At 41.6% G+C, this 144,179-nt stretch overlaps 2 protein-coding genes and 1 long non-coding RNA gene across 4 annotated transcripts in view; 1 reads left to right on the top strand and 2 right to left on the bottom strand.

The window, feature by feature from the left end:
- Window positions 1–9,979: 9,979 nt before the first annotated feature.
- On the bottom strand, window positions 9,980–86,520 carry MBD2 (methyl-CpG binding domain protein 2). Its single transcript, XM_062201685.1, has 7 exons — window positions 85,896–86,520; window positions 65,730–65,889; window positions 46,048–46,185; window positions 24,919–25,009; window positions 23,525–23,702; window positions 16,751–16,889; window positions 9,980–13,651 (listed from the first exon to the last, which is right to left on the bottom strand). The coding sequence occupies exons 1-6, from the start codon at window positions 86,453–86,455 to the stop codon at window positions 16,763–16,765; spliced, it is 1,254 nt and encodes a 417-aa protein (XP_062057669.1). The 5' UTR covers window positions 86,456–86,520; the 3' UTR covers window positions 9,980–13,651; window positions 16,751–16,762.
- An 8,877-nt stretch (window positions 86,521–95,397) lies between these two features.
- LOC133766618 (uncharacterized) lies at window positions 95,398–132,186 on the bottom strand. 2 transcript variants are annotated; one of them, XR_009866732.1, is made up of 3 exons: window positions 131,978–132,186; window positions 131,754–131,858; window positions 95,398–95,640 (listed from the first exon to the last, which is right to left on the bottom strand). It is a non-coding gene; the product is annotated as an uncharacterized LOC133766618 (long non-coding RNA). The 2 variants fall into 2 exon arrangements; XR_009866731.1 differs by lacking the exon at window positions 95,398–95,640 and adding an exon at window positions 122,410–122,561.
- Window positions 132,187–133,677: 1,491 nt separating this feature from the next.
- Window positions 133,678–144,179, top strand: part of POLI (DNA polymerase iota) — a 28,957-nt gene continuing 18,455 nt past the window's right edge. The window contains exons 1-5 of the mRNA XM_062201686.1: window positions 133,678–133,821; window positions 135,136–135,258; window positions 137,327–137,491; window positions 141,401–141,553; window positions 144,115–144,179. The exon at window positions 144,115–144,179 is cut by the window's right edge and continues 172 nt beyond it. Of these exons, the coding sequence (XP_062057670.1) occupies window positions 133,713–133,821; window positions 135,136–135,258; window positions 137,327–137,491; window positions 141,401–141,553; window positions 144,115–144,179 (615 nt within the window). The 5' untranslated portion in view covers window positions 133,678–133,712. The remainder of the gene's footprint in view (window positions 133,822–135,135; window positions 135,259–137,326; window positions 137,492–141,400; window positions 141,554–144,114) is intronic.

Raw genomic sequence — 144,179 nt, forward strand, 5'->3', positions numbered from 1 at the left:
TTCATGTCCCAGCTTCTCCAGTTCTAATCCAGCTCTTCTAATGGCCTGGGGGAAATAGAAGAAGATGGCCCAGGTGCTTGGGCCCCTGCCATCCACATGGAAGACCTGAATGAAGCTCATCGCTCTTGTTTTCAGCTTGGCCTGGTCCTGTTATGGTTTGAACAGGATTCAGTTCCAGTTGTGGCCATTTGGGGAGCAAATCAGCAGACAGAAGATCTCTCTGCCTCTCTCTGTCCTCCCCATAACTCTGACTTTCAAATAAAGAAAGAAAGAAATCTTTAAAAATAAAGAAATTAAAGATGAAATTCATGTAGTAAGGAGGATGCCGTCATGCCTACCAGGGCTGAGGATGCTCTAGAGAGTCTGCTGTTTTCAAAGCTTCAGGAGGGTCGCACACTGATACACGGGAAAGGTAGCACAGCCCTCTGAGGTTCAGTGGCATGGTGAACATTACAGCCAGAAGCAGCAAGGAAATTCTGATCTCTAAGGATAAAGTCACCAGGACAAGAAAAGGATCACTCAAGCAAAGTTGATGGGGAAATGGGAAAATAAACATCAGGGTTAAGTTATAGTTCATAAGAATATCACGGACATTTTACTGTGTGGTTTTTCTTTCCCTCTTTGCCCCCACAAAGATTATGATTACCAAGCCAACAGCATTCCCACGCTATGGTAAGTTAGTAAGAGGATAAGGATGATGTCTAATTCATTCTCTAGCAAATTTTCTCTCATTTTAAAAATTCTGGTAAAATACACATAATCTAAAATGTGCCACTTTGAAGCATGCAATTCAGCGGCATGAACTGCGTTCACAACATTCTGCAGCTGCCGCCACACCCATCTCCAGAACTTTTCCATCTTCCCAAGCAAACGCTTCGCTCATTATACAATAACTCCCCCTCCCCCCCCTCCAGCCCTTGGCAACCACCCATCTATTTTGTGTCTCTATGAATTAGACTACTCTGGGTATCTCAAAAAAAAAAAAATGGAACTGTGCAATATTTGTCCTTTTGTGACTGGCTTATTTCATCTAACACAACTTTTAAAGTGCCACTTCAATGTTAGTAGTAAGCACTTTGGGATAATATCTGCCCACAATTCATTCAAAAATAACTTCTTTCCTCTATGCCAAAAACTGCAGGGAGTAAAAACATATTGTAGGTGTTAAGATGAGACAAAGGATAGGTACTGGTTGGTAATAAGACTGTATATAACAGCAACCCCAAATGGTTGTAATCAACGGCCAGTATATGGGGGACAGACAATTGGTGCCATGAGCGGAAGAGGCAAGAAAAGATCATAGTTGATGTAGCGTGCAGAGATTGACAGATACAGGCCCTAAAGAACTGACGAAATTTCCATAGAACTGAAAGGGAAAGAACTCAGAACAAGCACAAGAGCAGAACCAGCATGGATGAAAAGGCAAGACAGAGGGAAGACAGCCCTGACGAGGCGGGCAGCACTCAGCGGATCCTGGCTCCACCTATTCTCCTCTGCCAATGGTTCCTTCATTGAGTAACTTAGAGTTACTCCCTTTGAAGGTGGCACCCGTGTTCTGCGGGGCCCATGCTATTACGCTGATATATGTGTTGCATTCTGTGTATGTATTTTGTATGTATTTTATGATTGCATCCAAAACAATCCCAGGCATAAATCAAGGGGAATGGATGCAATTCTCTGAAGCAAAACACACCACGGTTAGAACAGAACAACTGCCTCCTATATACCGGACGTGCACAGAATGTGGAGCCTCACAAGGTGCAGAATGTGAGACAACACTTCCATTTGATCCTCTCAACAAGAAACAAACGTCTTCAGGTTTGTTAAGGTTATTGAGGTTTGATAGTAAAACAGAATATGCCCTTCGACGAATGGGTAACAACGGAAAAAGTAAATGTCCATAGCAGTAAAAGAACAAGTGTTTGATACATTATTCTCAAATGCATTGTGTAAGTGAAAGAAGCCAAACTCATAGGCTCTGTTCAAGTTATGTGACATTCCGGAAAAGGCAAGACTACAGGGAAGCAGAGCGGGTCAATGGCTGACAGTAGATCAGGGGAGGGAAGGGGTTGACCACAAAGGACCAGCATATGAGACTTTGGGGAAGTGGTAGGACTGTTCCTTACGCTTATGATGGAGGATTTACGTGACACTATTTGTCCACTATCACAGAACCACACATGAATAAAAACTTGATTTTAGTGTATAATTTTAAAATAAGTACATAAATATTTTTTAAAAACCAGAATGGTAGGCAGTCCCCTTCAGGCATGCAAGAGGGCTCCAGGATTCTCCACCACCTTCCCACTCCCTCTTTACCTGAAAGGCGAAATAAAATGCTCTGATATCTCCATCTATCCATATTTAAAAAAACAAAAAGATTGATTTATTTACTTGAAAGTCAAAGTTACACAGAGAGAGAGAGAGATCTTTCATCCGTTGGTTTAATCCCCAACTGGCTGCAATAGCCAGAGCTGTGCCAATCTGAAGACAGGAGCCTCCTCTGAATCTCCCACGTGGGTGCAGGAGCCCAAGGACTTGAGCCATCCTCCACTGCCTTCCCAGGCCACAGCAGAGAGCCGGATTGGAAGTAGAGCAGCCGGGTCTCAAACCAACACCCATATGGGATGCAGGCACTGCAAGCGGTGGCTTAACCTGCTATGCCACAGCGCCGGCCCCCAGCCATCCTTATTTTAAAAAAATTCTTTTTTAAGCCCAGGCTTTTTGGTAATATTGACATTTGCAGGAACTGTCCTGTACATTGTACGGCTTTTAGCAACACCTCTGGCCTCTACCCACTTGACATTGGGACAACAAATACTGTTTCACTATTGCCAAGTCCTGGCGGGGGCAGGGGCAGGGGGCAATGTGCACAACTAGATTGCAGATCACTGCTTTAGATTAATTTATATAATTACTTTATGAAGTTGGATATGCCAAACTATATTATACATGGTAAACTTTATAGGTGTTTTAGAGAGTTTCCTAGGGTAATTTTCACTGGAGAAATATAGGAAAGAGAGAGGTGAGACAGATGGGTGGGGCAGAGATAGAGGGAAAGAAATGGAAAGATGTTTTTTTTTTCACCCTCTATGCTGATTTTAGAATCTCTGGACTACCCAGATATGAAGTCACTCGTGTAGAATAGTATGTGTCAAGGTTTGTTCCCCTGTCCTATAGCCTCACTGAGTTGCTTTGTGTCATTACAGACATAAGATGAGAACCAAGAAAATTCTAATCTTTTATAGGTAAAAGGATAGATTAGAAGGTCTAAAAATAATTAAATATAGGAAAAAAAAACTGTGGCTCTGTAATTGCTGCAGTAACTATTATTGCTTAAAGTTTAATGGAGATTATTGCTTTTTATTTCCAGAAGGTAAAGTGTTTGCAAGATTACTTGGTCTATATATCCTTGTTTATTCTTAAACCATATATTTGCTCCAGATTAAGAAAAAAGGAAGCAATTATGCCTTAATTACTGTATATAATTTGTGAAGAAAGAGCAACAGAGAGATGTTTATTTTAATGTGATGACTACAAGGAAGGATTCCCACATAGTGAGAGTAAAGTTGAAAAATAAAGCTTCAGTGGAATGGCATTAAATGCTAATTGCCCTTTAAATATGTTCATTCTAGACTATTTCAATATTAATTTGATTACCAACAGAGTATTGCTAAAACCCTAGCAATAACCACGTTTTTATTTGCTACCAAAATATTTATCACAAAGTGTGAAGTAAAGAACTTGGTCTTGCCCAGAGAGACATATGGCCTTCAACCTTGGCTTCTGGGAGGTCTTTCAGATCATATCTGATAAGAGTATTTTTATTGGGGCTGGCACTGTGGTGTAGCGAATAAAGCTGCTGCCTACAGCACCAGCATCCCATATGGGTGTTGGTTCAAGTCTCAGCTCCACTCCCAATCCAGCTCCCTGCCAATGTGCCTGGGAAAGCATCAGAGGATGGTTCAAGTCCTTGGGCCCTTGCACTCATGTGGAAGACCCAGAAGAAGCTCCTGGCTCCTGGCTCCTGGCTCCTGGCTTCAGCTTGGCCCAGCCCTGGCCATTGCAGCCATCTGGGGAGTGAACTAGCAGATGGAAGATCTCACTGTCCCTTGCTCTCCGTAGCTCTGCCTTTCAAATAAATACATAAATAAGTAAGTCTTTTAAAAAAGAGTATCTTTATTTTAGGGTGAGGTCTGTTCAAACTGCATTTTAGAATGGAGCCAATCACAACCAGTAGTATCAGAGTAGAGGCTGGCCACTCCAGAGCCATCAACCATATGACTTATGGTGGCAGAATGGGGTTACACAATATCCATTAACCTGGAACAGAGTTCAAACACATGGCAATCAATCAATCATGACTGCATAATAAAGCCCTAGTGAAAAATTGGACACCTGAGCTTGCCTATTGGGGACTCTCTATGCATAGCACATGCCTGAAAGGTAGTGTGTCCTCACTCAAGGAGGAGAGAGCAGTGGAAGCTACAAGCCTAGAAATCCCTTCAGACTCTGCCCTATGTGTCTTTTTGGCTGACATTAATCTACATGCTTTCCCTGCAATAAACCATAGTCATGAATATAATAGTTTTATTAAGTTCTGTGAGTCATTCCTGCAAATAATGGTTTGGGAATCCCCTCCACGTGCAGCTGGTATCAGAAATGAGGGGTCTTGTGGCGGGCTCTGCCCTGAGACTTCACAGTTGGCTAAAGCCACTCACTAAATTGATGAGCTCCTTCCAAATGCATTCATTTTCAAAAGCCATTGTCCACGTCCTGGAGAAACTTGTAACCTAGCTGAGAATCAGGCATGGAGTCATATCCATGCGTTAGGCAGAGTTGTGCTACCAACAGACAGATTGGAATGCATTTGACAAGGCTTTGGGGAAGAAATGTGATGTACCCAGGCTTCACAAATGTAGGATTTGGACTGATTGTGAGAAAAATAAGCTAATTCTACAAAGAAACTAGTAAAAATGAAAGTGCACGGGTAGGGGATAGCATGACACAAAAGAATAGTAAGCAGTTTGAGACAGAAGATTGAAGAAGGCATTGTGGTTGACTCCCCAACTGCCATTTCGCTCCCACATGATTAATCTAAGCCACCTGGGGTAATTACAACCCACTTTCTCAGTGACTCATTTAGGAACGGGCAATGAAGAATGAGCGAACTGTTTGGGGGTGTCTAAAAAGCAGGCAAGGGAAGAAACAGTCTTTTCTTCCCCTGGCCACTGCTGTGTCTGAATGCGTCACCTGGAACTGTCTTGCCACTGAGCTGAGGAGGAAGCTACCCATGGAGAGGAGACCAGAGCCAGAGGACTACACAGAAGCCAAGCATGCACCCGGATGGTTGGCACTGGGGATCTGTCCTATCCTACGATTATCTTAGACACACTTCATATGAACTTCCTTATTGTTAAGCCATGGGAGACTTATTTTTGTTACTTGTAGCTAACAGCATGTGGCAGACAGAAGGATCCTTCCTCCAAAAAAAAAAAAAAAATCCATGCCCTAATTTCTAGAAACTGTGTATATGTTGTGTTACATAGCAAACGTGACTGACTTTGCAGATGGCATTAAGTTGCAGACCTTAAAAGAGGAAGATTATCTGGGTGGACTCAATCTATTCAAATGAGCTCTAGAAAGCAGAGAACTTTCTCCAGATACAGTTGGAGCCATGAAACAGAGAAGGGGAGATCAGAGAGATATAAAGCCTGAGAAAGATAAGACTTGCTTATGCTGGAGTTAAAGGAGGCCCGGTGCTTGTGGCTCAGCGGGTTAACGCCCTGGCCTGAAGCGCTGGCATCCCATATGGGCGCCGGTTCTAGTCCCGGCTGCTCCTCTTCCAGTCCAGCTCTCTGCTGTGCCATGGGATGGCAGTGGAGGATGGCCCAAGTGCTTGGGCCCCTGCACCCACGTGGGAGACCCAGAAGAAGCTCCTGGCTTCAGATTGGCGCAGCCATCCGGGTCCATCTGGGGAGTGAATCAGCAAAGGAAGATCTCTCTCTCTGTCTCTACCTCTGTCTTTCAGATAAATAAAATAAGTCTTTAAAAAAAAAAAAAGGTGACCATGGGCCAGCAAGCGTAGGCAGTCTCCAGCCTGCAGAAGTGAAGACTGACTGTGAACGGAGCGTCGGTCAGAAAACAGGCGCCTCGGTCCCGCAACCACACATACCTGAATTCTGCCAACAGCACCCTGGGAAGTAGGTGCTCTCCCACAGCCTCCAGGTAAAATCTCAGGCCCTTCAACCCTGTTGACTCCAAGCAGAGACGCAGCTCAGCCACATCCATGCCAGAACTCCCGACCCAAAGAAACTATGAAGTAACAAATGAGTGCTCTGTGAAGTTCCTAACTTCACAGTAACTTGTAACGGCGGCCATGGAAAACACGTCCTGGCACGACTGATTGAGGACTTTCGTTGGAAGCGTTCTCAGGTGTGTAGATCAAAAGTCAAGAGTCACTTAAGGGATTCAGACCTAGTCAAAAGGATAAAGGCCCATTGTAAATGTGAACCAGAACATCTGATTAATCCAAAGAGCTATGAGAAAGATCTGCTGGCTGGAGAAGGCAGGAAGAGGAGACAGAAATCACTATGGCAATGATGTGTGTGGGCGCTCATGAATACTAACAGCTGCAACCAGTGAGAAAGATGAAACAGGGCTTCCAGTGACTGAGCGTTGGTGTTCCACTTTGGGTACTTACCAGTTAGTGCTAACTCTAAATTTTTTTAAAATTATGGATAGGCATTCATGTATTGTTTAACAAACGGCCAATGTGTGAGGGCAGGGGAGGAATTTTAAACATTGGTTCAAGAACTCAACAGGTTATTGAGAACCTGGGCTCTTGCTGGCTTTCCAATCAACCACAATGCTGACTTTGCAACCACACGTTTGTGTCTTCAAGGTCACACGATGGCTGCTGAAGTCTTAACTGTGGAAGGAGTACATCAGTCAGCGTGTGGCTGCTGCCGTAGCCAGCCTTCCATCTGCCACACACCAGGCAGTTAAATAAAGAAGTGGAAAAGGTAAGTCTTACTTTCTATCTGAGGATATTTGCTAAGTGGAGTTATGAACATTTGAATTAACAGAGTACATGTCTGTAAAACTCCACTGTGTATTTCTTCCCCAAATCTAAGATGTCAGTACCAGGGAGAAATCTGAACAGATTGGGTTGTCGTCTTCTTTTTTTTTTTTAAAGATTTATGTAGTTATTTGAAAGTCAGAGTTGGGGTGCAGGGGGCGGAGACACAGATCTTCCATCCACTGGTTCACTCCCCAGACGACCACAACAGCCAGGGCTGGGACAGGCTGAAGCCATGAGTCTTGAGTTTCATCCGGGTCTCCCATGTGGTTAGCAGGGGCCCAAGCACATGGACCATCTTCTGTTGCTTTTCTTACCCATTCATTAGCAGGGAGCTGGATCAGAAGTGGAGCAGTCAGGACACAAACTGGTGCCCATATGGGATGCTGGCACTGCAGGCAGTGGCTTTACTTGCTACACCACAATGCCAGCCCAACTCCATTCTTTATTGCTCACCCACATTTCCTCTTGCCTCTCTACTGATCTTTGAGAATACAGCAATAGATCTATGGGGTTTCATTTTTTTTTTTTAAATCAGAAAAACAAAGATGTGCAATTCCCTGAATGAATTTAAAGTTCCAGGAACGTTCAGTGTTGTTGACTCACTGAGTAATAATGTATTTTACCCCTTCATGTTCAGTGCTTTCAGGGTGAGGTGACTAATTCATTCCCTTCTCACAGTAGCTTCTGAAAAACTAAAGTCTGGTTTGTTCTAAAAGCCACAATCATTTAAAATAAAATAACAGTCACAGCTGCAAGGTTGTGGCTTTCTCATTTGTAGTATTGCACTGAGTGACTCTGCATTTTAGGGGAGATGGGAGGGATAAAGAAAGGTTTTAAAAGAAGGCATTCATTCCCACCCTAAATAGCTCATTCCACCATGTTGCTATTTGTATCCTCGCCCTCAAGCATCCCTTTCCAAGTGTTTTCACACAACCAGCTATTGTGGAGTCTAAGGCCTTTGTATAAAATGTACTGCTTCCAACAAGGCACTCTGACAGCTTGTTTTCAACATCCCCCTGCAACATACACAATTTCCACTGTGGTTCTCTGTCTCAGGAGTATCCACCCAGTGAGCAAAAATCAAGGTAACTACTCCCAGAAAAGCATTCCAACCCATTTAAAAAAAAAAAAAAAAAAAAAAAAAAACACCCGGTTTTTGTTTTTTGACAAAAGAGGTTGCAACCACTAATGAAAAATGTTGTATGTGGGCGCTGTGCTAGGGATTTTGCTAGCATTCACTTCCTAAATCAAAATGGAAAATCAAGCTACAGATGATCAGAATCTGTGTATGCCAGCCTAAGCCACCATGTGCTATCATGAATGGGGTGAAGTCAATTGATCAGCCCTCAGGGTCATGTTCTTTGATATACATTCCCTACTGAGAATTTTACAGAAGCAATGGACCCCACCCCTGGAGAAAAGCACCAAGTCACAAAATTTCCCAACCAATGGCAACATGGCAGGGACCCCGGGTGAGTCCTGTACTATAGCAGTAGTCTCACAACTCTTCATAATAAACCTTTTCAAAAACAAAAGCATGTGTTCCAAATGTATGGATATTTATTTATAAATGATATACATGTAGTACTCGACTAATATGTGTACAATAAACACTCAAAATTAAAGTCACAAAGGATGACATAAAAACAGTATTCAAAAGTCAAGAATTTCCTTTCTCACACGCCCTGCAGGGCAAACAGGTCCACTCACGTCTCCTGCCCGACTTCTCAGAGCATTGAGCTCACAAGGCAAAAAGCTCAAAACACGAGCGCAGGAAGAAAATACAAACCCCATGTAAAAATAATTGCCAGTGTTCTGTGTCTAAGAAGACCAAGTTCCACCTTTTATATAAGATCAATAATCCTGGCAATGATTTCTCAGCAGAAGAGTTCATCAAAAAAGCTTTGATTCTTCACAAAGGACCAGATTTCCTCTAAACAAGCACTAGGCCCCGTAGAAGCTTTCAGCCCACACTCTGTACCTGATGAACCAAACTGTGCTGTTCCGTCAGAGAAAAGAGCAGCTGCAGAGCTGACGGTGGGCACAGCACTAGAAGACGGCCCAGCGCTGTGGAAACAGAACACCTCTACACCCGGATTCCCCACTCTGCACCTTCCGAGTCTGGGGAGTCGTTTAACCTCTCTTGGTCTTAGATTCCTTAGCTCTTAAATGAGGATAACCAGAATATGTTCGTGTTACATGGCTTCTTATTTAGGTTAAAATTCAAGGATGACATTCAGGGTAGTGAAAGTGTCCTATACCTTATAAAGTGCCATCTAAATGAGAGGAATATAAAAACCATTTTGTTGGGTTGAACATTGAACTACAGTGGGGCAAGGTGCTACTTGGGATTCACACACCCCATATTCAAGTACCTGGTTCATGTCCTGGCTACTCCATCCATCTGATTCAACTTCCTGCTAATGTACCTGGGACAGGCAGTGGATGATGGTTCAAGTATTTGGTTCCCTGGTCATCCACATGGGAAACCCAGAAGAGAATCCTTGCCTTCTGGATTCATCCTGGCCCAGCACCTGCTATTGCAAGCATTTGGGGATGGAAGATCCCTGTCTCTGCCTGTTAATATGTCTTTCAAATTAAGAACACAAAATCTTTTGTCTTCCTGTCATAAAAACAAAGCCAAATAATTTTAAAACTTTATATAAAATTTGCATTTGTCCTGTAGAGAAAATCAGGAAATTAAAATTTAAAAGTCCAACCCATGAAACGTAGACTGATAATTTGCTGCTCCAAGTCCCAATACCTCCGCTATTCCTAGCTGATTATGTTGTAGGACTTACTTTCCCTGCCCCATCTTTCTGCTCAGTAGATAGGCCAGTAGAATGAGCAACTGTCTCAGTAGCAGTGAAAGAAGTGTCAGTGGATAAGCTCAGAAAGTTCTGGGGTCCTGCACCCACCTGAAATCCCTCATGTCTGGAAAATACAAGCTAGAGATGTCCTTCATGGATTAAGTCACTGAAGATGACTTACACAGACATTTTTAAAGCTTCAAAATTTATTGCTGTACATTTTCTCATAGCATTTACTATGGAAATACTAATAGTGCAAATATTTATTTTGGACTTTTATAGCATTGAGAGATCACAAAGCTTTTTGACATCTCTTGCAACCATTTATGAAGATGTTATTCAACTTATTTTAAAAATTCAAACAAATGATCTTATATTCAAAGAGATTACACAATACTCTCTAGATCTCATCTCTAGAGCAAAAAGGAAAAAGAAAAGAGGACACAGGAAGCCACCAGGGCATTCACTTTCTTAATAGCACAAACATCTTCCAAATCTTTTCCAATCACATGATTCTGTTCATTCACAAATTCATTCAACAAATGCTTACTGATAGGCTATTATGTGCCGGGTCCTGTGGACGAGAGGGTGAGAAGACACAATCTTTTGCTTTCATGGTGTTTACAGTCTAACAGTAGGAACAGACGTGCAAAAAAATTACAATACAATACAATAAAGTGCTTCCACAGAGGTATTTACAAAGTACAGTGGGAACTTGGAGAAGGGAAAAAGAGCATCTGCCTGTAGAAACAGGGGACAACGTCACAGAGGAGGTAGCCATTGAGCTGACATGATCAGGAATTTGCCATGTAGAAGGTAAAGGTTGTCTCAGGCAAAGGAACAACAGGTGCAAAGACACGGAGGCCCAAGGGACGCTGCAAAAGAGCAAGTAACAGTTTTTCTTGAGCCGAAGGCACAATGGGGAGAATGGCGGAATGAGGCTAGACAGGTAGGCAGAAACCAGGTCACGGAGAGCCTTTAACCATTCTTCCATTAGCTCAGCAAACAGGTATTGAGGGCTTACTATGTCCCAGGCCCTGGGCTAAGTACTGGGGTACAACAGGAAACAAAACAGACACGGCCTTGCTCTTGTGGAGCTTCCATTCTAGTAGAGAGAGGCCAAAAGCCAACAAATAAATAAAATGCAGCCTTAGAAAATTTCTATAAAGGAAATGACCAGTGTCCTGAGGCAGAAAAAAAGTGTTATGGGGTAGGGAGAGGTTGGGGTTATCAGCAGATGCCTCTTGGAAGTGGCATAAAGACACCTGCAAGGAAAATGACAACAGTGTGCTCCAACGGGAGCACTCTACGCACTAGGCACTGAGCTAAACACTTTATAAATGATAGCTCACTGAATCCTCACAACAACTCTATGAGGTAGGTATTATTATTCCTATTTCACTGAGGAGGAACAGGCTCAGAAATAAAGCAACCCGACAAATCACACAGACGGCAAAAAAAAAACAGGGTTCTGACACAGGTTCTCCTAATTCCAAAGTGCTTGCTCTTAACACTTACTCTAAACTGCATACAAACGTTAAGTGGGGACTTTTGAGCAAGGAAATGATATGGTCACATTTGTTTTGAGGATCAATCTGATGACCACACTGGGGGAGAACAGAGGGAGAAGCAAAAGGTAGCCACTGAAAGCCCAGAGAGGAAGGGAGGTGTACACAAAGGCAGTGGCTGCGCAATGGAGAAGAGATGGCCAGAGGAGCTGAGGTCACAACAGTGCTTTTCACAGATGGGATGTGGCAAGCAAGCAAAGGGGTGCATCTGGGATGACTGCTGGACTTCTGCTTTGGGCAACTAGAGAAGATGGTTTGCTTTTACCCCGGCTGGGGAATGCAAGGTGGTGCCGGGTTTTATGGGGGAGATGGTGAATGTAATTTTGGACAAGTTGTCCTATGAGTATATTGTGAACACCCTGGATTTATGGGATAGTCTCCAGGGGATACCATGTAATGGCTTTCATACCTCGTTCTCCACCTGAGCAAAGTCTATTTTTTTAAAAAAAATCAAAATTTTGTAGTGTGTACACTGTGTTTTTGCTTTTACAAAGCTGTTTATAAAACTACACGTTATCTTGGCTGGACTGTTTGTAAAAACCATGTATGATCACTACGGTGAAGTTATCATGAGCCTAATAAATGAAGAATCATGGACTTGGGGGAAGAGAAAAAAAACCTTTGGGATCTGTTCTAACAAGTTAGACTAGGATTAAAAAAGGAATCAACACTAACTCCCTACCCCTATTAGAACTGGAGACCATCTGATGGGCTAGAGAAGTGCCCTCTGCTAACTGTCCTCCCAGAGTCTGCAGCTTCCCTGTGTATCCACCAGAAGGGCTGCGCCAAGGAAATTGGTGGCCTAAGGCCCAAACATCAAAGGTGAATGTAAATCAGGAATTCCAAGAAGTATCCATGTAGTTTGGCTTAAAGGTCCAGAAGTGTAGCAGCCCACACCTGGGCAGTCACAGTGCTTTGATGACTGCCCTCTTCTCTCCCTTTCCAGGAACTGGGAGGGAGCAGAGTCGAGCAGTACAGGTGATAGGGATGTGAAACTGATCACATCCTGGACCACATCATTCCAGGTCCAATTTTAAAAACTCAAAAGTTGATAAGCACATAATAAGTACATACACATTATTTCCGCTGTTTTGCAAAATTTGTTTTAATTTGCTTGTAACTACTCCCGCCCTTCCTTGGCATCAGATAAACTTAAGTATGTTTTTTGATTTTAAAATCCATTTAATAATGCTTTAGTAATTAGCTATCAAGAAATGTGAACAGTAAGGAAAGTTATGCTCATGAGTTTCAACGGAAACTCTCATCAGTCAGGTACTAACATGATGAGGTATTACAATCTGGTTCATTAAGCAACTCTGCCGCCTCTCCCTGCACCTGTTAACTTAGTAAGCCAGTGGACATTAGAAAAAAAAAAAAAAACAATAGTCATGGACTTCTTTTAACACCTGAAAGGTACTTGTATATCTAATTCATGCCAAAGGGGAGAAAAGCCTTGTTTTTATACAATTACCAAAAGTATTGGTCACAAGCAAGGAAAAAAAAAAAAAAAAACATATACATGCTAGATGACAATCTAGAATTCTGGGGGAAGCACAGTTCTCACAATGTCTGGAAGCACACTGCAAATGAACACAGTGTACTCTGCCACTCAGTTTCAATCCGAGGCCCAGAGATCAAAGGTGAACGTATCTCAGGGAGACTAATGCAGGGCTCTTATGTGTGCTCTTTAACAGAAACAGTTCCAATCAGTCTGTGAATATAATCATTTATTCATCTTTACAGTGATGATGGAGAGTGTACAGGTGTCCTCTTTCAATAAAGTATAAAAAAATCTGTTTATATACAGTGAAGTCACAATGATTTTTAATTGGGAAATTTATTTGGTACTCCTGATCTGTTCATATTAAAACTGGAGGGGAAACAAACATTTCACGTAAGTGCTACATTTCCAGTAGATTGCACCTGGCATCAAAAGCTCAGCTTCATCTTAAGGGTCTTGCTTGATATTACAAAAGACTAATTTTAAGTCCTAGGACTCAAAATAAACATCATTTTTTGAATAATAGATATATACATCAAAAATACATCTAAAAAGGCATTGGTTAGTGCTATTAAAAAGCTCTATGTATGTGCTCGGGTACACTGTTTTCTTACAGGCAAAACCCAGTGAAAACGTTTTTGTCCAATTTCTAAGAATTTGCTCTTGGGGAAAGTCAGTCGAAAGTTACCTGTAAGGGAAAAAAACAAACTTAAGTGATTCAATATTTTGTCTGGTGAGAGCTCAGCAAAACTTGCAAAAGAAGTTTGAAATAAATTACCACTTAGTTAACAGCACTTTGCAAATAAAAAGTGTTCAACATATCTCTTCATTGTTTCACATTTTTGGTTTGATAATAACCTTTATTACTTAAAGGTTATGAAATATTAAAAACTTCATTTTCAAAAGAAATCATGTACTCTTTTGTATGCTTATGCAAATATTTTCTCTCTTTTAAATCAGAATTCAAAACAAAAAACATAATAGAAAACAGCCAAATCCAAACATATTTTGTAGAAATTTCTACTCACAATGCCTTATTCTACTTTGCAATGATTCACTGTACTATAAAATATTTAGAGATGACAGATACACACCTAGTCTTCTTATTGTCTAACTGGGTGAAACGGGTACTGTGCAATTGCAAACTAAACTATTCATGTATGATTCAATATCTCATTTATCTTTGTTCTTTAGTTACCTTCTTATAATCACTATAGCCTGGACACTTCTCTGAGACTATAAAATGTAACACAGTAAACCTCCATCTGATATTTAACTAAGATCCACCTTAATAAGGACCATTAGAAAGAGCTGCCACGGGATGACTGGGAGGGCACTGTTCATTCGATGATTCTAGTTCCATCTTTTAGGAACCACCTGAGGCTGACCATGACCATGTCCCTCCCTTTGACAAGCTAAACCCTACCTATGCCACAGGTTATTACAAAGATCTAGTGAAGGGGCCATACTCCTGTTTATTAAGCATTTTAGGTGCATATAGAGCTACATGAAAGAGTTTAGGTAAATGTAATTTGGTGACTTCTAACCTTTTAAATTTACTTTTAGTCTTCCACAATCCATAAGTCTAATGGCCTGACCCAATAATTTCAGTCTCAAATTTATATTATGACAAAAATAATAATCTTTCCCTACTTAATACATCAGAATAATGGCTACTTTTACAGAACTCACTAAAACTCACTCAACGTTAATTATTTCTACTGCTATCCACATCTGTGCAAGGCCATGAGCAGTCAGCAGCTTCCATATTAGGAAAAGTGCCTGGGGCCCACAGCACAAGCTTACATAGACTCAGGTGCTGCTCTGATACCCATCCGACAAGTACCCTGCAAAGGAAGCACGGACCACGTCAGGGCTCAATGAGGTACCCTAGTTATCCCAAACTGATTCCCCAGGAAAGCTGGAGACAAAACAAAAAGCGAACAAGCTCCAACAGCAAAGGAGGGCTCTCCAAGAGTCCATTTGGCCGCAACGGCACAGACGCTGGCAGAGGCGTGGGACCCACAGTCCCTCCGTACGCGTCAGCGACAGCAGGGCTGCAGCCTCACACGAAAGAAACGACGCGAGGCTTCCCTCTGGAGGACTCGCACCAACTAAGGACACTCACCCAGGCCCACACAGCACACCTTTGTCAGTTTAGAAAACAAAACCCAAAGTGTCAGCAGCAGCTTCCCATCCTCAAGAAAGGGGGAAAAAGATTTTAAAAAGGACTGAACTGGATTCAAATGGTTCTGAACAGTCAGAAAACTGTGTGGCCCAACGTGTTGCTGATTATACATTATTATACATTATACATATGATTACATTTTATTGATTTTGGTAACAGGTGGCACGAACTGACCCTGAATTAAGAAAAAGGCAGTTGTAGGAAGGTTAGACTGTGTTTCCAGTATTAAACTCCCCTGCCACACTGCACACCCTCCTCTACTGAATGGGACTCCTTCTATTCACTCAACTGACAAGCCCAAGTCATCTTGGCCACTCTTGCACCCACTCACCTGGCCAAGTCGATTTTATTTCCAAACACAGATCTACCCTTTTCCTCTTCTCTGCCTTCACACGCTGCCAGCACCCTCACGAAGCCACCACCATTTCTTGTTGGAACCACAAAACCTCCCAAGTGGATTCCTGAGTCCAGGCTTCCCTACCCCATGCAGCAGCCCCAGAGATCCCGTAAATAAGCAAACCTGTTCATGCTACTGACCCTTTCGTAGATTCCCACGGGGCTTAATGATCACACTCAATGTCTTTTATAACCCACAGGCACTGTGACTTGGTTCATCTTTCACACATTCCCCAACCCTCCCCAGAGTTACTGCATTCTAACCACATTGACTTTTCAATTGCTGTTCCTTAAAGAAACGAGGCTTCTCCTTTCTGATCTTTCGGAACTTTCTACCCCAACTCCCCCTGGCTCACTCCTACCCATCCTTCAGGGTCAATGTAAAGGTCACTTACTCAGATAGGTCTGTGGACCCTTCACATCATGTTAGCTTCCCCAGCCCCCGCCCCCACCTTTGGCTTCAAGGAAACAAATAAATCATCACAGCTGGGGTGGCAGAAAGTAAGACAAGGGCTGCCCAAACAAAACAGGATGGGAGCTGGGAAGCAAAGTGTGGCCTTTGAGGTTTTTGTGTCATCATCTACAGAACACACATCCAATGGCGCAAACTCCATGAACCTCATGCGTGGGTTTGTGTGTCATCACCTACAGAGAACGTATGTCCACTGGAACAGAGCCCAGGAACCTCTTATGTGTGTTCAGTATAAAACCAAATTTCCTTTTTTTTAGGGTTGATCATGTCCTTATTCTGCATACATCAAGACTGCTAGAGAGAACCTAGAAAGAGGGAGATTTTGCCTGCTTTGCAGCATGATTTTAAAGAAAGGACAAAGTAGTCTAGGAGGCCAGGACTGCAAAGATGAGCGCTGCTGCCACATTCCGCAGCCATGATTCCTACCTGGGCAGAGCCCTTCTCATCTTTCTCTGCTTTTCTCCAATGATGCCTTGGAGATTTCCACCTGGCTTTAACCAAGGAGGCAGATCCCTCAGGGGTGACTTCAGGGATGTGAATGCCCTTACGTAAGAAGAACAAGGGACACAGTAACTTGTATGTTCCTTAAGCACAGAGAAGAGGGCCAAACAGCAGCACAAGCATTAACCTAAGCAAAGCAGCATTCCAGCTCACTGCCCAGGGGCTACAAAGGCTACTGGGAAACAAAACATCTGAAGTCCCACATGTCTCGTCTATGCTCATGCAGGTACCTGATCATTTTCTTAGGCTTCATCTGCACTGTCCATTTCAATATCCATCTCTTCTGTGTCCGCAGCCCGGGACAAGATGTCTGCCATCAGTGCTTCTTCCAGCTTCTTGCGTACTTGTTGCACTCGCTCTTCCTGTTTCCTTTTCAAATCGAAAAAAAGAAAAAGACGGCAAATTTGGCAAGCAGTGAAAACAGAATCGGCTACAAAAGTACATCCTTACTTCAAAATTATTCAATTCCTGAGAACTGAATACATGTAACTCCTTCTCCTTAGTCTTTGCAGAAGTTGCCTGCACACTCACAAACCAGATCACACTTAGGAGACTTGCCAAAGAGGAATGTTCCCTCATCTCAATGAGACTTCTAGAGGCAGACTCACGTGAGGGACTTACTACTCAATTTCAATGTTATCAAGCAAATGAAACTTCGAGTTTATTCCTATAAAAGATAATTAGAAACGACTTGGAAACAGGGATATAAGAGGGAGTTAACAAGGAAAGAAAGGCAGGCAGCTGGTTAGATGAAGCACTGAGAAAGAACGAGGAAGCAAAGGCAAGATAAACTGGGATTTGCTTGGTAATTCTATGTCTGCGTGAGTGGAGAGCTCTCCCCTGGATTCCTGGATCTGCAGGAAACAGGTCAGTACTGAGAAGCCAAGAACAACAATCCGGGGGCCAGTGCTGTGGCATGGTGGTTAAAGCCCTGGTCTGCAGGGCCAGCATCCCATATGGGTTTTGGTTCTAGTCCCAGCTGCTCCATTTCCAATCCAGCTCCCTGCTAATGCACTTAGGAAAGCAGAGGAGGATGGCCCAAGTTCTAGGGCCCCTGCACCTACGTGGGAGACCTGGAAGAAGCTCCTGGCTCCAGATCAGCTCAGCTCTGGCCATTGCAGCCACTTGAGCAGTGAACCAGCAGATGGAAGACTTCTCTCTGTTGTCTCTACCTATCTCCGTAACTCTTTCAAATAAATAAATAAATCTTTAAAAAAAAAAAAAAAAAAAAAGACCAACAATCCTGTTTACCATGCACAAAGCCTGACAAGTATCACATCAAATATAGGAGCTGGGAGGTTAATTATATGCAATGAGGGGTAAGCATTTGGCCTAGCAATTAAGATGTCACTTGGGACGCCTGTACCCCATATCCAGAGTGCCTGGGTTTGAGTCCTGGCTCTGCTCACGATTTCAGCTTTCTGTCAGTGTACACCCTGAAAGGCAGCAGGGGACAATTCAAGTACTCAGGTTCCTGTCACCCATGTGGGAAACTTGGGTTGAGTTTTGAGCTCCTGACTTCAACCTGGCTATTGTGGGCATTTGAGAAGTAAACCAGTGGGTGGGAACTCTTACATGTGCATGCCACCTCTTTCTCTCTCTCTCTCCCTCTCTCTCTCTCTCTGTGTATGTGTGTGTGTGTATGTATCTGCCTCTCTGCCTCTCAAATAATAAAGTAAAATAATTATTTAAAAAGATCTATTTCTTTGAAAGTCAGAGTTAGAAAGATGGAGAGAGAGATCGACCTTCCATCTGCAGGTTCAATTTCCCAAATGGCCGCAGTGGCCAGGACTGAGCTAGACCATAGTCAAGATCCACGAGCTTCATCCAGTCTCCTTCATGAGTAGTGGGGGTCCAAGCACTTGGGCCATCTTCCACTGCTTTCCCAGGGCATTAGCAGGGAGTTGGATCAGAAATGAAGAGAAAGAACACAAACTGGTGCCCATATGTAATGATAGCATTGCAAGAAGCAGGTTTACCTGCCATTTCACAATGGTGGTCCCTAAAATAATTTTTTTCAGAAGGCCATGCCATGAGTCTCTGTAGGTTTGTGAATGCAAAGGTACCTCAAAGGCAAGAATTAGTAATTCCAACTTGTAAAAATGGCTCTGGGGCTGGCGCTGTGGCTTAGCGGGTAAAGCTGCCACCTGCAGTGCCAGCATCCCATATGGGTGCCGATTCTAGTCCCGGCTGCTCCACTTCCAATCCAGCTCTTTGCTATGACCTGGGAGAGCAGTAGAAGATGGCCCAAGCCCTTGGGCCCCTGCAACCACGTGGCAGACCAGGAAGAAACTCCTGGCTTCGGATCAACGCATCTCCAGCCATTGTGGCCAACTGGGGAGTAAACCAGCAGATGGAAGACCTCTGTCTCTCCCTCTCTCTGTATGTAACTCTACCTCTCAAATAAATAAATAAATCCTTAAAAAAAAAATTACTCTGAGCTAACAGCTGGAGAGCAAAGCACAGGCAGAAAGGCTTGGTATGCACCTGATCTTTCTGTTTTTTAAAAAGACTTATTTATTTATTGGAAAGGCAGAATTAGAGAGAGAGAGAAAGGGAGAGACAGAGTGATCTTCCATCTGTTCACTTCCCAAATGGTCACAATGGCTAGAGCTGAGCTAATCTGAAGCCAGAAGCTTCTTTTGGGTCTCCCATGTGGGTATAGGGGCCCAAGCACTAGGTCTATCCTCTGCTGCCTTCCCAGGCACATTAGCAGGTAGCTGGATGGGAAGTGGAGCAGCTGGGACAAGAATCAGCATCCATATGGGAATACAGTTCTGCAGGCAGCGGGTGGCTTTACTGCCTACTCCACATCAGATCTTTAAAAAGCAGAAAAAAAGTGCTCCCCAAGAGGACAGGAGAGAAACTCCTAACACATGTCTAGCAACCCAGGCATAACCAAAATAAATTTAAATCGAGAACCAAGTAGAGGGGCAAAATTCAAGAAACATAAGAGAAAAGATTGGTAAGTAAAGGTCCCAGTGACAAGAAGAAAGGGAGAAGCAAAGGTCCAAGATTAGCCTTGAACTGAAAATGGGACAAGTACCCATTGCAACCAGAAGATAGATGTGAGAATGCATGAGTAGTGGGAGGTGAAGCAGCCAAAGGCAAGTAAGAGACATAGCAAGGAATACTGAGGGCTCTACTAGCATAGGGATAGGGGGGTGATTTCTATCTGTAAATAATTGAGGATGGCAGATTACAGCACTGCTCAAACCTGGGACAGTAGCAAAGTAAAGAAGCAATGGCACCAAGGATTCTATCAGAAGCAACTCTTGGGACACAGAACCAGCTGCAAAGTTCCCCACACTCTACTGTAGACCACATTTCTTTTACTAGAACAAGACTAGGTCCAAGGCAGTGAAGTAAACATACACTGTGTAGTTAAAAAACTTCAGACATCTTCATTAAACTCCAAAAGCAGCACAAAAAGCTAGATTTCCACTTTTTAAATGAGTTTTCCCAAAACTAAGCTCTGCAGCCTCTGTTGTATTAAAAGAAATTAGCTAACAGATTTTTCTGTAATGCAGCAGGGTCAAGAGCACATTTGTTTCCTACAGAGTTAGTGTTGCCTCTGGTTCAGCGATTCAAAGCTCAGGACAAATGGAGCACCAGTCTCACTGGAGGTCTCTCCTGCCAACAGTGTACAGCACTGTGCACAGCTGTCCTGCAGGAGACATGGAAGACGGAGCAAATGATCCCTGTGGGTTGGAAAATGTACCTTAAACTCTTAAGTTTCTTTACTTATTTAACAACTGCTGACATTAAAGTAATTGTCCTCTGTGGAAGGCTGATAAAGAGTCTCTCTTCTCACCTGCATATACATCTCGTACATAATTCCCTCCCCCTTAAGGGTGTGCGTCAAGTTGTGACTATGATGGGATGGCACTCTATGATTAGATTACTAATAAACTGACCTTCGGTTACTCCAAAAGAAAGATTACTGTGATGTGCCTAACCTAATAACAGCCCTTAAAGGGTATTCTTGAAAAAGCATGGAAGGACATAAGGAAGGGTCACAGGGCAAGGAACTGCAGGCACATCTATGTGCTAGAAGCTGCCCCCATCTCTAAACCAACAAAAGAACAGAGGCTTTAGCTCCAAGAACCATTCTGCAACATCCATATGAGCTGGAATGAGAACCCCAAGTTCCAGGAGAATACATAGTCCAGCCAGTACTTTGATGTCGGCTTTGCCAAGACCCTGAGCAGAGAACCCAGGCTCACCTGGCCCAGACTACTCCCCACTAAAGCATGCACTAATTAGTGAGTGCTTTTTCAACTGCAGTTTGTGAGGATTTATACAAAACTATTGGAAAATAAATAAACCCATAGGTAAAACTGTTATCAAATTCCTGTACTGAAAAAGCATATTCCATGTTGAGATCTTTAGTTGAAGGTCAAATACAGGCTTCACTATTAGAGGAAGGGTAACAACCCCATCTGCAGTTAGTCTGCGTTGATCCTGCACTAATTCAATATGGAATGCTTGGTTAATAATCCCTGTTATAATAAACCAAACAAGCAATTTTGTTAGACACATTTACCAGGAAAGGAAATCACCCAGATCTGGCTTTAAGAGTCTCCTCCACTACCCAAAGCTCTGGTATTGATGCCATCAACATTCCCATGCTGGAACTCAGGCTCAGTCAATACCCATTACACAACAGAATCCCTGCTGACTGACTGGGTACTTTTCCAAGGTGGAAAATCACTCATCTCCTGAGGAACAATCCAGGAAGTCAACTTAACTTCATATTTTTTCTTGAAAAAACAAAGTTGATCATAAGCGCCACATAATCAAGGTATATAACTTTGAGCTGTTTCCTATGTTTGCAAAAAGACTGGCTTGAAAACTGAGGAAGGGCCTTCTAATTATAAAACTAGTTAGATTCATGCCTTTCCAAAAAAAAAAAAAAAATTCATGCCAGCCTTCTATAGATTTAGAGAAAATAAAATACAAATAAGGAATACATTTTACAGTTACATGATTCAAAGGTGCCATCTGCTGGTTCTGTCTAGGAATAATACTCCAGTAAAACTGATTTATATCTAGAAGATAGAAATGGTGAAGCATTAAAAAAAAAAAAAAAAAAAGAGCACACTACAGTATCCTTTTTTTTTTCTTTTTTTTTATTTTATTTATTATTTTTTTTTTTTCATTTTGATAGGCAGAGTGGACAGTGAGAGAGAGACAGAGAGTAAGGTCTTCCTTTTGCCGTTGGTTCACCCTCCAATGGCCGCCGCGGTAGGCGCGCTGCGGCCGGCGCACCGCACTGATCCGATGGCAGGAGCCAGGGGCTTATCCTGGTCTCCCATGGGGTGCAGGGCCCAAGGACCTGGGCCATCCTCCACTGCACTCCCTGGCCACAGCAGAGAGCTGGCCTGGAAGAGGGGCAACCAGGACAGGGTTGGCGCCCCGACCGGGACTAGAACCCGGTGTGCCGGCGCCGCAAGGCGGAGGATTAGCCTAGTGAGCCGCGGCGCTCACTACAGTATCCTTACAAAGCAACAGAGTTCATAAATCCTGTACTCCTTCACTGTTATACCATCTGGAACCCTGCGTCTCTCAAGCGTGGCTTGCTTACGCTCTCTGGTAACTATCAATCTGAGTTGGATATTTTCTTTTTACTGCTTATGCTAAAATCCTCATTTGTGGCTCGGCCTTAGAAAGAGCAAACAATGTTAACAGACAGAATTTGTGTCCTCTCTCATTCTTGGTTGCTTTATTGCTTTACCCTTTGCTTCATCTTTCTCATTTGCTTCTCATTTTGTGTGTGTGCATACATGCATCTATGTCTGCCTCTGTCTGTCTTCCTCTCTCAATCTGCCTTAAATCTTTATTTGAAACAAAAAGCAGCAGACATCAATAAATCTCTAGTTTGATCTAAAGTGGGGGAAACATTAACAAGGTAACTAAATTGAACTTTGAAAACACAACTGGTCTTAAGGCAGCATTGTTATCATCTGTTTTTCTTTCAAAAGTCCCCTTTATTCCTGGACAGCACTCAATTTCTTTCTTTTTTTTTTTTTTTTTTTTTTTTTGAGATTTATTTATTTATTTGAAGGTCAGAGTTACACAGAGAGATGGAGAGAGAGAGAGAGAGAGAGAGATCTTTCATCCACTGGTTTACTCCCCAGATGACCCCAATGGCCAGAGCTGTGCCGATCCGAAGCCAGGAGCCAGGATCTTCTTCCAGGTCTTCTATGTGGGTGCAGGGGCCCAAGGACTTAGGCCATCTCTTCTGCTTTCCCAGACCACAGCAGAGAGCTAGATTGGAAGTGGAGCAGCTGGGACTCGAACTAGCGCCCATATGGGATGCCAGCACTGCAGGCAGCAGCTTTACCTGCTACTCCACAGCGCCAGCCCTTATCATCTGCTTTTTCAAGATTGTTTTGCAGACAAACCAATGCAGAAAGCAATCATAAAAGGCATAACTGAGTGGGGGCCAGTGCTGTAGCACAGTGGGTTAAGCCACTATTTGCAACACCTGCTTCCTATTGTCAGAGTGCTGATTCAAGGCCCACCTTTCCTGCTCACGTGCCTGGGAAGTGCTTGGACCCCTGCCACCCACATGGGAGACCAGGATAGAGTTCTTGGCTCCCACAGCCATTTAGGGAGTGAATCTATAAATGGAAGATATCTAACACTCTTCCTTTGAAATTAGTATCTTTAAAAAATGCATTACTGAGTGAAAGGGACTCGTTATAGCACAAAGTCAGAACTCCAAATCTCAAAACACACTACAAAATGAGGTGTAGAGAATAACTGCTCTGGCACCTGTCCTCTGGACGTGCTTGTGAGGATACTCTTGATACACAGCACTTCTTTTTCCAACACGTGCTTGTTATAAAAGTCTTTCATCACCTTCCATCAGTTTCAGAAGTAGTATACCTTTCTGGTTGATTCTGCACCTGCTGGATGTGCCACTGAACCTAATGGGTGCTATAAAATGTACCCAAATGTAAAGTGTCCATTTTTGAGATCATGTTAGGCAGTCTTACCTAATGTCTTCGTCTGTGACAATGAAAGCTTTGCAGAGGGGTTGAGATGTGTTGAGCCAGACAGCGGGGTTCTTCTCCACAGCAGCAGAGACTTGCCCTGTGATTGGCGCAGAGCTTGTGTGCAAAGCACTGGCAACAGCAGATAAAAGGGTCTCATCATTACTACCTGGACCAACTCCTGCAATTAGAAATTGGCATGAATTCCAGGAAATGCTTAATGTGCTAGACAAAGCTTACATGATCTGAAACAACTGATACTGTTATATTCATTTGGGATCATGTACTTAAAACTGACATAAGCCAACCCAACAAAGGATAATATTATCTCCACTTCATAGATATTAGATACACCAAAAAATTAACACTGAGGAAATAGTAGTGAAAGAGATGAGCATTTTAATAGAACTTTAATATAATTTTAAAATATTTTCCAAGGTACTAAACTTTAGAAAACCAAAGTCAATTATTCAATAATCTAAAGTCTATTGTAAAGCCATTACATTATATTCAAGTCTCCCTATTAATGTATCCTGGAGTAATTTCTCCCCATAGCTCCTAACATTAATTTCTAGTGATATCTCAACACTACAATTTTCTTTGTTTCAGGACTTCAAAGGAAGAGTCAATGAAAGCATGCTATAGTTGCTGTTTTAGCAGCTTTTTCACAGACCTAACAAAATCTCCATAGAATTAATAATTGCACACCTGCACTGTTTGTAGGAGACTGGCACCACAGTCAAATTTAAATGCATTGCTTAAAGCATTACATTTGTTGAACTCGTTAAAACAGTAATTTCCAAGAACATAAAGGGATGAGAGAATCGTCTAACTATGACTTATAAAGATTTTTGAGCAATCCATGATATATCAAGATTTAGAAGCCAAAGTTCTGATACTTGGAAAAATGCTTCTCTAGAGCCATCTGAAATTCCACCCCAGAGCCCCCCTATTGGGGTGGTTACTAGACCAGTGTGCATCTATTCCAACTGCTACCATCAGGAGAGCCGTCAGTGTTCTTTCAGTAAAAGGATGAGAAAAGACCAAGTGCTGGGGCCAGGTGCTGCAGTGAGCAGGAAGTTTGAAAAAAACCTGCTGCCCACCTGCAACCTGTGCTGAAGGTGGCACAGGGCTAACTTAGATGATGAGCCTACAGCCAATATTTTTATCCAGAAAAAAAAAAATCTACAGTAATAAACTACCCTAAGGTATTCCTGCAACACTCAAGTTTTTCATGCATATTTCCCCTAAGTATACTACAACACAAGAGATACACCATAAAGCAAAGCATAGGAGCCCTAAAGGCAAAGACAATTCTGAATCCACAGCATCAACACAAGTGCCTGGCACACAGTAGGTACTTAATAAATATCTGCCCAGCTGAACTTAGATAATACCTTGAAGACCTTTAGGTAGTTCCATGGTTTTTATAATTTGTTCTGTTACATCTGATGCACTAAGTCCTTGTAGCCTCTTCTCCCAGAAAAGCTGTAAGGCAAAATACCACTGTTAATGGATACATCCTTAAAACAAGAAAGTAGCGCATCGATGCTGTTGAATCATGAAATTTAAATCATTTTAGTAGTTTCCTATAATTTATTTCTTCTAACAAGAAGCTAAATGATACTCCAAACATGAATTATTTCAACACATCATAATTTTTTCAGATGACACTACTCGAAAGATGTTTTGTCTTTTTGTGCAACTTATTTGTTATAGTATTACAGATGCTGTATGCTATATATATGGCTCTTTGTAAAGTAGCTTCCAAAGAATATAATTTGAATTTTTCAAAGACTCATTGGCATGAAGTTTTCATGTTAAAACTTATCAGGGAAGATAGAAAATAAGCAATAGTATATATTACATCCTTTATCCAAAAACATTAGGGAAAAAAACTACTTCACATATGTGATTTTTTTCCAAGACACTGAAATTCAGCACATCAGCACACTTTAGGGGGAAAAAAAGACCACTTAACTACAGAAACTTTTCAACCAATCTTAGCACAGCCTTGCTTCCTAAGTGATGTCACACTCACAAGTGACTTTTTCCCTGTTGCACAGGGCCTAGGTTACAATAGTCACTCACTTGATGATCACAGATCATCATTCTAGGCTCTGGTGAGCACACAGAAAAGTTCTTCATGCCTTAAGAGTCTACAAAGAGATAGAACTGTTCATTCAAACAATAGGAATTCCAAGACAGTTATGCTTTCTTATTTTATATTTTTATGCTTTATCCTCTTTCCTAGTTCGCTATTATTTCTCATTAATGTCATTCACCCATTCAACACATATTTATTGAGCTCCTACTATGTGCTGTGCTTGTCCTGTGGATGCAATGGTCAAAAACGTACATATTGTCCTTGCCCTCAAGCTTCCTCTCTTTTCTAATCTGCTTCTTATTTCTGCAGATGAAAGAATACTCCAGGACTCTGTCTGCCTTTAATCCTGGGTGCCAGGGCCTGGCACAAAGCTGGTACTGAAGAAAATATTTGTGTGAATGAAAATGGGACCAAATGGCCTTGGCCCGAGAACCTGAAGGACACACAAAGTCATGTTGAAATCCCAGATCTGACACCCACTACATTCAAGATGAATGATGTTGGCCAAGGTCTAACACCTCTTCAGAAGCTTTAATTTCCCCTTCTATGGCAGCAAGGGCTATCAAACAAGGCTACTTTGAGCATTAAATAAGGCACTATATGTACAGCACCTGTCAGATAGTAAGCATAAGGTCCACTGTTTTTACTTACAGCAAATTTTGGCTAAAGAATGTCTGAAGGAAGGGTTTATATTCTGACATCTGGATGTATGTAACGTATCAGATCACAGCCCTCCAGACAAATGAGGAGACAGAGAAGTATAATTCTAGTTATGGCAGAATAGTAATATGTTGGATTTATAATAACCTCAACACTGACACCCAGAGTAATCTGCAACAGAATGCAACATTCTCCTCTGATGACCTTTGGTATGACACCTCCTTGTGTCTCCCCAAACTCTCATCATTCGTAGGCAGGTCAACAGTAAGAAGACATGAATACATCCATCATCATGGATAAAAGCAGTTACATAAAGGTAACACTGATGAATGTGATAAATGACCCAAGAAACTGCCTGCTTTCTTTTCACCCTATAGTAAGCTAATGAACAGCACAGCTGTAGGAAAAAAAGAAGGAAAATAAAACCCAATTAATTCTATAGTGGAAAATATCTAGGGGAAGTGTTGAGTATAAGATTTGTAAATGCTTTTCATATATATACACATATTAAAGGTATGTATGAATATGTGGGATGTGGGGGAGGTGTGTATGGAAAATCTGAAAAAAGGGGCCAGCGCTGTGGCACAGTGGGTTAACGCCCTGGCCCGAAGCGCCGGCAACCCAAACGGCTGCCGGTTCGAGGCCTGGCTGCTCCACTTCCGACCCAGCTCTCTGCTATGGCCTGGAAAAACAGTGGAATATGGCCCAAGTCTTTGAGCCCCTACCCCCATGTGGGAGACCCGGAGGAAGCTCCTGGCTCCTCGCTTTGGATAGGTGCAGCTCTGGCCCTAGCGGCCATTTGGGGAGTGAACCATTGGATGGAAGACCTCTCTTTCTCTCTGCCTCTCCTCTCTCTGTGTAACTCTTTCAAATAAATAAATAAATCTTTTTTAAAAAATGAAAAAAAAAAATCAACACTACTCAAAAAAAAACATAATAGCATGGGAATCACTTTCAGGTATAACTGCTGATATTTTATATCTAAAACTCCAATTCTAGATATTAAAACTTTTTTTAGATTTCATTTTTAATTCTTACATTTGTCAGTTAGAAAGAATATGATGAAAAAAATTTTGGAAAATTCTGCAAAATAAATTCTGGATTGAAACACAGGTGTACGACTCTAAACTACAGGCCTGGAACGCTCACATGTCAATCAGCCACCATAAACTCCACTGAAGTCAGAATCCGATATGTGTAATGCCTTCTTTATGGCAGAGGATGTTAGAAACCAAGACTGTGCATGTGTTCTTTCAATGGTAAATGTATCATCTTAAGTTTAGAAGCAGAAGGAAAAAAAACACACAATAGAATGCATATGTCTGAAAATTAAAGTATTAAAAAACTCATGTATACACTCTGTCAATGTGTTTGTGTGTGTGTGCACGCATGGGTCCCTCCCTCAACTCCACCCCCTTCCCCAGGGAGACAAGGGGTGTGGGAAAGGTCAAAGAAGGAAAGAAAACTAGTTTATGAAAACATTTAAGGGTCAAGGTCACTTCCTTTTCATCCTTTTGGTCACTGACTCAAAGCTAATTAGCTGACCTAATTTCACTGAGAACAGAAACAATCCATATGACATAAATGTCTGTTTACATCTCTATTATGTTCCTAACTCATTTTTTCTCTATATTCAGCTCCTCAGATTCTTCCTTGTTTTATTTGGGTTCTTCTGGAAGAAGAGCTGCTTTGCATTTTAAAATATGAGAGGTCTTCAAAAAGTTCGTGGAGAATAAGCATTATTTTAAAACTATGCATGGATTGTGAAACATTTTTATATCAAACTAATCTTTTAATTCCATTTTCTTTTTTTTTAAGACTTATTTATTTATTTGAAAGGCTGAAAGGCAGAGTTACAGACAGAGAGGGAGAGGCAGAGAGAGATCTCCCATCTGCTGGTTTACACCCCAAATAGCTGCAACAACCAGGGCTGGGCCAGACCAAAGCTGGGAGCCAGGAGCTTCTTCTGAGTCTCTGACGTGGGTGCAGGGACCCAAACACTTGGGCCACCTTCCACTGCTTTCCCAGGTGCATTAACAGGGAGCTGGATTGGAAGTGGAGCAGCCGAGAACGGATAGGTGCCCATATGGAATGCAACATTTCAGACTGCAGCTTAACCCTCTATGCCACAGTGCTAGAGCCAGGAGCCAGGAGCTTCTTCAGGGTACCATGTGGGTGCAGAGGCCCCAAGCACTTCCCAGGCGCATTATCAGGGTGGAGCAACCAGGACTTGAACTGGTGCCCCTAGGGGATGTTGGCGCCGCAGATGGCGGCTTTACCCACTGAGCCATAACATTGGTCCCTTTAATTCCATTTTCTATAAACTTTTTGAAGTATTCTCATACAACTTAAATGCACATTGTGCTAGGTGGGAAAAAAAAGGCAAAGCTATAAGGATAGTAGCCTGGTGCCGGGGTGAAAGGAGGCTCGATGACAAATGATCGGCACAAAAGACTTCTTTAGGGCACTGAATCTGTACTGTCTTTGAATAAATGCAAACTCTATCCAGCTGCGACAATGACCACTGTCTTTTTCTTCCCAGCCCCCTCCTAGGAGGATGATCAACACATGCTCTCTTGCCCCAGCCCATTTCAACACCATGATCCCGTTCCACCTTCCCATCCAATGTTCACTCCATTTACTCTAAAAGTCCTCCACCGAATGCCTAAGTTTAAAATTTCTAGATCCACTCAGTTATGAACTCCAGATTTTACCTGGATGATTGTGTCCACCTGCATTACTCCGCCACCCATGAGAAGTCCAAAGACAGTAATAATTTAAAAAAAGAGGCTGTTTAAATTTGAAAGGAGGCCCCTTCTATAACAGCTACTTAGTTTCTCTTCCACCACACGTCATAAACACTGCTGCTGTCATAAAGCCTCAAGTACCCACCAAGTATCTGAATTCAGTTACTAAGTCCAACGAGTTTTCTCAACTTAATCGTGCTGCCTGGTGTGAGGCCAAATAATCAATAAATAGGATGCTTATAGTTAACAGTGAATTTATATTTGGGAAAAAAAAAGCCCTAAGATGCCATCACCCTAAGTTTTTTCCTCTCTAATCTCCATCAACCAGACCATGTCAGTGCCTGAGTACCTTGCTCTCTTTGTCCCTCGAGTACAGCAGAAGTTGGGCAGCTCCTCCACTGCCATTAGGCTGGACAATGCCTCATCCAGTAAACCGGCTGACTGAGGGAGATGCCCAGGATGGCGTCAAAAGTCACCCAGAGCAAGTGACTACACCATCAGCGACAGGGCAGCATCTCTGGAGAAACCATCTTACCAGTCACTGGAGTTCACCTCTGCACCTTTACTTCACAGTCTCCTTACTTGGCAGGCACGCGCGGGACCCCAAAACAGCACAGCTGCATGTGCTTCATCCATCTTAGTGCAGCCCAGAGGACAACCAGGACACTGTGTTACAAAAGCTGCCTCTTCAGTGACGTGAATGGTTAAGTCTGTTTAAAGTAAAACTAACCCAGGACACAACTGCAGCATTTCAGTTTCTTAACTGCTGTGGATTTAACTTGGGCGTTGGAGGATTTGTTGGATTTATGAAAAAATCTAAACAACAGGATGATGACGAAGCAAGTTCACAACCAACTCCTCGCAGCCATACACAAACAGATGCCCCTGTTCTGATACTCTGAGAACTGCGGTTAATGTTTTATATTATTACTACCTTCCATCAGTGTGGGCTGCTTCGTATTTACTTTGAAAAGAGTTGTGCTTCTTTGGGGAGATCAGAAGAGGATTTACTAGGAAAAAGCAATTTGGAGATAAATTCAAATTTAAAGAATATTCAAGTGCCCACTACAGAAAAGTGTTCTGCTATGCAGCAGGGATGGTTGTTAAAATGACTGGCAACTGCACCCCTCTAGGAGCCCACTGCTTGGTAGAAAGAAACATTAAGTCTAGAAGACAGATTATGATGACTACAATAATAAAGACACAAAACTCGTTTCAGTTGCAGAGAATTTGGGAAAGCTTTTAGGTAAAGGTCACTTTTGGAAAAAGTGTAAGAATTCTAGAACTACATAAAAGAGGACAGACTATTCCAACTCAGCCGGCAGCTTAATTAAAGGTAAGGAGGTGAGACCACAAGTGTTCCTAATGAGCTTATGCATATCCATAACTATGATGGCCAATCATAAGGCCTCACTCCCACAGACTCTATTTAATGTGTCTGGGGTTTCTATAAGCACCCTAGGGGATTCTGATGTAAGTTCAGGGATCTCAGTTTGGTTTGTGCTGAGAGGATGGTATGGAACACAAAGCAATGATACGTAGTGATCACCAAGATCTCTAAATGTTATTCTTATTTATGCCAAAAATAAAATACACGTATTATTCTATCCTCTTCCTTGCTGAGGACTGGAGGAAAATATTTGCCGCCGTATGATTTGATTGTAGGAGATGTGCTGAAGTTCATTTAAAAGGCTTATGCAAAGTTCTGTTTTGTTCAATGAAGCTGTGCCTAGTCACCCTAACCTGATGGACAGCTAACACTTAGCCATAGGCCCTTTGCATAGGTCTGCAACTGTGCTAAGTGCTTTATGTACAGGAATTTAGTTCATCTTTCCTACAACATTTTGGAGAACACAGTATTACTCTCCATTACGGATAAAAATAAATAAATAAAACTGAAGTTTGAAGAGGTTAAGTTATTTACCAAAGGTTGCACAACTAGTCAGCAAGGCAGCTGGAATTAAAACCCAGGTCAATGTGATTAAAAAGTCCTGCTTTTAGGCTGGCGCCGTGGCTCAACAGACTAATCCTCTGCCTTACGGCGCCGGCACACCGGGTTCTAGTCCCGGTTGGGGCACCGGATTCTATCCCGGTTGCCCCTCTTCCAGGCCAGCTCTCTGCTATGGCCCGGGAAGGCAGTGGAGGAAGGTCCTAGTCCTTGGGCCCTGCACCCGCATGGGAGACCAGGAGAAGCACCTGGCTCCTGGCTTCGGATCAGCGAGATGCACCGGCCGCAGCGGCCATTGGAGGGTGAACCAACGGCAAAAAGGAAGACCTTTCTCTCTGTCTCTCTCACTATCCACTCTGCCTGTCAAAAAAAAAAAAAAGTCCTGCTTTTAGTAGCAAGAGCTCTGAAAGAGTATTTACATGCTTGGTTCTGTGTTAGATCATGGAATAGAGGTCTTAGGTCATTCTAACAACATCAAAGGCTGATGAAAGATCAGTAAAATGCTAAGAAAATTATCAAGTTACTTTTAATCCATTTAATTTCTAAGTAATAAATACTTTGAAAGTCATCAATTGTCAGCAATCTGTCTCTAATGCCTTTCTCCTTATGGAGAATTAAGAAACCCAGGCTTGTAACATGTTTAGGCTAAAGCAGGTGTAGAGTTATAAGGAGACATCAATTTGAAGTAGCTCACATGATAAATATCAAAGAATTAGTGAACTATATATTATCTGCAAATTAGCTACCTCAGACTCCAACTACAAATATCAACACCAAAATCTTATTTGACAGGTGGAAATTAAACTGATACTTGTACTCCAGGAACACACTTTCAGACATGTGACAATGCTGTGCAAGCATTTCACAACAGAGGCAGAGTTTTACTAGGCATGTTTAACTGCAGGCTTTTAAATTTTTACTATATGAATACTGTTTTACATTAATTATATAAATACCTACTTTTCATGACCTCATTGAAAAGTATCTGTATTATTTTCATCCACAATTATATTTCATTTGAAAAGCGATTCCAGGCCTATGCAGTATTTTTAAAAAATGCACTAAATGAAAACAAACTACCCTTCTGAGTGTACTCATGTCCTCAACTTGACACAGCCAATTCAGGTGACAAGGACATCTAACTTCTCAGTAGCAAACTGAATGGGACTGGGCTTTAGAGCCAGGCCGACCTATGTTCAAAGTCACTAGCTTTATAGACTTGGCAACCAACCTAACCTCTCTAAATGTTTCCCACTCTATGGAGCAGGACAATAAAAACAATCTCAAGGCGTTACGTTATTTTCTGAACACTTTAATTTTCCCAATACGTGACAACATCAGCTTACTGTTTTGTTTCACCTGTGGCTTGTAGCGGTCTACTTGCTGATCACATAATAGCAGTTACTAGGTAGTTGGTCATTGGCAAAAATTAAATATAAACTAAGGAAAAATAATCTCACTTCTGAAAGGAAATTATTAACAAACGAAGAGTCTGAGCCCATACATATGAACCTGCCCTTCCCTCTCAGATTTTCAGAGGGTCCCCTGCCACTACAAGTATCTTTAAAAAAAAAAAAAAAAAAACAAACTTGTCCTCTTCCCCTCACATCCACACCAGCTGGACCCAAAGCTGGCTAGAAATACTTAGATAAGGGCCGGTGCCATGGCTCAATAGGCTAATCCTCCGCCTAGAGGAGCCGGCACACTGGGTTCTAGTCCCGGTTGGGGCGCCGGATACTGTCCCGGTTGCCCCCCTTCCAGGCCAGCTCTCTGCTATGGCCCGGGAGGGCAGTGGAGGATGGCCCAAGTGCTTGGGCCCTTCACCCCATGGGAGACCAGGAGAAGCACCTGACTCCTGCCTTCAGATCAGCGCGGTGCGCCGGCCTCGGCAGTCATTGGAGGGTGAACCAATGGCAAAAGGAAGACCTTTCTCTCTGTCTCTCTCTCTCTCACTGTCCACTCAGCCTGTCAAAAATTTAAAAAAAAAAAAAAAAAAAAAGAAATACTTAGGTAAGCAAAACTGGCTACCCAATTTTCAGGGTCCAGTACAAAAATGTGTGAGCCCCTCTGTTCAAAAGGTATTGATTAAACCAACAGAGGGCCTTTCCTCCTAAGTGCGGGACTCTCTCAAGTGCTAGATCCTTTGCAACTGCAAAAGTCGCATTCACAGATCTCACACTGGTAGTAAGTAGAGTGCAGTGGTAGACAGAAGATTACAGAAAGGAGAACGCACCCTGGGCTCTGCAGCAATACTCAGGAAATGCCATGACAGAACTTCATCTTGTGAGTTTCTGAACAGAAGGGCGACAGAAAGCAGTTCTGGTTGGATCTATGCAACACAGAGAACACTTCTCTTGAGCCCTCGTTAAAATAATGCAACGGTTTGGCATCCCTGATGTTTCCCATGAGGAGGAACAGTGAAAAGCATCACTGCCAAGGCTCTCCACAATTGAGCAGTAGGGGAAGGAGGGAAACCAGGGCATCAGGAAACCATAATGGGGAGGAATGCGCTACCCAAGAATCAGAATTCTCTTCTATTCCAAGTTCAGTGGATAACATGGATAGCTTTTAATTAAGATTTCCTGAAACTATAATTTTCTTTTTATTTTTAGTTCTTCTGTTTCCATGCTGCAATGGTAGTTAGGCCCTTAGAAAGACCTCCAAAGCACTCTGGGCTTATTTCAAGGATAGAAGGTAGGAGAGAATCAAGGACACAGGCCACACTTCTGTGCTGAGGTCAATCAAAATCAAAACAAAAAACAACTGGCTACAATGACCTAAAGAAACATCTCTCAGTCTTGGCATTATAAACATTTTTAGGGTGAATGTTCGGTGGCACCCTTGGTCTATACTCGTGTCATCCTAAAATGCAATCCTTTTTGAAATTATAACTACCAGTATAAATTAAACTTACCATGTAGAAACATGCTGAAGCTCATCAATGAAACTAAGTTCATTTAAAACTCTTCTTTATATCCAAACTCCTATTTCCCATTGATTTTAAACACCATATGCTGACTATTAGCTCCTAAAGCAACAAGCCTGCAGTAATGGACAACACAGCTGTTGAGAAAAGGCAGGCTGTAGCCTCAAAGTCCTGAGCTTCTCAAACACCCCCTGCACCTCGGGTTCCCCCTGCACCTCGGGTTCCCTCCCTTCTCAGAAAAAGCAGCACCTTGCCACCTTGCTGAGATTCTCCCCACTCCTGCCTCCTCCTAATCTTTACCCCAGTTCTCCTCTCCCATTTCCCCTCTTCCCTCTTCCTTCCCTTGGGTCTCCTCCCTTGAAGTGCAAACACCAAACACACACTGACAACCTAAAACAAGTTCTTCACACTGCTTTTCCCACATATCATCGCTACCGTTCTCCTATTATTATGACAATAACTTTCAGTCTTAATTCCTCACCTTCCATTCATTCTTATCTTAACCCAGGCTCTGCTCTTACTATTACGTTTAGCAACAACCTTGTTCAAGGTCAGAGTAGTCTTCCAATTACCAAATACAATTCCTGACTAAACTCCTCTCCCATATTCATTCACCTGCTGTCAAAAGACTTACACAAGTCTACCTTTTATGAGCTTTCACCATGCAAATTAGAATGTCCAACAGTAATGGTTAATGAAATAAGTTTATAAACTTTTTTTTCCTTTTCTAATAAAAATAACTACATATGTGCATTTTAAAGTGAGACAAAACTGTTACTTGTTTATAGAGAACCAAAGTTACCATGATAATCTCACCATTTTAAGAGCTTTAATCTGCACAGTCTTCATTTCCATCAAGAGCATGATGCTAGCACATAATTGCTAAAACAGCGACTAGCAACACTGCACAGAGGCTTACATATAGCTGGTACCCAACTGTTTACAGGATGAAACTGTGGTTAGGAAGAGGTGATGGAAAGAGCATCTAAGCTTTACTTACAGCTCAGTCATTAAATAGAAATGCTGTCAGACAAGACACTTTATCTCTTTGGATGTCTTTTCACTAGTATGCTGGAAATACTAATAAACTATCATGTCTCAGAAGGTTATCAAAATTGATAAAATATGAGAAAGTTCTTTAGAAATCCTTTTTTTAATCAAATTACTCAGAAGTTTTCCAAATAACAGGATTTCATAAACAGAATTTCATTCACTTTCACAATGCATTTATTAAATCTAACAAAAGAATAAATGATCTTGTTACATACTTGTAGACTAAAGCAAAATCCAGGAAATGTGTACTTTATATGCAGTGAGCTTCAAAGAGTTAAGAATGCAAGACACTGGGTTAGACTGCAGAGATAAACAATGTTTCCACCCAGAGGGAATTTACTGTGTAGGTTATAAACTGCTCTATTTCAAAGCAACCTCATATGAAATCAGAGTTGTCCAATTATGGTCAGCAAAAACAAACTTAATTTGAATACCATGGTCTGCAAACATCAAAGGTCCAACATGAGCTACTCTATGATTTTTGTCACAGTGTCCCAGAAAGAAAGGGCTGGGTAACAACAAAAGTATTATGTAAACTGAGGAAGAGCTTGATTGATGTGGCTAGGCAAACTACAATGTGATCTCTTGTTAAGGCAGAAGGTAACAATTTGGGCTTAAGAGGATGGAAGAACTAAACAGCAGCAAAAAAGCAATACTGAGTTGATGAAAATGAAGTACAGTAATCATCGACTGCACTTGTCTGAACTTTGCCTTGAATATTTTATAACTCAACATGGTAGGCATTTAATACTTGCCAAATCCTAGAGACATAATATCCTAAGAGGACCATGGAATAAGAGTATCACTCACAGTGCCTAAATTTTCATGTGATGCTCCTAAAGTAGGAAGTATAATAATAATTTTATTTATAAGTTCACATTAGGCTTAATTATGTTTTTCACTATTCATGCATTTCTCACTTGGAATTGTTTGCTCAGTACTTGTTTTCCTTAATAGATTGAAAGTTCTAAAGGACAAGGTATGGACAGGATACCTGCTGAGTTTTTGTTGTCATTGTTCAGACAACATTTGTAATATAATCAGCAATATTGCCACTGAGTAAACAAATCAATGATTTTAAAACCCACTCAATTCCAGGAACTGTGACTATCACAGATAAAGATTTACCATCATCAGAAAACATGTCTCTCAGAAAAGCCCTCGTAGAACTAATTCTCAATTGTATGTATTAACTTCTATTTCTCGTAGTAAGATACTAACAGATGCTCTATCCTTTTAAATGCCAATGAAAAATAGGTCTCCCCAATACCTCAAATATACCATTTATCCAGATACTACCATTGTTAGAAAAATAAAGAACATCACAACAGATGCTACATTAATAAAATATTACCAGAAAATATAAAAACAATCTTATGTATCACTAAATTTGAAAACTATGAAATGCACATATTCCTAGAAAACATAAAAATTAGTAAAAGAATATAAATATTCATTCATATACCTATTAAGTAAATTGCATACGTTATTTAAAATATTTCTATAAAAAGTTAGGCTAAGATAATTTCATAATTAGTTTTTCCAAACATTCAAAAAATGGATCAATTTTACACAAACTTTTCCAAGTAATATTTTTAAAAGGATCCACCTCCTAACTAATTTTCAAGGCCAAAAAAACTTTAATATTAAAACATGAGAGGAAAATTATAAGAAAAGAAGAATCAAGTCGATCTATCTCATGAATATAAATGCAAAAGACTCTACACCAAATAGTACAAATCTAAGCAGTGATAAAAATGGTAATACTATGACACTGGACATGACCCAGGAATTCAAGGTCTGTGTAACATTCAAACAGACCTGGATGAAGCTCCTGGCTGCGGCCATATGGAGAGTGAACCAATGGATGGGAAGATCTCTCTACCTTTCCCCCTCTCTGTAATTCTGCCTTTCAAATAAATAAAATAAATCTTTTAAAAAAACAAGAGTATATCAGAAGTCCTAGTCAGTGAAATAAGACAAATAAAAAAAACAAAGTCAAAGATAGAAGAAAAGGGGCAGGCGCTGTGGCACAGTTGGTTAATCCTATGCCTGCATCCCATATGGGCGCCGGTTCTAGTCCCAGCTGCCCCTCTTCCCATCGAGGCCTCTGCTATGGCGTGGGAGGGCAGTGGAAGATGGCCCTAGTGCTTGGGCCCCTGCATCTGTGTGGAAACCAGGAAAAAGCACCTGGCTCCTGGCTTCAGATCGGCGCAGCTCCGGCTGTTGCGGCCATCTGGGGAGTGAATCAATGGAGGGAAGACCTCTCTCTCTCTCTGTCTCTCCCTCTCACTGTCTGTAACTCTACCTCTCAAATAAATAAATAAAAATCTTAAAAAAAAAAAAAAGAAGAAAGAAAATTTGCATTGGCAATGACACATTTGCTCATGTATAAAATTCAACAAACTGACAGATGATTTAATAAATGAACTTAGCAAGATAACTGAATACACAGACATAGTACTAAATCAATTTCTAGTATTAGTAAGAGATAATTAGAAAATAAGAATTTTGCAAATGATAACATTTACTGTAGCATCAAAAAACACCCAGTATCTGGTAACACATCACTAGACTGAACACTAAAAAATATTAGCAGATGTATATAAAAGATTTATGGATTATAAAACAATATTATAAAAAGATTAAGTCTCTCCAATTTATCTACAGATGTAAATTACATCAGGTTTTGAAGAAAAATGGACAAGCTGACTCAAAAATGTAGAGGAGCCAAAAACAACCAAGAAAAGCTTGAATGAGAATAACAAAGCTGCACAAGTTACACTACTGGATATAAGACTTTTTAAAAAAAAATTTTTCTAATTTATTTAAGTTCTAGTTAATCTTTTAAAAATTATTATTACTTATTTATAATTTACTTAAATTTATATATTTAATATATAAATAAGCATTTAAATATATAAATAATATATTCTTATATTAATATGATTGACTATAATATTAATATATTAGTATATAAATATCAAATAATCATAAAATTAAATGATTACATAATTATAAAATAAATATAGATGTAATGCTTATATTTATATATTAATAAATTATCTTAAATTCTAGCTAATTTTTAAAAATAGCTATTTCCTAGCTCAAAATCCTCTGAACATTATACATTCAAAAAATTAACCACAAAAGCTTCCGTCTATTCAACTTCACGAGTATTCAAATAAATAAAAATTTAAAATACTTTTCCAGATTATAAAACTATCAAAAACATATACATAATATATTCTATATCATAAAAGGTAAGGTGAAACCAGAATGCAAATAAACTGTCAATAGCCTTTTAATCTGATACAATCCTTTAGAATCAACTTGCTAACATGTATCAGAAAATAGTATATATTCACACTAATTATATTTCTGGAATTTAACCCAAGGAAACATAGTAAAATATGGGCAGGAACTTAATATGTATAATTATAATATGCATAATTATATAATATATAATAAATATAAAATGCATAATTATACTCACTGGAATACTACCTATAGTAAGGAAAAATGCTATGGAAATAGGTAAGTAAATCATATGCTAGCATTAAGTAAAACTTTTGTCACTAAATATAGTCAATTACAAAAATCATGGGTGTGCATGTGACACAGAAGTTAAGACACTGCTTGGGACACCCATTTCCCATATTGGAGTGCCCAAGTTCAAGTCCTAGTTCTACTGTCAGCTGACATTTCTGCTAATTCACACCCTGGGAGGCAGCAGGTGATGGCTCAAGTAGTGGGTTTCTGCCATCTATCTGGGAGACCTCGACTGAGTTCTAGGTTCCTGGCTCTGGTCTGGTTGGGTTCTGCTACTGGGGAAATTTGGAGAGTGAACCAGTAGATGGAATATCTCTATCTGTCTCCATCTTTCTCTCTCAGTGTCTCTCTGATTTTCAAATAAAAATGAAAAATAATTAATTTTTAAAAAGGGAATAAATGGGGCCAGCATTGTAGAACAGCAGGTTATGCCACTACCTGTTATGCCAAGCATCCCCTTTGTGTACAGGTTTGAGTCCCAACTGCTCTGCTTCCAATCCAGCTCCCTACTAACGTGCCCAGGGAAAAAGCAGAAGATGGCCCAAGTCCTTAGTCCTCTGCCACACCCATGACCTGAAAGGAGCTCCTGGCTCTGGCCTGGCCTAGCCCAGGCTGTTGCAGTCATTTGGGGAGTAAAGTGGATGGAAGCTCTCCTTCTCTGTCTCTGACTCTCCCTTTCTCTTTTTTTTTTTTTTAAAGATTAATTTATTTATTTGAAAGGCAGAGTTAAAAAGATGCAGAGTCAGAGAGAGAGAAAGACGTCTTCCATCCATTGGTTCACTCCCCAGATGGCCACAACAGCTGGAGTTAGGGTGAGCTGAAGCCAGGAGCCTGGAGCTTCCTCCAGGTTTCCCACGCAGGTGCAGAGGGCCCCAGGACTTGGTTAATCTTCTAATGCTTTCCCAGGCCATAGCAGAGAGCCAGATCGGAAATGGAGCAGCTGGGATTCGGAGCAGCTGGGATTCGAACCAGCGCCCATATGGGATGTCGGCACTGCAGACGGTGGCTCTACCCACTACATCACACAGTGCCGGTCCCTCTCCCTCTCTTTAATTCTGCCTTTCAAATAAATAATTTTTTAAAGATTTTATTTATTTATTTGAAAGGCAGAGTCACAGACAGAGGGAGAGACAGAGAGAAAGTTCCTCCATCCGCAGCCAGGAGCCAGGAGCGTCTTCCGGGTCTCCCACACAGGTACAGGGGCCCAAGCACTTGGGCCATCCTCTACTGCTTTTCCATATCACAGCAGAGAGCTGCATTGGAAGAGGGAGCAGCCAGGACTACAACCAGCACACATGGGATACTGGCGCCACAGGCGAAGAATTAACCCACTGAGCCACAGCGACAGCCCAAATAATTAAAAAATAATAAAAGAGGGGAGAGGGAGAATAGCTACAAAAATAAAAAATTATAACACACAACTTAAAAACATAGGAACAACATCTATAATTCAATCTTTGGTGCATATATGAGTATATGCTACAATCATACATGTAAAATGTACTTAAAATAGTAAAAGAAGGGGCCAGTTCTGTGGCATAGGGGGTAAAGCCGCCACCTGCAGTGCCAGTATCCCATATGGGTGCTGGTTCAAGTCCCGGCTGCTCCACTTCCAATCCAGCTCTCTGTTGTGGCCTGGGAAAACAATAGAAGATAGCCGAAGTCCTTGGGCCCCTGCATCTGTGTGGGAGACCTAAAGAAGCTCTTGGCTCCCAGCTTCAGATGGGCACAGCTCCAGTCATTGCGGCCATTTGGGGAGTGAACCAGCGGAAGGAAGGCCTTTCTCTCCCTCTCACTGTCTGTGCCTCTACCTTTCAAATAAATGAATAAAATATTTAAAAAAAAAAAAAAAAGGAAAGAAATTATCAGTAAATTTTGTCTCTCTGAAATTTCTTTTTGTGATAAAGAAAGCAAATAATAACTTTTTTAAGCTTCTAATAATTAGCATTTAAGGAAACCCCAATATAAACCATTCTTAGCTCCCACTACTTCCCCCCAAAACTCTAATCTCCAAACTCATTTCTTGCTCATTCCCAAATAACAGCTTGGAAAACAAAATTCTCCCTAATTTGAATGTCCTCCCCTCCATTTGCTTTTCAAATCCCACTTAATTTTTTAAAATGATTTATTTATTTATTTGAAAGGCAGAGTTACAGGGAGGAGAGGGGGAGAGAAAGACATCTTCCATCTGTTCCACTCCCCAGATGGTCACAACAGCCAGGGATGGGCCAGGCTGAAGCTAAGAGCCAGGAGCTTCATTCCAGTCTCCCAGGTTGGTGCAGGGGCCCAAGTCCTTGGGTCATCCTCTACTGCTTTCCCAGGAAGGGAGCTGGATCAGAAGTGGAACAGCTGGGACTTGAGCCAGCTCCGATATAGGATGCCAGTATTGCAGGGGGCAAGCTCTACCTACCACACCACAGTGCTGGCCCCATTCCATTTAATTTTCAAAGACTAACTTAATGAGGCATTTCACATCTCTACTAATGATGTAACCTCCTGGTCATAGTAACTTCGCCCTTCTTAAACACCTTTAGCATCTGTCAGGAGCATTTATCTGATACTTTGCAGGTGGCACCTTCCCAACTGTATCCAAGTGATGTTTAAAGTAGTATAGAGCATGCATGCCAGCTATTTTCTCTGCCCTGGCAGTCAATTGTTTCGTTTAGAGGAAAGGAATTTAATACCCTCTCTGGGACTCTGTGCTTCAGCTTATCTACTCCTCAATCACAGAAACTTTATTATAAGGAGACTATACGGGAAATAACTGTCAGAGGCCAGGAAGAAGTAAATTTTGCTGGAATGCCTGGAATGAGTTGTTTATTTTCTAGGTTACAACAACTGGAAATAAAATATTTTACAGACTTTTTACATACAATGTCTTTAAAGTACACATCTTCTAAACTTTTATCTTTCATCTGGTAACTTCTAACTAAAAACAAACTTATGAAAGTTTCATATCCTTTGAAAGAAGAATGAACAAAACAAAATAAAAGGAAAAAAATTCCAAGATCAAATAGATGATTCAAGTATGTTACTTCATTGGCTTTAATATTCACTCCTACTTAAAAAAAAAAAGTGAATACTCTGGTAGAAATTTAATTAATATTCAGACTACCAAAAACCTATTGGCTTCCTACGTTCTAATAATTACAAGGAAAAAACAGCTTAAAAGTGAAGTTCTTCTTTTTGAGGATAAAAGAGAGAAAGAAACAATCAGGAGACCAGAAAGCATAAAGATGACAGAAACAAAGAAATAAGAAACAGAAATTGAGTTCTTCATATACTGAAAAAGGTAAGCTAGAGAAAATACTTACAGCAAAATCACAGTTCGACTGGACTGAAAACAAGACAACAATCCTGGGGCAGGTTTTATGTACAGAACTGAATAAGGACATTTTAAGATCACAGTTGCTAGAGTTCCCGCTAACCCATTCCAGGTTTCTTTTCACTCTAATGAAGGCAAGCACTCACTCGTGAAATATGCTTGAAACTATATGTAAAAATGACTGGCTACTTACTTCACCACAACTGGGTCTTACAGATTCCATCTCTACCTTATAATTTTAAACACAAGTAGAATTCACTGCTGAATTTTGTTTAATGCATTTCCCATTTCATACTCTAATTTGCACTTCTAAAGCTAAAGCATTTTGAAGAAGTCAATACAAATTGGACCACCATACAATGACCTGGATACTGGACGCTTGTTATGTAAGAAAGAATTATTAATTTTCACAATTATTTCTCATAAAAATTAATCACTTCAAATCTACTCAAAGTAGAGACAGGGTCAAGATCCAGAAGCCTAACTCTAGTTCCAATCCTCAAAATTCAACAATCAAAAAGGAGTTATAATTCTACTAGCTTAAATATCTGGTTGAAAAATATTAACATGGTTAAAGAATAAAACCACTTATATATACAGAAAGCTCAAGAAGAGGAATCTGATTATCTAATTCATCTACTTTATGATAAAAATATCTTCACCAAAAGGGATATTTAGCAATTGATATTATCAACCTAGTTCAATGAACTTAAGTAATGGGTAGCAATACAAGAACCATCATTTTTGCACATGTTATTTGCCAACTACTTCCTCAATAACAATGCCTAACCACAGGCATCATCTGCCCTTAATTAAAACCAGGGACCAAGGCTATGGCATAGTAGGTAAAGCCGCCGCCTGCAGTGCCAGCATCCTATATGGGTGCTGGTTCCAATCCCAGCTGCTCCTCTTCCGATCCAGCTCTCTGATATGGCCTGGGAAAGCAATAGAAGATGGCTCAAGTCCTTGGGCTCCTGCATCCATATGGGAGACCTGGAAGAGGCTCCTGGCTCCAGGTTCGGATCAGCGCAACTCCAGCCATTGTGGCCATCTGGGGAGTGAACCAGCGGATGAAAGACCTCTCTCTCTGCCTCTGCCTCTCTGAAACTCTGGCTTTCAGATAAACAAATAAATATATATATTTTTTTTATTTTTGACAGGCAGAGTGGACAGTGAGAGAGAGAGAGAGACAGAGAGAAAGGTCTTCCTTTGCCGTTGGTTCACCCTCCAATGGCTGCCGCAGCCGGCGCGCTGTGGCCGGCACACCGCGCTGATCCGAAGGCAGGAGCCAGGTGCTTCTCCTGGTCTCCCATGGGGTGCAGGGCCCAAGCACTTAGGCCATCCTCCACTGCACTCCCTGGCCACAGCAGAGAGCTGGCCTGGAAGAGGGGCAACCGGGACAGAATCTGGTGCCCCGACCGGGACTAGAACCCGGTGTGCTAGCGCCTCAAGGTGGAGGATTAGCCTGTTGAGCCACGGCGCCGGCAGACAAATAAATATTTTAAAAAAATAAAACCAGTATCTTTCCTTTACTAACAAACCTGAATATGAACTGAAAGGGTACAGATGACATATCATGATTTCAAAAATATGAAAATTATCTCTTTTCTGTTTGCTTTTTATATTTGCTCAATGTTTAGTCCTAACGTTTGGAGTCCTACAGGTGACAACAGCAGTCAAACATTACCTCAATTCTCATACTGAAGACAAAGAAGGGGGAAAAGACAACTAGTTTCTTAGTTCAAACACATCCAACAACAACTGTCAGTTAACATGAAGGTAAAGTAAAAACCCAGTCCAAGCTTTTGAGAAATAAGCCAGTGTTAACACTTCCTATCCATGCAAGCCACAAAGAAGATAAAACCCTCATAAAGAGCTGGGTTAAAATGACAGAGCTTTTTTCTAGGGAGATGGAGGGGATAGGATTTAGCTTTTTTGATACATGCTTTTCATTTGAGAATAACAAAACTTATTTTAAAATTAAAAAAAAAAAAGAAGGAAAACATAAGCCTATTTGGCATACCAAAGAATGAGAAGTTTGGCTACTTTAACTTTAAAATTCTAGGTTTTCAACCAGCGCTGCGGCTCAATAGGCTAATCCTCCACCTGCGGCGCCGGCACACCAGGTTCTAGTCCTGGTCGGGGCACCGGATTCTGTCCCGGTCGCCCCTCTTCCAGGCCAGCTCTCTGCTGTGGCCAGGGAGTGCAGTGGAGGATGGCCTAAGTGCTTGGGCCCTGCACCCCATGGGAGACCAGGATAGGCACCTGGCTCCTGCCTTTGGATCAGCGCGGTGCACCGGCTGCAGCAGCCATTGGAGGGTGAACCAACGGCAAAGGAAGACCTTTCTCTCTGTCTCTCTCTCTCACTCTCCACTCTACCTGTTAAAAAAAAAAAAAAAAAAAAAAAAGTCTAGGTTTTCAGTATCTCTACAACCAGATAAATATCCAGGAAATATAATTACTACACTATTTAAAATCTGTGACTTAATTTGTACAGGAAACAAACAGTTAAAATGACCAAAATTTGCCAATCAATTGGCCTTCAAACAAAACACTGAGGTTTATAGACTACATTGAGAACGATTTGGCGAAGAAAAGATGAGGACAAATCTATTCAATACTATCCACTCTCAGTAAGACGACTCCCATGTTCAGTGTGGAACAATGTTCCTGAAGATCACACTTCATCTTCATTGTTTGGGATTTTGAAGTAAGCTGTTTTACCCAATTGTACACTTGCAAAAATTTCAGTTAACAAGTCTTTCTGAGAAAATGATTTTCAAATCACCAAAAAGCCAAAGGGCAAGATGTCCAAGACTTTAGACAGCATCTGCGAAAGAACCCAACCAGGGAAGGCTTTATCAAGGTGAGCCAAGGTTAGAATGGCAGAACTTCTTCCCTGCTGTAATGGATATGCTAAAACTGGCAGTTTGGTGACTATCACTGGGTACAGCAGTAAACAGAGGGGGAAAGCCTCACACAGAAAGCTGAGTGGCCCAGAGGAAACCTACGTGGTGACAAGAACCTAAAGGCACATGCAGGTACGCATCTTTTATGTTGGATGTGATACACTTACATGGCCCCTGTTGAATCTCTTGGGGACCAACAGTAAAGCAAGTTTAGAACTTCAAATCTTGAGACATCTATAGCAAGATGCGGATCCAATGTGGCTCCAATTATCTTCTGTTTTCCTGGCTCACCTGAAGAGGAAAAAACACTACAGAGGATGTGGGAACTGAATATCTTTATGTAGTTTCTTCTAGAGCAACTGTCTGAAAGTTTTGGCCCAATCCTTTATGAAGTCTGGAGATGAGATACTTGAAAGACTAGTGAAAACCAAAATTCAAGTGAAATTCAAAATTCAAATGAAAAGGTGGAGTGAGACCCTAAAAAGGGGTTGTAAGAGCAAGATAATCATCCTAGGTAAATCTGTGTTTCTAACCCTTGGTCGGGAGCAGGCAGAGAAAGGAGAGGAAAAATGCACAGACATTGCTCCCTCCGCTCCATAATTCCAATCATTACTAAAAATTCACAAAGTACCTAAACTTTCTTGCCACAATTAGGGAATGAATCTGCAAGATTGCTTGGAAGGTTGAAGCGTTCTCTCACCTGTCCCTCCCCTGGATATATGGCATTTTAAGCGACGGGGAGGCCTTTCAGATAATACTTTTCTTCCTAAGAAAAGATTCCGGTGGAATACAGCTTAAAGCAATAAAGAAAGAGGAAAATAAATTGATTTTATACAAAAATGGAAGTCACAGGACAACATACCATATTGACAAAGTTTTATCTAACTGTTTTTCAAAAGGGGCAGGGCAGATTTCATGGAATAAAATATCAGAACAAAAAAAGTAGTTTCCAAGTCAAAGAAAATATCATTAAATTAAATAACACAACCTGCATGCTTCATTCCTCTATAAAATATTATTCCTGGAAAGGTAAGCTTTAAAAAACTAAGTTTAGCAGAACCAAGTCTGACATATATTACCACACAAAAACATTAAAAAGTACTCCATAATAATACTCATTTTTGTTTGACTTCTTAAATTTTTCCTTAAAATAGTCTAATTGCATAATTTTAGTTGTTCTCCAACACTCATGTAATGGCAGAACTAAAAACAATTTTCTTCCCAAGTACATTCCGCTTCAACCAGAATTGACTCGAAGTTTTTGAAAAATAAGAATGGAGAATGAAATGACATCCGTACCTGACGTGGCTGTTCATTCATTCGCTGTGGGTCTGATTTCACCTTATTACTAGGATGATTTGTGACTTTGGTTACTGGTTGTTTGAAAATTGATGCTGTTTGTCTAATTGGCAACGTTGTATTCAAGTCTGGTTTACCCTGTGAATATAAGTGCTTCCATTAATATTACATAAACAAGCAATTAGATGAAGCCTGTTTTATTAATTCACTGTTATTTAATTTAAATTACTCCAAAATTGTATCTTTGTATGACAAATCCCCCAAAGTACATTTAAGACATTATGTAAGACATAACTGAAGTTGTCTCATAATAAATGAAAACTTTCATGAAAATTCTCCACATAAAATTTACAATTAAGGCCGGCGCCGCGGCTCACTAGGCTAATCCTCCACCTTGCGGCGCTGGCACACCGGGTTCTAGTCCCGGTCGGGGCACCGATCCTGTCCCGGTTGCCCCTCTTCCAGGCCAGCTCTCTGCTGTGGCCAGGGAGTGCAGTGGAGGATGGCCCAAGTGCTTGGGCCCTGCACCCCATGGGAGACCAGGAGAAGCACCTGGCTCCTGCCATCGGATCAGCGCAGTGTGCCAGCCACAGCGCGCCTACCGCAGCGGCCATTGGAGGGTGAACCAACGGCAAGAGGAAGACCTTTCTCTCTGTCGCTCTCTCACTGTCCACTCTGCCTGTCAAAAATAAAAAATAAAAAAATAAAATAAATAAATAAATTTATAATTAAGAGCAAAGTACTAAGGATTTTTAACTGTACAAATGCATTTTTTAAATTTACTTGCAGGCATTTCATAAATACAACTTTAGAAACATAGTATTTCTCCCCACCGTACCCACCCTTCCATCCACATTCCTATTTTCCTCTTCCTCTTCCCTCTCCTGTTCCCAGTTTTGATTTTTACTAAAATCTATTTTCATTTAACTTTACACAAAGAATCTTAACTCTATTCTAGGTAAAGAAAGAAAAAAAAGCTAAAAACAAAAAAAATAAAATAAAAAGAACAAAAGCTGTTTCTCAACAGTCCAGACAAGGGCTGTTCAAAGTCATTGCATCTGGATGGTAATTTCACTTTTTTTTTTTTTGAGAAACTTATTTATCTTTAAAGAACCCAAGAACCCAAGAATGACATATCTTTTGGGAGCGCTTAGACATAGCTATAAGTTGTGTGACATAAGAATATCCTCCACTTAATACACTAAGAGAAGTAATTCTTTGAGAACAAGTTTTATTATTAAGTCTCATAATACAACTCTTTGAGGACAGAGGTCCTGCATAGGAAGTTAGCGCACAGTGACTCCTGTCGTTTACTTAACAATTAACACTCTTACGTATGATCACCCGAGGCTCTTGACATGAACAAATACGTCTAAGACTGATTTATACAAAAGGAAGGAGAACTTCAGGATAGCAATTACTCCTACATCCTAAGAATGTAGGGAAACTGGCAAAGTTAAGATATACATGACTGGTCAGCAGTTAGGAGATTGGGCTTATATAAAACCACCTAAAACTTCATCTTCACCTCTATATAAAAATAATTGGCAATAGAAGCTCTAATTCCAGCAAATGGAACTCAATGTAGAAAAATATGACAAACTTATGACAAACTAAATCCAAAACTACAAAAAAACTTCTTGAGGACATGAGGCCACAAGAGGAAAATTCTACACCTGACTTCAGGTGACGTGTGGTAGTCAAATACAAGCACACTGAAAATAATGCATAAAATTACCCTCAGGCCATATGTACAAAGTATGTATGTAGCAGCTGGCGTTGTGGCTTAGCGAGTTAAGCCTGCAATTCCAACATGCCACGGGGGTGCCGGTTTGAGTCCCGGCTGCTCCACTTCTGATCCACTTCCCTGCAATGTGCCTGGGAAAGCAGTGGAGGATGGCCTACATCTTTGGGCCCCAGCGCCCACATGGGAGACAGGGAAGAAGCTCTTGGCCCCATTTAGGGGGTGAATCAGCAGATGGAGGATCTCTATTTCTCTCTGTGGCTGATTTTCAAATAAAATAAATAATAAACAAATAAATCTTTAATAATAATTTAAAAAAAAAGTACCAGCAGGGCTCAGAATGGGCCAAATCCTTTAATTCCTCTGGACCCATGAAGAAAGCTGAAAACCAGGCTTCTGAAACCCCTCGGGCCGCCTCCCTCTGCAGGGAAAATGTAGCGCATCTTCCCAGGACTGCACGGTGGAGGCGGCGGGCAGCGCTGAGCGCACCTGCAGGGACGCAGCCCTGGCCCCGCCTCTGCTTTCCCACACTGACTGAGGTCCGCCGACCAACTCAGCACCAAGCACCAGTGTCTCGCCCCTTACACGGAGAGGCTGACTCATCCTCCGTCACCCTCCAGCCCTTGTCGCACCTCTGCTTACCCTCAGAGGACCCGCTGACAGGAAACGGAGCCGGGACTGACTGATGCAGGAATCCGGGGAAACTACGCTCCCAGGCTGCCTTTCACGCCCAGAGACAGATGGGTGCCCCAGCCCCAGACTCCCATGCAAAACCTCCTGTTGCCAATTTTACATAGAGATTAAAAGCAAACACGCTAATGTTACAAGATTAAAGCAATTAATGTATTTGGAATATTCCTTTCCAATATCAAAAAACTAAGTTCTTTGTGTCACAAAAATAAAGCTGCCAAACACATTCTAATACAAGTTTAGATAGAACCAAAAATTTCCAATCTTTGCTAAATCTTCTCAGCACACTCATCTTCAAACCAAAATTTAATGAATTTTATTAATGCATCTTATGTTGAAAATAGTTAATTTTTAATTAATTTATTTGAAAGTCAGAGCTACACAGAGAGACAGAGAGAGAGACAGACAGACAAAGAGGTCTTCTATCCACTGGTTCACTCCCCAAACGGCCGCAATGGCTGGAGAAGCCAGAAGCCAGGAGCTTCTTCCTGGTCTCCCACGTGGGTGCAGGAGCCCAAGGACTTGGGTCATCTTCTACTGCTTTCCCAGGCCATAGCAGAGCTGGATGGGAAGTGGAACCGCCGGGTCTCCAACCGGAGTCCATATGGGACGCTGGCACCCCAAGTCAGGGCATTATGCCGCTGTGCCACAGCGCCGGCCCCGAAAACAGTTAATTTTTTGAAACTCCATTATTTTCCCTAGTTATTGGGAAGAATATAAATCTTAGTTTTGAAATGTTTACTTCATCTCTTCAGGGTAAGTACCTGAGGTGGCTCTCTGTATATTCACCAAGTACAATATGCAATATAATTTTTTTTTTTTTTGGCAGGCAGAGTGGACAATGAGAGAGAGAGAGAGAGAAAGGTCTTCCTTTGCCATTGGTTCACCCTCCAATGGCCGCCACGGCCGGCGCACCGCGTTGATCCAAAGCCAGGAGCCAGGTGCTTCTCCTGGTCTCTCATGGGGTGCAGGGCCCAAGCACTTGGGCCATCCTCCACTGCACTCCCGGGCCACAGCAGAGAGCTGGCCTGGAAGAGGGGCAACCGGGACAGAATCCGGCGCCCCGACCGGGACTAGAACCTGGTGTGCCGGCGCCGCAGGCGGAGGATTAGCCTATTGAGTCACGGCACTGGCCAAAATAATTCTTAAAAACAAAAAATCAAACATGAAAAAACAAATTTCCTCCTGAAAAGGTTAAACAGGGATACTATAGGAGAGCATTAAATCTGAACCTGAATTTTCAAGGGAACTGGAAAAAAGAGGAACCTTAAATGATATGGATAGCATGGTCAGAGAAAAGGAAGCACACCCACTATGAGGAAAACAAAAAAAAAAGTTCTACCAAACCCAGAAAAAATAAAGGAATTCAACACCAAAAGAAATATTAAGATTTCAAATGGTTTCTTTTTTTCAGTGACATTCCACAAAAGCCAAGAACAGAAGACTTGAGGAACAGTTCAGTGAAGGCAATTCTGAAAGTATCTAAATCAGGTTAGTCTACTTGTGCAGTCTTTCAGTGACCTGACTTGATTAAGGATAGGAAAGAGAACAAAGAATCAGTAGATAGAGTATGCATCATAAACCAGTGGTGTGTAACCCCACCCTCTAGATTTCTGAAAACATATATCCAACTTGTTTGACAAGAGGAATATTTTATATTTAATGTAAAGGATGCATTCATTTCCAGTATTTTAAATACTGATACTTTAAAAACTGTTATACCATGACAAGTGTATCTAACAGAATCTAAATATAACCACAATTATTCATATATGAGCAAACTCGATAGTCACATATTTTATGTGATTCTTTTTATCCTTTTGAATAATTCCATTTTCTATTTTAAACTGGAAAATGTTTAATTAACTACCTAGATATCATTAAATTGTTTTAAATTTCCTGTGACCATAAAGTTCTTAGAGGTACAGTAATAAATTTCTTCTGTTGCATTGCCATTACTATATAACTGACCAAAATGGCATGATAAATTTTAATATAATTATTAAGCATAAAACATAAATTTTATTAGCTGTATTTGGCTTGATAAGAAGAATCTTTTTTATCCTTATTTCTTTTTTTTTTTAACTTTTATTTAATGAATATAAATTTCCAAAGTACAGCTTATGGATTACAATGGCTTCCCCCCCGCCAAACTTCCCTCCCACCCGCAACCCTCCCCTTTCCCGCTCCCTCTCCCCTTCCATTCACATCAAGATTCATTTCAATTCTCTTTATATACAGAAGATCAATTTAGTATATATTAAGTAAAGATTTCAACAGTTTGCACCCACACAGAAACACAAAGTGAAACATACTTTTTGAGTACTAGTTATAGCATTAAATCACAATGTACAGCACATTAAGGATAGAGATCCCACATGAGGAGCAAGTGCACAGTGACTCCTGTTGTTGACCCAACAAATTGACACTCTAGTTTATGGCGCCAGTAACCACCCTAGGCTCCCGTCATGAGTTGCCAAGGCTATGGAAGCCTTCCCAGTTCGCCGACTCTGATCATATTTAGAAAAGGTCATAGTCAAAGTGGAAGTTCTCTCCTCCCTTCAGAGAAAGGCACCTCCCTCCCTCTCTCTTTTTTTTTTTAAAGGGAAAGCGTTTATTGGGGAACACCCAACAGACCGGAAAGCTGATTCCAGCCAAGACTGGGAGAAAAGTCACTCATCTTTTGTAGGTAGAGGGGTTTGTCTGTAGAGAAATTTTGAACAATTATACAGCATTAAGTGGGGAAGAGGACCATCAGTACACACAGGTTGGGAGTAGAGCCATTGGTGGTAGAGGTTATGATTACAAAGAAATGAGGCTCAAGTGCACTAGCCAGGTCTAGAACAAAGGACAGAGTCATTATTAGAGGAGCTAAGAAAGGTGCTGTCTAAGCTACAATTAAGTTTTCTGATTGAGAGGCAAATAGAACCTGACAGAAGGGGCTTGATAATAATCTGTTGGGCTTTAGGCCTTGTGAGTTAAGAGGCCCAGACCTATCTATCTCTTCACATGGGGTACATCCTAAGGGAGGTGTGAACCTCCTGGGGGAAGGCACTCTGTTGACTTTCATTACTTAGCTGGCCTGGGAGGAGAGCTGGCCAGGTAAAGGCAGATGGCATCTCTAGCAAGAAATGTATAGATCTGCCTGCAATGTTGCTGACCCTACTTGACCATACCCTCAGCTGCAGTGGTCACTTTGGAAGCTGGGCTGAGTGAAGGGCTTTTCAGCTTAGAGCCAATAAGATCTGTGGCTCTGACCTGGGCATCCTTCGACTCCAGGGCAGGTCCATTTCCAGTGATCCAACTCTTGGCAGAGCTGCCAGGGCTCTTCACAAGCTGACTTCTGCTGAAGCCCAGGCTTACCACATTGGAAGCCACTGCAGTGGACTGGCCTGTTGGGTCTCCTTGAGGGCAGATCACTGTACAGATCAGCCATTAATAGGCCTGCCACCCATTGCTTCTGATGCCGAGCTTTCTTTTCCTCCTGGTTTGTGTTAAAGCAGACCAGAGGATGCAAGTCAAGGGAGTGCCCAAGTCCCATTTCTAATCTTTGGTGGCCTAAACTACAAGTCTATAGTCACAGGCATGTTCTGTAGTAGTTTTTCTAAGGTAGACAATGCCCATGAGGAAAATTATATTCTCACTTAAAAACTTTCTTTCCCTTTTGTCTGAAAGGGAGGTTTCTTCTACTTACTGTTTACTTTGCTGATGGCGAAGTAAATCTAGCTATGGAATTATAATTTAAGCTCTTATTTTGGCTATGCTATTACAGAAAAATGTTAGCCATCTCTTTTATAAGGTCTAAAGATTAAATTGTGTGTCCTACAGATTCCTTCATAATGGAATTAGTTTCCTACCTTGAAGAGAATAGAGAAATGAAAGTACAAGTTGGGCTTAGAATAGAGAAATGAGGGAGCAAGTCCTAGATCGCTTGCTGACAATAGCAATATCACATGAATACTTAGCAAACAGTTTCAACCATTAGATAACAACTTAAGAAAACATTTACCAGAAGGTCCAATGCCTCCTATAAATTTTAAGAATCATGTATTTGGAAACACCTCTTAAATATCTAACATGGTGTAGTTTGTTTAACCAGTAAACTTAAGCTGACCAAAATGGCATGATAAATTTTAATATAATTATTAAGCATAAAACATAAATTTTATTAGCTATATTTGGCTTGATAAAAAGAATCTTAAAATATAACTATGCTCTTGGGTCAGTATTTTTAATTGTCGAACAAAATTTAGCATTAATCCTAATCCTATTTTTCATTTTTTATAACTGTAAAGAAATTTTGCTCACATAAATGTATAAATAAAACTATGTAACTCTGCACCCAGATTTTTTTGAGTTATATGTCAAAACATCACATAGTGTACCATTAAAACTTTTATTTAGTAATCAGTTCTCTAAATTTTGTTGCAAGTGAAGCACTGTGTTTGTGGAAATAATTGACTCTTACTGAGTCATTCACTTTCTGAATCCAGCAATTCAAATGTCCTTTTATTGGAAATCAAACATTTTGTACTATGGTAATATTGCAGACAAGTGAGAAATGTGTCCCATAAAAGGATGACTATTGAATATAAAGGAGAATGGGGGAGGGAGGGTTGGAAATAACATGAACCTCTCTCAGGTACATTTTCAGATCAACTGAGGATTTCAAAACAGATTCCTTTCAAAACAGCCCATTCTGATATGCCAGGTAAAGCCTTCACATAGCATAGTCTATGTGAGGGACTTACACTGTCTTTGCCAAATATTCCTCTTCTTGGTTTTTGAAATAAAGCTATATGACATCCAAAACACACAGAGTACAAATGCTGGTGAGGATGTGGACAGTGGGGCACACCTATGCACTGTTGGTAGGAATGTAGATTAGGGTAGCCACTGTAGAAAACGGTATGGAGTTTCTTTAAAAACTAGAAATAGACTGGTCATATGATCCAGCAATCCCTCTACTGGACATGTATCCAAAAGACTTGAAGACAATGTATCAAAGAGATACCTGCACCATGTTTATAAGCAGCACTATTCACAACAGACAAAACTTGCAATCAGCCAAGGTGTCCATAGCAGATGAACAGATAAAAAAATGTGGTATATGAGCAAAATGGAATACTATTCATCTATAAAAAATTACTAAATGGATGGAACCAGAGGGCATGATGTTGAGGGAAATAAGCTGGACCCAGAAAGACAAATCTTGCATGTTCTCCCTAACATGAGGGAGCTAAAATTTACAAACACAAGAAATAAAAAGTCTGTGTGTATCAATATTTCTATAAATCTAGGGTTTTTTTTTAGAATCCATTTATTCTATGGTTCCCATAACTGTTTTAAAAGATTTATTTATCTACTTGAAATGAAAAGATAGAGAAGAGGGGGACAGAGAGAAAACAAGACAAAGAGCACACTTCCATCCACAGGTTCACTCCCCAAATGGCAGCAACAGCCAGGGCTTGCCCAGGACAAAGCCAGGAGCCAGGAGCTTCCTCTGGGTCTTCTACGTGGGTACAAGGGCCAAAGCACCTTGGCCATCCTCTGCTGCTTTCCCAGGAGCAGTGGCAGAGAGCTAGATCAGAAGTGGAGCAAGGGCCAGCATTGTGATGCCGGTTTGAGTCCGGGCTGCTCCACTTCTGATCCAGCTCTCTGCTATGGCCTGGGAAACAGCAGAAGAGAGCCCAAGCCCTTGGGCCCCTGCACCCATGTGGGAGTCCTGGAAGAAGCTCCTGGCTTCTGATTGGCACAGCTCCAGCTGTTGCAGCCAATTGGGGACTGAACCAGCAGATGGAAGACCTCTCTCTGCTTCTCCTTCTCTCTCTGTGTAACTCTTTCATGTAAAATAAATCTTAAAAAAAAAAAGTGGAGCAGCTGGGACACGAACCAGCACCCATATGGGTGCCACAGCACAAGGCTTGTCAAACCAATAGCTAAGATGGTTATACTACTATAGTTTTAATGATCTGTGACTACTTTAAAATTTACTGTATATGGGTGAAATGGTGATTTTTCTATTCAATTACTGTTTATAGACGTTATCTATATTCCCACTAACTCAGGTCTTTTTGCTCTAATTGTTAAACGTCTTAATTTGGTGAAAAATTAAGCCTTTTTTAAATCTAATATAAATTTAAAATTTGTTATCTCAAATACTTAAAAAAAAAAAAGGAAAAAGAAATGGTGGGAGGGAAAGGGGTGTAGAGAGGGAGGGAGGAAGGGACTATTAGAATTCTCTCTATAGGGGCTGGCACTGTGGCATAAAGCCACTGCCTGCAGTGCTGGCAATCCACATGAACAACATTGCTCCACTTCCAATCCAGCTCTCTGCTATGGCCTGAGAAAACAGTTGAAAATAGCCCAAGTCCTTGGGCACCTGCACCCACGTGGGAGACCTGGAAGAAGCTCCTGGCTCCTGGCTTCGGATCAGCGCGGCTCTGGCCATTGCGGCCATCTGGGGAGTGAACCCATGATAGATCTTTCTCTCTCTCTGCTTCTCTGTAACTATGCCTTTCAAATAAATAAATAAATAATTTTTTAAAAATTATTGTATCTATAAATCACATTGAATGTTAAAAACTAAAATTAAAATTAAAAAAACTTAATAGTTCAGCATTGTTCATATTCCATCCACTTATCCTTCATGCAAATTTTGCACTGTATTTTTTAAATTAGCCACATTTGTTTCAAGAAAATCTCCCAATCCAAAACTGTCAAATAAAATAATACTGCTGGGGCCTTCGCTGTGGCTCACTTGGTTAATCTTCAGCCTGTGGCACTGGCATCCCATATGGGCACCAGGTTCTAGTCCTGGTTGCTTCTCTTCAAGTCCAGCCCAAGTGTTTGGGCACCTCTACCTGCATGGGAGACCAGGAAGAAGCACCTGGCTCCTGGCTTCGGATCAGCATAGCTCCGGCTGTAGCGGCCATTTGGGGGTGAACCAACGGAAGGAAGACCTTTCTCTCTCTCCCTCCCTGTCTATCTGTCAAATAAATAAATAACCAATACTGCCAAGTATCACTCAAATAGCATTTTTAAAAGATTTATTTTATTTAAAGTCAGAGTTACACAGAGAGGCAGAGAGAGAGATCCAAAGACCTGTGCAGATGCGAAGCGAGGAGCTTCTTCTGGGTCTCTCACATGAGTGTAGGGACCCAAGCACTTGGGCCATCTTCTACTGCTTTCCTAGCCCATAGCAGAGAGCTGGATCTGAAGTGGAGCAGCTGGGACTCGAACTGGCGGCCATATGGGATGCTGGCACTGCATGTGGTGGCTTTACTTGCTAGGCCACAGTGCCAGCTTCCCAAGCTTTCTTAGAGGAAGCTATTGTTAATGAATTTTTTTCAGTATGTCCTCCTATGCATTTACAAACACCTATGCATTACAAACATCTATGTGTGTATTTTTATCCCTTTCTCCATTAGACTACTCTTAAGAAGCTTGAATGGAGGTGGAAGAGAGAGGACAATGTTGAGAAGACAGTGCATGGTCAAGGAACACATTACTATTGTTTTTTTCCTTTAACTATGAAAGAGACCAGTGTGGAAGAAACCACAGAGGTTAGGTTTCTTACCTGAGTCCATGCCTCAGGATGACTTTCAGGAACATTTGAATTGTGTGTGATATTTTCTGTTTTTCTAAAAACAAAAGCCTGTTTACATCAAATTCTGATGGGCAGATTCTGGGTCTCTTGAAAATAGATTTGATGAGATTGTGGAGCTTGACAGAGAAGACTCTGGTGAGTTCTTGATTTGTCGTTTGTATAGGTTGAATACTATTTATGGAAATCACCATAGGAAAATAATTTACATGAGTATATAAAATCAATTCAGTTTTGAATGTGCAAAATTTGAAGTGCCTTTTAAACATCAAAATGGAGATGTCATCTATGCAGTGGGTAAAATTATTAGCTCAAAAATAGTATTGCAAATAATGAAACTGGAGGAGTACCCGGATACAGGAAAGGAGTCGGGACCAACCCTTTAGAAAATCTAGTAATTAGTATTTGGTTAAAGTGGAAAGACTCGGCAAAGGAGACCGAGAAAGAATCGGAGGTACGGTAGGAGGGACTTGGGAGAAGAGAAAGTTTCAAAAAAGGAGAGTGACCGGTTATTGTTTGCTGCTGGAATATTACCTACCTGGAGGAAAACTAAAATTTTCATTGAATTTGGCTTCATAAGTTATTGAGAACCCTGACAACGATACTTTCAGTAGAAATAGAAGCCAGATTGGGTTGAAAAGTGAATGAGTTAAAATTGGTCCATGTGGACAATATTCAGTAAATTTTCTTTGGTAGTAGGGAGAATCAGTAGATGTTAGATGAAAGGGATGGTGGTTTAATCTCTTCCATTTAGAGGAGTGGATCAGTGAAAGAATTTAATAGCATAAGTAGAAAAACCATAGAGGAGAATTAAGTTAGATGTTTTGGCAATGTAATGATGGTGGATCATGGAACTCTTGCTGGTTAGGAAGGATTGTGAATGAGGTTAAGGAACAGTGAGAAGATAGATTGTAAATGGACAGGAGATCTTTTTGGGGTAAAAAATGCGAAAGGCAGTGCTGACAGGGATATGTAGTGGAAATTGAGGAATTGATATTTTACTGAGATATTGGGGATGGTGTAGTTGGTGACAAGCCTGTGATCACAATGTTGGGTTGGCGAGAGTTGGGAAGATAAAACAGATCCAAGAACTTAGGGTGTTGAGTGAGTTATCCACATGAGTATTGGGTCTCCATGAATGAAGACCCAGCTCGGATGGAGAAGATGACTGAAACAGAAACCAGTGTCCAATGAATTAAAGAGAAATTCTGTGGGCCTCAAAGGGGCTGGTGTTCTTGAAGAAACAAAAATGAAGTAATGATTTGAAGGAGTAATGGGGAGAAAGGAGAAACCTCTTCCACTTCTTGGCTCTTAGATGTGTGGTTGTAAGAGAGTGAGAGACCAAAAAACTCCTTTATTATAACTTGAGAGGAAGTAGTTTTTTTTTTTTTTTTTTTTTTTTTTTTTTTTTTTTTTTTTTTTTGGACAGGCAGAGTGGACAGTGAGAGAGACAGACAAAGAGAAAGGCCTTCCTTTGCCGTTGGTTCACCCTCCAATGGCCGCCGCGGACGGCACACCGCGCTGATCCGAAGGCAGGAGCCAGGTGCTTCTCCTGGTCTCCCATGGGGTGCAGGGCCCAAGCACTTGGGCCATCCTCCACTGCACTCCCGGGGCCACAGCAGAGAGCTGGCCTGGAAGAGGGGCAACTGGGACAGAATCCGGTGCCCCGAGCGGGACTAGAACCCTGTGTGCTGGCGCTGCAAGGCGGAGGATTAGCCTACTGAGCCGCGGCGCCGGCCGGAAGTAGTGTTTTCAAAGCACACTGAAGTTTCAGTAAGGCTAGGGATTGGAGAGAACATTCAGAGAAAATATTAAGGTTATAGGAGAGTCTACTTTATTCAAGCATATACTTTGTAAAGTTTGGGGTGGAATGGGTAAGATTAAGTGATTGGTTTTCACACTTCAAACAATTACATCAATGAAATGGCTCATAACTAAAATTTTAAGACTGTGGTGTAAGGTAGAAATGATCAGTGCACTGCACATTTAATAAGGGTAAGTTTGTTTAGATCATTTAATAATGCATAAACACTTGTGTGTTCTGAGCTATGATGCAAACTGCAATTTTACTCTTAGCTGAGGTCAGCAGAGTTTGAGAGTCACTGAAATATGAGGTAGAGAAGTGAGTGAAGACCCTATTCTCCTCTACTTTCTCAGGCCCCTGGTTTGTTTACCTCTCTGTAGGAGAATAGTTGACCATTTGGAGCAAGTTTGATTTTTTTGTTAGTATCCAAGATTCATTAGCTGTTTTTCCCAGGTTAATATTATTGTAACCAATTAAATGTTCTTTGCAACTCACCTAAAGGATAACCTGCCCCATTTTTATAATTTACCCATTGACCTCCTATTAATTAACTTTAAGCTTTGCCCCAGTATATTAAACTCCACACCAGTCTCCTTTGTCTAGAAACTACTAGGCTACATTTGAGGTCAATTTCTCTTCTGACTATACAGCAGTCCCACTCAAATGGGTAAATACTGTACGGAATTAGTTATCTCCTTTACATCTAAATTGTCACTAATATATACACACTTGGGGAACTGTGGAGTGTGAGGAATCACAGAATTAAAATGATACTTGAGGGGCCAGTGCTGTGGTGTAGCAGGTAAAGCCACCACCTAGCAGTGCCAGCATCCAATATGGGCACTGGTTCGAGTCCCAGATGCTCCACTTCCAATCCAGCTCTCTGCTGTGGCCTTGGAAAGCAGTAGAAGACAGCCCAAGTGCTTGGGCCCCTGCACCCATATGCGAGACCCGGAAGAAGTTCCTGGATCAGCACAGCTCCAGCCGTTGTGGCCAATTGGGGAGTCAACCAGTGGATGGAAGACCTCTCTCTCTGCCTCTCTTTCTCTGTGTAACTCTGACTTTCAAATAAATAAATAAATCTTAAAAAAAAAAAAAAATACAGAACTCGGGCTGAGAAACAGAAAGGGAGATATTTTTCATTAAATATTCTTTTCAGTATGTGTACAATTTGCATAATCAAATAATACATTAAAATTTTTAAATCTTAAAAGAGCAGACACATTTTGTTTCTAATTTCTCATTTCTACAAACTTTCTAACATTCTAAGGACTTCAGATCCTTTCCATCCCTCAAAACTGGTTATATAAAGGTGGCCAGTTGCTTTCTGATTTGGAAATGCAATGGATATACAAAGCTTTTCTTCTCATTTTAACAAAATTTTTTGTTTGTTTTTTTAAATCACATGCTCTTGATTTTCCTATTACCTCTCTGTAAGATTTGTCCCACTATTCCTAAGATTAATGTATTCAGGGCCAGTGTTGTGGTGCTACGCCATCTCTGATGCCAGCATCCTATGTGGTTGCCAGTTTAAGACTTCCAGCACCTCCACTTCTGAACCAGCTCCCTGATAAAGCACCTGGGAAAGAAGCAGCAGATGACCCATGTACTTGGGCCCATGCAACCCATTTGGGAAACCCAGATAGAGTTCCTGGCTCCTGGCTTTGGCCTGTCTTCAGCCCCAACCATTGCAGCCATTTGGGGAGTAAACCAGTGGATGGACAACTTGTCTGTCTCCCTCTCTCTAACTCTGCCTTTCAAGTAAGGTGTTTTTTTTTTTTTTGGACAGGCAGAGTGGACAGTGAGAGAGAGAGAGACAGAGAGAAAGGTCTTCCTTTTGCCATTGGTTCACCCTCCAATGGCCACCGCACCGCGCTGATCCGATGGCAGGAGTCAGGTGCTTCTCCTGGTCTCCCATGGGGTGCAGGACCCAAGCACTTGGGCCATCCTCCACTGCACTCCCTGACCACAGCAGAGAGCTGGCCTGGAAGAGGGGCAACCGGGACAGGATCGGTGCCCCGACCGGGACTAGAACCCGGTGTGCCGGCGCCGCAAGGCGGAGGATTAGCCTAGTGAGCCGCAGCGCCGGCCTCAAGTAAGTTTTAACATATTCATTTAACCCACGTGCCTGGGGTTTGTCCCATGGCTGGGCAATCCTAATGACAGACAGGACAGAAATTCACAAAGTGTGACCTGAGAATTCCTGAATGTCCATAAGACATTTTTGAAGGCCACAAAACAAAACTATTTTAATTCAACTTTCTTCACTCCATCCCTCAACTTGCTCTTTCTCCCCAATCCCTATCAGACGCCAGCCCCATCCAATCCAGAATTGTAGCAAGTATCAGCAATTCCCTCTTCTCTACAGTCATTAGGTATTGACATCCACTCATCTCTTCTGTATCATACCTTTCCATCTCTTCGGCCAAAGCAACAGGTAAAGCCATCACTTCTTTTCTGAACTACAACATCCTTCTCAAATCAAGTCTCCATAATATACCTTATTCCATATCCAACACCCAAATCTGAATTCCACCACCAGCATTCATTAAAGAATTTCTCAAACTGCACAAATACTGCCCAACACACCCTGTCCAGGAAATTACTATTGGGGCTGGCATTGCGGCACGCACCTTTGGGAACTCTTGGACCAGCTAGAGCTGGACTCTGGCAGGTTGGCATTGTGACATAGAGGATTAAGTCACGCCTTCCAAGACCAGCATCCCATATGGGCACCAGTTCGAGTTCGGGCTACTCCCTTTCCATCCAATTCCCTGCTAATGTTCCTGGGAAAGCAGAGAAGGATGGCCCAAGTGCTTGGGCCCCTGCACCCATGTGGGAGACCTGGAAAAAGCTCTGGGCTCCTGGCTTTAGCCTGGACCAACTTGGACATTGCAATCATCTGCAAGTGATGAAGATCATGAGAGTCTCTCTAACTCTGCCTTTCAAATAAAATAAATAAATCTTTAAAAAAAAAGAATTTATTATTTGGTTGAGGATAATTAAAACAAGCACCTTCTAGACTTAGTTAAGAACCTGGTATACATCTATACAGAATCCAGATCTGTGTTTTTTATTCACAATAATATAAAATACCACCTTAAACCAAGACAATTCATGAGAAATAAATAATGGCAGACTTAACATACAATTGATTTCACTCAGAAAATGTAATGCTCTTTATTTCCAAATGTATCCAATTTGAGTTAACAGAGAAATGTGATCAAAGAATTGAGTCTTTCTAACGTATTAAGTACATCAAGTCAAACTAAAACATAACTTGTCCCATGCCATATTACTATATTCATACTCTATAAACAATTTATAAAATACATTATATGGCACACCATATTACATTAGGGAATTTGAATTTTATTGGTTCTACAGCTTTAATTTTATAAACATTTTAATGTTAACCTCCAGAAAAAAAGAATTCAGTTCAGTGCTTACACATCTGAAATACTAAAAACTTCTAGTGAGAAAACCAAGTTAATTGAAATTCCCTAAACAAATCTTGCACTCACAATCACTGTACTCGCCTTCAACTGATCCAAGAGAGTCTCCAACTAAGGATTTTTAGAAATTTATCTTGGAGCTGGCGCTGTGGCATAGCAGGTAAAGCCGCCATCTAGCAGAGCCAGTATCTTATATGGGCACCAGTTCGAGTTCCCGCTGCTCCACTTCTGATCCAGCTCTCTGCTAAGGTCTGAGAAAGCAGTGGAAAATGGCCCCTTGGGCCCCCGGACCCACGTGGGAGACCCGGAAGAAGCTCCTGGCTCCTGGCCTCGGACAGGTGCAGCTCAGGCCATTGTGGCCTTTGAGGGGAGTGAACCAGCGGATGGAAGATACTTCTCTTTCTGCCTCTCCTTCTCTCTGTAACTCTGACTTTCAAATAAATAAATAAATCTCGAAAAAAAAAAAAAAGAAACAAAGAAACTTGGGGCCGGCATTGTGGTGCAGTAGGTTAATCCTCCGCCTGCGGCACCGGCATCCCATATGGGCGTCGGTTCTAGTCCCAGCTGCTCCTCCTCCTCCCATCCAGCTCTCTGCTATGGCTGGGAATGCAGTAGAGGATGGCCCAAGCCCAAAGGCCTCGCACCCACATGGGAGACCTAGAAACAGCTACTAGCTCCTGGCTTCAGACTGGCGTAGCTCTGGCCATTTCAGCCATTTGGGGAGTGAACCAGCAGACCGTTCTGTCTCTCCATTTGGGGAGTGAACCAGAAGACCTTTTTCTCTGTCTCTCCCTCTCATTGTCTGTAAATCTACCTCTCAAATAAATAAAAAATCTTTAAAAAAAAATAAACTTATCTTGCCTCTACTCAACTTTCCTGTTAAAACGGTGAGGGTTATTATTTCTGAAACCCTGAAACATCTCCTCTTTGAAAAGTCAAGGTCTATATGAATACCTGAACAATGTTTAGCTTTTGAAACAAAGGCTGATTTTTAATTTACATAATGAAAGACACAGCTCTAGAACTGTTAATTATGTGCATGTTATTCCTTAAATAAAATTAAAAACGGAGTTATTCAGTCACAATAGTAGTATTTCAAAGTACTCAATGGCTGTGATTACAAATGGCCACAGCAGCCTGGGCTGGACTAGGTCCAAGCCAGTTGCCAGGAATTTCATCTAGATCTCCCATATGGGTAGCAGGGACTCAAGCATTTGAACCACAATCTGCTGCTTCCCAGGCACATCGGCAGAGAGCTAAATTGGAAGTGGAGCCGCCAGGACTGGAACCCAAATATTGTGATGCCAACATCACAAGCATCAGCTTAACCTGCTGCACCACAGTGCTGGTCCCACAATTTTTCTCTTTTGAGTAAGCTCTGAGAAAGCTGCTTGTGTTTTCAAATATCGGTTCTGATTTCAATATCACCCAATGCTCTCTCTAGTTTTTTCTCCATTAATCTAACCTACTATTTTCAATAATCTACTTGATATTTCAATGCTTTTTCAGCTGGAGAGATGCAGATGGTGACTGTAAAAGACTAAGGCAGCTAGCTGCAAGAAATCAGTAAGTATAGCCTAATCAGGAACAAGATATATATATATATATTTCACAGGCTGAATTTAAGACAAGCAGAAATTGGTGCTGCAAAAAACAACAGATAAATAATTAAATACAAATAAATTTTAATTTTATAGAAGTAGCTAATGTTGGTTTTATTCCAAAAGAGTTTGCTTTTTAAAAGGCAAAACTTCCGTCTGGCATCGTTGCACAGCAGGTTAAGCTGCCACCACTTGGTACACCCACACCCACTGAAGCACTGATTCAAGTATCAGCTACTCCACTTCCTATCCAGCTTCTTGCTAAAGCACTTGGGAAGGCAGCGGATGATAACCAAAGTACTTGGGTTTCCTGACACCCACGTGGGAGACCCGGATGGATTTCCTGGATCCTGGCTTCAGCTTGCCCTAGCCCTGGCTGTTGCAGCCATTTGGGAGGTGAAACAGCATTGAAAGAAGATTCTCTCCCTTCCTCCTTCTCTCTACTATTCTACCTTTCAAATATATTAATAATTTTTTAATCTTTAAAAAATTCAGATTAAAAGATAGAGTTTTAAAAAGAAGTTAAAAGTTCACTTTGTGATTAATTAAAATAAAATTAGATGTAAAAATAAGGCCATCCCCCAAAACACTCACATAGAAAGCTTCAGAAACCAATGAAAATGAAGAAAGGAATTTCCAAAACAATGCTGGCACACTCACTTAATAAACATTTATTACAACTATAAAATTCTGAAATAAGGTATATATCAAATCAAATATAAAACAACAGTCATTAAATACTTACCACGTGCCAGGCTTTGGAATACATGAAACAAAAGCAAAAACAAAAGACTGCCCTCATGGAGCTGAGTATCACTGAAGCAGACAAACAGTGACAAATACCACAGCCAAGCATCAGGGAAGCTTTATGCAAGCAGGGATTGGTTCTGCCTGGAGGACGCAGGGCGAGCTTCCCAGAGATGGAGACAATGGAGCTGCACCTTGGATGAGTAGGAGTTCACCAGATGGAGGGGGAGGGGCAAGCGCATTCCAAGCAGAGGAAACAGCACATGAGCAAGCAGAATCTTGACAGTGCATGCGATGGTGCAGGGCGATGAGTGGTCCAGCGCAGCTAGAGCAGGAAGGTGCACACACACTAAAGAGATGAAGTAGGTTTGGTTTGTAATGAACCATAACTGTCAGGAAGCAAATCTTCATATTACACTTAATGCAGTTAAACTGTGATTCTGGTGACAACAGTGTAATTTGAAAGCATTCTGTTCATTTTATAAATATTTGAACCTCTTCTAGCAACTAGCAATGTGATAAAGAGTTTTCAAAAAACATTCTTAGAAATATAAATCTTAATTTTCTTCTAGATTTTTAAGCAAAATAATCCCAGAATAAAGGTTTTCTTAAATTGAAATCACAGCTTACAGGGGAGATCACTTATACTACAGGGTCCTAACTTCTGTTAACCTGAGCTCTCTCCACTCCTACCACAATCTGTTCTCCTTCTTATCACCTCGTGAAATATCAATCCAACTAACAGCACAGTTGAGAAGTAAAAAGTAATTCAGACTTCCCTTCTACTCTGCTTCACTAAACAGGGAAGCTGCCACCGCCCCTACGGAAATCAATGCAAGAGACTTTGATGTAATGCATTCTGACCTCCCAACCTGTTTTCAGAAACTAAACTACTGTAAAGCAAACTATTAAGCTGAATTCTAAATAAAAACATGCATGAAGCGAAGACCTCAGATCCTTCAGAAAAAAAGAAAAAGGAAGAAATCCTAGGTCAGAAAGTTTTCTCCACTGGCCACCAGGCAGCACTGTTCACCAAGTTTGCTTTGGTGCTCAGGAAGGTGACAGTTCAGGTAAGGGGCAGAGGGGACAGGAATGGAACTATCAACGGTCAAATGCTTTAACTAGATGTTTGTATAGAAACTCCCATTTACTGCTCAAAATAATGTGAAGAGAAAATTTTATTCTTACTTTTAAAAATGAGAACCTGAGGTCCTCACAGGGTACATTCGCTAATAAGCAGCAGGGCTTCACCAAACTACACCTACCTGAGCCCACAGCCCTTCCCACTGAGTGCACCGCCTCTGGGCTCCTAAAGTGAATGCGGCACTCCCTAGGACATGCAAGGTTATAGCAGTCCTATCCAAAGAAAGAAAAGTCCCTACTTCTCCCTTAACTACTTCCACATCGCCAGGTGACACACTGGCAGTGGCAACACACATACACACAGACCTCTGAAATCTACAAAAAGAAAAATTGGTTCCATGTTTCACAGCAGCCCTCGGCAGAAAAGATGTTTTCTTTGTAAAGATACTGGGTGCTTTACTACATTTAAATTAGCACCAACACTCAAACGTAACTGGCTTAAATTGTTATACTAAGCAGCTCAATAAAATTAAGAGCTAATGAAAACAGTCTCCAGTCACATTAGCAAAAGTCAAAACAAAGCATGCCTTTCTCAAATTCTGAAAATTAGTTAAGTGACAATCAACTATGTGGTAAGAACACTAGCCAAATTAAAATTATGCCTCTTTTTGGGCAACAGAAAACTTTTTAAGAAACACAAATGTGGACAATTAACAATGTAAACAGTCCCAGTTGGTCAAAGGTGTTGTATGTGTTGGCCTAGAGATACTGAAATGTTTTTTTCTACTGCACACTATGTTCCCTTTGTGTAAGTACTGCCAAATACCAGAAAATGTTTCAGATTTATAAGTCAAAAAGTTTTGTGAGGCAAGGAGGCATTCCAATGTAACTTAACATACTTTTTGAAGAACTTCTGAAATAGTATATGTACACCGTAAGCAAGTAAACCAACCTTATTTTGATTGAGAGGATCGTTCCGTAGTCTCTGTTTGTTCTTCTGTAATTTACTAGGCATCATCTTTCCAGTTCTGAAATCAAAACTGCTGAGGTCCACAGTATTTCCAAGATACCTTGCCAACTGAGGTTTGCTTCTGAACTTCTTACCACTTGGACTAGAAGAAAGATAAGGTTAATTATACAAAAGGTAGTATTATTTACCCTAGATCACTACATAATTTTGCCTTCATGCCATCCTTTCTGCCCCCAATTATCATAACACTATAATTTCACATTTGTGTGCATTTTTTAAAGTAAATATTTAAGTCTCAAATGAATTCTGTGAGAAGAGAGAACAATTCATCAACTGAGTATAGGACTCCCTGAGGTCCACCACCATAGCACATCGCAGCCATCACTACAGATCATCCTACGGTCACTCACTGCAACCAGGGAGAGAAAACACAAACTGCCTGCAGAGCACACGCTCACTGCAAAAACATCTTCAATCTTACAAACTTTCTTTCCAAACTGACTCCTGACACGTTGCCTATTTCCTGTAATTATGAAACATATACATTTTGGTAATAATAACTTTAGAATAAGTACTTCTAAAGTCAACAACCCTTGTAAAACACACACACACACATACACAAACACTCAGAATCTATATAATCGTTGAGCTACTTACTTGGACTCATAAGATTTATAACAGAAATAAGTGCTTGCATTTTGACAATGTTTAAGTGCTCCCTAATAACTCCTACTTTAGAGAAGCCAATTAAGAATAATTTGCTTCTTGTAAGAAATAGTACCAAAGCTGAAAATCAACAAAAGTGTCAGAATTACACAGAGAGGGCCAGCACTGTGGCGTAGTGGTGAAGTCACCGTCTGCAGTGCCGGCATCCTATATGGGTGCCAGTTTGAGTCTCCGCTACCCCACTTTCGATCCAGCTCTCTGCTGTGGCCTGGGAAAGCAATATAAGATGGCCCAAGTCCTCCCACACCCACATGGGAGACCCAGAGGAGGCTCCTGGCTTCGGATCAGTGCAGCTCCAGCCATTGGGGCCATCTAGGGAATGAACCAACAAATGGAAGACCTCTTTCTCTGTGCCTCTGTCTCTATAACTCTGCCTTTCAAATAAATAAATAAACCTTAAAACAAAAAAAGAATTACACAAAGAAATAAATTACTTTCTTTAAAAATGTTTCTTGTGGTGCATTAATCTGTAAGAAATGTTTTATAAGAAGAATGCCCAAAATGTGCTAGAACAAAGTCAATGTGGTACGTATGTGACAGTTTTAGGATGCCTCTCAAAGAAGACAACATGTCATGTTTAGAACTTAACCTGGCACCAAAAGACCACAATTAAATAAAAAGACAATTCAACCAGAAGACAGAAAAAGACTAGGAAACCACGTAATAAAATGTTCCTTTGGAACCATAAAAGTTCTCTCTGGGTCAAATCACACAGTCAATATTCCTCACTTGTCACAAACTATGGCACTCAGGCTACCAAAGACATCAAGACAACTGAAGATCTTATTAATGCTGTTTGTGCACAATCACATGACTTACACATTTCTAAAGCAGAATTCAACGTATACAGAATTTAGTCAACACATGAAGATAACAACCAGTAGCCACCAGAATATAACAGAATACAGCAAATCAGACAAGAACCAGAAAATATCAGGAGAAAAAATAGTTGTATGGGATTCTATGAGGCTACTCTAAAACCCTTGTGGAAAAATGTAATTAAAAGATGTTTGTTGCCCTAAACAGCACTCTGGCCTCAAAATCAGCCCTTAAGGCATTTGGATCTGGCTAAAGAGCCCATGAGTGTCAGGGTCTCAAGCCCAATGCTAGCCCCTGACCAGCAGGGGCAGCGCAAGCACTCCCCAACAAGGTGAACAGGAAGGGTAAGGTCGACAGGTGATGAACACACCACAAGCACCCGTGAGTTCTGTCGAAGCAGGAACCGTTTTATTGAGGAAGTGTACAGGCTTATAAAGCTTATGAAGGACATGCGCAGAGGGTTAAAGCCCCAGCCTGCTGCACTGGTATCCCAAATGGGCACCAGTTCAAGTCCCGGCTACTCCACTTCCAATCCAGGTCCCTGCTAATGCACCTAGGAAAGCAGTGTAAGATGTCCCAAGTCCTTGGGCCCCTGCATCCATGTGGGAGACCTGGAAGAAGCTCCTGCCTCTTGGATTCAGAATGGCTCAGTTCCAGCCATTGAGGACATTTGGAGAGTGAACCAGTGCATAAAAGACCTCTCTCTTTCTCTCTGCCTCTGCCTCTCTTTAACTCAGCCTTTCAAATAAATGAATAAATCTTCTTAAAAAATTAGAAATAATTCTGTCTCCTACAAGTATTATTAAATTACAATGATTCCTATGCATTTCCTTAAAGACTTCAACAACCACAAATTACAATACCACTTTTGAAAAACGGTCAAACATTATAGAGGCTAGTACTAAACAAGGTAACTTTTCTGCAACCATAAAATCTCATCAGTTGAACAGTAAAAGCTATACCTTTTGTTTGGAGACAGTGTTTTGATGAATTCAACATTAATTTAAAAATGATATTGCAAAGAATTTTAAAAACTGCACTGGGAAATATTTTTATGGTTAATCTGCTATACTACAAATGAAGTACAATTGGTACTAAAGGACCCAAGTTAATCTGAAGAATTGCTAAAGATTATTATTGTGTCACATATAATTCCAATTGATTTTCATTAAGCTACAACAGCCAAAGTCTTTATATAGATATCTAAGTTATAAACAAGGTTCTAATAAAGTATTTGATATAGCTCAAAAATTAAATGTCACCACAAAACAAAACGGCAATTCTCAATCAGATATTGTGCTAACAGATCTCTTTAGTGCAATTAAAATTTGATCTCAAGAGGGCTTTGTTTTGACAAACTAGTTTCAAAATGATGAAAATACTCAGGTAGCAACTTATTTTTTAAGACTTATTTTTTATTTGAAAGCCAGAGTTATAGGGACACAGAGAGAGACAGAGAGATCACCCATCCACTGGTCCACTCTCTAAATGGCTACAATGGCCAGGGGTAAGCCAGGCAGATGCCAGGAGTCTGGAACTCCATCTGGGTCTCCCACATGGAAAACAGGGGCCCAACCACTTGGGCCATCCTTTGCTGCTTTCCTAGGCACATTAGGAGGGAGCTGGATCAGACATGGAACAGCCAGGACTCGAACCAGTGCTCATATGGGAATCGCAGGTAGAAGCTTAACCCATTGCATCACAGCATCAGCCCAGGTAGCAACTTTTTCCAAAAAAATAAGAAGTACTATTGTTAATATGCAGCTTTAGAGGAAAACAGAAAATCATTTTTGAGAAATCAATTGAAAAATTTCATAAATTAAACCTACAGTAAGTAGTTCCTTATGTAACAGTTGAAATGCCAGTTCTCTCCTACAGATGAAATACACTAGAGATGCACTATCACATTCCTCTACAGAACCAAACTCACCAGAAATCCATCCATTTTAGACATCTCTCCCTCAAATCAAGGAACTTTTAAATATATAAAAACTCCAATTAAGAAGCTATATATGGAGGCCCGCACTGTGGCATAGCAGGTAAAGCTGCCACCTCCAGTGCTAGTATCCCAAATGGGCACCAGTTTGAGTCCCAGCTGCTCCACCTACACCCCATGTGGTCACCAGTTCTAGTCCCGGCTGCTTCTCTTCCAATTCAGCTCTCTGCTGTGGCCTGGGAAAGCAGTAGAAGATGGCTCAAGTGCTTGGACCCCTGCATGTGTGTGAGAGACCTGGAAGAAGCTCCAGACTCCTAGTTTCAGATCAGCGAAGCTCCATCAGTTGTGGTCATTTGGGGAGTGAACCAGTGTTTGGAAGACCTCTCTCTCTCTGCCTCTGCCTCTTTGTAACTCTTTCAAATAAATAAATAAATCTTTTAAAAAAGAAGCTGTATATAGAACAGGCATTGCTTGGGACTTCTCACATCCCCTATTGGATATGGTTTGAGTCCCAGCTCCTCCACTTCTGATCCAGCTTCCTAATGCACCTGGAAGGCAACAGATGATGGGTCAAGTGCTTGGACTCCTGCTACCCAGTTGGGAGACCTGGATGAAGTTCCAGGCTCTCAGCTTTAGCCTGGTCAAGAACAGGCAGTTGCATTCATTTGGGGAGCCAAAAGATGGAGGATCTCTGTCCCTCTCTAACTCTCTGTTCACTCCACCTTTCAACTAGATAAATATATATATATAAATATAAAATATATATATATTTAAATATATATATTTAAAAGCTGTATTTATGAAAAGTGATTGCACAAGTTTATGACCTGGATTAGCAGTTAACATGGTTTAAAACTGTTGCTGTATTTTATTTATTTTAAAACATAAATGTAGGGTATTTACAATTTTTTAAAAAAGGACAGACATATTGTTAGTAAGTTAAACAGGAAATGAAGTAAAAAAGGTAGATATTTTAACTATTAGCATGTCAAAAAGAAAGTTGAAACATCAACTGGTAATCAATAAATCCATAGTGATACCAAATCACTACTTTCTGTCATGGGGAGGTAATTCCATGAAGTATCTATCCATGTGGCACAGCTACAGGGACCTCTCATGCATACCACTTCCTTCAGAAACATTAACAAAAGGGATGGTGTTGTGACTTAGTGGGTAAAGCCACTGCCTGTGATACTGGCATCCCATAGGGGTGCCGATTAGTATATGGGCTGCTCCACTTCAGATCCAGCTCCCAGCTAACATGCCTGGGAAAAGCAGTGGAAAATGGCCCAAGTGTTTGGGCCCCTGCCACCTCCAACGCAGACCCAGATGAAGCACTTGGCACTGGCCTGGCCTGACATGAGCCAGTGCAGCCATACGGGAGTGAATCAGAAGATGGAAGATCTCTGTGTCTCCCTCTCTGTAACTCAAAATCAATAAAGAAATCTTTAAAAATAAAAATAAAAATAAAAATAAAAAGTTAGTAGAAGCCATGTTCCTTCCCTTATCTGCAACAGCTTGTGAATTGGACTTTAAGGATAGTCAACCCAGTTGCATCAGGGAATGTTAAGGCCTTTCTCTACAGCAAGTGATGGCAAGCACATAGGCGTCCAAGGCCCAAGAGAATGGTTATGTGGGAATTCTGTCAGGAGATCCATATCATCTCCACAGAGGTAAACTGATCCTTTAAGGGGCAAAAGAGGATATAAACTGTGGTCTCACCAAGGGTGACTAAGTCATCACATATGCCCTCAAAGAATGCTGCTACAGGTCGCAGTCTCAGAAACATCAGGACTTAAGGTGACTAAGCTCTCACTCTAAACGCATCATAAGTTAGGAAAACTACCTTTTTTTTTTTTTTTAACTCTAGTATGCTGGTGAAGGCTATTAGTCATTTTCAGTTTTCTCTGCCCAAAGTGATTACTTCTAATCCCAGTAATGAAATACTATTTCACTTTCAACCACAAAAAAAAATTTCCCTACCAACTGCCTGCCCCCTAGATATGTCAATCCTGAGCCAACCTGTGATCACACTTTTAACTTCTCCTAAGCCACTATTTAAATACCATGAAGAAAAAATACTAATTAAATAAAAAGATGAGTGGTACTTTTCCAGTTTTTAAACGAACATTTCATCACTTGAACTTGAAATATTTCATTCCAATTAAATTGTTTAAAGCTGTTCTTAAATTGAATTCCATTTTATTAAAAAAAAAAAAAGATTTATTTATTTACTTGAAAGTCAGAGTTACACAGAGAGAGGAGAGGCAGAAAGATAGAGAGGTCCTCCATCTGCTGGCTCACTCCCCGAACAGCCGCAACAGCTGGAGCTGGGCTGATCTGAAGCCAGGAGCCAGGAACTTCTGGGTCTCTCACGCGGGTGCAGGGGCCCAAGGACTTGAGCCATCTTCTACTGCTTTCCCAGTCCGTAGCAGAGAGCTGGATTGGAAGTGGAGCAGCCACGACTTGAACCGGCGCCTATATAGGATGCCGGCAGTGCAAGTGGCAGCTTTACCCACTATGGCACAGTGCCGGCCCCTGAACTCAATTTTCAATGAGTTGGTTTTTTTGTTTTGTTTTGTTTTGTTTTTGACAGGCAGAGTGGACAGTGAGAGAGAGAGACAGAGACAAAGGTCTTCCTTTGCCGTTGGTTCACCCCACAATGGCCGCTGCGGCCAGCGCATCTCGCTGATCCGAAGCCAGGAGCCAGGTGCTTCTCCTGGTCTCCCATGGGGTGCAGGACCCAAGCACTTGGGCCATCCTCCACTGCACTCCCGGGCCACAGCAGAGAGCTGGCCTGGAAGAGGGGCAACCGGGACAGAATCCAGCGCCCCTACCGGGACTAGACCCCGGTGTGCAGGCGCCACTAGGCAGAGGATTAGCCTGTTGAGCCACGGCGCCGGCCTTCAATGAGTTTTAAATATAGATTATCAAAAAGAAATTTTACCTGGCACCTGAAAAATCTAAAAAGGTATAATTGAGATACCAGAAATAGTGAAATTATGGCCACCTTAATTTAGTCCCTTTTAATCTTTCACCCGGACTTTCTGCTCTGCTTACCCTGTGACCTGTGCTCCAGCCATGCTTTTTTGTTCTTTCTACTCTGAATGAGAATAGTCCTTTTTATAACCAAGACTTTTACTTGATCCATAATGCATGACTCTATCCTCACTCTCCAAGAGTCCAGAAAAACCAATCCATCTTCTACCCCAACTCTTCCCTAAAAGCCTTCACAGAACCCAGCAATGGAAAAGTTTTCTCCTTCTGAACCCAGAAAGCAATTAAGCAAATAACCATAACTGTTGTTCTCTCTTCTGATTTTGAAATACTGAGTTCGGTACGGCTATAAAATTTCCAAAAATCATATCTTCACAACTAGCACACTGAAGTACTTATTTATGAATACAACTACATGATGTCACATTTGTTTCAAATAATGAAAACTGGGCTGGGGAGGTTAATTGAGATAGGGATGAAATAAGACAGTGTATTCATGATTGTTTAAGCCAGGTAGTCTTTCATAAAATTCTCTGCACTTATGAATCTACGTTTGAAAATTTTTATAACAAAATGTTTAAGTATAAACATTGAAATATGCAAATAGGGCCGGCGCTGTGGCTCAACAGGCTAATCCTTCGCCTTGCGGCGCCGGCACACCGGGTTCTAGTCCCGGTCGGGGCACCGATCCTGTCCCGGTTGCCCCTCTTCCAGGCCAACTCTCTGCTGTGGCCAGGGAGTGCAGTGGAGGATGGCCCAAGTGTTTGGGCTCTGCACCCCATGGGAGACCAGGATAAGCACCTGGCTCCTGCCATCGGAACAGTGCGGTGCGCCGGCCGCAGCGCGCTACCGCCGCGGCCGTTGGAGGGTGAACCAACGGCAAAAGGAAGACCTTTCTCTCTGTCTCTCTCTCACTGTCCACTCTGCCTGTCAAAAATAAAAAAAAAAAAATATGCAAATAGCACACTCATATTTTACCTGGAAACAGAAAGCAGTTTTTAAAAAAATACTAAGACTTTGGGTGGATAAATCTGAGCATTAAAGAATTTCCTTGGGGGCCAGCACTGTGGTATAGCAGGTAAAGATGTCACCTATAATGCCAGCATCCCATATGGGTACCGGTTCGTGTCCCAGCTACTCCATTTCTGATCCAGCTCCCTGCTAATGTGCCTGGGAAAACAGCAGAGAATGGCCCAAGTGCTTGGGCCCCTGCACCCAGCAGCAGCTGGAGGAGGCTCGAGGCTCTGGCCTGGCCCAAAGCTGGGGAGTGAACCAGCAAATGGAGGACCACTCTTTCTCTCTGTCTCCCTCTCTCTCTGTAGTTCTAGCTTCCAAATACATACATAAATACTTTTATAGTTGAGAGGGAGTTACAAGATTGCTTTTAAATTATTAATAAGAAAAATATGTATTTACAATTTGGCTACTGATAAAATATAAAAGCACTGCATCCTTTTTCTTCAATGTAAGTAATGAAGGAACCATCACAGAATTTTATATAGTGTAAGACTCACAGGGGCCAGTGCTGTGGTGCAGTGGGTAAAGCTGCAGCCTATAGCACCGGCATCCTATATGGGCACTGGCTCAAGTCCTGGCTGCTCCACTTTCTGATTCAGCTCTGTGCTGACATTCCTGGGAAAGCAGCAGAAGATGGCCCATGTCCTTAAGCCACTGCACCCAGAAGAAACTTCCGGCTCCTGGCTTCGGCCTGGCTCAGCCCTGGGTGTTGCAGCCATTTGTTGAATGAACTAACAGATGGAAGATCAATAATCAATCTCTTTCTCTGTCTCTAACTCTACCTTTAAAAAAAAAAAGAAGACTCACAAGTACAAATGAAATTCTGTACCACTTTCACTCTATAACACGCACTTATGTAACAAAAATTACCTGGAAACAGTATTAGAGTAACTAATTATATTATTTCTATATGATGGTTTAAGAAATATTAAAAACCAGGGCAATCCAACTAAAATGCAAAAAAATGAATTAACATAGAATCCTCCCTAATCTCATACTGTTATCTTAAAGCTCTTACTTTCTGAGAAAGGAAAAAAGAAAAATATCCATGATTTTGATTCAGTTGGGGCTGGAACACTGCTATGCAAATTTAAGAAGTTATTTTAAAATATAATTACAGTTGGAGATGGATGAAATAAGATTGACCAGGCACTGGTCAGGTCCACAGGAGTGCACTGTACTTTTTCATTTACTTCTGTATGTGTTTGACTTTTTCTATAATAAAGGGTGTGTGTATGCATATATGTACAAATATACTAAAAAAAACAGACTGGTAGATACTATGTCAAAATACTGACAGTGGTTCCCTCTGCACAATAACTGCCATTTCTCTTTCAATATTCTTCTATATTCTCAATTTTTCATATTGATCATAAAAGACCTTTATAATGAGGAAGAAATATAATTTTATAAAACCCTGATGAATACTTATAAACTAAGATCTAACCTAATACAACACAATACTATAAATATTCACATAATTTTCAAACACATTTCTATGCTGAGTTAAGCAAAGAGAAAGGAACTAACATTTTACTAATCTACTGACCATCTACTACATACCAAATGCCTTACATGTATTCATTTAATTTCCAAAAAAATCCCATTTCTTATCCTCAATTTACAGCTGAGAAACCAGAGGCTTACAGAAACTTAAAAACTATCCAAGTTGGAACAGTAAAGCAAGATTCAAGCTCCATCTTTTGACTCAAAAGTCCCCACTCTTTATTCTAAATCAGGGTTATCCAACTGTGGTCTGTGGCTAAACTTACTGGTCCTCAAATAGTGCAGAGAAAGCATTTAGAAACTGCTACGGTAACTTGAAAGGGTAAGTTTAACTCTGGAATGTAGTAAGAAAAAATCCCATCATTTATTCTGTATGTCTACTTTTACTTGTTTTTATTTTTCTTTCTTTTTTTATTGTAGACCACTTTTCTTCCAAGATACTATATGAAACAGTTCCCAGAGCTGTAGCAACAGAAACAAATAAAATTAGGTAAAACATGATTCTCCCAAGATGACAAATTTTTTTGTCTGTTTTTTGAGAGGCAGAGAGATAGAGCACCCATCTCCTGATTCACTCCACAAATGGAATGGCCAGGTCTGGACTGGGACCAAATCAAGGAGTCTAGAAGTCAGTCCAGGCCTCCTCATGAGTGGCAGGAACCCCACTACTTATGCCATCACCCAGGGTCAGCATTAGCAGGTAGCTGGAGTCAGGAGCCAAAGCTGGGTATTAAATCCAGGTACTCCAACATAAGATGCCCCATCTTTGTTTTTGTTTTTTTGTTTTTTTTTTTTAAAGATTTGTTTTATTCATTTAAAAGGCAGAGTTACAGGGGCCGGCGCTGTAGCGCAGAGGGTTAAAGCCCTGGCCTGAAGCGCCAGCATCCCATATGGGTACCAGTTCTAGTTCTAGCTGCTCCTCTTCTGATCCAGCTCTCTGCTATGGCCTGGGAAAGCAGTAGAAGATGGCCCAAGCCCTTGGGCCCCTGCACCCACGTGGGAGACCTGAAGAAGCTCCTGGCTTCGGATGAGCACAGCTTCGGGCGTTGAGGCCATTTGGGGAGTGAACCAGCAGATGGAAGACCTCTCTGTCTCTACTCTCTCTGTAACTCTGTCTTTCAAATAAATAAAATAAATCTTTAAAGAAAGAAAAGAAAAAGAAAGGCAGAATTACAGAAAGGGAGGGAGAGAAAGAGAGACAAAGGTTTTTCATCCACTGGTTAACTCCCCAGATGGCCACAAGGGCCGGAGCTGGACTGGGCCAGACTGAAGCCAGGAGCAAGGAGCTTCTAACCGGTCTCTCAGAGTGCATGGCCACAAGCACTAGGGCCATCCTCCACGGCTTTCCCAGGCACATTAGCAGGGTGCTGGATCAGAAGTGATGGTGGCACTGCAGGCGGCAGCTTAACCTGCTACGCCACAACACTTGCCCCAAGATGCATCATCTTAACCAATCTCTTAAGCACTAAATCAAATGCCCACCCTGATGGTACATCTTTTAAGCAAAAGATGAGGGATTTTTTTTTTATATTAAAAGGGAAATCAAAAGTCCCATAGTCTTAAAGTTCTCAAAATCTATATACAGGAGCGGACATATGGTATAGCACCTAAGACACCATTTGTGACACCCAAATCCCATCTCAGAATGCCTGACTTCCAGTTCCGGCCTTGCTCCTGATGCTAGTTTCCTGCTGATGTGCACCCTGAAGGGCATCAGGTGTTAGCTCAAGTACCTCGGTCTCTGCTACACACATGGGAGACTCAAGAATGAGTGTCCAGGTCCTGGCTTCACACTTGGCACAGCTCCAGCTATTCCAGGCACTGGGGACTGAAGCAACAGATGGGAGATCTCTCTTTACCTATCTCTACCTTTCAAATAAAGTTTAAAATCTATACATATTGTATACACATAAACACTATACACACAAGCTTCAGGAAAAATAAATAAAATGTTTACTTCAGCTATTAAGTATTTGTACACAAAACTGGAATTGTGGTGTAACAGGTAAAGCCACTGCCATCCCATATGGGCACCAGTTCGAGTCTCAGTTGTTCAACTTCTGATCCTGTTCCCTGCTAATGAGTTGGGAAAGCAGAAGATAGCTGAAGTGCTTGGACCCCTGCTACCAATGTGGAAGATGGAGAAGAAGCACCAGACTCCTGGCTTCAGCCTGGCCCAGCACTGGCTGTTGAGGCCATCTGAGAAGTGAACCAGCAAATGGAAGATATCTCTCCCTCTAACTTTTTCAAATAAATAAATAAATAAGCTGTTAAAAAAAACAAAAAGTGTATACCTGATTTAGCATACAGCAGGATGCTGGGTCTATCAGGGAACACAAGACAATCTCTGTAGAGCAATCAGGTCTATCTACAGCCAGCATTAGCCACATAACCACAAGTCTTTGGATTTAACAGAGAAATGTAGTAACTATTTGCTTTATTCAGCAAGGACTTATTAAGAACTTTCTATATACTTCAGACTGTAATACTAAAGATTAAAAATGAACCGGACTCATACCCTGACTTTGAGGAGGTTAAGAATCTGATGGGCAAAAAAAACGACTTGCTAACCATTTACTAAAACAAATGTGGAAAGCAGTTTACAAAAGTGTCCTCAAAATGCCATAGGAGTTGCCCATTTCTGGTAGGGACCTCTGGAAAACGCTTAATGCATATTAAAGAAATGCATATCTGTTAAAAATATTTTTAAAACATCCATCCTTACTGTATCTATGGATTCTCCCAGTGTCAAAGGAAAAGAAAACAAAGTGCAAGATTCAAAAAAAAGTTCAAAAGAGGATTATGTTCTTCCTCACATTTGTAAATGACAACGCTGTTCCAGACAAATGCTAACCACTCAATTTTTAAATCTAATTTTAAATTTTATTTCTTACTATCTGTATTCACATACAGCTTATAGCTTATGTACCTCAAGTTCCCAAATAAACTTATATTATAATAAGAAAGATAGGGGAAAATCACGATTCACAGACATTGCTCAAATTTCATTCTATTCCATACTTTTATCCTCCTTCCTTATGACATTTTAGTTTTCCAAAGCACCAGTGAAATTAAATAAAACTTCACTTTACAATTTTCCTAGTCATTTCTTAGTAGAAACTGCAAAGAATATTAAAATACCAATACAAGAGCTACACAGGGTATTAATATTTGAAGTCAAACTGAAAAGATGAATGAAATATAAGAGTTGATGGTTTGTTTCTAATTCTCCATGCAGGTCTTGAGAAGACCTCAAACAAGTTAACAGGTTATGATTCCTGGGGCTGGCATTGTATCATAGCAGATACCCTCTACAGTGCCGGCATCCCATAAGGCCCTGGGTCTTGTCTAGACTGCTCCACATCCAATTCAGCTCCCTGCTCATGGCCTGGGAAAAGCAGAGGCAGACAGGCTAAGTGACTGAGCCTCTGCCACTCATGAGGGAGACAGGGATGAAGCTCCTGGCTCAGCTCTCATTGTTGCAGTCAAATGGGGAGTGAACCAGCAGATGGAAGATTTCTCTTTCCCCCTCTCTTTGTGTAACTCTGACTTTCAAATAAATAAAAAATTTTACTATAAAAAAGTTATGATTCCCACTACCAAAAAAAAAAAAAAAAACTAAAAACAGGAGGCAGACACTTGGCTTAGCTGTTAAGACTTTGGGTTGGAATACTGGCATAACAAAGCAGAGTGCCTGGATTCAATGCCTGCCTCAGTTCCCATGCCAACTTCATGTTAACGTGCACCCTGGGAGGCAGCAGGTGATGGCTCAGGTGGCTGGGTCCCTGGGAGACCTGGATTGGATTCCCAGCTCCTGCCTGACCCAGCTTTCACCACAGCGGGCACCGAAAATGAACCAAAGATAGGAGCTCTCTCTGTCTTTGTCTCTTTCTCTCTCTCTCTCTTCTGTCTTATAAATGAATAAAATTTTAAATAAATTAAAATTCTAAAACAGGGGCCGGTGCTGTGGTATAGCGGTGAAGCCACCACCTGCAGTGCTGACATCCCATGTGGGTGCCCACTTGAATCCCGGATGCTCCACTTCCGATCCAGCTCTCTGCTGTGGCCTGGGAAAGCAGCTGGAGGATGGCCCAAGTGCTTGGACTCCTGCACCCACTTAGGGGACCCAGAGGAAACTCTTGGCTCCTGGCTTCCGATCAGCCCAGCTCCGGCCGTTGCAGCTTTTTGGGGAGTGAACCAGCAGGTGGAGGACCTCTCTCTCTGCCTCTGTAACTCTGTCTTTCAAATAAATAAATAAATCTTTAAAAAAAAAATTCCAAATAAAAAAGCATCACCTACTTTGCAAATCACCGACATTTGTTCCAATAATTAAAACCAAATTATGAAAAAAATTGACTATCTCACAGAACAAATTTTTAAGAGCAATGTGAAAAAAGAAAAACCAGCTATCAACTGTTAGAGATTATTTTTAGAATGTATATGCATCAGTTCCTTTTGCGTTATGTGTTTCCTCTAATTCAGGTATTGTGGGTACTGTGGCAGGTGAGACTTTGCATGTCAGATTTCAAAAATCAGATGCAGACAGACAACAGTGTTGCACCTAACAAAAATTTCTCCAACAAATTACAAAAAGATGTGATAGTACTACTGAGGGGGAAATAACAGAGAGCACATCATTCCTGATCCAGGCTTCAATCAGGCAATATCAAGAGAAAAGACTAAAAGCACGCCAAACTCTCTATTACACAATATGCTTGCTCTTAAGTAAACACTGGGTTTCTTTCTTTTCTCCAGCTAAAAACATTTTTTTAAAATGTTCTCTAGGGTACATTTCAACTGTATATAAATTATGGAAGAAACAGAACTTTCTCCTGTAACCATATAAGTTTCTCAAAATCTCACTTAGCCTACAAGTTACAATTTGATCTCTTAATTAAAGTGAGAGTTTTTAAATGAAGATCTATAGCTTACTCCTTAGGAAATATGTTGCCTATCTGAAAATGTTTAAGAAATAACAAGGTTAATCCTAGGTTGGATACTCTCATATGAGAAAGGGGGGTGGGAGGTGGGAGAGAATAGAGTAGGGTGGAAGAGAATATATCTAAACACATCAATTACTAAGACTCCACAGAAAAATGCTATTTCAATTGTTATTTACCACATTTGCCATTTCTTCCTTCCAGTGTTACATAAAACTGGAAGGTTATCCTTGGTACAATGATTTCATTATCAAATAAGGAGTTAAACTTTACCCTTTGACATCTTCAGGAAGCAAGTATAACAGTAAATAATTCACATTATTTTAGTGGCACAACAAGCTCCATAAAGGGGATTAGGCATAAAGTGCTGCAATATTTAAGACTACAAATAGGAATCCTTGTGCCAGGCAGCAGAGCATAGTAAGAGTTCTGGAGCTAAACCATCTGCTTCAGGATTCTAACTCTGCACTTACATGCGGTGCTCTCTGGAGTGTATTACTTAACTTCCCTGTGCTAACTCCCCATTGGCAAAATGAATATTATTGTACATATCTCATAGGGATTTAAGGATCCAATATGGGGGCCTGTGCTGTGGAGTGACAGGTAAAGCCACTGCCTGAATTGCTAGCATCCCATATGGGTGCAGGTTCAAGTCCCGGCTGCTCCACTTCCAATCCAGCTCTCTGCTATGCCGTGGGAAAGCAGTAGAGGATGGCTCAAGTGCTTGGGCCCCTGCACCCGCGTGGGAGACCCGGAAGAAGCTCCTGGCTTTGGATTGGCGCAGCTCCAGCCATTGTGGCCATCTGGGGAGTGAACCGGTGGATGAAGACCTACCCCTCTCTCTCTCTCTCTCTCTCTCTCTGCCTCTCCTCTGTCTTTCAAATAAAATAAATAAATCTTTAAAAAAGAAAAAGGATCCAATATGATAATTCATGTAACGCATTCAGCAAAATAGTACTAATAGCTGCCAAACTTCTGAGAATTCTGAGACATAAAGTTAAGGTACACAAACCCCCATGCTATATTCTATACTATATAATCAAAGAAATTCAAATGCCAATCTCTTCCTTGTGTCTTTCCAATACAAGCATCTTTTTTACTCTTTTCATTATACATATCATATTCAAAATCCCACGGGGAAAAAGGGTCTTCTATCCTTCTACAGTACCCTACTAATGATGAAAATTAGAAACCTGAAAATGCTTAGCCTTAAAAACTATCTTGCCAGTTTTATTCCAACAGAGAATCACAGGTAAAAAAAATAAAGCGAAAACTAAAAAGTCATTTAAGGCTTGTTTTCCAAAATTTATTGTAATACCAACTGATAAACATTTTGCGTCCATGTGTTCAGCACTGTGTCTACAAAAGAAGGAAGACAGCTAGGTGAGACAACCACAGGAAATATGGGAGTATGAAAGCACTACATGGGGATATCAGGTTTAACTATACAGGAATAACCAGAGAAAATTACTATGGTGAAGGCCTTAACACAAATATCTAAGAACCTGGAGAAGGTTTTGGTTTTTGTTTGTAAGGCAGGGAGGGGAGGGTGTTTGGCTGAACTCTGACATTCTCAATGATTCAGAACTCATGCCCTCAGGCATTATACTCAAGGTACCACTGTCACTCACCACAGGGTCAAAATGAAGTAAACAACTCCAGATGGCTTAACCCCTAAGCTCTGTATTGCCTTCTCTAGAAACTTCTATCTTATCAATATAACTTATGATGTTACAGCCCTCAATTATGTGAGTCTCAGATCAAGAAGGTGAAATTTTTCAGTCTTTCTGGATATACCTGCTCCCTGTGATTATTCAATTCCCTGTTCTTGCTGTACCTTTTTCCAGAAGTGATCAGGTACAAATTATAATTTTGATGAGTCAAAAATATTTATTATTATGTTTCTAATATCCAAATGATATTTTATGACAGCAGCTATAATAGTTTACTGTGATTCCCAGATCTTTCACTCAAGTTATAACCAAGAGTCTAGAACCCAACCCAACAAGTTTAAACTTGGTCAAAAAGGCATGAGACAGTAGCTAAAGGAGCCTATGGAAAAGAAAATGTCAGGCAGCCAATATCATGCAAGGAACCCAAGACTAGACTGTCAGGATTCAAGCAGACTAGTTAGAAAATTATCATTCAAATAAGGAGTTCAAATGATGGCAATGGACTTTTTCAGAAATTAAACCAATGGATCCAATACTTTATCAGAGCACAGCCTTCCAAAACACAGAATTAATAATAATATACGAACTGCCACAACACTATCAGTTATCCTGACAGAGAGCATAATTACATTGCTTAACTGGCAACTAGAGGGCACACCTTCCTACTAAAACTCGGCAGCGTCAGCATGGAGCCAAGACATACGCTACCAAAGCCTGAGACTTCCTCAGTGAGCTTAATTTCAGTCCAATTAATAAATAGCAGGCACACCCTACGTTCACAGGCACAGATTTGTTTAAGTTAATCTCCCCAGGGGCAGGCTAATTCAGAAGTTAGCATTATTAGAATCTTTGTGAATAACTGGGTGCAGGTGTTCACAATACCAAAGGGAGAATCAATTCTGAATCCACCTGTCAACAGATAAGTGCTCTTTAGTGGGCAACTGTTTGTTTTTCTTAAGGGTAGAGTTATATGAGACACTACTATGTAAAATAGTGACACTGTGGGTTGAAAAACAATTTGTCCTCCTTTAAAATAAGTAGATAACAACCATTACTCATCACAGAAAGCTAAAGTCACAAGTCAAAGGAACTACTGTGTCACAACTATCCTACACTACCTAACATGTATCCTAATCTAACTTCTGAGAAAGGAATAAAAACTGGATGCTACAATCCTGCACAGTAACTAACACTTTGTAGGTACTCAATAAGCAAGACAATACTCCTTACAGCTCTAAACTAAACACATGGGGTACAAATCTGTTCAATGTGTCCTTTCCATTTCACTTTGCACAAACAAGTAAAAGGCAAATAGGCTGCAGCATTTCATAAAAACTTTCAGTGCACAGATTACTTATACTGGTTTGCAATTTGCCTCTACACGAACTTGCTTAGAAAGTCTGTTTCTAAGTGATCATATCATTCTACCATAAAATATCTACTGAGTTTGTATAAAAAAATTTCACACTTAGAGGCCGGCACTGTGGTTTAACGGGTAAAGCCGGCGCCTGTGACGCTATACCGTATGTGTGCCGGTTCATATCCCAGCTGCTCTAGCTCCCTGTTAACGGACTGGGAAAAGCAGCAGAAAATGGCGCAAGTGTTTGGGCCCCTGCCACTTATGTGGGAAACCTGGAAAAAGCTCAGGGTTTCAGCCTGGCCCAGCCCTAGCCATTGTAGCCACTTGGGAAGTGAACCAGCAGACAGAACGTGTGTGTGTGTGACTTGGGAAGTGAACCGGCAGACAGAACGTGTATGTGTGTGTGTGTGTGTGTGTATGACTTTGGAAGTGAACCAGCAGACAGAACGTGTATGTGTGTGACTTGGGAAGTGAACCGGCAGACAGAACATGTGTGTGTGTGTGTGTGTGTATGACTTTGGAAGTGAACCAGCAGACAGAACGTGTGTGTGTGTGTGTGTGTGTGACTTTGGAAGTGAATCAGCAGACAGAACGTGTGTGTGACTTGGGAAGTGAATCAGCAGACAGAATGTGTGTGTGTATGTGTTAAATGACCATAAATCTAGATGTGTTATTAATAGACTTTCTGAAGTAATTTTCCAGCTACTACAAATAAACCAAACAAAAAGCTATGCAATAACCTAAAGTTACTGCAAAAACGTCAACTCAAAACCAATTAAACTATATCCCGGGAGAACCGTCACAAGGATTAAAATTCAAATTTTAAGATGTTCCAGGGCCGGCGCTGTGGCACAGTACGTTAATCCTCTGCCTGTGGCACCGGCATCCCATGTGGGTGCCGGTTCTAGTCCCGGCGGCTCCTCTTCCAATCTCGCTCTCTGCTATGGCCAGGGAAAGCAGTAGAAGATGGCCCAAGCCCTTGGGCCCCTGCACCCACGTGGGAGACCAGGAAGAAGCTCCTGGCTCCTGGCTTCGGATCAGCTCAGCTCCAGCCATTGCGGCCATTTAGGGAGTGAACCAGTGGACGGAAGACCTTTCTCTCTGTCTCTCCCTCTCATTGTCTGTAACTCTACCTCTCAAATAAATAAATCTTTAAAAAAAAAAAAAAAAAAAAAAAAGATGCTCCACTGAGAGTGGAGTGGTCACCTATTCCTCAAGGAGTTCAACTCCAGACAGAATATTCTTGTCAAATATCACTGCCTATAAGGCACCAGCAGACAGCTCACAGAAGGCCATGCAGACTGCCTGCTCAGAACGGAAATAAAAGTTGCTGTTGATGAAACAATCTACAAACGAAAGCTGTGAACAGCACTAAGTGAACTTGAGAGAAGCAATTATATTTTTACCACAATAACATACTTAGCATGAAATCGAATATTTAAGGATGAGGAAATACAAAACAACAGAATCTGCTTTCATATTTCTAAGTTTTTCAATTTATTTTTTTTTTAAGATTTATTTATTTGAAAGAGTTACAGAGAGGGAGAGAAAGAGCGAGCGAGCGAGCTTCCATCCGCTGGTTCACTCCCCAAATGGCCAAGCAGCCAGGGCTGAGCAAAGCTGAAGTCAGAAGCCAGGAGTTCCACTGGGGTCTCCCATGTGGGTAGCAGAGGTGCAAACACCTGGGCCATCTTTTGCTGCTTTCTCGGGCCATTAGCAGGGAGCTAGATTGGAAATGGAGCAGTCCAGATACGAACAGGAACCCACATGGGATGCCCGCGACACAGGCAGCGGCTTTACCCATAGAGCCACAACACCAACTCCTTACTTAAGATTTCAAGAGGAGTGGTCTCAGATCAAGTGAAAAATGTCCTAATGCAACACCGCTTCAATTTTTTTTTTACTTGAAGAAGTGAGATTCATTTACTGAAACTCCTCCATGTATTTGAGCAACCATCAGAAACAAGTGCACCTTGACATGCTGCACCAACAGCGACACATACTTGTGCGGATTTATCACTTAGGGAGTGGAGTTTTCTTGTTGTTAAACCGTTGAAATCTATTTAAGAGTATTCCCAGTGCTTAAGCATTGCACTGCATGCACACAGGAACATTTTCCCAGGGATAATGTATTATCCTACATGATGACATAAGACAGGAAATCCTTCGTAACACTACTGCAATGGCTAAATGGCTGACGACTGGCTCCAAAACCCAGACACGTTTCCTGAAAAATGCTTCTGTCAGTCCACAAGCACAGTCCTCCAAAGCACTGACTACAACATCATTATATTCTCCTCTATAGATGGGATGGCTTCTAAGAAAACTTAGTCTGTTTATAACTCCACTGTTACCAGCCACAGACACTTTGGGGAGCTGACTGGGTTATACAGGCTGAGGCCACAAACAGCAAGACCAAAGGACTGCACGATCACAGGAAGGCTAAACATCGCGACTCATGTAAACCAGGATTTCTCCACCCCAGCATCGGTGGCGACACTCGGGGCCAGATCACTCTGCTGGGGACCGTCCCCAGCGGAATACGCGTAGGACACCATCTCTATCTAGCCTCTACTCACAGGATGCCAGGAACCCCTCCCCAGGTGTGAGAACCAAAAATACCTGCAGACATTGCCAAGTGTTCCCTGGGGGGGCGAATGACGGGCTGGGGGGCTATCAACAAAGTAACAAAGGCTCCGCAACACCAGGGGAGTTACAAGAAAACTTGAGGCATTCCAAGCGGCCGCTTCCCGTGAAAACTTTCTGGGGGCCCACGAAGCAACCTAACCCTCGCTGCTGCGCGGAGCTAATTCTTCCACATGTGCATGATTAAACACTCCTGCGATGATGAATCTAGGACAGGCCAGGACAGGAGCCAACAGCGGCTGGGTTTTATAGTTTCGATGAATTACACCTTCTTTTAACCCTTCCGTGGACAACTCCTCCCGACCAGAAGAGCCCACGCACTGCACACCAAACCACTGTTCGTGACCCCTCCGGCACGCGACGCCGGGGCCGACTCCCACCCGAGGGTTCACACCCCTCACCGCCCGGCCAGCCTGCCCTGCACACACATCCCCCCGGGCCCCTCGGGGACCCCCGGCCCAGGCCAGCTCCTGACCCTTGACCCCGGGCTGACCCCGCCGCCCCCTCCCCCCCGCCCCAGGGCGGTACCTGAAGTAGTAGACATCGCTCTTGCCGGCACTGAGCCCAGATTTTCGGATCACTTCCTCCTTCTTCCATCCGGGGGGGAGGGCCGGGCAGTCCATCCTCTTCCCGCTCTCCGTGGCCCGGGGTCCCCTGGGCCCCGGCCCCGCGCTCCCCGACGGGAAAGGGACCGGCTCCCGCCGGGGGGCGCCGCCGCCACCGCTGCTGCCGCCGCTGCCGCCGCCGCCGCCGCCGCCGCCGCCGCCGTCGCCGCCAAGGCCGCTGCCGCCACTCGGGGGACGGCCGCGGCCCCGGCCCCGGCCCCGGCCCCGTCCCCGGCCACGGCCCCGGCCCCGGCCACGGCCACAGACGCCGCCGCCCCGGCCCGCCTGCTTCCACCGCCCCCGGCCACGGCCGCCGCCCCGAGCGCCTTCCCTGCGCACGCCGCTCACCGGGGACGGGGCGAGCGCGCTGCCCTGGCCCCCCTGCTCTATGGCGGAGTCGCCGCCAGCGCCGCTGCCGCCCGCTGCGCTCTCCCCCTCCTCCTGCTCCGGGCAGCAGCGGCCTCCCCCCGGGTGCGCGCGCATCCAGCCCCCTCCCCAGCCGGCGCTGCGCTTCTTCCGTAACCGAGCCCTTGGAATCCCGGAGACCCGCCCCGCCCGCAGCGCGGCGCGCGGGGTACGCGCGCAAGCATCATAGAGCGGGCGCGCACAGAGCGGCCCTCCCGCCCGGGGCGTGGCCCCGGCCGCCGCCTCTTAGGTCCTCCAAGCGTTCCGAGCGCCCATCTTGTCTCCGCCCCCTCGGGGACACGCCCCCCCAGGCCGCCCCGGCTCCGCCCCCGGCCGCGCCCTTCCGGCCCCGCCCCCCGGGACGCGCCGAGCCCGGAAGGCCGGTCGGGCTCTGAGTCACTGGGGACCCTGTGTCCCAACGACAGCGCCTATGGGGTTTCCAGCAGGGTTCTTCGCCCCCGCTGTGTGTCGTTACCTGTGTTTACTTCCCGTTGAATGAGCAGCAGACAAGCTGGACCTCGTGTTCCGTTCCCTAACGATCCCTGGGATACCGCCTTTCCAGGGCTTCCCGGGGGACGCGGGGCCCTGCGATGATTGATCATAGGAGCCGGCCAGGGCCTGCACTCGGGGCCTCTGACTGACCGTGCTAGGACGTGGAGGAAGGGAAGTCGCTTGGAATATGACCGTTAGCCACGTGGGACTTACCTGTAGACTCAAAACCCGAATCCGTGTAGCATTTACCGGATTTCTCAGGATCACTTCTTAATTTCGATGTTCTTGTCTAACACGAAAATCCATGGCCTCTGACTCGGTGAATACTCTGCTGTTGAAAGTCCAGCCTCACAACCACCAGGAACCTGTGAAATGCGTTTGTCTGCAGGTTCTCCATTCACACTAAGATGTTAAAGGATAACTGGAAATAGATGAAGGAAAACTAATATAAATTTGAGAAGCACATTTTCTATATGTTATTAAACATTTATGGCGATGTGCTACCAGAATTAAACATGGCATATTACAACATGGATGTCTGAAAAATATAAAGCTATCAGATTCATGATAATATTGGGCTTCTGCACGCATAGGAGCTAAAAGTTGAGACTGAGTTTAATGTATAGAAAAACTGGTTAATGTTAGTATGATGTAATGGAAAATTATAATTTTACCTTTGCAATACATGCAAACATTGACTCATACACCCAAACTTGTCTATCTCTGAGCCTGACCTTTTAATGTCCCTTATTTGAGATATACTATGTTACAGCTTCCCACAGGAATTCCATCTAGAAATGTGTCCAGAAAAGAGTTGAAGTCCAAGTCCACTTTCCGGGAGAGAGCTCACTTCTGGAGACATGCACTTAGAAGTCATCTGTCAAAGTGACAGAGATCTCCAAGATGAGCATATATGTTTAATGATAATAAAAGGATCAGGAACTGAAAGCTTAGGGAATACAAATACTCAAGGCTCAACTGAAGGAACAAAAGTCAGAAAAAATGGGATTAAAATGTGAATGACAAACACTCTATTAGATGGAGTACCATGATTTTCTCGCCTAATGAAAACTGAAAGGTAAATAAATGTAAGTAAAAAAAAAAAAAATCTCAGGAGAAAAGGCAGTTGAGACAACAGTGGGAAAAGATGTACTTGTGGAAAATTTACCTCTCCAGGATACAAGTCAAATAACATGACTATAGGCCGGCGCCGTAGCTTAACAGGCTAATCCTCCACCTTGCGGTGCCGGCACACGGGGTTCTAGTCCCAGTTGGGGCGCCGGATTCTATCCAGGTTGCCCCTCTTCCAGGCCAGCTCTCTGCTATGGCCCGGGAAGGCAGTGGAGGATGGCCCAATTTCTTGGGCCCTGCACCTGCATGGGAGACCAGGAAAAGAACCTGGCTCCTGGCTTCGGATCAGTGAGATGCGGTGGCCATTGGAGGGTGAACCAACGGCAAAGGAAGACCTTTCTCTCTGTCTCTCTCTCTCACTATCCACTCTGCCTGTCAAAAAATAATAATAATAATAATAATAACATGACTATAAAAAGCATGTTTAAAGGAATAAATCACTTGAACTCAGGGTTATGATTTTGACTTTAACTACTAGATTCCATTCTCTAAATGCCAGTATAGTTTAACATTCTCTCTGTTCAGAAAAATTTCATTCAGGCATTTCAAAGATTTTTGGCCACATAAATTTTTCTACTGTGATACTGTAGAGCAATGTATAAATATTAATAATAACAATGGCACTTAAATATTCTCCACTGAAGGAAGAAAACATTCCAATCAAGGAAACAGAATGAATTTTCGGGACTAGATTGAGACCCTAACAGTACTGAAATTGCATGCAATACCTAAGAGACAGGCCCCTTGTATTCCCTTAAAATACTGGGCAAATAGTAAACCTTTTCTACCTCTAGGAAAATGCACTTTATATCACACCTGGGAAAACTATAACAGCATTGTTTTTCACAAACAGTAAAGTTGTGACTAAATTTTTCAGTTTTATCTCTTATAATGAATAAGGTCTTACTGGCTTATTTTAAGGAAAAAGTGAAAAACAAAAACAAGAGAGGATTATGTATGAAATCTGGTCCATTAAAGGAACAATGGAGATTTAACAACCTCTGATCCCTGCCTCCCAGGTGTAAAGGCAGGTGCTGAAAAACACCAGCTGTCACCCCTATTAGATTATCCATTGTTCCAGATAGTTTCCCTTTATTGTTTGCCACATCAATCTGAGGTTAAGCCCTTAAAGAAATGGCAGTTGTCAAGAAAAATATCTGTTAATTTCTATTTTTATTTTGAAAAATGGAACAGATTCAGGAGGAATTGTTACACAGTAATGTCTTTTTTTGAGATCTGTATGTTCTATTGGCAACTATATAACCTGTATTAGAATCTTTGGGTGTGATAAAATATTCAATAAAAACAGGACATAGGTAGTAGAAAATCTTACTTTTTCTACTGCGCATGTTTCCATCAAGTGATAACAGTCGCATCAGTTTCCCTCTCTTAGAATCTAAGCAGTAAGGTCAGATTTATCAAGACACTAAATGGGAGTGATGGCATAGTGAAAAACTTTTTTCCAGCTCTAATTAGGAGACTTTATGATTCACTGAGTTGGCCCAACTGCTAATTCCCAACTAAAACAAAATACTGCTGGCACCACACGTCAAGGCCAAATGACACTTTCAAGTATGCGCAGTATAAATAAAGATTTTTTAATACTCTTCACTTGGAATGACTACAGAGGAACCCAATGCTTAATAGTACAAACTAAAAAAAGAAGAGTTAATTATCTGAAAAGCACGCGAAAACAAGAAGTGGCAAATTTGGAACCAAGAAAAATCATTTTAGCGTCTGGTATTTAAAAAGAATTTTTTTTAGGATTAAAGGATAGAAGCACATATTTGATTTAACTCCTTCTAAGTAAAAATCACAGTGTTACTAGTAAAAATAAAATTATCTTTGGCTTGGAGAGCCCTAAAATACAACTTAATATGCTAACCGATGGTTGTTAGCTTAATTCTGGCTACAACACACTCCATCAGAGAAGGGGGCTGTCTCTGCTGTGGCTCACAAGAAGACGAAGAGTGGTAACTAAGTAAATCAGAAAACAGACTGCATCAAGGGAGAGGTCCTTTCCCAGTGTGTCACACACATCTCACAATGGCAGAACAAAGAACTCAACTCTCCTGACACCAAGATTAGAGCTTGGTTGGTTTGATTGCTTCCAACTGCTCTATCTTCTCTTGTTTCTTTGTCCTCACACCTTGGATTGGGAAAAACCTCTCCTTCTACCCTTGCCCTCACCCCTCCTAGCACTGTTCCCTGGGCCAACTTCTATTAGACACCATATAGCCCAATGAGCCTTTTCCCTATTCCTCCACTTTTACACTACTTCGCCTCCTCCCACCCCCAAGGTGTGTATTCTGTGCCAAACTATCACTGGGTTTTCCCCATCCATTATTATACTTTATTAGTTGTTTGCCTTTTGTCCACCACCAGTGCACAAAACTATTCTTCAGGTTCACCCTTGTATCTCCAGTGCCTGTTTGCTGGATTTGCACTTGGCAAATGTTCAGTAGGTACTTGATGCATAATTAGAATTGGTACATTTTGTAAGAATTATACTCTCAAAATAATTAGCAGCAAACCTGCTTCTCAAAGGAAGTACATAACCTTATGGATAATACAAAATAAGGTAACAGCTCTTCTAGTCTTAGAAAACTTAGGTTTCCATGCTCCAACAGACATTTAACAACAAATTTGACTTAATTTAAAATTATTTTACTTGAAATTATTAAACTTGAATTTGAACTCTTGCTCAGTTCCTCAAAAACATTGAAGAATCATAGAAGATAGTCCAAAACAACCTCTGTTGAATTATAATATTATCTGCATTTATGTTTCTCCTCAGTTTATAATTTAGATAAATTTGAATAATCTGACTTCTAACATTTTAAAAAATTATATACACAGATTTCAATATATTTATGTAATCTCTTATGGTGTTCTCTGAGTATTTTCTTTTAGGTTTTGCTAATTTTTTAATTTACCATTAATCTACAATACTTTCTGCTATCACTTTAAAAACTAATAGGGGCAGGCATTTGGCACAACAGTTAAGATGCCACTTGGGATGGCACTGGTGTTGTGGCATAGCATGTTTAGTCACTGCCTGCAAGACTGGCATCCCATATCAGTTTGCCAATTCAAGTCCCAACCACTATGCTTCCATCCAGCTCCCTGCTAATGTACCCGGGAAAGCAACAGAAGATGGCCCAATTGCTTAGGCTCCTGCCACACATATAAGAAACCCAGATAGAGTTCCTGGCTCCTGACTTTGGCTTAGACAGGCCCCCGCTGTTGCAGCTATTTGGGGAGTGACCAGTGGTTGAAAGTTTCTCTCTCTCTCTCTCTGTTACTCTGTGTAAGGCCACCACAAAACACATCAAATACAAGTTAAAGTTTATGGTCAGGTGGGGGAAGCCTGATGGGCTGGGTGAGAGGGCATGTGTACAGGAAGCAGGTCCTGTTAGACCTTTGCCAGGAGGCCAAGGAAATAGGAGCAGCAAATCCCACTGGGGGCGGGTGGAGCTGACACCTGTGGTTGGGCCGTCTGGTCACCTGGCTTCCAGTAATGGCTAATGGCAGGGACTAGAGCTGAGGATGGTGTCCAGGGCGTAGATCGTGCCACAGATAAGACTGCCCCACTTTACTAATACTCTGTATTTCAAATAAATAAAAATCTTTAGGGGAAATAAAGGATGTCACTTAGACATCCACATCCCATTTCAGAGTGCTGATTCAAGTCCTGGCAACTCTACTTCTCAACCAGCTTCTTGCTAATACACATCTTGATAGGCATCAGGTAATGGCTCAAGTAGTTGGGTCCCTGCCACAGACATAAGAGACCTGGATTCAGTTTGCCCCATCCCTGGCTGTTTGCATTTGGGGATTAACCCAACAGATGGAAGATAGTTCTGTCTGTGTGTGTGTGCACACGCGCGTGCACGCGTTTATGTCAGTGTGTGCACCTGCCTTTAAAAGAAAACAAAAACCATTTTTTAAAAGGAAGGTAGAGAGCTCATGATTTGGACTAAGGATCCTGTTGTAAAATATTTTCGAACTTTGTATCTCAATCATTCACCTACTTCAAGACTCCCCAATAGATTATTCATAGTTCTACACTAGATTGCAATTGCTTATCTCCAAGCATCTGTTACTAGTTTCATATATTCTTCAGCAAATGTGGAAGATTAAAACAACAGTGATCCACCAACCTCTGTCATCATCAATGGCAGACAGACTGGTTGGCATAACACAACACCTGTTACCAACCTGCACCTTCCTTCCCACCTCCAAAATAGAGACTGGAAAATATAAATACATTCCCAGCCTAGCTGAACTGAGAACAGGAAAGAAGTGACTTTGGTAATGGGAAAGCAGTAAAGAACAAACACAAAGTCAAAAGGCCAATACCCTAGGCAGAGCAGAGCCAGAAGACAGAGTCTGAATGATACTACTGAGCAGAACTGAGTCTTGCAACTATTTATCTCCACAATTCTTGTTATTTGAGAAACTAGACCATTTGGGGAATAAACTCCTGTTGGATTTTTGAATACCTACAGCACAATGCATTCTTTGTAGCAATTCAGTTTCTTTCCTCAAGGAATCGTGTAAATCTTAATGGAATTCAGGCAACTCCCAGGTTTGAGATGCCTGGGTTTAAAAATTATAAAGCATAAAGAAGGAAGAAGGGTTAAGAGAGAGAGCAAGGGAGAGTGGTTGGTGGGCTTTTCCATTAGCATCAGCTGACCAAAGAGGCCTTTGCTTTCACACCTTGATGACAAGAAAAGCATTTGAGAAGACCACTCTGCCCAGGCTCTAATCTCTGCCAGGCCTGACCAGCTTCAGAGATTATGACGCAGTAAATTGTCTTTTTTTTTTTTTTTTTATTTGACAGGTAGAGTTATAGACAGAGAGAGACAGAGAGAAAGGTCTTCCTTCCATTGGTTCACTCTCCAGATGGCCACTGCTGGTGCTGCGCCGATCCAAAGCCAGGAGCCAGGTGCTTCCTCCTGGTCTCCCATGCAGGTGCAGGGCCCAAGCACTTGGGCCATCCTCCACTGCCTTCTCGGGCCACGCAGAGAGCTGGACTGGAAGAGGAGCAACCGGGACTAGAACCCGGTGCCCATATGAAATGCTGGCACCGCAGGCGGAGGATTAATCAAGTGAGCCATGGCGCCGGCCCCAGTAAATTGTGTTTTAACTTGATAATTTCATAGCAACTGTCCTCTGAGTAGGAGTATGGGGTGTGATCTTTTCTACAACTGAGATACACAGATATACTTGATCTACCAATTTTCTTTCACATAATTTTAAATGAAATTTTCATTTCTATCAAAGTATTTTTATTTTTTAAAAAAATCCCTTACTTAAGCATAATATGGACTGTCTGCATAACCCTCTGGAGTCTGAGTCATGCCACCTTCTTTTTTTTTTTTTAAAGATTCATTTATTTATTGGAAAATCAGAGTTACACAGAGATAGAAGGAGAGGCAGAGAGAGAGAGAGAAAGAAAGAGAAGTCTTCCATCCGCTGGTTCACTCCCCATATGGCTGCAACAGTCAGAGCTGTGCCAGGAGCCAGGAGCTTCTTCTGGGTCTCCCATGCGGTGCAGGGGTCCAAGGACTTGGGCTATCTTCCACTGTTTTCCCAGGCCATAGCAGAGAGCTGGATCAGAAGTGGAGCAACAGGGACTTGAACCAGTGCCCATATGGGATGCTGGCACTGCAGGTGGCGGCTTTACCTGCTACGCCACAGCACCGGGCCGTCACCTTATTCATTGCCCATGTTTTATCTAGGTGGTAACAAGCACTGCTGCTCTGAATGACATTGACTAATGTCAGAAAAACAGATCCAAATATAATCTGTGAATAATGAATTTGTATCAAACGAAAACCAGTTCACTCCAGGTTATGATGAATGAATCATAAGCATTCAATCAGAGAAAAGTGGGAAAACATCACCTGAAATATGCATTGGTATCCCTAGGCCAAAACCCAAGCTGACTAGTGGCAATTTGAACTTTATTCACTTTGGAATAACTTGGCTTCTGGGAGCTGGAGTTGTAGAATAAAGCTTTCTATTATGAGGCCAGCATCCCATATTGGCATGCCAGTTCGAGTCTCAGTTTCTCTACTTCCAATATACTCCCTGCTAACGAACCTGGGAAGCAGAAGATGGCCCAACTATTTGTCCCTTCAAATGTTATGTTTCAAAGTCATACATTAAAGTGTTTCTTTTCTCTGAGAAGTTTAGATGAGTTAACACTAAATTTAGAGTAATCGTATTATAAGATCCGAATGGACCAATAAGAGAAGGAACGAGATACTGCTGTAATATTTCTGTAAAGTGAAATAAGTTTTGATATTTCACTGGGGTATATATTGCAGGGGTTAGAACACAAAGAAAAAAGAAAGTCAGTAATGTGATTTCATTAGATCTAGTTTTTTGCATGAGCTTGTTTTATCATGAAATAGTTGAGGCAAAGGAAAAAACCTCTGAGCGTACTTTGAAGTGTGTCTCTTGTGGTCACCATGAAAATGATCATTTCTAACAAAAATAATATCATTTTGGAGCATATGTTATTTAATCTTTCAAGATACATCTGAATGGGAGGGTGGGGGAGGGTTTTTGCATGTCCTCTGCTGAGATAATTGGACTACAGAAATAAAGAGCATCCGGATGTTGGATTCTAATATTCCTTTCCCTCATCTGTGCTTTGATGTCGGTCTTGCCTCCATAATCAAATGGCATATCATATGTCATTTTCCTATCCATGGAAGTAGCACAGTGCCCAGGCTGCTTGCTCCTCTTCCTTTAACTATCATTCTAACATCATCACTGGATTCCTCAGTACAACCGCCTGGCCTCAACTCACTTCCCCGTGTTTGCTCTCACTATCGTTGTGATCAGACTGCCACATTCTTGGGTTCTGACTGTGCCTTCTCACTGTGTCTGCATCAGACAAGGTCATTCCACTGATCACATTTCAAATGCTTCACCAGCAAGACCTGAGCACACTGGTTCTCTCCTACTCTGTTTCTTCCACTCATTCTGCAAGACAGGTTTTTCTCACAGAACACAGTTTAACTTTTCAGCACTTATCCCCTAGTCATTTTCTATGCATTTGTGTAGTGTATCATATCATTTCTTTATTCCTTCAAGACATTCTTAAGATTTTTTTCCTGCCCAAGTGTGCAGAACTTCCAGACAGCTTTTCCTTTTTCCACTCTTTACTATGGCCAGCCTACAATCTCCAGAGGAAACTCTCTTATATGGAAAAATATAACAAAAAACATAGAAGAATAACTTTGAAGGAAACATAGACAACAAAAGGAATTGAAGAAACTTTTTTTTATTGTTTTTTTTTGAAAGACAGGGTTATGGGGAGAGGAGGAGAGACAGAAGGAGAGATTTCCATCTGCTGGTTCATTCCCAGATGGCCACAACTGTCGGGGCTAGGCCGGGCCAAAGCCGGAAGCCAGGAGCCCCAAGCTTTTTCTTGGTGTCTCACGTGGGTGCAGGGGCCCAGCCACTTGGGTCGTCTTCCGCTGCTTTTCCCACGCCATTAGCAGGAAGCTGGATTGGAAGTGGAGCAGTTGGGTCTTAAACTTGCACCCATATTTCCAAATGTGTCGGCGTCACAGGCAGAAGCCTAACCTGCTATGCCACAATGCCAGCCCCTGAAGAAACTTTTAAAAACATGTAATTAAAATCATATTACTCAGCAATTAACAAACTCAGCAGATGCTTCAGGATAAACAAGACAATACTAAAAAGAAACCATCAGGAAACAAGAAAGAGCTCTTGGATATGCAACTATGATTGGATTTTTTAAAAAATCAATTATACACACACACACACACACACATATATATATATTTAAAAGGAGGGAGGAGGCGGCGCTCTGGCATAGTGCATAAAGCTGCTGCCTGCAGTGCCAGCATCCCATATGCAGGCCGGTTTGAGTCCTGGCTGCTCTGCTTCCGATCCAGCTCTCTGCTATGGCCTGGGAAAGCAGTAGAAGATGGCCCAAGTCCTAGGGCCCCTGCACACTGTGGGAGACCATGAAGAAGCTCTTGGCTCCTGGCTTCAGATCAGCAAAGCTCCGGGCATTGCAGCCATCTAGGGAGTGAGCTAGTGGATGGAAGATCTCTCTCTCTCTCTCTCTCTCTCTCTCTCTCTCTGCCTCTGCCTCTAACTCTGGCTTTCAAGTAAATAAATAAATCTTAAATACATTTTAAAAAATCAATAGGAATATCAGAAAATTAAGTTAAAAACACAGAAAAAATTAAATTTGAAACTAGTAGTGCTAATATATGACAAGTAAGAGTTTCAGAAATAAAAAACAAAGAAAAGAGGAATAAATTATCAAAAAAAAAAAAAAAGGAATTTGCCAGGCTACAAATCTTCAGATGGAAAAGTCCAATAAGATCTCAGCATAGTGAAAAAAAACACAGTCTCACCCTCAGATAGTTTCTCAAGATTTCAGAACATCGGAAGAAAGGTCCTAAATCCTCGCAGAAAGATTGGCAGTGAGCACGACATTGTCGGGGTGGGAATCCAGCCTAGTTAAGATGCCAGTTAAGAAGACTGCACCGTATCAGAGTATCTAGGTTGCATGTCCAGTCCTGGGATTTCACTCCATACCTGCCTAGGGCTCTTGACTGCAGCTCCCTGCTCACGTAGACCTTGGGAAGCAGCCATGATGGCTCAAGTGATTGGGTCCCTGCCACCCACATGGGAAAGCTGCACTGAGTTCAGAGCTCCTGCTGCTGTAGGTGTTTGAGGAATGAACAAACAGATGAGCTGGTGGGAATGTAAATTAGGTCAGTCACTGTGGAAAACAGTGTGGAGACTTCTTTAAAAACTGGAAATAGGCTTACCATATGACCCAGCAATCCCTCCACAGGGTATATACCCAAAAGACTTGATCACAGTGTTCAAAGAGATACCTGCACCAACATGTTTATAGCAGCACTATTCACATCAGCCAAAGGTGTCTATCATCAAATGAAAGGATAAAGAAAATGTGATATATATATGCATATATATATATATACACACACACAGAGAGAGAATGGAATATTATTCAGCTATAAAAAAGAATGAAATCCTACCATCTGTAGCAAAATGGACACAACTGGAGGACATGATGTTGAGTGAAATAAACCAGACCCAGAAAGACAAATACCACATGTCCTTCCTTATATGTAGGAGTTAAAATTTATAAAACAAAGAAAAAAGAAAGAAAGGAAAGAAATGTCTGTGTGTATCAGCATTGCTACAAATATAGTTTTGTAAAGCTTTGTTTAATAACTTTGTTGAATGGTATACTGGGGCTGGTGCTGTGGCATAATTGGCTAAGCCTCTACCTGCAGTGCCAGAATCCCATATGGGTGCAGGTTTGTGTCCTGGCTGCTCCACTTCCTATCCAGCTCTCTGCTATTGCCTGGGAAAGCAGTGGAAGATGGCCCAAGTCCTGGGGCTCCTGCAACTGCATGAGAGACCCGGAAGAAGCTCCTGGCTCCTGGCTTCAGATCAGCCTGGCTCCGACTGCTGCAGCCATTTGGGACTGAACCAGTGGTTTGAGGACCATTCTCTATGTCGCTCCCTTTTTCTGTGACTCTTTCAAATAAATAAATAAATAAAATCTTTAAAAATGAATGGTATACTAATATAGTTTTAATTATCTGTAATTTAAAATTTACTGAATATGGGTAAAATGTTCATTTTTCTATTTCATTATTATTTTTAGCAGTTGTTTATATTCCCACTAAACTATGGTCATTTTGCTTTTTATTTATTAAATTTCTTATTTGGTGAAGTATTGTGCCTTTTTACTGTAATGTAAATTTAAAATATATTATCTCAAAACTAAAAAAAAAAAAGAAAGGGAAAAGGAAAGGGGGTGGGAGGTTAAGGGGGGAGGGAAAGAGAAAGGGACTATCATTATGTTCTTAGAATTGTATCTACAAGGCCGGCGCCGTGGCTTAACTGGCTAATCCTCCGCCTTGCGGCGCCGGCACACCGGGTTCTAGTCCCGGTTGGGGCGCCGATCCTGTCCTGGTTGCCTCTCTTCAGGTCAGCTCTATGCTGTGGCCAGGGAGTGCAGTGGAGGATGGCCCAAGTCCTTGGGCCCTGCACCCCATGGGAGACCAGGAGAAGCACCTGGCTCCTGCCATCGGAACAGCGCGGTGCGCCGCTGCAGCGCACCTACCGCGGCGGCCATTGGAGGGTGAACCAACGGCAAAGGAAGACCTTTCTCTCTGTCTCCCTCTACTGTCCACTCTGCCTATCAAAAAAAAAAAAATAAAAAGAATTGTATCTACAAATAACATTGACTTTTTTTTTTTTTTTAAGATTTTTACTTATTTATTTGACAGGCAGAGTTACAGACAGTGAGAGAGAGAGAGAAAGAGAGAGAGAGAGAGAGAGAGAAAGGTCTTCCTCCCGTTGGTTCACTCCCCAAGTGGCCGCAATGGCCGGAGCTGTGCCAATCCGAAGCCAGGAGACAGGAGCTTCCTCCCGGTCTCCCATCAGGATGCAGGGGCCCAAGCACTTGGGCTATCCTCCATTGCTTTCCCAGGCCACAGCAGAGAGCTGGCTGGAAGAGGAGCAACCGGGACCAGAACCAGCGCCCATATGGGATGCCAACACCGCACAGAGGATCAATCTACCGCGCAATGGCACTGGCCCCCACATTGAGTCTTAAAAACTAATTAAAGGAAATTAAATTGGCAAACAAAAAAGCTGTCTGCACCTTAATGTTTACTGCAGCTCAATTCACAAAAGCTAAGATCTGGAATCAACCTAAATGCCCATCAACAGTAGACTGGATAAAGAAATTATGGGACATGTACTCTATAGATCACTACACAGTAATCAAAAACAATGAAATCCGGTCATTTGCAACAAAATGGAGGAATCTGGAAAACATCATGCTGAGTGAAATAAGCCAGTCCCAAAGGGACAAATATCATGTTCTCGCTGATCAGAGCACCAAAAAGGAAACCTGTTAAAGTGAAATGGACACTATGAGAAACGGTGACTTGATCAGCCCTTCCTGACTGTTGATGAACTACTTAACAACTTAATACTTTATCCTTTTAGTATTTTTTTGTCATACTTAATACTATTGGTTGAACTCTTTAATTAACACACAATTATTCTTAGGTGTTTAAATTTAACTGAAAAGTGATCTCTGTTAAATATAAGAGTGGGAATAAGAGAGGGAGGAGATGTGCAATCTGGGACATGCTCAATCGGATTTGCCCCAAATGGTAGAGTAAGAAACATGCCAGGGGATTCCAATTCAATCCCATCAAGGTGGCATGTACCAATGCCATCTCACTAGTCAAAGTGATCAGTTTCAGTTCACAATTGTATCATAATGATAGGATTAAGAGACAAAGGGGGCCGGCGCCACGGCTCAATAGGCTAATCCTCCGCCTGCGGTGCCGGCACCCCGGGTTCTAGTCCCGGTCAGGGTGCCAGATTCTGTCCCAGTTGCTCCTCTTCCAGTCCAGCTCTCTGCTGTGGCCTGGGAGTACAGTGGAGGATGGCCCAAGTCCTTGGGCCCTGCACCGGCATGAGAGACCAGGAGAAGCACCTGGCTCCTGGCTTCGGATCAGCACGGTGCACCTGCCGCAGCGCGCTGGCCGCAGCAGCCATTGTGGGGTAAACCAATGGAAAAAGGAAGACCTTTCTCTCTGTCTCTCTCTCTCACTGCCCACTCTGCCTGTCAAAAATAAAATAAAATAAAATAAATTTTTAAAAATGACAAAGGGATCACATAAACAAGACTAGTGTCTGCTAATACCAGCTGATAGAATTAAAAAGGAGAGAACCATCCAACATGGGAAGCGGGATACACAGCAGACTCATAGAATGGCAGATGTCCTAAATAGCCTCAGAATCAGCCCTTAAGGCACTCAGATCTGGCTGAAGAGCCCATGAGAGTATTTTAGGCATGGAAAGCCAAGAAAGCCAAGACACTCTGGCAAAAAAAAAAAAAATCTAAATGAACGATCCCTGTGAGTGAGATCCCAGTGGAAAGAGCGGGCCATCAAAGAAGGAGGTACCTTTCTCTGAAGGGAGGAAAGAACTTCCACTTTGACTATGACCTTGTCTAAATAAGATTTGAGCTAGCAAACTCAAAAGGCTTCCATAGCCTTGGCAACTCATGACAAGAGCCTAGGGTGATTACTGAGGCCATAAACAAGAGTGTCAATTTGTTAAGTCAACAACAGGAGTCACTGTGCACTTACTCCTCATGTAAGATCTCTGTCCTTCATGTGTTGTACTATGTGAATTAACGGTATAACTAGTACTCAAACAGTACTTTACACCTTGTGTTTCTGTGTGGGTGCAAACTGTTGAAAGTTTTACTTAATATATACTAAACTGATCTTCTGTATATAAAGATAATTGAAAATGAATCTTGATGCGAATGGAATGGGAGAGGGAGCAGGAGATGGGAGGGTTGCGGGTGGGAGAGAAGTTATGGGGGGAAAAGCCACTGTAATCCATAAGCTGTACTTTGGAAATTTATATTTATTAAATAAAAGTTAAAAAACTAATTAAAATTTTAAAAAATAAAAAATAAATTTATAAAGAAAAAACAGATTGAAACATTCACTATCTCCTTCTCTTTCTCTGTCTCAAATAAACAATTTTTAAAGGATATTACTGAACTTCTCAACAACATGAAAACAACATGGTAAAGAAATAATCACTTATAATTTTTAAGCTGTTTCAAACAAGAATTCCCAGTAAACATCATTTTCAGACCTGCAAGATCAATCTTTGAAAATGTATGTCCCAAGCACTATTTTACAATAAACTGCAGAAAGTTGTGCTCTACAGAAAACAAGAAATGAAAGAGGAACTGAAGAAGATGAGAGATACAGGAAAAGGGATTCCAATACAGGAGAGAGCAATGGACTCCCCAGAAGCATGGGAAAAGGAGCTCTTAGCTGAACCACAGGCCCACAGAGCAATATTCCACACTAGAGGAAGAGGACGGAGGTAGCAGGAGACACATCTTTAGGATAAGCACACAAAAAAATTACACTGATGGCTATGCAGAAAATTATATTGAGAAGCTCTTGAGGGTAAGGGGAAAATTAGTGAAAATTACAAAGAACATTTAGAAATTTAAAGAAGTCAGCACAAACTTGAGGGGAAAAAAAGAAAGGAAATATAAGCTTAATTGTAGTATTTTGATATTTTGTAGCATGTATGTTACAAAATATCAAAATACTTGAATATATTTTGAAAAATTTATTTGAAAAATTTATTTGAATATATTTTGAAAATATAATTTGAAAAATACATTTGAAAAATAATTTGAAAAATATCAGGAATATTTGAATGACTCAACTCAAAATTGAGGAGGTGAGCCTACACTAGAGGAAGCAGCTAAAAGAGAGAAAACGTGTTGCCTCCGGTTAGTGGGGCTGAGGAAAAGAGACCGGGCCAGGTACTGCATATTTTCTTTATTTACTTCTCTGTATTATTTACCTTCTTAAAACATATGCAGGTATTATTTTTGACAAAAACATATAAATTTTTACAAATTATAACGTGACTTTCCTTCTGATGTTTGTTACCATTGTTTTCATGAGTGTTGCTTACAGGCTAACCCTTGCCTGGGACACTTTTCAGGCATTCTTATCTAACCATTGCAACACCATGCAAAGTGGCTATTGTTATCTAAGACTTACAGAAGAGAGAGCCAAGGCATTAAGAGGTTAAACTATTCACCAGCGTTTACCCAACTGGGAAATAATAGAGTTGTAGTTGAGCCTACATCCATCTGGTTTCAAACCTGGACCCTTTCAATTACAGTGTGGGAAAGGACAGCTTTACCTTTGTTTATATGTGATTTAAAATTTTAAAAATAAGTTATTTATCTATTTGAAAGGCAAAGACAGAGTGAGAGACAGACATTCCACCTGCTAGTTCACCTTCCAAATGCTCACAACAGCCAGGCCAGGTGGACCAGGCTGAAGCCAGGTGCTCCACCTGGGTGGCAGGGACCCCGGTACTCCAACTATCACCTTTTATTTCCCGGGTTGTGAACCAGAAGAAAAGCTGGATCAGAAGCAGAGTCAAGCTTCAGACTCAGGCACTCTGATGTGGGATGCGGGCACCTAACCACTGTGTCAAACACCCACACCTCTATGTAATTTCAAATTCTGATCATATTAACTAACGATTTCCTGTGTGTGGACTTTGTGTGTGATTGGGTCGGTGTTGCCAGTTCTGCTGTCGTTCATGCAGCTTACTATGTTCCTCAGGGTCCTAGTGTTTACCTCTGAAGGATTCTTCACCCTGTTTTACTCCGTAGTTTCAGCGATCGCTCTCAGAGCTAACTCTGAGCTTAAGGAAATTTTTAGCACTGACTGATGGCCCTGAACTCTTTACAGGATTGAGTTGAGAGTCTGATTGCTTGAGACAGAGAAAAGGAAAGTGCTACTTCAAGAGTTGTGTCTAGAACATCAGAGTTTCCACATGTTCAGTGACAAAAGAACAAGTATTACAGCAAAGTCCTGGAGAGAGAGAACACCACCTGGTTTTTTGGGTGAGAACTGAGCCCTCTTTTCCTTTCCCTTACTCATCTCCTCTATCTGTTAATTAGGGGGTAACTACTCCTGTGTAGAAGTTTCATGAGTATAAAAATGAATGGAAAGATTAAATAATGTTCTAAATTTTAATGGAGTTTTTCTTTAAAAGATATATAAACAGAAATGTTAGCAAATGCCTTGGAACATGCAATTTGCCTGTAGTCATTGCATATAAATCAGACACGTTCTGGAATCTAGCAACAATAAAAAGTCAAGATTAGAAATGAATTTTTGTGTTGTGTTTAATATTTGTTTATTTATTTGAAAGGTAGAGTTAGAGAGGCAGAGGCAGAGAGAAAGAGAGAAAGGTCTTCCATCTGCTGGTTTACTCCCCAAGTGGCCACAAGGCTTGAGTTTCGCTGATCTGAAGCCAGGAGCCAGGAGCTTCCTCCGGGTCTCCCATGTGGGTGCAAGGGCCCTAAGACTTGGGCCATCTTCTACTGCTTTCCCTGGCCATAGCAGAGAGCTGGATCAGAAGTGGAGTAGCCAGGACTCTAACCGGCGCCCATTTGGGATGCTGGCACTGCAGGCGGTGGTTTTACCTGCTATGCCACAGTGTCAGGCCCATGAATTTGTTTTTTAACAAGTAAATCAAAGTCAAAAAAGAAATGGCTTTCCACCTGTATGGTTTTTTTATAGTTTACACTAAAATAACATTTATACATCTATGGCAGATTTGTTATGAATTCTATAATTTGTAGAATACTGTAATTAATTAATCCTGAATAAAAAATAGCACTTGAGGACATATGAGGAAAAAATTTCAAAATAATTCTAGAGAGAAATAGAGAATTAGCAGATGCATAAAAATGTGAAAATATGAATTTGTGATTGATTTAGCAAAGATTTTCTGCAAAACTTTTCAGTCTATGATTATACAAAGCAGGACCTTAGAGGAGCAGGGATGTGGCCCAGCAGGTTAAGCTGCAACTTAGAAAGCCCTCATCCCGTGTCAGAGTGCCTAGAATCAAGTCATGGCCCCCTCAGTGTCCAGCTTCCTGCTAATGTGCCTGGGAGGCAGCAGGCCATAGCCAAAGATTGCATTCCTGTTACCCATGTGGGAAACCAAGATGGACGTTCTGGCTCCTGGCTTCAGTCTGGCCCACCTCTAGCTGTTGCAGACCTTTGGAAGTGAACCATTATATAGAAGAACTCTTTCTTTTACATAAATAAATAAAAGAATAAATAAAGCATGTTCTACTCTTTATGAAAAATAAAGGATACTATACCTAAAAAAAAACCTCATGGAAAGTGTGTATTATTAAAAAATGCCTCGATTTAAAATACATTTTTTCACCAAGTAAACATCTTTTAATTCCACTTTCTGTGTGAACCTTCAAAGGCATGCTTGTACTTAAACTTCTTATATTGCTTCACTAATTATTGGCACTGTTCTGACTCAGCCTTTTTCCTCCTCAATTTTAATTTGGGTTTTTGCATGTCTGAACACATAAAATTGTGCAAGTGAAAACACTGTGACTACTCGTGTGTACCGTTGTGAAATCTCAGGCAAAGCATAGGGTTGTCTGCTTTGTGTGCATGAGCATGGAGTAAAAGTTGTCCACTAACAAGTAAGGCACAACCTATCGAATTGGGATAGTTTCATGTTAGCTTATTTTAACACTAGGAATTTTGGTGGTTCTTGACTGACTCTTGTGAACAGATGAAATGAGTTAGCAGCAAACAATGATTCAAGTTAGAAGCAAACAAACCCTATCAAGCTTCTAGATCACTTTAATTAAAGAATGAACAGTTGTCAATAGGAACTGATTTTAGAGAATGCCATTTGAAACTGCTTCTCTGTGTGAGCGTAAATCCAAACAAGATAAAGAAATTGGATGTTGAAGCTGATTTAATCACTATTCACAAACTCTATTTGGCAAATCTTTGTGGTCATCATTCTCTAGTTAATTATCCTTACTGATTATGAGGATTGAAGAGTGAAATTATAAACTGAATATATGATTTAAAAGCTTATGTTTTTATCTATAGCAAGAGTGGCGATTTAGATGGGTGCTTTAAGTGAGATTGTGTTTGATTAAAGGATCCATTGCTTTAAAAAAAAAAAAAATGAAAGCCACAAAGGAATTTGAACAATGATACTATTGACAAGCCTGGATCTGCAGCTAGTAAATCTAGGAATTTCATGAGCCTCATCAAGTAATAACCCAATTCAATTCTTCCTTTGATGGGACATACGGAGCTATTTTATAATTTCACCATATCCAACTAGTCTGATAACAGCACTATTGACGTCAACTCTTTGAGTTAAGGTTTTATTGTACACACTTAAGACCACGTTCTTACCCTCTGAAAATGACATGACAACCCACTTTGTATAGCCGTAAAGCCATAAATTAGAGTAAATAACTCTCTGACTACCAAGGGCTAAATGTATGTGTTTTCTCAGACAAGATCTGGTCCATCAGTTACAGTTTCAGTGAACTGTCATATGCCTAGCGTCCATAATGCAATTTCCTAAAGGGAGTGGATTTCACTGTACATGCCTCCTAAGTGACTCTTTAAAAAAAGGATTACTCATTTATTTGAAAGCCAGTTGCAGAGAGGCAGAGGCAGAGAAAGAGAGAGATTTTCCATCTGCTGATTCACTCCCCAAGTGGCCACAAAGGCTGGAGCTGTGCTGATCCGAAGCCAGGAGCCAGGAGCTTCTTCCAGGTCTCCCACGAGGGCCCAGGGGCCCAAAGATTTGGGCCATTTTCTACTGCTTTCCCAGGCCATAGCAGAGAGCTGGATCAGAATTGGAGCAGCCAGGACATGAACCAGCAACCATATGGGATGCTGGCACTGCAGATGGTGACTTTACCTGCTGTGCCACAGCACCGGTCCCTTAGTGACACTTTTATCTTGGAATGGGACTGAGAAATGACCTATTCTAAAGATTCCAAAGTCTTTGGTTTTTCACTGTACTTCTTTTCTTTCTTTTTTTTTTTTTTCAATTTTTTTGAGGCATAACCAAACCGTACACATTGAAAGAGTATCATTTGATCAAGTTTTTTTTTTTAAGATGTATTGATTATTTGAAAGTCAGAGTTACACAGAGATGGGGGGGGGGAGAGAGAGAGAGAGAGATCTTCCATCCACTGGTTCACTTCCCAAATGGCCATAACAACCAGGGCTGGGCCAGGCCAAAGTCAGGAGCCAGGAACAACTTCTGGGTCTCCCTTGTGGGTGCCAGGGGTCATGAACCAGAGCCCATATGGGATACTGGCATCCCAAGCAGCAATACCACCAGCTATACCACAATGCCAGCACTGTGGATATAACACAACTTGTTTTAATCCATTCACATATTGATGAATATTTGGATTATTTTTGATATTACAAGGAAGTCCACAATGAATATTTTTTAAAGATTTATGTATTTAGGGGTCGGCGCTGTGGCACAGCAGGTAAAGCTACCGCCTGCCGTGCCGGCATCCCATATGGGCAGCGGTTCAAGTACCAGCTGCTCCACTTCCCATCCAGCTCTCTACTATGGTCTGGGAAAGCAGTAGAAGACGGCCCAATTCTTGGGCCCCTATACCCATGTGGGAGACCCGGAAGAAGCTCATGGCTCCTGGCTTCGGATCAGCGCAACTCCAGCCATTGCAACCATTTGGGGAGTGAACCAACAGATGGAAGACCTTTCTCTCTCTGCCTCTCCTTCTCTCTCTGTGTAACTCTGCCTTGCAAATAAATACATAAATCTTTAAAAAAAAGACTTATGTATTTATTTGCAAGGCAGAGTTACAGAGTGGCAGAGGCAGAGAGAGAGAGAGAGAGAGAGAGAAAGAGAGCGCACAAAGAAGTCCACAATGATTTTTTTTCAAAAGATTTATGTATCTATTTGAAAGGCAGAGTTACAGAGTGGCAGAGGCAGAGAGAGAGAGAGAAAGAGAGAGAGAGAGAGAGAGAGAGAGAGAGGTCTTCCACCCACTGGTTCACTCCCCAGATGGCTGCCACAGCTGGAGCTGTGCCCATCTGAAGCCAGGAGCCAGGAGCTTCTTCCGGGTCTCTCACACAGGTGCAGGGGCCCTAAGACTTGGGCCATTTTCTACTGCTTTCCCAGGCCATAGCAGAGAGCTGGATCAGAAGTAGAGCAGCTGGGACTCAACTGGCACCCTTTTGGGATGCCAGCACTGCAGGCAGTGGCTTTAGTGGCTATGCCACAGTGCTGGCTCCCACACTGAATATTATTTACACATCTTTATGCAGAAATGTTTTTGTTTCTCTTGGGTAAATACTTCAGAGTAGAATGACATGGGAGGTATATGTCAAACTTCTGAAGAAATTGCCAAACTGATTTTTTTAAAAAAATGTTTATTTAATTTCATTTACTTGATGAAAGAGAGAGAGAGAGAGAGAGACACGGAGAGAGAGAGAGACGGAGAGAGAGAGCACTTCTATCCACTGGTTCATTCTCCAAATGCTCACAAGAGCCAGGGATGGGCTAGGCTGCAGCCAGGAGCCAGAATTCCCTCTGGGCCTCCCATGTCAGTGGCTGGGGCCAAGCATCTGAGCCACCACCTGTTACTTCACAGCATGCATTAGCAGGAAGATGAATCAGAAACAGTGGATCTTGGATTTGAACTCCGATATGCAATGTAGGCATCCAAAGTGGTGGCCTATCATTGTACCACAACACCTAGTGCCGACAAGTTGCAGTGCAAAGTCACTGGACCACGTGCATTCCCTCCAAGAATGTGAGTATTCCAGTTGCTCTGTATCCTCCTTCGCATTTGCCATAGGTGGTTTTTAAAATAAGTTCAGTCTTTCTAATGAGTGTGTAGGGCTATCTCATTGTGGCTTTAAGTCACATTTCCCTGATATGCCCTCTTTACTATTAGATATTACTATGTCCTATACCTATTCCTACAGCCTATGAATCTGGATTGGTTCAGGGGCTACTGAAAGCCTTCTTGGAATCAGAGAATGGAAGTTTTCCCTTGTTGTATTTTGTCTGCATATGCTATCCTTCTAGGAAGAACATGCCAACTTAAATGGAATACTTTTTCCTAAATGTATCAAGAAATAGAACAAGATATTGCTGGAATCCTTTTTATTTAACTTAAACCTCAGTATTCTCTATTTAAAACAAGAGAGGATAATTTAAAAACACTTACACACTTTGCTCACTCCCAGCTTGAGGATAGATATTTTGGGCTTTATAGAGTGTTACTGATATTTCTTTACTCTAAGTCTTGAGCAGTGCCGCCAAGTTGAACTGTCGGCATAATTGGACTTCAAGATAAAATAAAAATATGGTGTCACATCCAAAATACTAGTGATTATCTCTTTTCCCAGCTTTTGTTAACATGGGGGAGGGGACAGTTTTAACCCCCTGCTTTTAGAGTTTTAATAACGAAGAGGCATTGAGGTCTACTCTCCGAGAGCCTAGCGTTTACTTTCTCTCTCCACCCCATCCCCCATCTTCTTTTTGATCTTCCCCCAAGACAAGAACAGATATTTAATTAGTGAGAAGAGGCAGCCTGACCAGCACAGGGCTCTGCAGGGTTCATGGTGGTGTGGCCCAGCCTTGCCTCCCCTGAGGCACCATGGGCTCACAAGGCTTGCTGGTCCTAATCAGAAAACTGGCAGGTGTGTCTGGCTTCCCACAGGTCCCAACAGGCCTCTGCTCTCAGAACCAGCTTCTCACACTGGCTACTGGGTGGAAAAATAAGGCCAGCTGTTCGCAGAGGGCTATTTATTTTCAGTTCATAGTGGGTAAGGCCCTGAGGGAGGCAGGGGAGAGTCCTCAAGAGAAAGCTAATTTTCCCTCCAAAACTATTTTTAGCACAAATAAAGTTCAAAATCCACATCTTTTATCTTCTATTTCCGAGTTAGTAGGCTCTGAAGGGGATGTGAGTTATAGGCTTTGAGATTAAACAAATAAATAAATACAAATCTGTGCTTGACTTATATAAACATGTGGTTCAGTCCTGTGCCCTTCCTGGAGGCATGTCTGAGCTCAGAGGAAGCAGGGGCAGTGCAGAGCTCGGTCTTGTGCCCCACCCTGTCTGTATACGGCTTTCAGACCAGCCTCTCTCCTCCCCAGTGCTTACGTATTGAGAGGCGCTGTACAAAGGGTGTTACACAAGCATTTGCTGAGACTTGCAAGAAACAGAACAAAGCAAAGTAAAAGAAACATCAAATTTCAAGGTGGAAAGGGCTGGCTCAAAAGCAGGAGAGTCATACAGTCTGATATCATGATGGTAACATGAGAATCTACCTTAGCAGTTTTTTCCTGAATAATTGACAAAAGGTGACTCACCTACTACAACGCTAGCAGATCCAGTTTGTTTCAGAAGTGCATGCCGTCCATTTTCATTTACTGAGTTAAAACACATATAATAGCTTTACGATGTGTATTTTTCTCCTAAGTCTGACTATTCTTTGTGATCATGAGCGTAACAACAGTAGTTTTGATAACCACACTACTGTTCAAGAACATAATGCCCATAACTGGTGAAGGATTATCACTTTGCTTCTATATTTGCAAAGCATTATTAAATTAAAAAATTTAATGTTCTGATTGGTGAACTTTCAAATTGTTTTGATTATTTTCTGAAACAAATTTCAGATACACCTAAAAGTAAATCAGTAACAATCTAAAATTTCCATACTCATATTTTAAAAAAATATTTATTTATTTATTTATTTGAAAGTCCAAGTTACAGAGAGAGAGAGGAAAGGCAAAGAGAGAGGTCTTCCATCCACCGGTTCACTTCCCAGTTGGCCACAAAGGCTGAAGCTGCGCTGATCCGAAGCCAGGAGCCAGGAGCTTCCTCTGGGTCTCCCACATGGGTGCAGGGGTCCAAGGACTTGGGCCATCTTTTACTGCTTTCCCAGGTCGTAGCAGAGAGCTGGATCAGAAGTGGGGCAGCTGGGACCTGAACTGGCACCTGTATGGAATGCCAGCACTGTAGACAGCAGCTTTTACCCACTTCGCCAAAGCCCCGGCCCCTCCATACTCATATTTAAACTTAATAACTAGTTTATCAGTTAGAAGAGTAAACTCAGACGAAGCTTAGAACTTAATAACTTTTAGCCTAATTATATTATCTATGAAAATAGCCATCAAATCCTGGATCTGATTATTCAAACCTTCACAGAGGGTAATAGGCGTGTGAGATTTTGAGGGTTCTCAAACTGGCAGAAATTCTGGAGTCTTCTCAATTCTATCACCCGAGGACCATTGACCTGAACTTTGTAGACTACACCTTTTCTCTCATTCAATCCCAGTAGTACACCCCTATATAATTCACTTGAATAAAAAGGTTGAATCAGTTAGGATATCCAATGACGACTTTTGCTAATGAACAGTAGAAAACCTTTTTTCTTTGTGGGTTCCAAGCCTTTGTCAACTTATTACTCCCCTATATCCATCAGTGAGATCTGTTTGAGTAGCATCACAAATAAATTCAACCCAATGTCTTCTAACACCTAATACTGTACACAAAGTAATTTGTTACTTGTTTTATCTGCTATATCTTCTTGAATAACTGCAAAGCTATGTTTTCAGGTCAATGGTGAATTGGGCCAGCGCTGCGGCTCACTAAGCTAATCCTCCACCTGAAGCACCGGTACCCCAGGTTCTAGTCCTAGTTGGGGTGCCGGATTCTGTCCCAGTTGCTCCTCTTCCAGTCCAGCTCTCTGCTGTGTCCCAGGAAGGCAGTGGAGGATGGCCCAAGTCCTTGGGCCCTGCACCCACATGGGAGACCAGGAGAAGCACCTGGCTCCTGGCTTCGGATTGGCGCAGCACACCGGCTGTGGCGGCCATTTTGGGGGTGAGCCAACGGAAGGAAGACCTTTCTCTCTGTCTCTCTCTCTCTCAGTGTCTAACTCTGCCTGTCCAAAAAAAAAAAAAAAAAAATAGTGAATTGGGCCTCAGGCAGAACTATGCCACTACTGATCTGTCCTAACATCTTATAATCAAATCAGTTGAAAAATTATAAGATTATTGGCAGCTTTTATAGGCCATCTATTGACCTTCAGCTAAGAACTAAATCTGTACAAGCTTGATATAGATCCTGGTTATTGACATTTTTACATAATCTGTACCTCATTGGGCAAGAATGATTTCCTGACATTTTTCAAATAATGTCAAATTCAATTCTGAGCCACCTTTAATCCTTGTGTATTTCCTTTAAATTGCCTAGCTGTTTCTAAACTAGCATACTCATATTTATTGAAACATTACATAATTACCCTTATGGTCATGTTCTTCACAAAATCAAACCATGATGTTGGAGGATAAAGCTGAGGTGCCGGAAGAGGGGACACAGTCTAGGGAGACAGCTTGCTGAGGCTAAACAGAACTGGCAGTACTGGTCAAGGAATGGGCATTTGGTCTAACAGTTAGGTCACCGACTGAGATGCCCACATTTCATATTTGAGTGCTTGAGGTCCAGCGCCAGCTCTAGGTCCTGACTCCAGTTTCCTATGAATGCACACAGGGAAGCAGCAAGCGATGATTCAAGCCCTTGGGTCCTGAGACCTGGATTGTGTTCCCAGCTCCTGGCTTCAGCCTGGGCCATCTCTAGCTATTGGGGGCATTTGAGGAGTGAACCAGAAGACCTCTCTTTCTGTCTGTCTCTCTATGTCTCTATCTCTGAAATAATTTATTTCCTGGTCTAGGAACCAGGAAACCTGGCTCTGCCTAACAGTTCAGTGACTCTGAACAGGTGATTTAATCTTTCTGGCTTTTAGTTTCCTCATCTGTAAAATAATCCAGTTGGACTGGATCATTTCTATGATACCTCCCACATTTTAAATACATATCTACTGTATCTAAATATCTTGGCATTTCTTATAAAGCTCTTCTACATGTACACTTTAGGATTTTCTCCTCACAAAAATCCCTGAAATAGATGAAGCAGGCCCTTAGAGGACAGATAGAAATGTTGGATAACTAAGGAGAGGGAAGATTCAGTGATCAACAAAGATGACCTATCTAGTAAATGCAGAACTGAAACCCGAACTTGAGTTTTCGATGCCAGAAAATTCCTGTGGCCTACACAGAAAACAAAAGAGAAAGTATATTTGCTTGCAATCATTAATTAAATGCACGAATTACTTCTATTAGTGATACCTCTTGTAGTAACTCAAATCACACTAAACTCAACTGATAATAAAAATAAAATAAAATGACCACTGCTATTTTGTAATGAGTATGGAGTTAACCAAAAGGGATTGAAAAACAGCAACTGAGCTCTGGTTGTGTAGGTTGACAGCTGCAATGTGGAGTAAAGTTATGATTCAGTTATGGCCCCTCCTTCCCAGAAACAAAAAGTACTGGGGGTTTGCAGGAACAAAGCTATGAAGAAAGAGGAAGAATTGGGAAACCCTTGTTAGTGCTGTAGGTGAAAATTAGTGGGAAGACCCACAGACTAAAAGCATTTGAAAAGCAATCCCATCTGAAAAACACATTACTAGGTAGCATGTTGGAACAAATTAAGACCAGGAAAGGGTACACAGTTGAGAGTGCAATAAGAGTAAGTTTATGATTACAGAATTACATGCCAAAGGAATGCTAGGACTTGAGAAATATACACTGAAATATTAAGGGCAAAGGACATGATGTGTGAAACCTATTCCCAAATAGTTTAGAAAAGATCATTTGAGAGAGAGAGAGAGAGAGAGAGAGAGAGAGTGTGTGTGTGTGTGTGTGTTTAACGTGAGTTAAAGGTGGTGAATCTGGGTAAAGGATATATGACAATTCTTAGTATTCTTACAACTTTCCTGTGGGTCTAAACTACTTTAAAATCAACGTAACAGGAAAATGAGTGATAGAATAGTCAGAAGCCATAAAACAACGTAACAAGAATCTTAATAGAGATGAAAATGCTTCATGTAATATTCACTACCCAGATCAATGGATTTGAATCCTAGTTCACATTCGCCTTCCAAGCAGCTATGAAGTCGTAGGCTGGTTTTTGAAAACAGCTCAGGCCAGCTCAGAAATTTAAAAATTGTTCTGTGGAGTCTGGAAAAGTATTTCAGGCCCAAAACAGAAATACAGAAGGCTCTCCAGGTCACCTTATGATCCCTGTCCCCACCAAATAGGGCAGCTTCCCCTTTATTTTGTTATTATTATTTTTTTGGACTTAACCTTATTTTTATTGGAAACAACATTTCCACTATTTCAAAACAGTTTTTTTCTCCTAAAGCCATGATGATCTTTAAGGATGAAATTAGGTATAAATTCTTGGGCTTTAACTGTTTAGTGGGTGGGTGTGGGGGGGATTGAGTTATATATCAGACCCAAGGGGCCAATTTGACCTGCCAGTAGTTTTTGTACATTTTTAAATGGTTGGGGGATAAAAATATATTTCATGACTCATGAAAATTCTGTGAACTTCAAATTCCAATGTCCATAAAGTTTGACTGGGACACAGCCACATCTTTTTGTTTATGTTTTGTCCATGGATATTTTCACTTACAATAGCAGAGAGGAATACTGTGACAAACACCAGAGAACTTACATCCCCAGGGCCTGGATAGTGACTGTCTGGCCCTATGTTATAAATAATAACCGCTAAAACCAATCAAAACTGTTAAAATTTATACATTTCAAGACACCTAGTAGTTTCTATGCAGAGAGTCAGCTAAAAAAGAAAATAGTGTTTTAGGAAAGCCTACATTAACTACATTAATAGATTTAATTCAGTCATGAGGTATTAATGAACTATGTCTTCTCATTCTTGCACTTGCATTGGTCATGATCAGATAGTTCATCTTTACCCCTTCCCACAAGATCTTTGCTACCTCTCATGAAACTATCAAAACAAATATTCATTTTTGGCTTTGTAACTCCCCCTAGGATATCTGCACTATCTGAGGGGCTCTACAAGAACACTCATCCAGGTATGGGAATTTCAAGCTATTAGAAGATCATGGAGATTTCCAAGGGTGTGACAATGAACCTCAGAGCTCTCTTAACATAAGGTTGGCCTGGCTCCACCTCTGTCTTGATTTTGCCAGGCAGCCAATTTTGGTACAAAATGAAACAGATGCTTTCTGTTTCTACCAGACACAATTATGCCTTTCTGAGGAGAGGAAAAAAAAAAAAAAAAAAAAAAACACCCTGTAGTGGGTATGGGAGGTCAGCAGAGGTTATAGAGGGAAAGTATTAGTAATATTTCTGTTCCTGGTACATGGCTCCATTATTGAGGGTGCGTTGAGCTTGTGTCTAGCTCAAGAATTCTATGGAGATCAACTGAGTTAATGAAGAAGAAAGTGCTGTGCAAAGACAATGAAATGGTACAAGTGACAGTGTGCCTGAATTGCGGCCATATGACTGTACTGTATGGGTAGCTATCATCATGAAGCTAAAAGAAAGCCAAGGTTAGAATTAAAAATACCATTTTGTCTTTTTACACTAGATGCATGGAATAGCCTAAATGTCCTAATCATGATAAACCTAATACCTACTACTCTTTTTCTTCCCAGTTATTCCCCGGGTGTATTAGTTTCCTAGAGCTACTGTGGCAAAGTATCACAAGCTGAGTGGCTTACACAACATAAACTTACTGTCTCACAGTTCTTAAGACGAGAAGTTCAAAATCAAGGTGCCAGCAGGTTGATGGCTTCGGTGAGTCAAGTCTGTTCCAAGCTCTTCTCCTTGGCTTGTAGATGGCCATCCCCTTCCTTTGTCATTTTACAACATCCTCCCTGTGTCTGTGCCCAAAGATCCTCTTCTTAATAATACACCAGCCGCATTGGATTAAGGTCCATCCTGAGAGCATTTCTTCAGGGCGATGTTGTAGCACAGCTGGTTAAGTTGCCGCCTGCAATGCAGGCATCTCATATGTGCACCAGTTCATTTCTTCGTGACTCTACTTTTAATCCAGCTCCCTGCTAATGCATCTGAGAAAGCAGCAGAGGATGACCCAAGTGCTTGGGCCCTGTCATCCATGTGGGAGACCTGGAAGAAGCTCCTGGCTCCTGGCTTCAGCCTGGCACAGCCCAGGATGTTGAGGTCATTTGGGGCATGAACCAGAGGATGGACGATATCTCTCTGTGTGTCTCTCTCTTTCTCTAACTCTGCATTTCAAATAAATAAATAAATCTGTAAAAAAGCTCTCATTGATCAAATAAGGTCATATTTTGAGATACTAAAGACTTCAAGATATTAACTCAACCCATAATATGTAGAAAGTTTATTTCTGAATTTAGGTACAAAGCCCCTTTTGTGAAAATGTAATTCTCCAATGACCCACTGATTATATTAATTATCTCAATTTCAAAGCACACCTCATTTCTGCCATTGAATCTATCATATTGAAATGGAAAAGGGTGACAGACACTCCTGCCCTGTAGAGTATTGTAAAGGGTGAGCAGTGAATTCAGACTTACCATGTGTAATTCCAGGAACACCCAACTTGGTTTTCCAGTCTTTTAATGTGTTGATCTTTCCTCTGAGAACTTGGGAACAACAAGTGAGAACACACCTGACCACTTTCTGCAAGATGTGTAGAAAATGTGAGACTTTGGCTATGTATGAAGCCAAACTTAGTAACACAATATAGTGGAATCAAAAACCTCTAAGGAAGGGTGTTGACTAGTGATAAAGGGAAATATCAAATATTCCTAGAAGAAATATATCAGTTATAGAACACTTAGAAATACCAGATCTCAATAAATTCTGTTAGAGAGCACACTCAATAGGGAACACAGGCATTGAACAGTCTTTTTTTCTATGGCTAAAACACCTAAAAGTTGAGAACTCCCATTTATTTTAAAACATAAAATTAAATTTACTTGCTGTTTTACTAAGAGCATTCCAGCTAAATTATTAATGGTGGCAAACAGTCTTCTCCATTGTTCCCGGAGTGCACCCCGAAGTTTGAAATATCTTCATTCTCACTTGCCATGTACTAACTTGTACTATACATCATAATGTAGGCAATTACTAAAAAAGTCTTTGATGTAGTAAGACAGGTTCTACCTAATTCTCCTCCTCTGGCTCCTCAGGTTTCAATGAGATTTAAAAAAAAAATAAAACAGGAAAACTGAAAACCTTTTTATGACGCCTTCCCTAAATTTTTATTCAAGCAATTACCAGTTTAATTATTAGCTGTAAGCCTCTCTTGCCAGCCACAAATCCTAAGTGGTAGTGAAAGCTGAGTAGAAATTCTTGGTGAAGCACATTTGCAGTTACCTCAAAATGCTTGTGGACAATGGAAATAAAAGACAAGTTTACTTTAATGCAAAAATTTTGAAATGCATGCAATAAAGGAGTCTTCAAAACGTTACTGGGAATATATATTATAAGAATACTATATGTGGATTTCAAAAACAATTCTTCACCAAAATAAACATTACAGTTCAATATTCTGTGAACTTTCTGATAGCCCTCTATATTAAAAATCTTCAAAATGACCCTTAGAAAACAACTGAAAAATGTATGTTGTTAGTTTCGTGCCTGCAGCGGAGTGCAGAAGCAGAGTCTGAAAGTGGAAGCCTTTTTACTGTTTGCAGCAGCTGGCTTTCCAGACCCCTCATTTGTTTCTGAATGTTTCTACCCCCTCATGCTCTAAACGCCCCTGATGAACTTAAATTTACAGTAACTGGAGGGGCGGGAGTTTGATACGGCAATTAAAGTCACCTCTTGGGACGCTTGCATCCCATAGTGGAGTGCCTGGTTTGAGTAATGCACTTCCTGGGATTCAGCAAGTTAATGGCTCAAATATTTGGGTTCCTAACACCTGTGTGAGACACCCAGATTGTGTTCTTGGCTCCTAACTTCCAAATGGCCCAGTCCTGGCTGTTGCAGGCCTTTGGGGGAGTGAACCAGCCTTTCAAATTAAAAAAGAAAGAGAGAGAGAGAGGGAGGGAGTGAGGGAGGGAGGAAGGAAACAGTAGTGATGACAATGAGCTCCAGGTAAATTAAAACATTGGTGCAAGGATTATGAGAAGCGAAGAATCTAACATTTCCTGAACATTTACTAGTTGATTAGGTCCGGGCATCTCCAACTTCAAAGTGCATGTGAATCATCCATCATCCAGGGAGGGCATAATTGTAACAAGTATGTTCTAAAGCCTAGGTCTGGGGAGAGTTGAGCCTCTGAAGTTTTTGAAGTATACTTTAAATATATTTACCATATATGTATCTTTGTATGCCTTTATATATTTATATACATTGGAAAAGCAGAGAGACAGATAGGAGGGGAGATTGACCATCTCCACCTGCTGATTCACTCCACAGATGCCTGCAAAAACTGGAGCTGAAGGCTGGAGTTGTGGCACAAGGGTAAAGCTATAATCTGATAGGCTGACATTACATACTGGCGCCGGTTCAAGTCCCAGCTGCTTCACTTCTGATACAGCTCCTTGTTAACGGCTTGGGAAAAGTAGTGGAAGGTGGCCCAACTGCTTGGGTCCCTGCCACTATGTGGGAGATCCAGATGAAGCTCCTGGCTCCTGGCTTTGGCCTGGCTGAGCCCTGGCCATTGTGACCACTTGGGAGTGAACCAGTGGATGGAAGATTTCTCTCTCTCTCTCTCTAACTCTGACTTTCAAATAAATAAATATATCTTAAATAAATAATAATAAAATAAAAACTGGGGCTGAGCCAGGCTGAAGCCAAGAGCCTGGAATGCAATTCATTTCTCCCAGGAGGGTAGCAGGGACCAAAGTACTTGCGCTACCAGGGACTGCCTCCCAGGGTACACATTGGAAGGACAGCTGGGTCTTGAACCCAGGAACTCTGATATGGGATGTGATGTGGATGTCCTAAGAGACATTTTAACAACTGGCAGCAAATGCCCACCCCTGCATTTAAATATATATTGGAGAGTCAATGAGAGAGAGTGCTCCTATTCAGTGGTTTTCCCAAAATACCTGCAATATCCAGGGCTGAGGCAGACCAAAGCCAGGAACCTGGAACTCAATCCAGACAGGGACCCAAGCCATCATTTGCTGCTTCTCAGGGTATATATTAGCGGGAAACTGGAATCAGAAATGGGGAAGAAACTCGAACTCAGGCATTCTGATATAGGATGCAGATTTCTCAAGTGGCAGTTTACTAGCTAAGCTAATGCCCGCCCCAGATTCTGTATTTTAAACACATATTTCAGTGACTGCTTGGTACTAGTGGCCAGATCACAGTTTATGTAGCCAGAGCCGAGAGCATTCACATCTAATATATACACTAAATCTGAGAGATAACTATTATTATCACAGACACTGAGAAAAAGTTACATAATTTGTAAATAGAGAGACTGGAAATTTGACTAACAGAAATTTTCATCCTATTTCCAGTACCCTAATAACTCCTCACAGTAACAGGAAATTCTTTGTTTTTGGGGTCAGCTTTGTGATAAAGTCACCACCTGTGACACCAGCATCCCATATGGGCACTGGTTGGAGTCCTGGTTGCACCACTTTTTTTTTTAAATTTATTTTATTTATTTGAAAGACAGTTACAGAGAGAGGCAGAGACATGCAGAGAGAGAGGTCTTCCATCGGCTGGTTCACTACCCAGATGATCACAATGGCTGGAGCTGAGCTCTTCTGAAGCCAGGAGCCAGGAGCTCTTTCCAGGTCTTTCACATGGATCCAGGGGCCCAGGCACTTGGGCCATCTTCTACAGCTTTCCAAGGCTGTAGCAGAGAGATGGATCAGAAGTGGAGCAGCCAGGACTTGAACTGGGGCCCAAATGGGATGCCAGTGCTGCAGGCCAGGGCTTTAACCAGCTGTGCCACAGCATAAGCCTCTGCTCCACTTCTGATCCAGCTTCCTGTTAATGGCCTGGGGAAAGCAGCAGAAAATGGCCCAAAGTTGGGCCCCTGTCACCCATGTGAGAGAACCAAATGAAACTCTTGGCTCCTGGCTTCAGCCTGGCCCAACTCTGGCTGTTGTGATCATCTGTGGAGTGACCCAGTGGATAGAAGATCTTTCTTTCTTTGTCTCTCTTTGTCTCTCTGTATCTCTTCACTTTCAAATAAAATAAATAAATCCTTATAAAAAAGAATTTTTTTGTTTTTTAAAATCTGAGACAAGTGTGTTTCAAATCTGTCTGATCACCTGTGGTATTTGTCTAAAACTCAGATCTTCAGCCCCTACCCCAATTTATTAAATTAGAATTTATAGATGAGGTATCTAGGAAAGACATTTTAAGTTAATGTCTAGGTGATTCTTTTAACCAGGAATGCTCAGGAAGCAATGATCATCTAGTTTGCACTGTAGTTTTGAAAATTCAAGCAGGGAATGTAGGTATTTTGTATTTTATTGGAGAGCTTTGAAAGAACATTCTCTGCTCAGGAAAAGAGGATGTCAGCACCCCTTTAATGCACTTCAACTTCACTGAGAAGGGCTCCTGGCCACACAGAATGAAACTTGTTAGTTTCATGATGTAAGGGATAGGTTTCAACCTGTATCTTATAACAGGGTGCTAAAGTATAGTATCTAATTATGTGACTTTTAATTGTCAGGTGAAAGCAACAATAGCCACAAAATCTTCTTTCCCTCTTTATCAGCTAAAACATCTTTTTCTACCGATCCAATCATAGAACATCTGTATTACAGAATAAAAGCTCAACTGGAAATATTTCCCATATCAAAAGTCCATAATTAAATTTTTTATGAGGAACTCTCAATGAGATCAGGGCAAGGGTAATTATTTAACTCTGCTTTGAAAGGGTAACTTTCAGCCAAGGAGATATCCTATAAATTTTTCACTATGGAAAATAAATAAATAAAGGGGCAGAGAAGTAGACATTTTAAAGTAAATATTAAAAGACATATCTTTTAGATCATTGATATTTTTATGTTTTTAGAAAGCACATTTATTATGCTGCAATAGTATAAATTATTAAAAGAAACTATTTTATCTTGAGTGTTAAGTGAATGTACTTATGAAATATAGTTTATTAGCTTAATAATCTATTACTTATTAACAGAACCTAATAACTTACTAATAACTAGAGTATCTTGGATTTTCCCATGTATTTCTGTGTTTTGAAGAAAATATAATTGTATATGACTTGTTCAATTGAAATCTTACATTTCTTTCCTTTTTTTTTTTTTTTGACAGGCAGAGTTAGATAGTGAGAGAGAGAGAGAGACAGAGAGAAAGGTCTTCCTCCCGTTGGTTCACCCTCCAAATGGCTGCTACAGCCAACGTGCTGCACTGATCCAAAGCCAGGAGCCAGGTGCTTCCTCCTGGTCTCCCATGTAGGTGCAGGGCCCAAGCACTTGGGCCATCCTCCACTGCCTTCCTGGGCCACAGCAGAAAGCTGGACTGGAAGAAGAGCAACCAGGACAGAACCAGCGCCCCAACCGGGACTAGAACCTGCGGCGCCGGCCAACATTTCTTAAAATTATGATTTCTAAAGTGTTAAAGGCTTGTATACGAAAATCTCACTGTGATGACATTCACTAAGAGCAGAATTTGTTCTTCAATCAATATAAACAGACATTTGGAGATGGCCCAGTCTGAGTTTGAAGCCTAGATCAAGCTCATTACTTAAGTTTTCCGAGCCTCCATTTCCTCATCTGTAAGGAAATGGTATATTTCCTTGCTGGGTTATGCATTTGACTAGAAATGGATAAATGGGCAAGAATGGAGTAGCGATTAATGAATGGTCATTATAATAAAATAGAGTATAATTGCTGAGCTGTAAAAAGGACTTCCCTACAATGACTTTCACTTATCAGGTAATCTCAAAGAATGAGTCCCTGATTACCCATTCAGTAAAGTTTTTGTTTTTACTTCCTCCGTTGGATTTCAGTAAAGCCACATGGTAATTAAATTTAGCTTATTCAAACTCAAGTGTATCTACTTGGGGTCTGAGTTGTAGCTCAATAGGTTAAGCTGCTGCCTGCAATGCTGGCATCCCATATGAATACTTGTTCAAGTTCTGGCAGCTCCACTTCCCATCCAGCTCCCTGCTAATGCTCGTGAGAAAGCAGGGGAAGATGACCTAAGTGCTTGGACCTCTGATCCCCACGTGGGACACCCGGATAGTTCCAGGCTCTTGGCTTCAGTTTGGCCTACCCTTGACAATTGTAGTCACTTGGGGAGTGAACGAACAGATGACGAGCTCTCTCTCGCCCTTCTCTCTTTATTATTATGCCTTTTAAATAAATAAAATATTTTTTAAAAAACCTGCATGTACAGCTGGCGCCACAGCTCAATAGGCTAATCCTCCGCCTTGTGGCACCGGCACACAGGGTTCTAGTCCCGGTCGGGCCACCAGATTCTGTCCCTGTAGCCCCTCTTCCAGGCCAGCTCTCTGCTGTGGCCAGGGAAGGCAGTGGAGGATGGCCCAAGTGCTTGGGCCCTGCACCCCATGGGAGACCAGGAGAAGCACCTGGCTCCTGCCTTCGGATCAGCATGGTGCGCAAGCCGCAGTGCCCCAGCCACGGCGGCCATTGGAGGGTGAACCAACGGCAAAGGAAGACCTTTTTCTCTATCTCTCTCTCTCACTGTCCACTCTGCCTGTCAAAACAAACAAACAAACAAACAAAAAACCTGCATGTATTTGATGAGAAAGAAAAAATAGGAAGAGGGAAAAAAAGTCCTCCAATTTTAAATATCTAGGCTATTTGGCCCAGTATTTCACTCAATGAGCAAATACTCTGGCATAAATATAGGAAATGTGAATCTTTCAATGAGCCTCTCAAAGTATGTTCTGAACATCTCAATACACAGAGCGTAAAACTAATATTTTGAAATATGTATTTTTGCACAAATACTTCTAATGCATAAGCCAAGCACTGCACTTTATATGCTACTGCACTGAAGAAACAATGTTTTATTTCAAAGTTGAAGGGAAGAGACAGACATTGCTGAACAGTGGACGAAGCAGACACCCGAGATGCCAGCATCCCATACGGGTGCAAGTTTGTATCCTGGCTGCTCAACTTCCAATCCAGCTCCTGCTAATGGCTTTTTTTTTTTTTTTTTGCCCAGGGATCTGATCGAGGATCCCACATTTCATTTACTGGTTACATTTTCTTAGTCCCTTCTAGTTGGTGACAGTTCCTCAGTTGTTCTTAGCCTTTTACGACTGTCATCTCTGATTTCACAAAGGTGAAGAAAAGTAAATCAAGCCAATACTTTTTTTTATATCTTAAGTATCAATTTCTTAGTAATTCTGTGTAAATCCAAAAACTAGGACATCTTCTCCAGTGGGTAGCTCACTAATTTGTCATTACACAAGAGAATGTAGCGCATGGTCTTATGCAACTGAACTGGTTGTCCAGTTGAATTTAACTGCCTGGCCAATAACAGAAAGAACAAACGACTCTTGTTCTTGAGTATTTAATTCCTTCTGGAAGCAGCCACTCCTCACATTGCCTTCCGTCCTGACCCATCAGACATATAGGAGGCTCAGCAAAACCGACTTCAAAGCCTTATTCCCATTACTTTCTTAATAGTCTTCCTGGCTTTTATTCAAAATCAAAATAAGCTAAAACTTTCAGACAAATGAGAATCATCTCACGTAGAAACTCTTGTTTAAGGAATGAAACAATTTCAATGACAGTAATCATCTGTTTAGTGGCAGCCTGTTCGAAAATCTGCTTCAACTATAAAAATTAAATGAGTATTAACTGCAGAAATAGCATCTTTTAAGGATTTTAAAGTATGGTGACAGTAATGGAAAAGTATAGTTGAGACCCAAGAGGTTTTAAAATATTTTAAACATAGTTCAAAGGGTAGTTGCTAAAATTTATGTGTATGTTAATTAACATACAAAGGCAAAAATTTCATCACACTTTTGAATACAGTAGCAGTAGCAACACATGAGTTTAAGTCTAGAGACTTTTTTTCTTTTTTTTAAAGATTTGTTTATTTATTTGAAAGGCAGTGTTACGGAGAGTCAGAGGCTGGTTCATTCTCCAGATGGCCACAACAGCTGTAGCTGTGCCGATCAGAAGTTAGGATCCAGGAGCTTCTTCTGGGTCTTCCATGAGGGTGCAGGGCCCAAGGACTTGGGCAGTCTTCTACTGCTTTCCCAAGACATAGCAGAGAGCTGGATTAGAAACAAAGTAGCCAGGACTCGAACTGGCGCCCATATGGGTGGGATGTTGACTTTACTCACTATACCACAACACAGGCCCCTCTAGATACTTTTTGATTTTAAGTTGTGTTTTTTTAACTTGCAAAGAGTTGAAACAATATTGTGGTTTATTTAGATGGTGGATTGTGATTACCAGAGAGGCGGCTTTTACCTATCTTTTTAAAAATAGACTTGTAATTTTGTAATAAATTTATGTTTACAGAAAAGTTGCAAAGATAATAAACAGAGTTCTCATAAATATTTCACCAGTTGCCCTTGTTAAACTTTAGATTACATGGTATACTGGTCAAAACTAAGAAACTAACACACTGATGTATTTCCATAAACCTGTGATTTTATTGTATTTCTTTTTTGTTTTTTTGACAGGCAGAGTGGACAGTGAGAGAGAGAGAGACAGAGAGAAAGGTCTTCCTTTGCCGTTGGTTCACCCTCCAATGGCCGCCGCGGCCGGCGCACCGCGCTGATCCGAAGGCAGGAGCCAGGTGCTTCTCCTGGTCTCCCATGGGGTGCAGGGCCCAAGCACTTGGGCCATCCTCTACTGCCTTCCCTGGCCACAGCAGAGAGCTGGCCTGGAAGAGGGGCAACCGGGACAGAATCTGGCGCCCCGATGGGGGATTTTATTGTATTTCACCAGCTTTTCTACTAATACCCTCTTTCTGTTCCAGAAACCAACATTGCATTTAGCTGTCATCTTGTTAGTCTCTTTCAGTCTGTGATGGTTCTGTTTTGCCTTTCACGACCTAGACAATTTTGATGAATACTGGATAATTAGTCTGCAGAGTGCTTTTAAACTAGAATTTATGACATTTTCTCCTAGTTTGATTGAGTTTATACATTTTTGGCAAGAATTGCACTGAAGTACTGCTGTGCCCTTCTGAATGTATCTGATTGGGGTACATGGAACATCCTGACTGGTTAAGACAATGACTTCAGACTTCTCCACTGTAAATTTACTATTTCTCCCTTTCCATACTCTATTCTTCATCAGTGAGTCACCATGTTCAGATCGCCAGCATAAGGGGAGAGATTAAATTTCAACTCTTGGGGGACAGTTTTTCTACATATATTCTTTGGAGTTCTTCTCTAAGATTTGTCTATAGAGCATTTTACAATCTAACATTATCTAGGAATCTGATCTTCCACTGATGTTGAAATAATATAATGTTTTATTGCATTCACGTTTTTGGTGGATTCCAATAAAGCATAAGGCATAGATTAAGTCTCCACCTTAACGGGACTTAAATTCTAATAGGAGAGAGGGAGGTCAAAGATAAGTAAGTAGTAGATAAATACAGATAATTATATGTTAAGATAAGTGTTAGAAATGAAACTTAGTAAGATGTGAGAGAATGTGGTAACTCTGGGGGAGGTTTTCTGACAGTGTGGTTTGGGAAGGTCAGTTTGAGGTATTGATGTTCACATTTAATAGAAAACCAGTGGCAGACAACAAGTCAGTTCTGTGGAAAACGTCCCAAACGACAGAACTGTCTGGAAGCAGCAAATTATCCTGTAATGGTTACTTCATGTGTCAACTTGAGTGGACTGCAGGGTATCCAGATACTTGGCTAAACATCTGGTTATTCTGGACATATCTTTGAGGGTGTTTCTAGATGAGATTAACATTTGAATCAGTAGGTTGAAAGAGAAGATTGCTCTCCACAACGTGGGTGGCCCTCATCCAATCCACTGAAGACCCCAAAAGGACAGAAAATCCAAGTAAAGCAGAATTACCTCTCTTTCTGGCTGTCTCTGAGCTGGAACACTGGTCTTCTGCTTTTTGTGAATTATAAAGAAACTTATACCATCAGTTCTCCTGGGTCTCCATCTTGCCAACTGAAGACATAGACATGTCCCCAGAATGGAACTGGGGGTGGTGTGACCCAAGTGCAGGCAAAGATAACCAGAAGGCTGTGAGAAATGGAGAAGAGAGGAAGCTTCCCCTCAGAGACCTTTGAGGACCATGGCCAGAGAGGGGATTGAATTTTACTCTGGAGATTGCAGGAAGGCTTTGAAGGATTCTTAGCAGGAAAATGAGACAGTAGATTACATTATTAAAAGTCCTTCTGCCTGCTCTGGGGCCCACAGATCGTAAAGGGCAGACATCAGGAGGCCATTAAAACAGGCCAAGCCAGAGATAAATGTGTGCTTCCTGGATGGGGAAGGTGTCAGTGCAAATACAGAGAAGTGGAAGGATTTGGGAGAACACTCGAGGTAGAACTGACAGGCCTGGTGTATCACAGTGTGCTTACACAGTGTGCAATCTATTTTTAAAAGAAAAAGTTAACTTTCTTCTTTTTTTTTTTTTACTTTTTGACAGGCAGAGTGGACAGTGAGAGAGAGAGACAGAGAGAAAGGTCTTCCTTTTGCCGTTGGTTCACCCTCCAATGGCCGCCGCGGCTGGCGCGCTGTGGCCGGCGCACAGCGCTGATCCGAAGACAGGAGCCAGGTGCTTCTCCTGGTCTCCCATGGGGTGCGGGGCCCAAGCACTTGGGCCATCCTCCACTGCACTCCCTGGCCACAGCAGAGAGCTGGCCTGGAAGAGGGGCAACTGGGACTAGAACCCGGTGTGCCGGCGCCGCTAGGCGGAGGATTAGCCTGTTGAGCCACGGCGCCATCCAAAAGTTAACTTTCTTTCAGAAATTTAGGAAGTTGAATTTGTCTAGGGAGAGGTGGGATCAGAGTTCTGAAGAAAAGCACAAAGAAACATGACCAAGGGTGTTCACTGAAGCATTATCAGTAACAGCTAAAACCAGAAATGTGTCCCATCCATTTGGACTTGGTAAGACAATATAGCCACGAAAACAAATGCAGCAGATTTTTATACACTAAAAAGAACTGATGTTCAAGACATTGCTAGTGAAAAAGCCTACAGCAGAATAATAGCACAGTGTAATCTGCTTGTGTGAATTAGAAATGTCTATCATTGTGTAACTATGAAATTGGAGAAGACCCCTAAAATTTACACTAAAATGTGGTCCCTTAAAGTTCTCTAGAAATGCTATCTGGGGTGCCACATGTGCTACCGGAATTTGGGGTGCGTTATGATTTCACCCCAGGCTTATTTATTAAATCCCCGATATTAATAAGCCCAAGAGGGTTCTTGCCTAATATTTAGAGAAGAATTCTAAATATCGGCAGAGATAAATGAGGCAGCATGGTACATTTTAAGCTTTTGTTTAGAGAGAAAGATGCATAGGAGAGTGAGAGCTTTATTTAAGAGAGAGAGAGATGAATAGGGGTTCATACCGAGCACCAGGAACCAGCCACGTGGATGAGCATCTAGGCCAGGAAGCCTAGAGCACATGGCCCGAAGGCCATGCACTCTGGAGGCGTGGGGCTACTGCCAGCCCCTTCCTAGCAAGAGGCCAGGGAAAAAGAACTGGGCTGGGCCACACCATGTCTGGCTTTTAACCCACTTCCAAAGGGGAGTGGTTAATTAACCTGATTGGCTGGTGGGCACCCAGGTGTGGCCAAGTAGGGGCATGAGGTCACACAGGGGCATGACGCAGGTGTGGTCTTCCAGTTCACAAATCTGATCAATTTTAACCTGTATGCATGCCTACTTCAACTATATTTAGCATTATAAGTAAAAGTCTAATAAAACTGATCAGAATCTGTTAACAGTGATCACCTCAGGGCAGAATGCGGTTTTCACTTCATACTTCCGTCTTAGAAGAATTTCTTAAATAACGAGAAGGGACAAAAAATTAAGTAGAGACACATGCAGTACTTCTAGGGTTAATAGATATTTCAATGATTTCTTTGAAGGGCTGGCACTGTGGTGAAGTAGGTTAATCCTCCATCTGTGGCCGGTTCTAGTCCCAGCTGCTCCTCTTCTGATTCAGCTCTCTGCTATTGCCTGGGAAAGCAGTGGAAGATGTCCCAGGCACTTGGGCCCCTGCACCTGCATGGAAGATCAGAAAGAAGCTCCTGGCTCCTGGCTTCTGATAGGCACAGCTCTGGCTGTTGTGGCCAACTGGGAAGTGAACCAATGGATAGAAGACTTTCCTCTCTGTCTCTCCCTCTCACTGTCTGTAATTCTACCTCTCAAATAAATAAATACAATTTTAAAAATCATATATTTGAGTCCACTTTAGGAAATAAGTTCTACAAATATAAATATTATTTTTCTTTACAGAGAGTTTACATTACTCTCAACAATGAAAATGGAGAACAGGCACTTAGCCTGTGAGTTAAAATCTCTGTGTCCTACATCAGAGTGGCTGGGTCTGATTTCCAGCTCCAGCTCCTGACTTCAGGTTCCTGCTTATGTAGACCCTAGGAGGTAGCAGTGATGGCTCAAGAGATTGGGTCCTGCCACCCATATAGGAGACCTGGGTTGAGTTTCAGGCTCCCAGGTTCGCCTTTGGCCTGGTCCTGGGCCACTGTGGGCATGCGGGGAGTGAATCAGCAGACTGGTACTCTGTCTTTCTGCTTCTCAAAAAAATGATCATTGAAAACTGAAGATTGTTAAATTGAAATTAGTATTTCCAGGATGAAGTTGAGACAGTCTTTGTTCATTGCCTTTAAATTAACATGAAAAACAAGTGGATAAGTTTTCTTTGTGTCATATAATTAGCTGATACATCACACAATGGTTTTTGTGGTTTGGTAAAGAAATTGACACACAAATTTATTTGTGAAACGAAACAAAAAATTTCTTTTTAAGTTGTGCTTTAGGAAGACTATTAAAGTTCAGTTATCTTTGAGCACCAAGACTATGGATTGTTAAACATTATTCTCATTTTCTTCTTACCTTCTTTCTATATTTTCCAAATTGTCCCTAACAGTCATAAATTATTCTTTTTTTAAAAGAACCTGGGATTTTTTTTAAAAATTACATTAAAGTCAAATGTTTAGGGGTCGGCACTGTGACATAGTGGGTAAAGCCACTGCTTGCAGTGCCAGCATCCCATGTGGGCGCCAGTTCAAGTCCTGGCTGCTGCACTTCTGATCCAGCTCTCTGCTTTGGCCTGGGAAAGCAGGGGAAGATGGCCCAAGTCCTTGGGCTCCTGCATCCACATGGGAGACTGGAAGAAGCTCCTGGCTCCTGGCTTCGGATGGGCTCAGCTCTGGCCATTGCAGCCATCTGGGTAATGAACAAGCAGATGGAATACATTTTCTCTCTCTCTCTCTCTCTCTCTCTGTGTGTATGTATGTATGTAGCTCTGCCTCTCAAATAAATAAATACATCTTTAAAAAAAAGTCAAATGTTTATAGAGCCAGGCATTTGGTACAGTGCTTAAGTTGCCTGCCTCCGATCTCAGAGGACCTGGTTTGAGTCCCACTTCCCTTCTGATTCCAGTTTCCTGTTAATATGCATCCCGGGAGGCAGTAGGTGATGGCTAAAGCACTTGGGTCCCTGCCACCCACGTGGGAGATCCAGACTGAGTTCTGAGCTCCTAATTTTGGCCTGCCCAGATCTGGCTGTTAAAGGCCTCTCGGAAGTGAACCTGCAAATGGAAGATCTCTCTGTCTTTCAAATAAAAGGAAAAAAAGAAATGAACACTGTGTACCTGACCTTTGTCAATCTGCTTGCATTTTCTTTATGACATCAATACTTTTCTTCCTCTCAATGACTGAGCCTTGCAGACTTGACTTACAAACTAGGCCTAAATGAAGTGTACTATGATTGCATCAGGCTCCACCTGTTTCCATCCAAAATGAAAAGCACACCCTGGCCAGCAACATTTAAAATGTTATTACCAAAATGACTGTGCAGGCTTTTCACCTGATTTCTACAGAACCACAGATAAAGGTCAAAGCAAGGAGAAGCTAGCTGTTAGGAAAATGCCAAACTCTTCTATCTTCTCTTAGTCCTAATCACATGGTATGCACCAAATACTTTTAGGTTACACAGGGAAAGCTTGAAATTGCAAACTGTAACTGTGTAGAGTTGTGACAACAACAAAAGAAAGTTCTTCGTAACTATTGAGGTTTTTATGCAAAGGGGTTTGGACCTTTGGATGAGAGTTATTAAGTAAATACCACACGACATGTAAATTGTACCACTGCCAGTGCAGCATAATTATAGTTTGCTTTCAACCATCTAAAGCATGTAATGTTTTCTGGTTTCAACTTCTTAGCCTTTTAAATTATTTCTGACTCATTAGCTTTTCACCCTAGGGGCAACTCACAAACTCCATAAATGTGTGGATATTTTTCTCACATGTCTTTTCCAGCAAACACATTCCATTTGCTTTCTAGCCTCAAAGTATAAATTCCCACAACGAAAATAATAGGATTTGTTGTTCTTTTTTAATATTCTCCTTTTTTCTAAAAATGTCTTATTTATAATTAAAAGCACATAACTGCAGACCAATTTTTCATTACAACTAGAAACTCTAAGCTGAAGAGGTTAGTTCGAGCCAGGTGGTATAGATAATACAGTGTCCCAACCTTGGCCCAACTGACACTGCAGAGTGGATGCTTCTTTGTTGTGAGGGGCTTTCTCATGCACTGTTAAATGGTCAGCAATATTCCTAGCCTCTATTCACCAGATGTCAGTAGCACAGAGCTCCAACTGCCCAGAAGTGACTATTAAAAATGTCTCCAGCCTGCCAAATATCCAGTAGGGAACAAAACTGTCCTCTGTTGAGAATCACTGTGTTAGGCCAAAGACCTTACAAAACCAAGCCGTTTATGCCTTAGCCAATTCAAACTGGGCCTTTGACAAATTTGTTCAATACCTACATAGCCATCACCTGCTACCATAAAATATGAACACTCAAAAATACCCTTGCATTCTTTGTGTCCAAGCCTTGAATATTGTTATACTTTTTCCTCTGCCACGTGGGAAGTTTGGCTAAGAGGAAAGAAGCAGGCATTGGAACCTATTTCCACCATTTACTAACATGGGTATTCATGACAGGCAGAGTGGATAGTGAGAGAGAGAGAGAGAGAGAGAGAGAGAGAAAGGTCTTCCTTTTTGCCGTTGGTTCACCCTCCAATGGCCACTGCAGCTGGCGTATCGTGCTGATCTGAAGCCAGGAGCCAGGTGCTTCTCCTGGTCTCCCATGCAGGTGCAGGGCCCAAGGACTTGGGCCATCCTCCACTGCCTTCCCGGGCCATAGCAGAGAGCTGGCCTGGAAGAGGGGCAACCGGGATAGAATCCGGCGCCCCAACCGGGACTAGAACCCGGTGTGCTGGCGCCGCAAGGTGGAGGATTAGCCTGTTAAGCCACAGCGCCAGCCTCATGCTTATTACTTTTAATGTACATGTGTTCATTTTGGGCCAAAATATCCCCAGATTCTCTCTCTCTCTCTCTTTAATTATTTTCATTTAATTTGAGGCAGGGAGAGAGACAGATAACAGCCATTCAACAGCTAGGGCTGGGCCAGGCTGAAGCTGGGAGCTCCATCTGGGTCTCCCACATGGGTGGCAGAGACCCAAGTACTTGAGCCATCAACTGCTGTCTCCCGGGGTGCACATTAGCAGGAGGCTGGATCTTAAGCAAGAGATTCAGGTTCAAATCAGGCACTGCTATGTGGGACATGGGTGTCCCAAATGGTATCCTAACTACAGCACCAAATGCCCTCTCCCTTCTCGGTTTCTTTACCTACCAGCCAATGCTTTCCATGTTCCTAAGAAACTGCTTTGGCCATAATTTCATTTAATTATCCATATTTATTCCATCTTGCAATTGCTTTTCTCCTTTGGCACATAAAACTACAAATGTAATCCAAGCTCAAGAGATATTTATTTACCAAAATTATCTTAGTTTAGAGGCTATAAATTAAAACCAAGAAGAAGAATTTATAGTTTTTAAAAAAATTTTCCTTTCCCAAAACTACCCCTACCAGAAAGCAACATGTTTTCACTCATATTTTATTTTTATGACTCCTGATATACTTGAGGGATGTTTATTCTCCCTACTCCAGGTCATCTAGTGTTTGAAACACTAAGGAAATGGCCATAGAGAATTGATTTCCTCTATAGAGGAAACATTTTTCATGAATTCTTCCCTGTGGAAAACTCTGAAAAGTAGATCTGCCATTACTAATTCATAACCTTGAGCCACCACTTTAGTCTTTGCTAGCCAAACGAAAATAACGATACCTGTTCCCTAGGGTATTACACTGAATTAAATGACCTGCTTCAGGCTTTTAGCCCTGTACCTCACATAGAGTTGCTTTGTAACTGTTATTTTCTATGTTTCTTGCTTTCTGGTTCCCAGCCCTGGCTAATAATTTGTAGGGTCCAGTGCAGAATGACAAAGTGGACATCTTTGTCTAAAAATTACTAAGAGTGTCAAGTCAACTGCAGAACATTAAGCTAAGTGTGGGGCATGGTGTGACTACTGGGTCACATAGAAAGCCTGCTCTGGGGGTGGGCATTGTGGTATGGCGGGGAAAGCTGCCACTTGAGATGCTGGCATCCCAAACCAGTGAGCCTGGAATTCAGTGCCATTTTGGCTTCAGATCTGGCTTTCTGTCCCAGGGGAGGCAATAGATGATGGCGCAAATACTTGGCCCTGACACCCACATGGGAGATCTAGATGCAGTGTTGGGATCCTAGCCTCAACCTGTCCCAGCCCTGGATGCTGTGGGCAGTTTGGGAGAGAAATACTAGATGGAAGATCTCTTTCTCTCTCTCTCTCAATCAAAAAAAAAAAAAAAGAAAAAAAAAAAAAAGAAAAAAGAAAAAAAAAAAAGAAAGAAAGAAAAAAAGGAAGAAAGAAAGAAAAGAAAGCAAACCAACCCTGCTAGCTCACCAAGGAATTGCAAGGGTATATCCATCTATTCCTTTTTTTTTTTTTTTTTTTTTTGACAGGCAGAGTTAGTGAGAGAGAGAGAGAGACAGAGAGAAAGGCTTACCATCCGTTGGCTCACCCCCTAAATGGCGCCACAGCCAGCGCGAAGCCAGGAGCCAAGTGCTTCCTCCTGGTCTCCCATTCGGGTGCAGGGCCCAAGCACTTGGGCCATCCTCCACTGCCTTCCCAGGCCACAGCAGAGAGCTGGACTGGAAGAGGGGCACTCCGACCGGGACTAGAACCCGGTGTGCCGGAGGATTAGCCTAGTAAGCTGCAGCACCAGCTGCATCTATTCTTCCACTAAATTAAAAGCCACTTTTCAAGTTTGACAACTGACCGGGAAATAAATGCAACCAAAGCATGAAATTGCTGTTTTTTAAATCCTTACTCACTTTTACTCCAGTCTATGATGTGAATATAAGTGAGCTGTGATGATCTCTCCTAATGGAAATGTTTTCCTCTGCCATGGTATTTCAGTGGTTTGCATCATTCTCAATCTGGAAGAATTTAAAAAATAAAAAAAAAAAATCTTAGTTTTTCTAATGTAATTGTACTCTTGACTGGCACTTAATGGCCAAAGAAGAACTCAATTCAAAAGAGCTTTATCTAGACTTACCAAGCAGCCTTCATAAAAAAGTAGTATAGCTCTAAAAAGGCAATTCAGATCCTAGAGAGGAGACTTTTAGGGAAGCGGTCCAAATGTCGAAGAATAAATACCCAACGAGGAAGGTCTGGTCTTCAAACCACTGAGCCCCAACTAGGCTGGTTATTCCTTCTCCTTTCTGGATGCATCAACATTTCCTTTAAAATATTTCTCAATGTTCTCAGATCCTATTTGATAAGAAACAGAATCATGTAAAAAATTACATGTTTGAATATAAGTGCATATATATTTTAATGTCTGTATATATGTGTATGCATATACATATATTCATATACACAGAATAGCAGAAAGAGCAAGAGTGTGAGAAATGTAAATAATTGGAAGAAATACACACACATACACACACACACAAACCAACACACAGAGACACCCATGGCATCCTCATAGAAGGCAAAGAAAGAACTAATAATTATGCAGCAATTTCAACGTGTCATCTGCTTTATATACATCAGGATATTAAAGTTGTATGTCAGGGGCCGGCACTGTGGCATAGTAGGTTAAGCCTCCACCTGGGGCGCCAGCACCCCATAGGGGGGCTGGTTGGAGTCCTCGCTGCTCCACTTCCAATACAGCTCCCTGCTGATGGCTTGGGAAAGCTGTAGAAGATGGTCCAAGTCCTTGGGCCCCTGCACCCATGTGGAAGACCTGGATGAAACTCCTGGTTCCTGGCTTTGGATGGGCCCAGCTCCAGCCATTGCAGCCCTTTGGGGAGTGAACCAGTGAGTGGAAGACCTTTCTCTCTGTCTGTAACTCTGCTTCTCAAATAAATAAATCTTTTTTTAAAAAACGTTGTATGTCAGTTTTTTATCTATTCATTTTATCTCAAAATATTTAAGAGAATTTTTTCATTTTCTTTTCTTGTTTTTTCTTCTTTTTTTAAACAGTAGAGCAACTGAGGCTCAGAAAGTCACATTGTTAGCACGGGGAAAGGTTTAGATTGGAGATTTTATCTGACTTCAAAGCTCATGGATCAAAATCCTGCTCAGTTTTGGGACTAAAACTTGGATCCAGGAGCAGGTATTTAGCCTGGCGATTCAGACACTCACACCATACACTGGAGGAGCTGGGTTCAATTCCTGAGATCCTGACTTCAGCTTCGTGTCAGTGCAGACCGTGGGAGGCAGCAGGAAATGAGCGGCTCAGGTAGTTGGGCCCCTGCCACCCACGTGGGAGACCAGAATTGAGCTCCTGGCTTCTGTCTTCCTTAGCCTAGCTCAGCCCCAGTCACTGCGGGAATCTGGGGCGTGTACAAGCCGATGGGAGCTGTCAAACCGGGTCCAGTCTTTAAATAAAACAAACAGCACCTCACAAACCTTAACATACTTGCCATCCCCGTTCGCATGGCCACCTGGAGCTTACCATAACGTGCACCCACACCTGCTCCCCCTGCTCTCACCAAGTCTAGGGCTGGCAATTACATTAACAGTGGCTCAGGAGGCCGCAGGGATGAACGCTAAACTATGTGGTGCGGACCGAACGTCAAAGCCCTCAAGAAAAAAAAAAAAAAAACGGACTGGGATTTGGATCGCAGGCACCGGACCGGGATCCCCGGGCCGCGCGTCACTCCGGGAAGCGGGCCGGTTGGCCGCCACACTCGGGCGCGGAGCGGCGGGACTCGGGCCGCGGTTTCCCCGGAGACCGGGCGGAAGCGGGCGGAAGCCGCCCCGCGGCGCAGAGCGGCTGCAGCATGGCGACGCTGGGGGTGGAGTCGGAGGAGGAAGGCGGCGGCGACGAGGAAGAGGACGAGGCTTGGGCCATGGAGCTGGCGGACGCGGAGGCGGCCGGCGGCTCGCGCGGTGCCTCTCAGGGCGTAAAGGAGGAGGGTGTGGCGGGACGCGCGGGCGGGCGCCGCGGCGGCGGCCTCCGGCGCCTTCCGTTTTCCCGGCCCTGCCAAGGGAGGGTTTCCCTGTCCGCCTCGTGGGGCATCCCTTGGGGGATGACTTGGTCTCGTAGGTGCACGGTGGGTGGCGTCAGCCCGCCGCCGGCACGTGGAGGACGCGGCCCGACCTTCCCCTCCGAGGGGCGGCGAGGCGCAGCCGGTCGCGAGCTGCCGGGCCGTGTCCGGTTCGAGAAGTTGAGGCCCTTGTCGGTCTCCTGCTGGGGGCCTGCGATCCGGCCTGGGTTTGGGCTGGAAGGGATGGCCGGGAAGCCAGGAGGAGGGAGGTTGGAACATTCCCGACCTCAGGTTCCTGCCTCTGGAACCCCAGGGCCTGCAGGCAAACCTCTGCCTCTCATTCTTTGCATTAGAAAAAAAAAAAAAAAGGAATATTATGGTTACAGAAAAAAAGTTGCAGAGCGATGCCCTTAATTTTAATGTCTTGCATTATCTTGGTACGTTTGTCGGAAATAAGAAATCAACATTGGTATAATATTGCTAAGTGGACTACACTGTATTCATGTTACCACTTCTTACCCTAAAGTTCTTGGCTGTTCCGGCATCCAACTCACCTAGCCTGCCTGATTTAACCTGGTTGAAGAGCCCTACTTGCCTCTGTCAACCCTTCCTCTGCCCATGCATGAGTTAAAGACTTTTTTTGAAATCCAATAAATAATTGGGTCTTTCCAGTTAGTGAGTGGTGTTGAGCAGTCTCTTAAATCCTGCATGCTTTTCTAGGCGCTGGGGTTAGCGCGAAACCAGATAATCCTGCTCTCAAGTAGGAGTTAAATAGAGTCCACTGCAACTCACAGGTTGTCCTTTGATGTTTTACTTTGCAGATTTTTTTAAATGTAAGGACATGCCACAGTGTAATGTTGGAAATCAACATTTCAACTTTTCTGCCCTGATTTATTCTAAAAGTTAAGATGTACTTCAAAAGGATAGTATTAGTACTTGCATCATCTATAATGGATCAGGAAACTTTTAGTCAACTATTTTTCTAGCGTGAGAAAAATAACTATGCAAAGAAATGGAAGCGGGATTGAAGCCCCTACTAAAGATGGAGTTTAAGGTCTTTGTAATTTTTAAATTTTGACAAAACAAATCCAAGAAAAACTTAAAATCACTCTGCAGTCTTCTTTCTTAGATACCATGTCCTAAGAAATTGCCCGTTGCTCGAAGATGATAAGCAGTCTGAATACATTTTTGTATTTCTTTGCATATTGTGCGACAGTTCATGATCAAGTGGTCCCAACTCGAACTTCTTCATTCAGAATCATAGTCCACGTGGATTTGGATTGCTTTTATGCACAGGTAGAAATGATCTCAAATCCAGAATTAAAGGACAAGCCTTTAGGTAATTCTGGACATTGATGATATTTTTCTTGTGTAATGGTATCATTAGCTATGAGGATGCTTGTATTTTAATGTAGTAACCATATTAAGATTCTGGAGGCATTCCCTAAAGTGCTGTATGGACAGGCGTCTAGACTTCACTATGAAGTACCAGCTTTATAAGCCTCTTTGAAAAAATGGTGAATCTGAGGCCAGTAGAGCCAAGCTGAACAAATGAACAAAAAGTAGCAGAAACTTTTAGTCTCCTCATTTGGTCAGTGGCTTAGTTCTTTAGGCAGACTTCTTATTCTCAGTGTTTGAAATTTTATAAGTCTGTATGTCAAAAACAGCTGGTTTTTTAATCACATCTGGGAGTTGTCACCTGTCCTCCCCATTTTGAAAGTGACAGCTAACAAAGTAGTTGAGTGTTAACTCCAAATATTAAAACAGCAAGCTTTCTATAAAAACACAAGTTATCTTTTTAAATGCAAGAAGTTGCACCTTAAAGACCACTTACAGATAAGCTGGGTTGCTTTAACATTTTTGCCTTTTATATCTTAAATTGGGAAAGATTTTAAAAAGGAAGGATTCTTTGAATTTAAGCCTAAAGAGCTATTTTGGTTCACTTGCTGCTACCCTCTTTTGCCTGGTTTAGTTTAATCCCAATTCAACCCAGTTGATTACTGAAGAATAAAGGGATTACTAAATTTTCGCATGCCAGAATGAGGCTAGGATTTCTAAGAGTTTTCAAGGGTTTAGCATTAGAGTACCTAAATATTTTCTCCTGAAGGCACTTTTGATTAGTAGCATTGTGACATAAGGTGCTTTGTAGATAATACTTAATGAAAGTGTTCTGTGTGATGAAGAAATACAGATGAATTGTTGGAAAGAAAGAGATGTGAGTGTCATAAGTTTCTTTGAGAAAAATAATCTTTCATTGATAATATATACCCAAAACAGGATAGTGGCGTACGTACAGTAGCAAGTCCATATAATGTAGTTCTGCATTTAAAGACTCCTTTTTTCAGTTGAGGAATTTGCAAGTGTGATTTTTCATATAGTTACCTGATGAATCGTAGATTATTATCTTTGACCCAGTGATTGTATTTTTGAGCATCATCTAATGGATTAATAATGTTATGTACAAATAATGTTTCTTTGCCTTGTTTATAATACCAAAATTTTAGAAACAGGTGTCTTGCATGAAGGGATCCTTCCTCGTTACAGTATTTTACATATTTTAGATGAATCTTACTTTTATAAGTAGCAAGCACTGTCAACTTGTTTAACACTCTCAAATCAATAGAGTAGGAATTTAATGCAGTGTGTAGATGACTGTAATGTAATCATTTCATTAGAGAGCTCATCATAACTCGCAGCTATCTTCTGTAGAAAGGACATAATAAGGACATTTATCGCAGAGAGAGCCTCAGAGCCTTAGAGCAATAGTTAGCTATTGCTATAGCACACAGCACTTTGCCCTACATACATTGGCAAGTTGCTGTGAAGATAGCAATTTTGCAGCAACCAATATTTAATTGTACTCAGTTCTTTTCTTTTTCTTTCTTTCTTTTTTTTTTTTTTTTGGTGAAGTACTTATGAGTTATATGGCAATACTGTGATTTTGTAATGTTTGAATAAAATAGGGATTTGATTTACATCTTAGCACTAAGGATTTCATAGACTGTTGATTTGTGGTATTTTAAATTTGAGAAATAGTTATGATAATTCTTGCTTGTGAATAGTTGATCTCAATATGCAATTTTTATTACTATTACTGTTTTGTAATTTAATTATAACTTTCCTTCTTTCAAGTAGGCAGAACAATGAAAGATTAAAAGTGGTATATGGAAAAATAATGTGTTAGTATCTTATAAATTGTGTGTGAGAGATTGCTTGAAAATCCGATATTTCTGCTTTGAAGATTTTTTGATGAATGGAGGCTGTACTTTTTTTTTTTTTAACAGATTTTGTCCTTATTAAAACATTGCATTTTAATTTATGCAGCTATAATATGGAATTAGTAATTGATATTTTAAAATGTTTCTTTAACCCTGCTTGGTTTCCTCATAAAATATTTATTTTTATAGGGGTTCAACAGAAATATTTAGTGGTTACCTGCAACTATGAAGCTAGGAAACTTGGAGTTAAGAAACTTATGACTGTCAAGGATGCAAAGGAAAAGTGTCCACAGCTGGTGTTAGTTAATGGAGAAGACTTGACCCGTTACAGAGAAATGTCATATAAGGTTACAGGTATAGATTATTTGTAATACACATTTTGTATTTTTTACAGGATACCTATTTACTATGTAAATCTTTTAATAAATATAAAATACCAAATTCCTTTTCCCTAAAACCTTTATTATGGATCTTAGCTACTTTTAAAAATTATCTGAAAAGAATTTTTATATTGTGAGTAATGTTGACAACAGTATGTGTAGTTGGAAGTAATTGGAACTCTGTCATATCTGATGTTTATGTAAATACCATACAAAATGTAAAACAATTTAAAAGTAATAAAATGGAGGTGGTCGTTTGGCCTGGCTTGCCTGGGTTCAAGCCTCAGCTTGCCTCCTGATCCCCGACTTCTTGCTTATATGTACCCTGGGAGGCAGTAAGTGATGGCTCAAATACTTGGGTCTCTGCCACCTACATGTATGGCCCAAATTGAATTCCTCATTTCTGGATTCAGCCTGGTCCAGGCTGGGCTTTGGAGAGTAAGACATTGAATGGGAGAGTTTTTTTTTTCCTCTGTCCCACAGATAAGTTATAATAATAACATAAATAAATAAAAATCTAAAGAAAGGGAGAAAATGGGAATGTGTGCCATAAAGAAGTCAGATATTTTAAGTTTAAATGAATTTTGAAGAAGTATGTTCTTGAATGCACTAATGATAGTGGGAGAGGATTCTGGAATGTTTGCTCAACATAATTAAAAGCTGGTTTCTTAAGAACTATTAGCAAAATAATGAGTATATTAGTCTATTCTTAGATTTTATATGTATAATACACTGTCAGTACATTTCCCTATGCTAAGATTTTTTTTTTTTTTTTTTTGACAGGCAGAGTGGATAGAGAGAGACAGAGAGAAAGGTCTTCCTTTGCCGTTGGTTCACCCTCCAATGGCCGCTGCGGCCAGCGAATCTCGCTGATCCGAAGCCAGGAGCCAGGTGCTTCTCCTGGTCTCCCATGCGGGTGCAGGGCCCAAGGACTTGGGCCATCCTCCACTGCCTTCCCGGGCCATAGCAGAGAGCTGGCCTGGAAGAGGGGCAACCGGGATAGAATCCGGCGCCCCAACCGGGACTAGAACCTGGTGTGCCGGCGCCGCAAGGCGGAGGATTAGCCTGTTAAGCCACGGCGCCGGCCTGCTATGCTAAGATTTGAGTTTGAATCTTGGGTTAGTATTTTTAGTAAGCTAGAAGAAATTTGAAAATATGTAGAGTTGTCCTTCTAGCTGCAGGTTCTGTATCCACAGATTGAACCAACAATGGATCTAAAATATTTTAAGAGAAATTGCATTTGTACTAAACATGTACAGGCATTTTTTTCTTGTCATTGTTGCAGAGACTGTTTAGTATAACAGATATTTATATAACATTTATATTGGTATTATCAGTAATCTAAAGGTGATTTAAAGTGTTCAGGAGGATGTGCATTGATTATATGCAAATATGCCTTTTTTTTATAGGGAACTTGAGCATCTGCAGATTATGGTATTTGTGAGAGGTGGAAGTGGGGTCCTAAACCGATCTCTTTCAGATGCCTAAGGACACCTATAGTCATTTTTAAACATCAGCTTTGTATTGATTTATCTTTTTTACTATGGTTAAAATTTTTCTTTTATTATAGGAGGTTTTAGATGAAAGGGTTAAATATCTATAGCATACAAAGAGCTTTTACATCATAACAAGGAAAAGAAATCCAAATCCAACAAAAATGGGCAAAAGGTATAAATGGGCAATTGACAAAAAAACTTGATCTGTTTCACTCACTATCTTTCCCTCTCTGAGGCTCTGCTTTTCAAATAAATAAATATTTTTTAAAAGATAAGAATAGATAAATATTTTTTAAAAAGTATGAATTTCTTTTCTTTTGCTTTTTTGTTTTTAAAGATTTATTTGTTTACTTGAAAGGCAGAGTTACAGAGAGGCAGAGAGAAAGAGAGAGGTCTTCCATCCTCTGGTTCACTCCCCAGATGGTTGCAACAATCTGAAGCCAGGAGCCAGGAGCTTCTTCCAGATCTCCCACATGAGTGCAAGGGCCCAAGTACTTGGGCCATCTTTCACTGCTTTCCCAGCTGCATTGGTAGGGAGCTGGATCGAAAGTGATACAGCCACTACGGATGCTGGTGCAGCCCAGATGGGATGCTGACGCTCAGGCAGAGGCTTAACCTCCTACACCACAGTGCCCGCCCCCACACGGACATCTTCACTGCTACACCAAATGCCTGCTCCTGTAATTATTAATAGGACCTCCTTTTACTTATTTGGATAATAAATGTGAATTCCCTACATAATGATAGTGTTACCAGTTGTTTTGCTGTTATATCCTGCAGTAGATATTTTCATATAGAATTTTGTCATACTTTTAAGGGAATATCTGTAAGGTTAGTTCCTAGAAGTTCATTGCTGCATCAAACATTATTTGTAGTTAAAGTTTTGAAAATTGCCATATTTTGTACTTAAGTTAGCCCACTATAGCTTGTGAGGGTCCCAAGCACAGTCTTACCCACTAGATCAAATGCTTACCCCTACATTTTTCTTTTCTTTTCTTTTTTTTTATTTTTTAAGATTTATCTTATTTATTCAAAAGGTAGTGTGAGAGAGAATAGACCATCACTGTTTACTCCCCAAATAGCCACAGTGACAAGGATGTGGCCAGGCTGAAACCAGCAGCTTGGCACTCCATCCAGGTCTCCCACATGGGTGGCAGGGACCCAGGTACTCGGGCTGCCTTCTGCTGCTTTCCCAGGCGCATTAGCAAATAGCTGGATTGGAAGTGGAGCCGCTGGAGCTGGAGTCAGACTAGCTCCAGTATGGGATGTCAGCCTTGCAGTTGGTGGTTTAACCCACTGTATCACAACGCTGCCCCCTCAACACATTATCTTTAATTCCATTTTCTGTGATCTTTTTGAAACCCTTTCATGTATGAGAATTGATAGTCTTTTTGAGTTTATTTTAAATCTTGCTTCAGGGCAGGTGTTTGGCCTAGTGGTTAAACTGTCATTTGGGATGCCTAGGTCGCATTTCAGAGTTTCTGTTTTGGATCCTAGCTCCTTTCCTCATCCCAGCTTCCTGCTAATGTGCATCCTGGTAGGCAGAAGGTAATGGCATAACTAGTTCATCCTGCCCATACATTTGGGAAACCCAGATCAGGTTCTCAGTGCCTGGCTTCAGCCTGGCCCACCCTAGCTGTTGAGGACATTTGGAGTGTGGACCAGCACTCTTACTTGCTGTTTCTCTCTTTCCCTCTCTTTGTCTCTCTTAGATAAATAAAGATACAAATAATAATAATAAAAAAAAAACCCAAAGAATTAAACCTTGGTTCCATTTAGTAAACTTGACTTAAGGGCTGGGTGTTATACTAGATGCTAGACATTGAATACATGTAAGTTGTGATCTGTCTCTGCCTCTCGGCCCTTGAGGAATGTGCTGGAGGTTAGCTACTCAAAATACTGCCTTGTAGTTTATTTTCAAAATTAAATGACTTCTGTTTGACCCAGTAATAATTTAAGATGTTAAGTGTTATTTTGTTTTGCCTTTTTTAAACTTGTGGAAAGTACAGCTGAAATTACATGGTTTTGCTTTCTTAAGGAGACTATAATTGTTTGACACTGATTCGAGATTGTAATTAACTATAAACAGTGATATTTAATGTACTACTGATATAAAAATTATAGAGGAATGAGCTAAATATATCACCATGAGTAATTACCCTGGAAATGTCATTTTTGGACTTGTTTGTTGTAAAACATTGTCTCTACCCAAAATGTGGTGCAGGGGAAATAAATCCCAGTTAACTGAGGACTTTTTAAACATATTGTGGAATTTGAATATGTATAAAATCTTAACAAGATGAGTAAATTTGATATATTCTTAAAGCGTTAAATGGTTAAACCTATATCTTCAATGACATCTGTATTCCAATATTGTTTCAACTTAGAATTGCTGGAAGAATTTAGTCCAGTTGTTGAGAGACTTGGATTTGATGAAAATTTTGTGGATCTGACAGAAATAGTTGAGAAGAGATTACAGCAGCTTGCAAGTGATGAACTTTCTGCAGTGACTGTGTCGGGCCATGTGTACAATAATCAACGTGAGTTCTCTCTCATTCTATTTAGTAACTACAAATGCATCCATTCCTTACTGTTTAAGCTTGCTGTGTCATTCTGAAAGATTTCTGACTTTTGTTGGAGGATAGCCATGTCTACTCAGTGATCTGTCCAGTATAACTAAAATCAGATGTTGTTATTCCATACTAAGTTTGCAGAAAATGAGATTTTGGTGCTGTATAGCTCAGTACTCTGACATAGTGATTCTTTTTTTTCATTTTTAAGAGCCAACCCTTCTTAGGTCACCCTTTGTTATATGAGTTGTCTTGATTTTTAGAAATATGTGTTTTAGAATGATTTTTGATTCTCCTAATCCTGTCTCTAAGGAGAATTGTGAGGTGGGCTAAATTTGCCTTTGATGTATTTTATTTATTCCCTTCTATTCCCTTGAGACATTGAGACCCCAGTGTTGTGCTCTCATCTTGTCCAGGTCTCTCTGTCATATGCTAGTTTTCTGGAAGTTTCTGTGTAATCTATTCAAGGAATCTTAGCCAACTCTTAGTAGCTTTGAGCAAAATGGTTCATACCCTTCAAATATTAGGGTATGAGTGACTGATGATGTTTCCAAGGATGTTTGCGTTTGAAAATAAGCTGCAGTAGACACCATTAAGTATATAATTAGGCTTCCAGACATCTTGTGACTCTGCTGCTGACTCCATATCAGGGCGAGCTACTGGTTTTTATGTAAGACTTGCCTGACCTCTTGCTGCTTAGTCTCAGTATATGCTTCCCCTGAGCTTCCTCTTTTGTAGAGCTGTCATTAATCTCTAGTATAGTTCTCTACAGAAGAAAGGAGTAGAGCTATAATTTCTAGAAGGCATGATTTTTTTATGTGTCTTTTGTACCTGTACTCGTTTGTTGCTTACAAGGGCTAAGTAACAAATAGGTTCCAAACATATATATATTTTTTAAATTAAGATTTATTTATTTATTTGAAAGTCAGAGTTACACAGAGAGAGGAAAGGCAGAGAGAAAGAGAGAGAGGTCTTCCATCCACTGGTTCACTCCCCAGTTGGCTGCAATGACCAGAGCTGCACAGATCCGAAGCCAGGAGCCAGGATCCTCTTCAGGGTCTCCCATGTGGGTTACAGGGGCCCAAGGACTTGGGCCATCTTCTACTGCTTTCCCAGGCCACAGCAGAGAGCTGGATTGGAAGAGAAGTAGCCGAGACTAGAACCGGTGCCCATATGGGATGCCAGTACTCCAGGCCAGGGCGTTAACCCGCTGTGCCACAGTGCCTGTCCCCCAAATGTATTTCTTTCTTTTCTTTTTTTTTTTTTTTTTTCTGACAGGCAGAGTGGACAGTGAGAGAGAGAGAGACAGAGAGAAAGGTCTTCCTTTGCTGTTGGTTCACCCTCCCTCCAATGGCTGCCGTGGCCGGCACGCTGTGGCCGGCACACTGTGCTAATCCGAAGGCAGGAGCCAGGTACTTCTCCTGGTCTCCCATACGGGTGCAGGGCCCAAGGACTTGGGCCATCCTCCACTGCACTCCCGGGCCATAGCAGAGAGTTGGCCTGGAAGAGGGGCAACTGGGACAGAATCCAGCGCCCCGACCAGGACTAGAACCCAGTGTGCCGGCGCCACAGGCGGAGGATTAGCCTATTGAGCCGTGGTGCTGGCCCCAAATGTATTTCTATGTACTTTTTAAGGCAAACCCAGACTTCATTGATTAGAGCATATTCTTGTAGAAAGAGAACTTTGTTTTAAATTCCAAATAGAAAGTGTGTAATTACTCATCAATTCTTCCTTTTCCACATAATGTTTTATTAAAAATGTTTTCAAACATACAGAAAAGTTGGCAGTATTCTGCAGAGAACATTCGTTGTTTCCTTTGTCGTGGATGTACCAGCTACTATCATTAGGGCATATTTGCTGTATCTTACTTTTAGTATGGATTGATTTATTAATTACTAAGGCATTTGGAAGTAAATTGCAGATTTCATGATATTTTGTCTGTAGACCTTTTAGGCATGAGTTTCCTGAGGATAAGGATAGGCTCATTAATACAAAGAGGACAGATTCAGTGTAGTTTGGAGATAGAATTCTCAGAATATAATGATATTTCCTTCCTCCTTCCCTCTCCCTCCCTTCTTTCCTTCCTTACTTTCTTAAATTGTGCGTCAGAATTTATTTTTAGCGGCTCCTGCAGCTAGTGTGTAAAGTTTAGATTCAGTTCTTTAAAACTGCAGTGTTAACTTTCTCATTATGTAATTTATGCTTCCCAACAGGTAAATGTGGTAAAATTTTTATCAGTGCCAGTAAGAATTTTTTCATGAAGCCAGTTTTCATAATTTGTCAATAATTAAGCACTCCCAGCATACATTTACTATCACAGGCCCCTGACATTCCCCTGTGGTATTTGTTTACTTTGCAGTAGTCTTATGAACAATGAAAGATGAGTCAAATGGCTAGCACTAGCAGTGGTGGTGGTGGTAACAAGGGTTTGGGTATAGATTATTAAACCTTGTACCTTTCGAAAACTGGTTTGTGAAAAGGAAAATTAAATTTTTGATGTAACATTTAAAAATCTTGTCTGTTTTTACAGCTGTAAACCTGCACGATGTCCTGCACATCAGACTACTTATTGGGTCTCAGATTGCAGCAGAGATG

The sequence above is a fragment of the Lepus europaeus genome, chromosome 9, assembly GCF_033115175.1.
Source record: "Lepus europaeus isolate LE1 chromosome 9, mLepTim1.pri, whole genome shotgun sequence".
In the NCBI taxonomy this organism is placed as follows: domain Eukaryota; kingdom Metazoa; phylum Chordata; class Mammalia; order Lagomorpha; family Leporidae; genus Lepus; species Lepus europaeus.

What these genes read in the sequence shown, in the direction of transcription:
- MBD2 (XM_062201685.1), bottom strand. Translation starts at nt 86,455, where the DNA reads ATGCGCGCGCACCCGGGGGGAGGCCGCTGCTGCCCGGAGCAGGAGGAG. An exon ending in TGAATGAACAGCCACGTCAG is followed by an intron (nt 25,010 to 46,047) that starts GTACGGATGTCA and finishes TTTGCCTTACAG; the next exon opens with CTTTTCTGGGAGAAGAGGCT. An exon ending in GTCACAGACGAAGACATTAG is followed by an intron (nt 16,890 to 23,524) that starts GTAAGACTGCCT and finishes CGATTTGAAAAG; the next exon opens with GAAACAGGAAGAGCGAGTGC.